The sequence below is a fragment of the Ascaphus truei genome, chromosome 1, assembly GCF_040206685.1.
Source record: "Ascaphus truei isolate aAscTru1 chromosome 1, aAscTru1.hap1, whole genome shotgun sequence".
Lineage (NCBI taxonomy): Eukaryota > Metazoa > Chordata > Amphibia > Anura > Ascaphidae > Ascaphus > Ascaphus truei.
Genome location: NC_134483.1, coordinates 195551614 through 195695792, shown reverse-complemented (window position 1 = coordinate 195695792; position 144179 = coordinate 195551614). Strand labels below are relative to the sequence as shown.

Sequence of the window (144179 nt, the reverse complement as noted above, 5' to 3'; positions counted from 1 at the left end):
CATGGTACAGCTCCAATCTGATTGGATGCTGTATCATGTGTCCGCCTTTTTTTTTTTCAAGAATGTGACGATATCTCCAAGGGAGGTGCGTCACATTTTTAAAACCACATGGCTATATCACATGGTATTACAGCAATGGGATTGAAGATAGTCCCATTGGTTAATGTACCATGTGATATGTTAATTTAGTTAAAAAGGATGTGACATCACTTTAAGGGATGATGTCACATCCTTTAAACTAATGTGACATATTACATTAATGTTTCCAGGTTAATATAGTACTCTGTTTGCTCTAGAAGATCTCTGAACCATGCATATAATAATAGTCTTGAATGCGAAAGGGCTGAATTCCCCTTTGAAGAGGAGATTTGCTTTTCCTCATCTTAAATAACACAAAGAGCGAATATTATTGTATTACAATAGGCCTGTGACAGGGTAAATAAACGTCACCAGCCATATGCTTGGCAGACATATGTGTAAGTCTGCAGTGCAGCAGTGAGGAGGTTAACTTTCACCAGAGTTAATCAGTCTGGGCCCAGCTGCCTCATCAAGGTCTTTTAAAACCCCCAGGCTAGCTGGTCAGGAGACAGGACTGAAATACTGAAGAGATTACTGCTATAAGGTCTGTTTTAAAAGTATACCTGTGATGAAATGTTTGTGTCCTGCATGCTGAAGAGAAGCTGCTTTGTTTGGTATGCTGAAGAGAAGCTACTTTGTTTTCTATGCTGAAGAGAAGCTATTTTGTTTTGTCTGCTGAAGAGAAACTATTTTGTTTTGTGTGCTGTATGTTTTTTAAAGCTCAATAAATAAGCCTTGTCAAGAGACCCCGCGTGTGTAGTTGCATGTACCTTGCAACATATGGTGTTAGAAGTGGCATTTTGAAAGGCCGTGCCTAAAAGGGCCACACACACACAGGAATGAGAAAAATGGAAGAATTTTTAAAAGAGTTTCTGTGCCAGAAGGCCCAACTACAAGCAGAGAGATGAAAGACTATTGCAGCAGCAGGCAGCACAGGATGAGCGGATGGCCAGGCTGCTGACCCAATTCCAGGGGTTGGCCAGTCCAGAACCTGCAAACAAACCCCCGGTTCTCCTGAGGAAAATGGCTCCGAACGAGGATCCAGAGGCTTTTCTACTGACATTTGAAAGGGTTGCCGAAGCTCAGGGCTGGGCTGCTGATCGTTGGGCAACTGCTTTGGCCCCGCTCCTCATAGGAGTCGCCCAGACCTCATATCAGGGCCTTCCAACAGATCAGGCAATGGACTACAGACAAGTAAAAGCCGCCATACTGGATCGCTTAGGTCTGACCCAGAGATCTACCGGCAGCAGTTCCGGAACCTGAAGTACCCCGCTAAGATGAGACCACGGGTCCTCGCTCAGCGGTTATTGGACTTGTGTACTCACTTGATACAAACCAAGGAGTGCACTAAGGAGGCAATTCTTGAGCAAGTGATTTTGGACCAGTTCCTACAGATAAAACCCCCTTCCGCACGCTCATGGGTAAAACACCATTCTGTTGAAACCCTAGCTTTGGAAGTCCGACTCGTTGAGAACTTCCTTGGGGCCGAGGATGAGGCGAGTGCCCTGGACCCGACGGATCCAACTTCACCAGCACTTGCGGATACCCAAAGAGGGAGATTGGAACAACGGGGAAACTACGGCCCCTCCATACGCAACCGCCAAGTGCCGCAAAAGGTGCAGTCCTTCCAACAAGGAAGAAGTCAAAACGCTGGGCACCGCCGGGACCCTCATCCCTTCCTGATGTCGGCTTGTCGCCAAATGAGAGGAACTTCCGGGGACATCGCCCACAGGACCCACCAGATGCCTGGTCTCCAGTATCCGGTCCAGCGCAGCGCTATCCACAGCCCCCTCCTGCGCGGGAACCCTCTCCATGTTCCGCCTGCGGAGAACAAGGCCACCGGCATGTGGACTGTCCACAGATGGATTGTTAATTCAGCAGGACCGTCGCCTCGGCCTTCACTGAAGAAAATTACAAGCCCTGGCTACTTCCAGCCCAGGTTGGGGGAAAAACCTTCCAGGCCCTTGTAGATTCGGGCTCTGGGAAAACTCTGGTCTTCCAGGAACTGTTACCTCCTAACGTGTGTTCTTTTGACTCTCCATGGAGTATAGAATGTATAGACGGCGATGTAAAACGGTATCCGATGGCCAAAATCTGGCTACAGATAAAAGGTCATGAGGCCTACCTCGAGTAGGAGTCGCTTCTTGGCTCCCTGCCCCCGTTGCGCTAGGCCGGGACTGGCCTTTCTTTTTGGACCTAATGGCTCCAGTCTCTCACGAGGATCCTTATTCTAAGGCTTAGGAGAACCCTGGCAAACTGTTCCCCTTCTCGGCAGAACTTTTTCCCAGTAGACACCGGGTTCCAAAGACTCGGAAGCAAAGATGCTCTGACAAACAGGACTGGTTGCAGAAACCTGGGTCTCAAGGTGACCATTCTAGTAGCCAGAAGTCACAAGTGATGGCTGGGGATGGCCAGAGGGAGGGGGATATGGGCCTGGGAGATTTACCAGACCTATACCTCCCTGATTTTCACCAGAAGCAAAGGGAAGACCAAGTCCTTGCTAGACAGTATGATAAGGTGGTAAAAATTGATGAGCAGATATTGAATGCACAGGGGGTGATAGTATTCCCCCATTTTGAATTATCAAATGATATCCTGTATAGGGTGAATAGGCAGACACAAACAGGGGAGGTCACCAGACAGATATTGGTTCCCAAGGCGTTTGTTAAATCTGTGTTCACTCTAGCCCATACTGTCCCTTGGGGTGGTCACCTTGGCAGGGATAAAACATTGGACCGTATTTCGTCCCGATTCTATTGGCCAGGGATGCATAGTGATATTGCTAAGTTATGTGCGGCATGTCCGGAGTGCCAGCTAACTAGTCCGAAGGGACAAAAACCAGCCCCTTTGGTTCCTCTACCCTTGGTGTCAGTTCCCTTTGAGAGGATTGGGGTAGACTTGGTAGGTCCTCTAGAACCTTCTGCGAAAGGACAGGTTTATTCTTGTAATAGTTGACTATGCAACAAGATATCCTGAGGCTTTCCCCCTGAGAACAGCAACGGTGAAGCAAGTAGCCAACAAGTTGTTGGAGCTGTCCTCACGGGTTGGACTTCCCCAGGTTATGTTGACAGACCAAGGTAAAAATTTTATGGCTAAACTGATGCAGGATGTCTTAAAATTACTAGAGGTTAAGTCTGTTCGGACATCGGTCTACAATCCACAGACTGACGGGTTGGTGGAAAGATTTAACCGAACTCTAAAAGGGATGCTGAGGAAATTTGTAGATTCAGAGAAGAGAGCCTGGGATGAACTTCTCCCTTTTCTGCTGTTTGCAGTGCGGGAAGTTCCACAGGCCTCCACGGGATTCTCTCCATTTGAACTGCTGTATGGCCGCCAACCTCTGGGTATCCAAGACCTCCTAAAGGAGTCCTGGGAGGAACAGCGGTCCCCTTCTAAGAATACCCTGCAATATGTATTGGACCTTAGGAAGCGCCTAGATGTGGTCGGGCATTTTGCTAGGGAGAATCTTAGATCAGCCCAGGACAGTCAAGAGAGACATTACAATCAAAATGCTCATATGAGAATGTTTCACCCAGGAGATCAGGTGATGTTGTTGTTACCCAGTTGTGAGAGCAAACTCCTAGCCAAATGGCAGGGCCCATTTGAAGTACTCCGCTGCACGGAGTGATGTGGATTACGAGATCGCTCAACCAGGGTCCAGGAAGGGTAAACAAATTTACCATGTGAACTTGCTGAAACCCTGGAAGATGCAGAAGGCTCTATTCATCCACACAGTGGAGGAGGAAACAGAATGGGACCTCAGCCCCCACAGGTGAACATCGTGGGTGACGATAAAATCCCAATGGGTAGACAGTTGTCCTCTGAACAAAAGGGGACTTGTTAAAAATAATTATACAATTCCATGATGTTTTTTCTGATTTGCCAGGGCAAACTAATTTAATTTCACATGTGATCGAGACAGCACCTGGGGTAAAAGTACGTTCCCATCCTTATTGGTTACCTGAAAGTCGTAGGGCCCTGGTAGAGAAGGAGGTACAAGAAATGTTACACTTAGGAGTGATTGAGGAATCATGCAGTGAGTGGTGTAGTCCACTAGTTATGGTCCCTAAACCCGATGGGAAGGTAAGATTTTGTGTGGACCTCCGAAACGTCAATGTGGTATCCAAGTTTGACACATATCCGATGCCAAGGGTAGACGATTTAATTGACGCCCTTGGTAACGCGGAATATATATCCACGCTGGACTTAACAAAGGATACTGGCAAATACATTTAGAGGAAAAGTCCAAGGGCAAAACAGCCTTTGCCACTCCCATGGGTTTATACCAGTTTGTGACAATGCCATTTGGACTGCATGGAGCCCCAGCCACATTTCAGAGACTCATGGATAAAGTGCTGAGACCCCATAGGGCTTATGCCACAGCCTACCTAGATGACATTGTCATTTATAGTAAACACTGGCGGGCCCATCTAAATAGGCGGAAAGCGGTCCTCAAATCTCTAAGAGAGGCAGGACTCACAGCCAACCCTAAGAAATGTGCCTTAGGTAAGGCGGAAACCAAATACTTAGGGTATGCAGTGGGAGGTGGAAAAGTAAGGTCACTAGCCGACAAGGTAGTTGCCCTGAAAGAAGTTCCGACCCCCCAAACAAAAATGCAGGTACGCTCTCTGCTGGGTTTAGCAGGGTACTATCGGCGGTTCATCCCCAACTACTCAGAAGTTGCAGCCCCTTTAACGGACCTCACAAAAAAGTGTGCCCCTTCACAAGTGGTATGGTCAAGGGAGTGTCAGAGAGCCTTTGAAGACATAAAAAGGTGTCTATCAGAGGGTCCCGTCCTTAGAAGCCCAGACTTCAACAGGCCTTTTGTAGTGCAAACCAATGCATCAGAGATAGGGCTAAGGGCAGTGTTGTCACAACAGTTTGAGGGAGTGGAACACCCAATCCTTTTCCTGAGTAGGAAATTGTTCCCGAGGGAAAAAAACTACTCAGTGATTGAGAAGGAGTGCCTCGCAGTAAAGTGGGCAATCGAGGTTTTGAGGCATTACCTGGCAGGAGTCCATTTTACTCTGGTGACAGACCATGCTCCACTGAAGTGGTTAAATAGTATGAAGGATTCCAATGCTAGATTGACTAGGTGGTATATGGCCCTCCAACCCTTCTCATTTGAGATTCAGCACAGGCCGGGAAAAGAGAATGCAAATGCTGACTTCTTTTCTAGAGAAGGGGTGGATGGTCGGGCTAACAGGGGAGCAATGTGACAGGGTAAATAAACGTCACCAGCCATATGCTTGGCAGACATATGTGTAAGTAAGCAGTGCAGCAATGAGGAGGTTAACTTTCACCAGAGTTAATTAGTCTGAGCCCAGCTGCCTCATCAAGGTCTTTTAAACCCCCCAGGCTGTACACACATGCAGGCTGGCTGGTCAGGAGACAGGACTAAAATACTGAAGAGATTACTGCTATAAGGTCTGTTTTATAAGTACACATGTGATAAAATGTCTGTGTCCTGCATGCTGAAGAGAAGCTGCTTTGTTTGCTATGCTGAATAGAAGCTATTTTGTTTTCTATGCTGAAGAGAAGCTATTTTGTTTTGTCTGCTGAAGAGAAGCTATTTTGTTTTGTGTGCTGTATGTTTTTTAAGGCTCAATAAATAAACCTTGTCAAGAGACCCCGCGTGTGTAGTTGCATGTACCCTGCATCAAGGCCCAATTTAAGAAATCAAATAAATGCCTATTCAGAGACAAACTCTTGTCTCAAATACTGTATTTTTCTCTCCTGCACATACAAAAGGACACACAAAAGGATCCTTGCTTTGCTATTCCTCCTCTTTCTTTACAATTGAGACAATCATATTTGCTAAAGATGGCAGATATATTTTACGTATGGGTAACTTTGGGCCAAATGTTATATTTTTTATATTAACACACAAATTGAAAACCAGGGATCCTTTTAAAAAATATCCTCATTAATGCCAATGGAAAAGAGCATCTTATAATTGTAGTTGTCAATTTTTCTCTGGATAAAGTGTTCTCTTAGTTCCTTGCAACACACTTCAACAATGTTATTTATACAAAAGAAGTACCAAGTGATAAACAATGCACTCACAAAAGTACATGCATATACCTGTAGTGCGTACCGGCTAAAATAGTCTTGTAGAGATTGTTCCTAGATACACTGGTCCTTACTCTACTGCAGTGATTGTCAGGCCAGACCCATTTGCCAAATCAGAGTGTGTTTTTTTGATGCGCCTCTACGTGTCTCGTGTAATATACTTCTTCAGGAGGCATGTATGGGGGGCTATTTTAGCCGATATGCGCTGTACTGTATGCATGGACCTTTTGTGAGTACATTTTTAACTGTTGATACTACTTTTATATAAATTAATCACTTGATCAATAGAGAGGTCTGTTTTCTGTGTTTTATCTCCTAAGAGACCTTGAGGTTGAATATTGTTACAGAAGATATTGAGGTTATAACTGATTAAAATATTGTCAAGTTCTCAACATATGTTATGTGGGGCTGAATAAAAGGTATTATATTCTTTTGTGGGGTTAAAATCTCACCAACAGACCAAAAGAAACTAATATTTAAGGATTACAATTTGAATTTCTATCTGCCATCTTAGAATTAAAAACTCAATGATGACACTTCCAAGTTTGGTTGGAGACGTAGCTTTACTGAATTTTAATCGCTATTATGTTGCATCTAGACTGAGATTTTGTACAATAGTCCCTTTCTGATAATGTGAAATCCTCAGTGGATGTACTGTAGAGTGGATGAAGACGAACATTGAGAACCTTGGAGTCTTCCTCCGGCTCCTGAAATATGTAAGGCCTTCTTCAAATTTTCAAACCCCAGTTTTATTACAGTCTCTTAAAATGTGGGATGTCTGTTTGAAATATTCTCTAGAGATGAACGAATCCGCACAAATCCGTTTTCAAAATGTTCTCACATTTTACCCCCAAAATCTTTTTTGCATTGTAAAATCCGTAAACGGATTTGTATGTATGTCTTTATTTGTATAGCGCCATAAAATGTACATAGCGCTTCACAGTAGTAATACATGTCATATAAATAACAAATATAAATAACAGATCATGGGAATAAGTGCTTCAGACATACTGTAAAAGTAACATTAAGGAAGGAGTCCCTGCTCCGAGGAGCTTACAATCTAATTGGTAGGTAGGGAGAACGTACAGAGACAGTAGGAGGGAATACTAGTAAGTGCGTCTGCAGGGGGCCAAGCTTTGTGTCATGTGTCCATGATTATCCAGTGCTACTCATATGCTTCTTTAAGCAGATGTGTCTTAAGGTGGGTCTTAAAGGTGGATAGCGAGGGGGCTAGTCGGGTATTGAGGGGAAGGGCATTCCAGAGGTGTGGGGCAGAAAGTGAGAAAGGTTTAAGGCGGGAGAGAGCTTTAGATACAAAGGGGGTAGTAAGAAGACTTCCTTGAGAAGAACGCAAGAGTCGTGATGTTGCATAGCGAGAAATTAGGGCTGAGATGTAATGAGGGGCAGAAGAATGTAAAGCTTTAAAAGTGAGCAGTAGAATTGAGTGTGAGATACGCGATTTAATCGGAAGCCAGGAGAGGGATTTCAGCAGGGGAGACGCTGAGACAGATTTAGGAAAGAGTAGAGTGATTCTGGCAGCAGTGTTTAGGATAGATTGTAGGGGAGACATGTGAGAGGTAGGAAGGCCGGACAGCAGGAGGTTGCAGTAATCGAGACGTGAGAGAATGAGGGCCTGAGTCAGAGTTTTAGCAGTTGAGTAACAGAGGAAAGGGCGTATCTTTGTGATATTGCGGAGGAAAAAGCGACAAGTTTTAGAAACGTTTTGAATATGAGAGGAGAATGAGAGAGAGGAATCAAGTGTGACCCCTAGGCAGCGTGCTTGGGCTACTGGGTGAATGATCGTATTTCCAATAGCAATGTGGAAGGATGTAGTAGGGCCAGGTTTGGGAGGTAGTATAAGGAGCTCTGTTTTTGCCATGTTAAGTTTCAGTCGGCGGATGGCCATCCAGGATGATATTCCAGAGAGGCATTCAGAAACTTTGGTCTGTATATTTGATATTAATATATTGTAGATTTGGTCGGTTTAATCTGCGTGGATTCATCAAAAACCCGCCATTTGATACAATCTGTTGACAAGTTTGCTGAATCCAATTTGCAGATTCAGCAACTCATTGGCGGATTCTTAAAAATCTGTCAATGCATTGCGGAATCTGCGCATTGGATTCTACAAATTCGTCAACGGGTTGCGGAATCCGCAGAGTGTATTGGCAATAATAATAAAATATCTGTAAACTGTGAATCACCATTTTTGAGATTGAGCCGCTGAAATACACGGACCAAAGGAACCGGCCGGATCGAAATCTCTCCCCTCCCTAAAATTTGCCCATCTCTAATATTCTCTTTTTACTTTTCTCCCTTTTACTTTCATTACAAATAACCTTGATTTTCCATGAAGTTTAAATTTACCATCCTTTGCTCCTTGTCTTAAAGGGTGCATTCTTAAAATGAATGACCTATTTGTGACTCTAATACAAGGCTCTACAGTGACTAAGGCAGAGCTTATACTACCTCCGCGGTCACGCGTGACCGAGCGCACTCCTGCAGCCCCAGCAATCTGTGTACTTGGCTGCAGAAGAATGGGGAGCCATGGCGGAAGCATCACACCCTCATTGGCTGAACCAGCCCACGTGACGCTGACATCACGCAGCAGCCGCCTGAGAAGACAAAATGTATTGTCTTCTCAAAACACTGCCGCGTCAACGCGCCTCTTCGCCTGCATGCACGCAGGCACTTGGCTAACTGCTATAGCCAATTACTGAAGTGTACTTGACACACAGCAACTCCGACACTATAATCTCGGCGTTACACAGAATAAACACATCCCAAATAATTGCTTGTATTAGTACCTACAACTGAAACATGCTGTCTAATCTGACACTCGCCCTTTTGCAAATTTTATTACTCGCGAATCTTGAACTGACGCCCTCTCTATCTTCTGATTTCAGTTATCTGAATGCACATTTCTTTTATACTTTATGCACTATGGATGAACGTATTTTTCAATCACTCATTGATTGCCCACTCATCCACATTTTTTACTGAAAATAATGTACAGATGCAGCGGTCGTTATTTGAACATTTCACGCGTTGTATACCTCGGAATACGCATGTCATGGTGCGGGATTTCTTCCAACCTTACCGCCTTAAGATGCGAGTGCAGAACATGGCATTTTAGTGTTCTGGTTTTTAAACACCTGAAATTGGCACAGTAGCACAGTACTGCACACATTACAATTCATTCATTTCTGCCAAGGATACGCGTAGAACTGCACCCAAAGAAACAGAATCCATGAAATTGAAACAACGCAACCGCGATAAACACGTGTGCCTGGTATGATTGGACACGTGAATGCCACATGGAATACAGCAGAGCACACGAAAACGGCACAGTGAAATGTTCGAATAGCGGCCGCTGCATCTATATATCACGTACACCTTGTCTTTCCAAAAAATTGAGCATTTGTCCCCAATTACCAATTATGTTGTTTCCAAATAATGTTTATTTAAAAAAAATTGTAATGCAATTTATTACCACAGCACCTTATCAGAATTAATAAGCCTTATAAAATACCCGACTTAAATATTTATGACCATGTCTACATTCTTTGTTATAAATAGGTCCAGTAGTGTTTCCTTTCTGCAAGTTTGATCAACCATTTGAGTTATAACATTTATTTTAAGGACACCAAGAATCTGGTATAGGATGCTCTTAGGTGCACTATTAATTTCATACTGTTATTTTCTAATTTTTAATATAGCTTGTATACATGATGACATGAGACTTGGGAGGGTTTGATTTCTTCTAGCGACTCTCCTTTGCGTAAAACCCCTCACTCTACTGCTCCCTGAGGTGGCCAAAGTAGAATACCGGTAGAGGAAGCCATTTATTGGCAAACCGTAACCCATTAAAAGGCACCAGAGAAAAATAAATCATGCCTTTATTTGCAGAGAAACAGAAGCAATTTTTTTCTTTAAGCCTGGTTACAGTTGTTTAAGGAAATCAATTATATTATTACATTCTTCACTAAATGTATTTCAGGTGAGCTATGTGGGACTGCACCTTTAGTATGTTTACCTATCTTGTTGCTGCTGCTTATATTTATTTTGCAGACTTAGCCATTGCTTTCACTCGATGTAACAATCTCCTTATTCTGACATACTCTGTCTACCATGAGTTATCCACTCACCAATTCCATGTACACTAAGGGACTTGCTCATATATTGGGAACATGCTAAAACTATAATAACACTTCCTGGGATAAATCCAGTAAAAATATAATCAATAAAGATTTCATTTGATAAGCAGATATTCTAAAGAAGACACACCGCTTTTTAATTAATTACTCTACAGAAAAAAAGCTGAAATAAGGAAGTATAAAAAAACCTGTCTTACCCTATTTTGTGCCAAGAGTGAATATATACAGAAACAACAGGTGCGGTAATGAGAGAAGTTAGGGCATGGTTGACTGGTACAATAGTAGTAAACACACACAAAGGATATAAATTAGCTCATGTTGAAAGTAGAATCTTCATGCACTATTGTTTGATTTTAATTTTAACTAAAAAAAAAAACACTGTTTCCTGTTGTACATGTACAGTACCTTTCTTATTTTAGTCCTCAAATGTTCCATCTGTGTTTCCACGTACTGTATCAGACATGATCCTTCTTTCACCAATAATCATAGCTTGTGTTTTGACAGCTGTGGTTCCAGTAATAACAAAAAGAAGTAAAAATTATACTACTACAGTGATAAAAATAAGAACCTGAAATGATTGCAGAGCACAGATACTGAATAAATCATAGGATATGTGAAAAACACGGAAACTATACTCTCAGAAGTAGCCACTCCTGTTCTATTATCCTATCAGTCAAGGAGCCAAGGCAGGTTTATGAGTCACTGTCTTAGTGCCAGAGAATGTTTCATCATAGTTTATAGACTAATAAACCCATTGAATTACGTCATAGAAACAATGCTCTTTAACTTTCTACTACGTTTTATTTCATGATTTAAAAATCATAATTCCAGTATTCCACTTGTATGGTTGTTGTTCTAAGGGTACATTTTGAATAGGGCCCTTATTTAAGTGGTGGTATGCGATAAGACAACTCTCAGCGCTGGAAGATACTGTACCTTACAGTAAGTGACGTCTGGTGCTAGAAGGTGTCTTATTGTATAGCACCTCTTAGTAAATATAAAGGGTTAGGCAAAAAGGGTTTACTGAGGCAAAATCCAACAAGGACAAAAAAAAAACACAGTTTAAAACACACAACAAGTAGTGTAAAAGACTTAAAATAGCCAGATCTGACATGTGGTTAACTTGGGTCCCCTAACTTTCTAGGTGCTGGGTAAGAAAGTTTACCCATGTCATCTGCCGCAAATCAAGCCTCACCCACAGCTGCAAAGTCCTTGAATCCCTGCTGGCTTGTATTTCTAGGCAGCCTCCGATGACAGAGTGTCAGGAATCCGCTCCTGGGTTTGGCTGCAGCCCATCCATCCGGAGCTTTAAAGGTTCCAGACAAACTATTCCCTGTTTATGCAATCACCTGCCACTTGCTGCCTCCTGTGTAGCTCTGGCCTGGTTGGCCTCCTGTGCTATTTAGTGACTGCCCCGCCCTCAGGAAGTTGCTGGACATAGACTTTGCAATCCATGTTGCAAGTAACTGTGCTTGTCACAGACTCTCTGTTTGGCCTGCTAGGCCTCCTAGTGCCTTGTATCCTGCTCCTAGTCCCCTGCTGCCCAAGGGCTTCTTGCATAGTAGCCTTGGTGCTGCTTCCTTGTTCCTGACAGACTTCGCCTTCGCCGCGCGGAAGCAGCTACGCTGGTTTCCCCAGTGTTTCCTGTGGTGTGTCTGCACCTCTGGTTCCTGCTTCCTCCAAGTGGAGTTTGCTCCTGTCCAGAAGTCCCTCTACCAAAGCTTCTGGTTCCTGTGACTCCTGGCCTTTTCCTGATGCGCTGCAGCACCTTTGCTGAAGCTTCTCAGCTGCAGTGGCTTCTTTCAAGGTTCTAGCGTCCTAGGCTGGAATACCTTCACCCCAGATTTCCTGTTGATGACCTCGACTTGTTGCTTCGACCACCGCTCCTGTGCCACCTGCCTTGACCCCTGCCTGGATAACTTTAACCCTGCTTTCTCCAATCTTAACCTGGCTATGTCTGACCATGGAATCCGCACTCCGGACCTGACTCCGTGGCCGAAGGTCGGTGCTTAGACATCCCCACCTCAGCCCCGCGGTTCGGTACCAGTTTGTGGCAAGCACGTACGTTACACAGAGACTATCCACGAGCAAGTGTGGAACTCTGCGACAGCCAAGCAATTGTAGCTTTCCCCCTTCCATGCAAATGCGTGGAAGAACGGTGCTCAGCCAATAAGTGTGAGGCAGGAGGTATAAACGTGCCAAACACAGGAAATGGGGCACAGCAACAAGTCTGCTCGTTAGTTGAGTATGACGTCAGAGTGAGCAGGAGGTACAAAACCAATCAGAGAAACACCTATGTGGAGTGCCACGTGGGTGTATGAGATGGCGCCGATTTGACGATGAAGAAAACAGCTCCAGTTTTGATCGGTGGGCTATGCCAGCTGGTGCGCTTTGCACACAACCCTCCCTGGACACTGGCCTTTGATGACCACACTTAACAGTCCTGGAAAACATTCCAGAAATAAGAGCCTACATACTGTCGCGCCCACTTTTATTCTCCAACATCTCCAGATTTTGTTTCGAATGCTACGCACTTCACCCGGGTTCATGCCGCATTCATGCCGCATTCTCAGCCGCGGTTCATGCGCGGTTGATGCGCGGTTGATGCGCAGTTGATGCGTTTATTGAGAATGGTTCAGATTTAATAGGTTGCAATTCTTCGCGTGTCCGCCAGATGGCAGATATTCATGAATTGTAATGCGCATGCGCTTCAGTAATGTGTCGACTTGCAGGTGTTTTGTTTAAAAAAGATACCACTGTGGTCTATTGTAAATTGGCCTTGGGACTGAAGGAAGAGGTTACAATAATGTATCCATTTATGCTTTTCATATTAAAGAAAGACAAACACCAGTTTCTGTTATTTTCCAGTCCCGAGGCCATGAGTGTTCAAGTGCAGCCCGTGTTCCAAAAACCCGACAGAACGTATGCATATTTAATATGGGCCGCAATTAATGAAACAGATGATAAGATGGCAACAGTTGTTCAAATTTATCAGTATTTTATCGAAAACTATGACTTTTACAAATTTTCGCCAGCTCCTCATGTGTGGAAGCGTGCAATAAGGAATAAGTTATGTAGCGATCCATGTTTTTTTCGTATTGGTCCCGAATTTATTGGAGGGTATTGGTGTGTATCACCGGATTTTTCCTGTATCTATGATCATGCAGACGGCCAAAGGCGAAAGGTCATGTTAAAACCAACTAAGAAACGACAGTCGCTGGCAAGCAATGCACCAGCACCGGCTTCCAATTACGGACAACCCTTGCTTTCTGTCCACGCACGGATACCTGCAGCCTGAGCCGGATTTCGCGTACAGTTGCGAGCAAGCTGGCATGTACCTAAGCGATTTCCAGCCTCATCAGACTACAGGTGTAGTAGTCCAGCTGTCATGTGTCAACGTGTATGATCCAGAATACGGGACTGGCAGTGGTCCGGTGCCAGCTGATTGGGAAGTTCTATGGTGAGTAATGTTGCCGTATTTTATTCTGTTTTTTTTATTTTGAAAATATCAATATCAGTGCGATTCAAAAGTCAAGCGATTCTCCTGCAAGCAATATCATTGGTGGAGCGGCTTCTACAGTAGATACTGCACAATTGGTGAAAAGCTAGGCGCATGCGCATTGGAAACTTCTTGAAACGCATATGCGTGTCATCACATCGACGGTAGGCACATGCGCATGTGAACAGGAGACGCCCCCCGAGAAAATTATTGGTGGGACTGACTGGGATATTCTTTGGGGGACTGACCATCACAGTAAAACTTTTATTTATTTTTTCCTCAGAAAATAAAACTTTGTCATCTCATGGATATGGGTGGATAATATCGCTTCGTGTAACAATGCCTGCACATTGCAGAATCGGATTTAAAAAAAACACGTACTGGAGTCTACAGTTTATTGGCCGTTGTTATTGATTAGGATAGAATACCAGAAACAGTATGCTGATGTTTTCAGACCGTACTGTATACAATGCTTTTTTTATATACAGTATACTGTATAATAAACCCGAGAAAATAAAAAGTATGCATTTATTCTACATGTATTACAGTACATATAGTATGTGTCTTCTATACCAGGACAGTATGTGTCTTGTATTTTTTTTAATACTCTTGTGATGTACAGTACTGAGCATGCCTACAGTATACAGTACAGTATGCCTGGACAGTAGTGTACATTCTAGAAACACTGTATTTTGTTACAGTATCAAACGAGCCAATGGAACAATTTAAAACAAATCAACATTTTCTTTTATTGGTGGAGTAAGGACAAAAACATTTATTTACAAATACTGTACAATCTAAAAACATTTTAATTGCACAGCAATTCAAAACATCAACAAGTTTACTGCTAGTTAAAACATTTATGTATAGAAAGTAAAAACATTTACAGTCACGTGTTGTTATTAAAAATTTTTATTTATTCATAAAATATACAAAACGCAACATCTCCTTTATTAAAGTGCAGCAAGTCAAAACATTTACAGTAGGATGGTGTGCAAAACAGTCAGTCAGGCCTGCACAACTACAGTCCTCGAGGGCCGCAAACAGCCCCAGTTTTCAGGGTAACCTTTGAAAACCGGGCCTGTTTGTTGCCCTCTGGGACTGGAGTTGTGCAGGTCTTGTGTACAGTAAACACAAACATTTATTTATTAATACAAGTTAAAACACACAACATCTCCTTTATTTAAGTACAGCAGGTCAAAACATGCACAGTACAGCACAACATTATGGTCTTACAGTACCTGTTTAAAAAAAAAATATTTATTCATAAAATATACAAAACGCAACATCTCCTTTATTAAAGTGCAGCAGCAAGTCAAAACATTTACAGTAGGATGGTGTACTGAACAGTCAGTCAGGCCTGCACAACTCCAGTCCTCGAGGGCCGCAAACAGCCCCGGTTTTCAGGGTAACCTTTGAAAACCGGGCCTGTTTGTTGCCCTCGGGGACTGGAATTGTGCAGGTCTTGTGTATAGTAAACACAAACATTTATCTATTAATACAAGTTAAAACACACAACATCTCCTTTTTTAAGTACATCAGGTCAAAACATGTACAGTACAGCACAACAGTATGGTCTTACCTGTTTGTTGCCATCGGGGACAGTAACAAAACATTTACAAAAAATAAACAACAGTTGAACACTCACGCAAATTCGTACCCCACCAGATTGTCCTGCCATGGCCGATGCCTTGTATGGCGCAAAATGCCATTAATGCTGTCTTAAACGCCTTTCATTAAAGGATCTGTAATTGAAAAAAAGCGCAGCAATTCTTCCAGAATAGTCTTTCTTAAATTGCCAGGAAGCGCCTTTTTTTCGCGATTTCCTTCATAGTTTACTTTGTAGGCTCACTCTCAGTACATCAAGTAGGACACGTGGTGCTTAAAAAGTAACAAGGCATACTTGTGGGGTACACCAGCACTCATCACCCTATACTTCTCCCTGAGTGCCGATGGCAGATCGCGCAGGGTGATGTCGGGCACCGTATCGATGCAAGCGAATGTAGGATGGGTTCGGAAGCGGGTGTTCTTCTGTGAGCGGGTGTGCTTGTGGTGGTGGGCGAGGGTAGGTTGTCTGGGAGGAAGCTTTCCTACTGTCTTGGTCGCCGTGTTGTCTCTTGGCGTGGTCTTGAAGGGGTTGTCATGTTATACTCCTCCTCAACGGCATACATGTACACAAAATCTTCTGGTGGAGAGGGTGCACTTGCTGATGGAAGGTGGTCGAAGGTCCCATTCATCACATCCATGCCACCCTCCAGCTCCGGTGTCGGGGATACATGGGCATGAACACCACACAAATGATGTATCCCCGCTATGTCAGTCTCTATCTTCTCCATCCGTCAATCCATCTTCTTCATCCGTTGATCCATTTTCTGCATCCGTTTATCCATATTTAGCATCCGTTGATCCATATTTAGCATGGTCTCCAGAAGAAGATCTATCTTTGCCAGCACAATATAGTTCCCGGTGATATCCACACTTATCCCATTCAGCATCCGGTCTAACGAGCTGCTTCTTGTGCATGGCGTGGTGGACATCTGGGTGGATGGGTGCTACGGATGATGAGATGGGGGTTCCATGGAGAGAAGCAGCAGCGTCACCGAAGAAGGGTGGAGGAGGTGACTTGTGGATTTCCGGGAGAGGAGAAGCGGCAGCGTCGTCGAAGAGGGATGGAGAAAGTGACCTCTGGATTTCCGGGCGAGAAGTGGCAGAGTCGTCTAAGCGCAAAGGAGAAAGTGACCCGTGGATTTCAGGGGCAACGGTGGCACCATCGTCGAAGAGCAGTGGCGAAGATGGCCTGTGGGTTTCCAGGAGGGCGGCGGCAGCATCGAGGACGAGTAGTGGAGAAGATGGGCTGTAGATTTCCGGGAGAGCGGCGGCAGAGTCGTCAAAGCATAAACGAGGAAGTGGTCTGCGGGATCGATGGGTTGGCTGCTATTTGTTTTGCGTTGTGTGTACATCAATGAATTTCTTTCTGACATAATAAGGCTTACGTGTTTTAAAACCCTTAGCCTTTGCGGTCAGCAGAAGGTTTTCTTTATTGGCCTTAGCCTGTCGCTTTGGCCTTGGCGTGGAAACGGCTGCTGCCTTTCGCTTTTTCTGCATGACAGGCACGGCACACAATGCCTTAATACAGTATGCACATAACTGCACTAATGTTTTGTTTTCTTGCATTTCAGGAAAAAAGGATGGACTGGGAGAGAGGGGGTGGGGGTCGTGTACAGTCTGTGAACTGTTTGTACAGTTAAGTGTACAGTATCTAAACAGCAGTAATGATGTACACAAAACCTCTCCTCTCTCAATGAACTACTGTACTGTACACAGAATGAGGAAGAAGATAAAGACGGAAAAAAATATATTACTATATATATACATATATATATATATAATATATTATTAATTGATATTATTATCAATGTGCATTATTCATGTTTATCCACCGGCCCTCAATTTCCATCTGACAGAAGAACTTAATAAAGACAGCATTATGTATTATTCATGATTATTTTTATATTTGTTTTTTTCGGTTCCTCATAAAATGGCAAGCGTTTTATATTTATTTACATTCATGATAATCATAATCATTGACAACAACCCCCCCCCCACACACACACACCTACAGTACAGTGGGGGAGGGGGGCACAGGGTACAGCTGCAGGAAGGATTAGTTGTACTGCAGTTCAAAGAAATGACATAATTTCAAAGGGCAGGTCATCATAATAATTTGATCCCTACACCCCCAAATACAGTACATAAAAAGCACACAAATCAACCATGTGCAGTCAAACGCACAGGGTCGCAGTCAAAAGCTACAGCACAGATTGAATATCGAAATATCAAAATGTTTTTTCCTGGCTTGTGGAGAAAATAAAAATAAAAAATGAGAAAAAATTTTTTTTTGGGTCACTCACTCAAGCAAGCAGTGGTGGGTGAAGTTACAGGCGCATGCGCAGTAATCATCTGCTGTCAAGCAGGAATGTGATTGAAACCAGAAAGACACACGTTCAAAGGAATGGTGTGGGAGAGATGTACTGCACTGTAGATAAGATAAGAATGTGAAATACCCTGCAGTGCAGTAAATTATCCTGTGTGTGTGCGGGGGCGAGCGAGGGGAGAGCGCTGTATATGCCGAAATGTGACACTGTTACAGTACTGTACACGCCTATGCGTTTCAACAATTTTAAAATGAGACATACAGCACTGCAAATGCATGTATACAGTAAATATGCAAATTTACAATTACTGCGCGCACACACGCAGACTGTGTACTGACGTACTGCACCGACACACTTTATTCGAGCAAATACCCGGTATGTACCTGGCAGATACCTGGAATGCGCCGCTCCTCACCTCTGACAAGCCCCGTTGCATTTGCCTTCCCAGCCTGGGTTCATGCCTGGCTGATGGGCGGCTGATCTGTTAAATGATAATGATTAGGATTTAATAGGCTGCAATGCTTCGCGTGTCTACCAGATGGCATAAATTCATGAATTGTAATGCAGTATATATATATATGTACTGTGCAGTATTGCAGCCAGCGGGAATAAAATGCTTCAATCCCTGCCGGAAAATAACTCAATGCACTCGGGCAGAAAACAGTCACAAACCTCAATACACCCGGGTATACCCGAATTCGTGGTACTAGCCGAGCTCGAATAAAGTGTGTCGCCAGTGTAGGTTGCACTGCTAAGGTATTGGACTTCCAAGACAACAGCTCGCGAACGCCCCCCTGAGTTTTTAGACGGTATTGCAGTATTGCAGACAGCGAGAATAAAATGCTAATATCACGAGCGCTAAAATAACGCAATTCACTCCGGACCAAAAAAAAAACCGCATCTGACTGAGATTATCAGAGCGCCGCAGATTCAGCCGCATTAGGATAAAGATGGCCGCCACTGTACATGACTACACATGGACATCCCCCTACAGCATAGGAAAACAGATATCTAGGGAGGGTGGGCATAATTTTGAGGATTAAAGTGTCTCTGACCTGGCCCCCTTTGTCTAGTAAAGTGGTACAACAGCCCCTACATGTGTTAAAGGAACCAGACAAAGCTGAGAACAGTACCACTACAGCACAACTACTTTCAGATACAATAAAATTACATTTTTACATGATTTTGGAAAATACATGCATAAGCAATCCCAGTGCCTTACAATAACCCGTTTTTTCACAACAACTCTACATTATTACCTGTCTACTGCCTTGGAATAACACTTCTTTTCATTGCACATTATGGGGCCTATGCAGAGAGCAGCGAATTTAAAAATTGGCGAGGGTAATAGAAAGTAGCATTTTTGGAGAGTTTTATTCTCCATATGCAGAAATGTGCGAATTCTGCAATTTATAGCATGAATGCGTGTGGCGAGTTTAAAATGGAGAGATGCGCGCTACAGAAATGTTTTTAAAAAAAAATTGCGCTTTTTTTTTTTCCTTTCTTATGGCCGGCGAGCTCCAGCTTCTTGACAACTTTTCTTGGCGGAGCAAATTGTAGAAAATCGCGCCATTTTATTGGCGCGAACAGCCGCTAGATGCCGTTCGCGCCTTTCTGAATTAGGATATTTTTAAAACTGGCGAGATGTAGGTTCTCGCCAGCCGCGCGGCGAGTTTTACAAATAGAAAAAAAAAATTGGCGCGTTTTTCGTACCTCTCCATTTTCAACTGGTTTTTGCTCGATTTTCTCCGAAAAATGGCGAGTTTTTAAATAGCGCTGCTCTCTGCATGAGGCCCTAAATGGAACGCAAATATAAATCACACTTAAATAAATCTTTTTTTCCCCTCTTTTTCAGCAGGAAGGAACAAAACTGCAGGTCTCTACATGATCTAACCTCATGGCATAGTACTGCAATTCCTTAGTTCATAGGTGGCACCTGGCTGTAGTGATGTCTCCTGAGTGTGTAATTATCTCAGTTCTTTGGCTCTGTGAAGTGGCACTGGTATATCGGGAAAGCCTGCTTTAAGCTGTGCTTCAGGGCTTCCTGTCTTTTTTTTAAATTTAAACCTGAAGTTGTCTTTGATTCAGATCCATTCTTTCAAGAGTGCACAATTTGTTGAAGTGCATTCATCCGTTTATATCGCTTCTCACTTGTTGTTAAAACATGATTGATGGATTTGAGAGTAGTGATTTGGATAATATATTTAGGCTATATACTGTACATAGCTCCGCCATACATATATAAATATATAGCTACACAAACAAAACAAGATATTGGTAAAGATTAGTCTTGCTGGTTCGCCAAATAAAGATTTTCTTCATGAAATCTTTCAATATATGTCAAATACTCCACGGCACAGTTCTTTTCTCTATTTAATCAGAGACAAACAGAAAACATCTTTCGCAACATAATTTCAGTTGGTTACATCATTCAAGCATATAGATTTTAGTTATAGAGTGGACATTTGTTAGCATGGTTGTTCTTAGCTCGGTGGTAAAGGATTCAGAATTCTATCAATCCAAATGCAATCTTTATACATTTTCATCAAGTAGTCTTAACATGGCAATCACCGGTTTTTCTCACTGTCAGGCAAAAATGTTTTTCGTTAATCATAATAGAAAACTGTTTCTTACTTTAGACTTTGATTTAGAAGACCCTCTTTGTTCTGTAACTAAATAACTAAAATTAATCATATATTTTTCATTTTTCTAGACCTCTCTATTGTATTGTCTAACTAACTAACTAACTAGCTAACTAACTAGCTAACTAACCAACCTTTGAATGCAAATTCTTGCAACTCAGTAGACAAATATTTCTACACCTGCCTGTCTTCAGGCTGATTTAACTTCTTATCTTCGCAGAGGAAGCTAATAATTTTTCAATATAAATTCTAACATAATACTAAATTACTTATTTTAACTATTTGCATGCTGAATATATACTGTGTGTGTGTGTATATGTATATATGTATATATATATATAGCCCTGGGTAGTTTTGGGGCTATAGTTCTTTCTCCTCCTGTGCAGTAATCCCTGTTAAGGGCAAGTTTGCCAGGAGTAATCATGGGTTTTTCCCCACACACCTATGCTGTGCAGTGAGGCAGTGAAGATAGTGTCATCAGGCTCTGTGTCCAATTACAGTGACACAGGGGTGGTGCCTATTGGAACTACTTATTGCATAGCATATCCTGAATTTAGGAGTTCCTCTCCACCCTTGAGAGAGGATAGTCTATCCCAGCAAGCTGCCAGGGCTCAGGCAGGCTTTGTGGCCCTCCCTCTGGGAGTGGTGAGGGAGACTATTCCTTTTACTCCACCAGGGAGTAAGAGAAGAGCTAGGACAGCTCCTAGGGCCCTGACTAGGAGTGGTGTCCAGGGACTTCCTTCAGGTGACAACCCAGTGATGAGCGGCTTAGTGACCGGGCTGCATGATGGGCAATCTGCCTATGGAGGAAATAAAGAATATCTTTGCTAAAGAAACCTTCTCGCCTGAGCCTGGAATAATTCAGGGAGAAGTTGCACAAAGAGGTTCTCCTTCAGAGATTCCTCCCTACCATGCTGGGGATCTTTTGGAAATGGAGGCGCTGAACCACGAGTGAGTATGACTCAGCAATACCTTGAAAGCCAGTCCTGATATCATCCCCCATACCACCGCGGGAGACTCAGGGCCCCATGTTGCCAGCAGGTTTGCACCACATACACTCAAGTAACCAGTACATCATTTCCCCTAGGGTATCCGACATGAGATTGGGGGAGGGGGAGGGGGGGAAACAGGGTACATATTTTATATATATATATATATATATATATATATATATATATATATATAAAAGTATACATTACCGCATAGCAGCAAAAAGGGAGACAGCACTCAGGTGAATGAAAATAAATGTATTAAATACAGCACATAACTCCAACGTTTCGATCCCACAGGGGGATCTTCCTCAGGGTGGTGGATATTTTTATCATATATATATATATATATATATATATATATATATATATATATATATATATATATATATATATATATATATATATATATATATATATATATATATATATATATATATATATACACATACTTATTAAGGTTATGGTGGGTAAAATAAAGTGACAAAAACCCTCCACAGTAAAGCATAAAGCAACTAAATATTCCTGTATATTCATTTGCATGTCTTAGACAGGTCTGCAACCCTGTCTTTCACCATTATCACCCAGCACACAGCACTTCCACTGCAGCAAGGGATTCTGGGAAATGACATGCAAATGAGCACACAGTGCCACCTTTTATCTCAAGCTCACATTACATATATATGTAGGTAGAGGCTCCTCATCAGGCAGACCTTGTTTCCCAGGATACAGAAGCAAGGAAGAGATAGCACACAAAATGTAGTCCAAAATCCAAAGTTTATTGAAAAGAACTGGCACAATCACCAACGTTTCGGTCCTTGAACAGGACCTTTCTCAAGGGAGTGCTCAAGACGCAGTGACAACCACACATCTATATATACCCAACACCTAACACAATTGAATGCCTGCAGTAATTGAAAAAAAGCCTGCGAACCTAACCAGCAGTTTGAAACTCAGCATTAATTGCAGCTGACGTCACAGTAGCATCCGTGGTAAGTGGAGAAACAGATGATCATTGAGTCAGCTGCTAAGCGCGTCTCACATAGCCATGGCAACCAGTCTAATGTTAATTATCACTATGCGCATGCGTAGCGCCTGTGTGTATGCTAGGGCTAAGGCCCCGCTCCCAGAGTCAGCGCACCCGCACTGCAGACAGGCGGTGCGCTGACATACACAGACCGCGATATGCGGTCTGTAGGGAGCGGGAGGTGGACGGGAGTGGGAGGCTTGACAGGGAGGGGGGGCGTGGCTTGAGCGGAGGGACCCGCTACTCTCCCCCCCCTCCCTCCACGGACTCGGGCTGGAGCTGGAGCTGCTGAGGGTAAGTTTAAACACACACACGCAGGCACTCATACATACACACACACACACACACAGGCAGGCAGGCACTCACGCACTCATACACACACACGCGCGCACACACAGGCAGGCACTCACGCACTCATACACAGACACACACACAGACAGAGGCAGGCACTCACGCACTCAGGCACACACATACACACACACAGACAGGCACGCACACACTCAGACACACACACAGACAGGCACTCACCTGCTATCACTCCACACTCCTCCCTGCTCCCCGAAGCCTCTCCTCCTCCCAAAGCCTTTCCTCCCCATTGGCTCACAGCCACACCACGTGACGCGTCAACGCTAGGAAACACCATTCTCTTGTGTCTCCTAGCGGCTGACGCGCCACAGTGTGTAGTCAGCTGTGCCGCCAGGGGGGACTGGGACCGGCTCGCGAGGATTCCCCTGCTGGTGGGGACCTCGCGACATGGCCGCCCGCGCCAACGAGCGCAGCGGGACCGAGGCCTAATAGCGCTGCTGTAGTGGCCACTGTTGGAAGCGGGGAAACAGCTGATCACCAAACTAGCTGCTAAGTGCGTCTCTCCTGGCCAGGGCAACCAGTCTAAAGTTTAATATCACAGTGCGCATGTGTTGCGCATGTGTGTTGGCTAATAGCTCAGCAGCAGATAGCGCTAGGGACACCAACAGGGAGTGAAGAAAGTGAAGTGTAAGGGAAGGAGAGCGGGTGGAGAAGGGGGGGAAGTGTGGGGGAGAAGGTGGTGTGTGCTAATGGAAGAACACACAAAAAAATCTACATAAAGACACATATTACCCTGCTGGAAAGCAGGACGTGAGATACATGATACAAAGAGCAGGCTGAAATATTAGCTAAAAGTCAGATGTACAGAACAAGAAATGTGGGGACACAAGTAATGTCCCCTCACATCCCACACTCCATCAGGGAAATACACTCAAGGGAAATACTAACAGATAATCCAGGGGGGGGGGGCAAAAAAAGCTGTTCAACCCAAGGGGGGGTGGGGGGGCAAAAAATGCTGTTAAATAAAACATCCAAGTTTAAAATCCTCAATGAGACCACGTGGAGACATTGTCCTTAATTTATAAATCATTTTGACCTCCACCATGCGGAGATGTTTTGGCTTGGAGTATCTGCATGCATTTAAGGGTTGCCAAGCTATGTTTATGGTTCCTGAAATGTCTTTCCACTGGCAGATATTGTAGATCCTCATCTGTATTCTGGTCTACTGTAGCAAAGCTTTTCTAATGGTGGACTTATGGATTTCCATTCTCTCCTTGAACATCCGACTGGTTTTGCCTATATAATAAAGGCCACAAGGGCACTTTATAAAATAGACGACGAAGCGTGTTTCGCAATTCATATAGGTATTAATGCGAATCTGATTCTCATTCTGGGGGTGGGAGAATGATTGTCCTGTCTGCATATAAGTGCAATTAATGCACCCATGGCATTTGTAGACCCCAGGTTTTCTATGAAGCATGATGTAATAGGTGTATATTTTGCAACTGGATCTGCTTGCGTCAAAGCATCCCTCAGATTCCGGCCTCACCAATAGCACAATTGTGGCGGCATTTGGCAGATACCACCTATCTTCGAGTCATTCGGCAGAATATTCCAATTTTTTTGAATGCTGGGCCTAATAATGCACAACAAGGTGGTATAAGTACTGCTGATGTTAATCCGTTTATCTGCAGTATTATGCACACTGGGCGTGAGAAGGGAGTCTCTAACCACTGCCCGTGCCTTGGCCAGGGCATCGTCTACTTCGGTTTTCCGATATCCCCTATCGAGGAAGTGTTGGGTCATTTCCCATAGCGATTCTTCCACTGCCATGAGGTCGCTAGTGATTCTTCTGACTCTCAACGTGCGTGAATACAGAAGACCGCATTTCAATGCGACAGGACGGTGGCTTGTTGCAAAGAGTAATGTATTCTTGTCAGTTGGTTTTTGAAAGATCTTAGTCGCAAGTTTACCATCTTTCTTGTAAACCACCATATCAAGGAATGTAATACTCGATATGCTGTGGTTAACCGTGATACGGATCGTAGAGGGAATCAGATTCAGATATGCAACGAACTGAAGGAGCTCATTATCCTGCCCTCCCCAAATGAGGAACACGTTGTCAATATAAAGTGTGTAATGAAGGATGTTTTCTGCAAAAGGGACAACCTTTAATATGTGTACCTGCTCGTAGCTGTCCATAAACAGGTTGGCATACGAGGGCGCCATGTTCGAGCCCATAGCTGTCCCCATCATCTGGAGGTAGAAGCCTTGTTCGAATTTGAAGAAGTTCTTATATAAAATAACTTCAATAAGAAGGAGTATAAACTCAGTAGGGGGACCATCGTGTCCTGAAAGATGAGAATAGTGTTCACGGATAGTCTCCATGACCTCCACATGTGAGATGTTGGTGTAGAGGCTCGAAACATACATCGAACAAGTAGCTTATCCGTAACGTCAAACGTAATTGTATCCAGTTTATTGATGAAGTCTGTGGTGTCCTTTACGCAGGATGCCATTTCGGCAACCATAGGTTGTAGCAGAGGGTTTTCCGGACTGAAATTAATGCGGATCAGCTCTGGAGACCCCCTGTTTCAATACTGTTTTATTAAAATAAAATAAAAACAGCCACAATACCTTAGCGGCTAGCCGCTAAGGTATTAAAGGGATTAAGCCAGAGTACCTGGTATGTTGGGGGTAGTGAGGGTGGGTGAAGGGGTTAGTTGCCTCAGGTTGGGTGGTTAGGCCTAACGGGAAGAATGTGGGAGTAGTTAACCACTTCACTACCATAGTGGTGGTAGTAGCTAATCCCTCCCGCTACCCGCCCGGGAGACACAACCACCTACCCTGGACACCTACCCCCTTCACCCACCCCCAAGAAACATTAAAATACAACAACCCTAGTATCCACCCATTCTACCCCCCCCCCCCAACACATACAGTACAATAATGGACAAAATTCCTATTATTCACTGCCAAAAGTGACCAGTTGATAATGTCATTGCCAGATGTTCTTCTCAAGTAAGACCACTTATGGATCAGGTGAAATTAACCTGACTTCTTGTTCTAGTGCAGCCTCAAAGGGGGCACCTTCATATTAACCAGGAGAGGAAGTAAAGGTCCCACCATCCTCCCCAATGCCAAGTTCCCTAATTTTCCCTGCAATATCCCTAGGTGGTCATTGTTGTGGTAGGGGAAGACTGGCCAGCATATTAAAGGTTACTCTGGCCGGTTGCCCCTACCCATCAATATGGCTGCCTATGTTATAGGCGTGGTTGGTTGTGGAAAGTGAGCGACCCCGTCAGGAATATAACATGTAAATAAAAAACATATAAAGCAATAATTGTGCAGTATTGTGATTATTTTTTGGCTTGTTTAAGAATCTTGGCTCTTGGGGAGAACCTACTTACAGCAACATAGAAGAAAATTCGCATTTGTCTGACTCTGTCAGATAGTAGGGAAATGATGAGGTTTCTTTAAGGTATACTTATATCCCCACTTGGTCTTGACACATGTGGATTGGCTCAGAGATGGTGAGATTCAAATTCCCATATGGTATATGTGGACAAAGAGCAGAGAAACAGACCGATGGTGTAGGTTGTATAACAGGATTTATAAATAGCAAGGTAAAGGACATGTACTCACACTCTGTATATATAATGCACATAAAGGTATCTTTAGCGCTGTATGCACCCGCTGTCGCGTCTCCCCGTCCTCCTCTATCCCCAGTCTTGCTGCCGGCAATGGCGTCTGACATCACTTCCCTCTAAGCGTCTGTTCGCATCCAAAGGAGGTAGGCTGTGACGCACTGGGAGAGGAACCGCGGGTGTATTCAAAACGGCTGGAGTCTGGAGTCTTCTCTTCAAAGCAGCTGCAGCTTGATGAGTTGGCTCTACGCGTTTCGCTGTGGCATACAGCTTCGTCAGGAGCGTCATGACGTGTTGTGTGGGCGTCACATATTTATATAGTTGGAGTCTAATTAACTATTCATTGTCAGTCTTGTTAAACTCATTACTATTTGATTTAACCCACAGGGTTGCCTTTACATAGGCACAATCATCTCTGTGGTTCAAAACATGAAATCACTGTTGTATTAATACATTTTAAATTACATATAAATAGGTGATACAATCTTTAATAATTTTAGGACCAAAGAAAAGAAGAAAAATACATATATACAATTAATACAATTAGAAACTATTTATTAATAAATAACTTCAAATCTTGCATATATTTCATTTAAAAATTGCTATGTAAAGCATGTTAAAAAACTCATAGAACAGGAGAGAGAAAAAAGAGAGACATGGAAAAACATGTGTTAGTATATCAAGTATTATCTCCAGAAAATCATATTTAAGAAGTTCCTAGAGTAATATATATTGCATACCAATGGAGGTCGATTTAAATAAAAGTATCAATCAAGTGGGAGCACTAGTTTGTAGTTAATTGGCAAAAAGCAGGATAAGGCTTAGCAAAATTTTCAATAAAAACATTTAAAAATAATTACAAATATATTTAGGTAAACAAAAATATAGTGAGATGTGGGATAAATTCTAGAAAATGTATTAGTTAAAAATGTATAATAAAAAATATAATATAAGAACATCTAAGTTAAAAAACTGTAAACATTTGCACAGATAAAAAGGGCATATTAAAAAAGACACTATGTTGTATATATCTATTAATCATGTAAAAAGGGTAAAATTTCAAAATCTGAATTCAAGCCATGAGGAATTAATGTATCAAGCTTATGAATCCAGAACATTTCCCTTTTACTTAAATCCACCTCTCTGGAACGGCCCCTCCAGTGTTGTTTAACCTGTTCTATAGCCGTAAATTTTAGACTATCTGGATTTGATTGATGATACCTAGCGTAATGCTTGGAAACGCTGTGAGTTAAAATACCCCTTCTGATATTGCTTAGATGTTCGATGATGCGGGTACGAATGGGTCTTGATGTCTTCCCTACATATTGTAACCCGCAGGGGCACTGGAGGATATATATTACAAAATCGGTTGAACAGTTAATATATTGCTTAATTTTAAAAGATTCTTTATTTCTATGGCATATAAAACTAGTTTTGTCTTTCAGTTTATGCTGACAGGCCTTGCATGTTGCACAACCATAAAATCCAGTCAGGTTTTTCAACCACCCTTGGTTTGTCTCTTTTGTGCTTCTTAAAGCGCTAGGTGCAATAATATTTTTTATGTTCTGTGCCTTCTTAAAGATTATTTTTGGGTTATCCGGTAAAATGTCCCTCAATATATTATCCGATTTTAGAACATGCCAGTGTTTCCGCAAGATCCTTTCTATATTTTTAGATTCTTTATTGAAAGTTGTCAGAAATGCTGTATCATAGGGATTCACTGAATTGTGAGATTCTGTCTTCTTTTGAGGCTGTAAGGTTTCCTTTCTATCTAAATTTTTAGCCTTTGTCAATGCCTTATCTAAGATATCTTTGCTATAATTTTTCTCCACAAATCTTGTTTCCAAAATTTTGCACTGGTCATTAAAAATGTTGTCTTCAGTGCAGTTCCTACGCAGCCTTCTATATTGACTATAGGGGACTCCGTCCATCCAATGATGGTGATGGCAACTAGATCTCAAAATAAAATTATTACAGTCAACATTTTTAAAATGTGTCTTAGTTTTTATAATACCTCCCTCTATGTATATATTTAAATCTAGATATTCAATAAAAGTCTCACTTATAGTATATGTAAATTTAAGATTAAAATTGTTTTTATTAAGATCCAAAATAAATTGCTCTAAACCTCCTTTGTCTCCCTGCCAAATTAGAATAATGTCATCAATGTAGCGCCAATGTAGCCTATGTTATAGGCTCATATGGCCCTCCTAAAGTAGATACATTGGCTGTCAAAATGTATTTCATGTTTTCCACATGTAGACAGTTTATTCCCCATGTTGATTCTGCTTATGTACTTTGCAAGGCTACATTATGTGGTGGGCTGGTAATCTACTCAGCCTGGCTCACACACAATTGAGGCTTGGACCATAATCTAATGTGGGGGAGATGAAGTGTTTGTGAACACTGGGGAAGTGGAGAAGGGTGTGGACTCAGATCTGGGGAACATGTACTTCATAAGTGGAGCCATTATTCATCCTAGACTCTGAGGCGTCTGTCTCTGATGGAAGTATCAGGCTAAAAGTGGGAACAAAGGCCTGGGTATTAGCCCTGCCTGCTCAATTCCTGTTAGTCAGTTTGAATTTCCCACTCTCCTTAAGCCAGCCTCTGCAGCTGTCCTTAAAAAAGTGTCACCTCACACAGACCTGATTGGTCCATCTAGGGCAAATCCAAGTTTACAGTCTCTGCCCCCTCTCTCATTTGGCTCACTCTCTCATATATGCTCAGCTGTGCCACTTGCACTTGGCTGAGCATAGTTCCAGTTAGCACTGTTCTCCCACTTCTTGGTTCATTGTCCTGCCTTGCCATGTCTCAGTTGCCTTGTTTCAGATTGATCTCCAGATTGTTCAGCTGTGCCACTTGCACTTGGCTGAGCATTGTTCCAGTTAGCACTGTTCTCCCACTTCTTGGTTCATTGTCCTGCCTTGCCATGTCTCAGTTGACTTGTTTCAGATTGATCTCCAGTGTACCGACCTGGTTTTACTTTGGACTCCACACTTTTGGCTTACCGACCCGGTTTACCTCTAACCTTCCGCATCTCTCCAATCCCGACCAAGGCTTATGGACCTCTACTCTCCTACTGGCTCCTACTCCTGACCACTGCTAAACGGACACTGACCATTCTACTGGCTCCTACCTCAGACCACGGCAAGTACCTGACCATTCTACTCTCTCCAATCCTGACCCGGCTGCCTGACCATCTGCACTCCAGACGTGCCCCCATGGCTGTGGGTGGCGTTATACCCATTCCCACCTCAGTACCGGGGTCCCGCCTTATTTGTGGTGAGCACAGCGTTACACAAAGATGGAGACTTTGCTCGCTATAGCAACCTCAAGTTAATTAATAAATAAGTTAAAAAGCAAGGGTCCCAGTACCGATCCTTGTGGTACTCCACCTAAAACTTTAGCCTAACCTGAAAAGTTTCCATTTGCGACAATTGTCTGTTGTCTCTCCTTCAACCAGTTTTCAATCCAGGAGCAAATATTTTTACCAAGTTTAATTTGCTTAATTTTGTACACTAACCTCTTGTGTGGCACTGTATCAAAAGCCTTTGCAAAATCTAGGGAGACCACATCAACAGCATTATCTTGGTCTAAAATCCTACTTACCTCCTCAAAGAAACTAATAAGATTAGTTTGGCACGACCTAGCCTTCATAAATCTATGCTGACTATTCCTACTAAATTCGTTATCCATTAGGTATGCCTGAATATTATCCCATACTAAACCTTCAAGTAACTTACCCACTATTGATTTTAGTCTTACAGGTCTTTAATTCCCCAGTTATAATCTTGATCCCTGTTGAAATATAGGCACCACATCTGCTTTACGCCAATCTTATGGTACTGAGCCTGTCGAAATGGAGTCCTTGAATATTAAATGTAATTGTTTGACTATTTCTGTACTTAGCTCCTTAAGAACTCCTCGGTGCATGCCTTTGGGGCTTGCTTTATTTACTTTAATTTTATAAAGCCAGCTATGCACTTCTTCCTCAGTTAACCAATTGTGGGCCTCATGCAGTAAGCAGCAAAAAAATGCATTAGCCAGTTTAGCAATTAGCCATGTTTTTGGCGTGTTAAACTGGCTGTATGCTGTAAGGGGCGAATTCCTGGCGAATGAATTAGCCACCACCATTTGATGAAATGGCTAGTAACCGGTGGCGAGACGGCTGCCTGGAGAGAAACTGCAGAGAAGCCGTCCCCTGCCGAGTTGTGTTTGCAGCAGAGAGAGATCCGCTGCTCTCTCGGCGCAAACATCAGCACATTAAAAATTATTTTTAAAACCATTTTTATTCATAGTGCACATGTGCAGGGGGTCTCCGGAGCTGAACCGCATTGGTGCATTTAAAAAAATAAACACATGAAAAAGCAAAAAAAAAAACACATTTACATTAAATACATTTCTTTAGTTCACTTACCATTACTTGACCCACTCACCGACTCCCGTTGATCAGCTTACTCACGAACCAATCCACGAACAGGAACCCATAAAATAAAAAAACAAAATAATAAACATTAAAATAATAAAACACGGCAATCCAGGGGTCTTCTAGTTGAAATCCATCTTCATCTGTATTCTTCTATCTTCTTCCGGGTTCTTCTTCCCGTCTGCTGCCACGCCCTGGTCTTCTTTCTTGTCCGGATGTCCTTCCTCCTCGGCGTCTGGCTTCAAAATGAGACGACATAGGCTTTTAAAGGCCTATGACGTCACTTTTCGTCATGGTTCCCACGGCCCTGATTGGGCCGTGAAAACCATGTGTTTTGGCCGATAAAAAAAAAAATGATGACGTCACTTAAAGGCAATGAAAGCACAGCCAATCAGAATGGCTTTGCTTCAATTGCCTTTAAGATGACGTCATTAAAAGAAACATGGCTGGCCTCACATGGTACGGCAGCCAATCACAGCGTGGGAACTCCATCCCAACTCTGATTGGCTCTAGTAGACCATGTGACAAAGGCTTGGGGAAGAACGGATATGACGTCATTGAAAGCCTGTCACATGGTACTAGAACCAATCAGAGTAGGGATATATATACATACATACACATGCATACATATACACACACACATATACATACATTGAGCGCAGGCAGCGGCGCAAAAAGATGAATTTCTTCACAACACCCACCTTTGAAAAACAATTTGGTTTAACTACGCTCACATGTGCTAATTAAGTTTGTTGTACCAACCAGGTGACTTTTTACATGTATATAAGTAAACTTACAACAGCCATTGCTGCTAGCAGCCTTTGCTCTTAAGCAGAAATGCTTTTAAGTAGAAATCTTTCAAGTAGTGGAAGTTTAAAAAAGGAAGTTCAAAAAGAAGTGGAAAAAGTGGACACACTCTACTGCTTCTGATTCCTCCATTTGAACTACGCTGGAAAGGAGGTTATCATCCCACTCTGCACATCTCAACACATTACTATTGCTGTGATGCCACCTTTACTTTTTATATTTACTGTAACCTCACTTATTTTCAAATTATGCACTTCCTTCCACCAGCCTCATGTCTCTAACTCTATTCATATTTCGCCATCTCTCCTTACTTCACCACTTCTCAGTTCACATGAACTCCTCTCTTACCTGCGCCCTCTGTCACCACACAGTTATGCCGCCTGCACTAAAACACACCCCTACAAATCATCCTCACACATTCTCTTTCTGTCCATGCTTCTCCTCCTTGCTTCTGGGGATATCTCTCCCAATCCTGGTCCCTGCCTTATTTCTACTTGCTCTCGTCCTCGCCTTCCACATGCAACTTCTACTCCATCTGGTGTCAACCCCTCTAACCTCATACCCATCCCCTGCCACCCTCCCTCCTCTCTCCCTTTCTCCTGTGCACTTTGGAATGCTCGCTCCCTCTCTAACAAGTTCCTCTCTGTGCATGACTTCTTTCTCTCTCACTCCCTGCTTCTCTTTGCTATAACTGAGACCTGGCTCACTCAGTCTGACTCTGCTCTGGAAGCTGCCCTCTCCTACGGTGGCCTTTCCTTCTCCCACACTCCACGCCCTGATGGCAGGGGTGGAGGCGTGGGGCTCCTGCTCTCCTCTCTCTGCCGTTACAGAACAGTTTCTATTCCCCCCTCTCTTGCTTTTCCCTCCTTCGAGGCTCACACAGTCCAGATCTTCTCTCCTCTCCCGGTCCATGTGGCGGTCATCTATCGCCCACCTTCCTCTACTCATCCCCCTTCTGCCTTTCTCTCTCACTTTGAATCCTGGCTCTCTTTCTTCCTCTCCTCAGACTCCCCTGTTCTTCTCCTTGGGGACTTCAATTGCCACATTGATGACCCCTCTCTCCCTTGGGCTTCCCGCTTTCTTTCTCTAACCTCTTCTTTTAGCCTTCAACAGTGGACTGCAGCCAGCACCCACAAGGATGGCCACTACTTAGACCTGGTTTTCACTAAAAACTTCTCTCTCTCCGACTTCTCCATTTCCCCTTTTCCTCTCTCTGACCATCACCTCATCTCATTTTCTCTCTCTCGCTTCTCTCCATCTCCATCTCCATCTCGCCCTCGTTTTTGCAGAAACCTGCACTCTATTAACCTACCAGCTCTTGATTCCACTTTACGCTCCTCCCTCTCCTCTCTCAGTTCCACTTCAGACCCTGACAACCTGGTCAGGAACTACAACTCTGCCTTATCTTCCTCTCTTGATCTTCATGCCCCACTTTCTCTCTGCCGTCCTCGCCCTTCTAACCCCAGACCCTGGCTAAACTCCCACACACGCATGCTGCGTTCCTCCACTCGTTCCTCTGAACGCCTCTGGAGGAAATCTCATACGCTCGCAGACTTCATTCACTACAAATTTATGCTATCCTGTTTCAACTCTGCCCTCTTTCAGGCTAAACAAACCTACTTTTCATCACTAATCAACACACACAAGTCTAACCCACGCCGTCTCTTTTCTGTCTTTGACTCTCTACTCAGACCACCCTCAGCTGCCTCCTCTTCTTCATCCATCTCACCTCAGGACTTTGCTGACTTTTTTAAGAAAAAGGTGGAGTCCATACGGCAGAACATCCCATCTGTTGCCTCCTCCCATCCCACAATGCTTCCCAACTCTCCTCCTGTCTTTCTTGACTCTTTTTCTGCTATCTCGGAGGAGGATGTATCACTGCTGATCTCCTCTTCGCCCTCTACCACTTGCCCACTTGACCCCATTCCCTCCCATCTCCTAAAACCTCTTGCTCCTTCTATAATCCCTGTGCTCACACAGATCTTTAACTCTTCCCTCTACTCTGGTACCTTTCCTTCATCCTTCAAGCATGCAACCGTTATACCATTACTCAAAAACAGCAAGCTTGACCCTACCTGTCCTTCTAACTATCGACCTGTCTCCCTCCTGCCTTTTGCCTCCAAACTCCTTGAACGTCTTGTATTCTCTCGATTGCTACACTTTCTCAACACCTATTCTGTACTAGACCCTCTACAATCTGGCTTCCGCACTGCTCACTCTACTGAAACAGCCCTCACTAAAATAACTGACGACCTCCACGCTGCCAAAGACAGAGGTCATTACACTCTGCTCATATTACTCGACCTCTCTGCAGCATTCGACACCGTGGACCACCCTCTTCTCCTTCACATTCTCCATACTCTTGGTATTCGGAACAAAGCTTTATCCTGGATCTCCTCTTACCTCTCCCATCGTACCTTCAGTGTCTCTTTTGCTAACACCTCCTCCTCCTCTATTGATCTCTCTGTGGGTGTACCCCAGGGCTCTGTCCTGGGACCCCTTCTCTTTTCTCTCTACACACTCTCTCTAGGTGACCTAATCACATCTTTTGGGTTTAAATATCACCTCTATGCTGACGACACACAAATTTACCTTTCAACCCCTGACCTTACACCTGCTATACAGACCAAAGTTTCTGAATGCCTCTCTGGAATATCATCCTGGATGGCCATCCGCCGACTGAAACTTAACATGGCAAAAACAGAGCTCCTTATACTACCTCCCAAACCTGGCCCTACTACATCCTTCCACATTGCTATTGGAAATACGATCATTCACCCAGTAGCCCAAGCACGCTGCCTAGGGGTCACACTTGATTCCTCTCTCTCATTCTCCTCTCATATTCAAAACGTTTCTAAAACTTGTCGCTTTTTCCTCCGCAATATCACAAAGATACGCCCTTTCCTCTGTTACTCAACTGCTAAAACTCTGACTCAGGCCCTCATTCTCTCACGTCTCGATTACTGCAACCTCCTGCTGTCCGGCCTTCCTACCTCTCACCTGTCTCCCCTACAATCTATCCTAAACACTGCTGCCAGAATCACTCTACTCTTTCCTAAATCTGTCTCAGCGTCTCCCCTGCTGAAATCACTCTCCTGGCTTCCGATTAAATCGCGTATCTCACACCCAATTCTACTGCTCACTTTTAAAGCTTTACATTCTTCTGCCCCTCATTACATCTCAGCCCTAATTTCTCGCTATGCACCATCACGACTCTTGCGTTCTTCTCAAGGATGTCGTCTTTCTACCCCCTTTGTATCTAAAGCTCTCTCCCGCCTTAAACCTTTCTCACTTTCTGCCCCACACCTCTGGAATGCTCTTCCCCTCAATACCCGACTAGCCCCCTCGCTATCCACCTTTAAGACCCACCTTAAGACACATCTGCTTAAAGAAGCATATGAGTAGCACTGGATAATCATGGACACATGACACAAAGCTTGGCCTCCTGCAGACGCACTTACTAGTATTCCCTCCTACTGTCTCTGTACGTTCTCCCTACCTACCAATTAGATTGTAAGCTCCTCGGAGCAGGGACTCCTTCCTTAATGTTACTTTTACAGTATGTCTGAAGCACTTATTCCCATGATGTGTTATTTATATTTGCTATTTATATGACATGTATTACTACTGTGAAGCGCTATGTACATTTTATGGCGCTATACAAATAAAGACATACATACATACATACATCTTCGCCGCTGTCTGTCGGCTCCCCTCTCCCTGCCATGCGCGCGCACGCGGCCCTTGTATAGAAAGGCTGACTGACGTCAGCCAACTATAATTCCGCGCACGCACGCCGTAGCACACGCACGGCAATATAGAACGTGCCTGACTTGCCATTTCCTCCCCTACTTGTTTATTTAGCCACTTTGGTTTAGACTTGTTTCTTTTATATGTATTACCCAGGGTAAACACTATTAAGTGTCCTTTTATTTCAATGTTTTCAAGACTGCCTAATTATCTTACACATATTTCCCTGCAAAACATCATCTCAAATTATACTTTGTAGATTATACCTCAGTATATTAAAATCTGCCTTTCTAAAATGTAAAGACTTTGTTGCACCCATATAATATGTATTTTTTTTATTTTTTTTAAATGACACTATGGTATGATCACTGTTTCCCAAATGTTCACGGACTAGAATATTTGTTATTACTTCTACATTGTTTGATATTACCAAATCCAGTAATGTGCCTTTCCTTGTTTGTTCCTCCATAATTTGGATCAGACAATTATCTTTTAGCACCTCACAAAACCTGTTTCCTTTAATTGTAATGCTAATACCATTGCCTCAATCAATCCCTGGATAGTTAAAATCACCGATTATGATAATTTGGGTCTTTTAGCAGTCTTTAGTTGTAATGCTAATCTCATTGCTCCAGTCTACGTCTGTATAACTAAAATCAAACAAGCAATCGTGACCTAGTTTTGATGCCTTCTCCATTTGCAAAAGTATTTTGGCTTCCTCAATCTACAGATATTTTGAGGTTTATAGCATATCTGTAAAGTACAAACATTTTTTTTTTACCTCCTCTGCTCATATCTATCCACAAGGTCTCTACATTTTCATAATTCCCTTAATAAACAGCTCCCCTTATAATAGGTTTTAGATCTGGTTTAACATGTAAACACACTCCACACTCCACTTCACTTTCCACACTCCACTTCTATTTGCTAAGTTTTTTTCCAAAAAAGGGAATAACTCTCTAAATTAACTGCTCAGTCATGAGTTTCATCCCACCATGAATCAGCAATCACGTGTTTAACGTGAAATGAAGCGTTGTGGCTATTCAAAGTTACCAATTTATGTCTCCAGACAGGTACTCCAGATCCACATAGAGAGGGGAAAATTCCATATACAAAAGAGGGGAAAGGCAAAATAGTATAATACTGTTTTTAATGTTAAAAACACAAAGTATTCCACTTACATAAGTGCCTTTGTTTGAGAGCATTCAGACCACACTGCGATTATCCCCTGAGGAAGACTTTACAGTGGAAACATGTGTTGGGTGATATCAGTGACCACCAAAGGAGCCCTTGTTGATGACATCTAGAGTGGAGGACAACTTTAATCAGCCCAGTACTTGCTGTGACGGCTGTGGAGCAGATGCAGTTGCTGTGAATATTTTGTCTGACCCTATGACCCAGTGTGGTCTGAATGCTCTCAAACAAAGGCACTTAAGTAAGTGGAATACTTTGTGTTTTTAACATTTAAAACAGTATTATACTATTTTGCTTTTCCCCTCTTTTGTATTTGGAATTTCCCCCTCTCTATGTGGATCTGGAGTACCTGTCTGGAGACATAAGTTGGTAACTTTGAATAACCACAACGCTTTCATTTCACGTTAAACACGTGAGTGCAAATTTTATAGAACTTTCAGCATTGAAGCTAATTTGCTGAAGTAGACAATATTGCACTATTTTGTGTTTTTACTTTCTTTTACATGTCCTGATGTGATTTGCGCACCTGTTTCTCCTTTGTTTGCTGATTGAATTTGGTTTGAATTCTACGTCAGGAGCTGCACTCATTAAGGATAGTATATCATCTGTGTTACCTTTGATCTGTTGTGATATTATTTGCGCTTGATTTTCCTTTTCACATGAATCAGCAATGCCTATGAAATCATACTGCTGCATTGTAGCTAATAATTGAAGTTCCTCCATTATATATGTCAGGCTTATTGCATTAGCAAGCATGCATTCATGTTTTATTTTCCAGTCTGTGCTATTGTTATCTTATCTGGTCCTGTCTTTCTACTCCAATTGAGTTTAGTCTTTAGACATTTACTCATATTATCTATATGTAATATAGGTGTCTCCCTGTTTACTAAACTCCCATTGACCCCTACTCTACCTCCACGACCCCTTGCTATTTCCACATTCTTATCTATTCTGTCTAGTTCATTATCTTTTTTCTTGTCTCTCCCCCCTAATTCATAGTTTAAAATCTCTCCTCACCTTTTTAACATCCTCCCCCCTAGCACAGAAGATCCCTCTTCCTTGAGTAGCAATCCATCCCTACCATAAAGATAGCACATCTCGGAAAAGTTCTCCCGGTGCTCAAAAAAGAGAAAACCCTCCTTCCTACACCACATTCTTAGCCTTAGCATTAACCTCCCTAAGCTCCAACTATCTCACTGGGCAAGCGCATGGCACTGGTAGTATTTCAGAAAATACCACCTTCGAGATTCTTGACTTTAGCTTGCGGCCTAGATCCCTGAAATTATTTTTTAGGACACTCCATCTCTAACTTTGTCATTGGTGCCAATATGTATTATAAAACTATAATAATGTATATTACACTATGTACCTACTTCGATTAATATATTAAAAAAGTAGAACATATTACACTGATTCACTTTGCCTATACTTCCTATACTTAAAGTAGGGTGTGTATGCTTTGTCTATGTGCATGCATGTCTATGGAACGCATACTGTATGTGTGTCTTTGACTGTGAATTTGAATGTAAAAGTAGGGCGGGAGGGTTGTCTTTACATAAAGGAAGGGCTGAAAGTCAGATGGAATCTTAGTCACTGGAATTTCTCTGGGAGCATCTTTGTTTGCTAACAGGAACAGATGTTAGCAGGGAGTGGGAAGGGAGAATACTGTGTGCACCCTGTGTGATGCAGTAGGTAGTGTATGCAAGTTTTTTCAGCACTCAATACACAAGAAACAGCTTATTGCAGTTACAATGTATTATAACCTGGACCTTAGAACCAGGGAGTGGGGGAGATAGATAGATAGATAGAGAGAGATAGATAGATAGATAGATAGATAGATAGATAGATAGATAGATAGATAGATAGATAGATAGATAGATAGATAGATAGATAGATAGATAGATAGATAGATAGAGTAGGCAGGTATAAAAGTATTATAATGTATAAGTCACTATGTGCCTACTTCGATTAATATAAATAAAACATGCAAGTCACTGAGGATAGTAGATAAAAGTTGAAAATGTTAATAGTTATTGGAATTATCAAGATCTTCCTTCGGCTGTTCTCTTATACCGTTTTATTCTGTAAAAATATTGTTAGATTGTTACTTATTAATAATCAAGAAGAAATAAATGATTAAAGTTCTATGGAACGCATATGTGGGTGATAGAATGTAGGCAATTGCATGTTACATGGAACTCATATGCAGGTCATTTGGGAATGACAGCTCTGTATTTAAACTTATATTTACCATGATTGTCCATGGTCAGTGGTTGAAATTTGTGTGGCAGCAACCCGTTGTACAAGTTCTAAGGGGTAGTTGCCCCAGGGAGGGTGATTAGGCCTCACAGTGAGGGTTAACCCCTTTATTACCTTAGTTAAGGGGGTGGTTAATCCCTCCCAGGAGGTTCAATAAATCTCCCTTTGGCAACTATAATCTTCACCCACCCCAACAACCACCAACAAACTGGGTAGTTGCAGTAAACCACTTTATTACCAGCAATGAAACTCTGTTTTTATTTTACATTTATAAACAAAGTATTGAAGCAATGGGTGTCTGGACCTTAACCACATTCTTTTCAGGTTAGTGGACCCCCTGCTTCCCAGGGTACAGGCCTCTGTAGGGAGTGCAGGGATCTATGGCAAGTTTAATTCTCCAGCATCACGTGACCGGGACATTTAAACTTGCCGGAGATACCGTCACCCCCTGCTTCAGGAAACAGGGGTCCCCAGACCTGACCCCCTGCTTCAGTATTATGTTTATAACATTAAAATTAAAACAGCGCAATAGCGTGTAAGAGCTGTGCAGGGAGATGCAGCTCTCTGTGTGCAGCTCTTACAGACTGCTGCAGGGAGATCACATGGGCAGAACGCTGAAAAAGACACTTCTAAAGACTCTGCTAAGTCGATCGGTATGACATTTTCCTACCAAATGGTATCTGACTTGCGATAACCCTTTCTGAATACTGTGATAACACAAACGTCACACCGGTTAGTAGGAACATGCCAAACAGATCGATATGGAAGTGATATTATTGGAGCTACCTGAATAGGCCCATATATGTGGAACACATTTCATGTTAATAAGGTGATTGATTACTGTTAATGCGGGAATTTTATTTTCGTCACATCAACTAGTGTAATATTTTCATGGGGACTTATTCCCAAACTTGAACACTAGAATTGTGTGAGAGCACCACCATAGACCTTGTTTTGTTCCAAAATGTACAAACAACAAAAATACAATTTCTGAGAAATGTCAGGGTTATTTGTTTATTAGTGGCATTACAATAATTCAAATAGACATGAGAAACAAAAAAGAAACAAAGCAAAAATACGTGATCATCAATCTACATCTCACACATATCCCCTAAGTCTGTCTCACTGCAGATATTACTGTGTATGTTGTGTAAGAGACCTTGACAGAGTTACAGTGAATGAGGCTATTCTTCAAGCCTTTGTCACTTTTTTCTTTGAGAACCAACTAATACACTTTTATAATAGAGATCTATTTATAGATATTGGCAGAGCATATTTCTAAACAAGCACTTTCAAGGAAATGTGTGCCAGTTCTCATCCTATGGCTGTCTAATGGGTAACATCACAGAGATTTCAATATGAAAAAGCCTCCTTCTGCTTTTTCCTAGGGTTTCTGTATGCTAAGCCAGTTTTACTCCCATGTTCATTGATATGCATAGCTATTATCAGGAGCAGTATAATCTAAGAGGCTTACAATAAACTCTACATTTTTAGCTTCAACACATTTTACATTCTTTTTATCACATTTTGGCACACATTCTGCTTGCTGTGCATTCATTAACTTAGAGTCAAATATAATTACACAATTGTTTCTGTTTTGGAGAGCACTGTGAAACATGCTGACAGTATTGATTATTTCTTGCTCTTTCTTTAGTGTGCTTTATAGAAATACTTTAATATTGTTCTTTTTTTTCTGAGATATTGGAATAATCCTGCTTCACAATAGTTTCAGCTTTTGGATTGTGAGATATCGTCAAATTAAACCCATAGGGGATGTTCCGCTTCTTCATTGGTGGTTTCCAAAATCTTTTAATCTGTTAATACTGCATTTACATTCTAGCAAGGGAGTAATTCAAATAACTTAACCAATGAAATATTGAGAAAACAAAACACATGAGAATAATATCACTTAAACAGTTTACTACAATGGATCTCACTACAAGAATGACCAAAACATGACCAGTCCCCTTACCAATACCACACAGAATCGCATTGTCATGATAATGTAATGAGATATTGGGTATTTTTAATCCCTCTGGGGCTTAAGGGGTTAAGGAGCTACAGTTTTAGGAAAATACAAATATGTGTAGTGTCTTTTCAGAAATATCTGGGCTTCAAAGGCTTGATTGAAGTTGGGTGTGAAAAGTACAGAGGGGGTTTGGTGTATGTTAACACCTAATTTGCAGGCTAGTGTATATTGCTGGTAGAGATGGCTAGGCCCATGTCTGTAGCATTGGGTGTGAAATATAGTACCTGTGACAAACGTTCTTTACACAGGAGGCCCAGCTTCAAAGCATTTATTGACAAAGGGGTTTTATGGGGGCCAGGGGCATGGCTACAGAAGGTATCAGAATGTGACCTTTTGAAATATAAGAATATCATGAGACATCCTCTGCTGAACATGCTAAAAGTTACATGTGTGTCCCCGTGGAACCGAGTCGCAAATAGTGATTACAGACACATGACGTCTAGCAGGTACTAAGAGACAGATAGTAATATCTCTCTTAATTTTAGTATTACACTGTAATATTTAGTCTTGTTGGGAGCATCATGCGCGCCAGAATGTATTAATATGTCTCGCGTGCCAGTAAGTATTATAGAACTAAAGTTATGAGTTCATTTGGATAGGAAAAGCAGTTTTTAAATATCCTGGGGTGGGATTAGTTTTACTCTGGGGTAAAACTGTCAACCTCACCACTGATTTACGACAGGGGCTGGATTTAGGTTAGGGTCAATGGGAAAGAATTGTATTTAAGGCTGAGCCATTTTTATGAAGTTAGATATCTACAGAGGAGTATTTTGGGACCAGATACAGGACATTTCAATGTTTCTTACCAGAGACCACTCTGGGGAAAATCTATGTCATGTGGTGAAGTATAGATTTTCTTTTATGTTTATCATTTTATTTTAAGAAGCTGTTCTGTCTTATATTGTAATAACGGTATGTCATTTTGTAATACCTTTTCTGTAATCTAAGCACTGTATTTTTATATATATATTAAAACATTTAATAAGTAATGCTTTGGGCTCTGAATGAACTAATGCGCGATCTGGAGAGAATAACTTACGAATTCGGGCACATTTTACAACAACTGATTTTGTGTTAAAGTGCATAGTGTTTCCTATAATACACAGGGACCTGAGGCCCTGGCGGATATTTTAGTCTAAGGTCTTTTATCAGATCTGCATAACCTCAGGTGGTGGCAGTGAATGGTTATGATGTGCAATTGAGTAGAGGTTATTACTAACTCGCTGGTTCCTTGAAGAGGAGAAAGGGGGTTGGCTAGAGTAGCCGTGTGTATTAACACTGGTTGCATATCTAAAGTCACGTGCTCACTTGTGTGCTGTTCGTGGCGGTGGTATATTGGGACGGCTTGAGGAGAGATACAACTCATTTGAGGGACCCCTGAGTGGGCGAAGAGTGGGGCATCTTGCGGGGGTTGTATTGATCCTTGATCCTTTAAGAAGGGATATTGTCCATTTGACGGACCTTTGCGGAGGTGAAGAGTGGATGCGCTTGCGAGCGTCGGTATTAACCCTTGTCCCGTATGCAGGTCGCGTGCTAGCAGAGGGTCGTACGTGACACTCATCAATGTTTGCTACTTTCATTCTCCCTAGCTACATTGGCATAGATTCTTTGAAGGACAAAGAAAGTAATACAGGCCAATTACCCTCATCTACAGAGTAATATTTAATACAGATAAATGTAAGGTTATGCATTTGGGAAGGAAGAATAAACAGGCAACTTACAAATTAAATGGGGATAAATTGAGGGAATCCTTGATGGAGCAGGATTTAGGAGTGCTTGTAGACAGCAGACTTAGCAATAGTGCCCAAAGTCATGCAGTAGCTGCAAAGGCAAACAAGATCTTATCTTGCATTAAATGGGCAATGGATCAAAGGGAAGTAAACATAATTAGGCCACTTTATAAAGCATTAGTAAGACCACACCTTGAATATGGAGTACAATTTTTTGGCACCACTCCTTAGAAAAGACATTCTGGAACTAGAGAGAGTGCAGAGAAGAGCCAACAAATTAATAAAAGGGATGGGCAATCTAATTTATGAGGAGAGGCTATCTAAATTAGATTTATTTATATTAGAAAAGAGGTGTCTAAGGCTGTGCTTATAGTGCCGGCGACGGCGATGCAAGGTAGCGTCAAAACAAATGCATTGCCGTGCCATCACGCCAATCGCACCACGCTTACTATAAGCGCACGTGGCGGCTTGGTCGCGATCGCTGGAAGTCATCTCAATTTGATTTTTCCAGCGACCATAGCCTGAAATCACCAGCACTATAATCGTAGCCTTAGAGGGGATATGAAATCTATATACAACTATATTCAGGGACAGTACAAGGAGCTTTCAAAAGAACTATTTATCCTAAGGACAGTACAAAGGACTCAGGGTCATCTCTTAAGGTTGGAGGAAAGGAGATTTCACTAGCAACAAAGGAAAGGGTTCTTTACAGTAAGGGCAGTTAAAATGTGGAATTAATTACCCATGGAGATTGTTATGGAAGATACAATAGATTTGTTCAAAAAAAGGTTGGACATGTTTTTAATAAAGAAAGGTATACAGGGATATACCAAATAAGGAAACACAGGAAGGATGTTGATCCAGGGAACAATCCGATTGCCAATTCTTGGTGTCAGGAAGGAATTTATTTTTCCCCTTACGAGATATCATTGGATAATATGTCACTTGGGTTTTTTGTTTGCCTTCCTCTGGATTAATAAGTAAGTATAGATATAGGATAAAAGTATCTGTTGCCTAATTTTGCATAGGTTGACCTGGATGGACGTATATGTCTTTTTTCAACCTCATCAACTACGTAACTATATGTACTGTAACTATACCCCCTATATGTCCATTACCTCCTTCAACACCCTCCAGGCCTATTACCCCTTATATATCCACCCAAGCCCATTACCCCTTCTAGGCCCATTAACCCCTTTACCCCAGACCCATTAGCCCTTATACCCCTTCCAGGACCATTACACCCTATACCCCATGCAGTACCATCACCACTTACCTCCCCAGGACCATAACTCCATTAAACCCATTCCAGGCCCATTACCTTTTTATATGCCCTCCAGGCCCATTCCTCCTTTATACCCTCTCCAGGCTCATTACCCCCCTTACACTCCATCCAGGCCCATTATTCCCTTATACCAGTCCCTCTTGCCCCTTATATCACCTCCAGGACCATTACTCTTTATGTCCCTTGCAGGACATCCTTATACCTCCCACCTCATTACCTCCTTATGGCTTCCTCAGGCTCATTGCCTCTTTATTACCTCCTTCAACCCATTAGCTCCTTATACCCCCTCCCTCCCCCAGGCCCACTGCCTTGTTATTCTCTGCCCCAGGCTCATTACCTCCTTATACTCCCTCCCACCCCATTCACACACCTCCATATACCTCCTCCCCATGGCCATGTCTGCATTTTCCCTTCCCTCGGCCCATACATTTTCTTTCTCTCCCCCCCCCAGCCTTCCCTTTTCCCACTCCCCCAGTTCACCAAGGGGGCCAGGGGGGTCCTACTTCATATATTTATCCTGGGCCCAACGATTTCTGTTAGCGATCCTTACAACAGCTACAGTAAACCTACTTTCCTTTCCTCATGACCCAAAGCACTTTTTTAAATTAGAAATTAAGGAATTTATTACAATGCTATTATCTCCTCTGTAAACAAGCGTGAAAAGAACTTTGCACTTTAAACGAACATGCTGTGTACAGAGTCTGTAATTATTTTAAGCTGATTCGCTTCTAGTTCTGAACAAATGGCAGGGTGATTCGCTTCTAGTTCTGAACAAATGGCAGGGACAAATGTAAGGGGGTAAATAATGTTTGCATGCCCCTTCTTTTGGAATTAGACATTTAAAAAAACATACTTGTTTCCAATATTAGAGCTTGTGAGAGTTTCACTTCCTTTTACTACTCTTTTTTTGGTGTCATTTCATTGTGTTTTTCAGTATTAAGAAAAGACCTCTTGTCCCCACCCTTTTCCTACACTCGATCTTAAGTAAGCTGGCAGGATCATAAGCAATACTGACTTACTGCTGAAAACAAATTCATAGTTTTAACAGAAATTAAAAAGTTACATTTTCCTTCTACATTTATTTTGCGTGAGAAACTCAATGATCTTTTCTTTTTTTAAATGTACTAACAGATTTAAATATACAAAAAAGCGCTCTACCTACAAAAAATAATCATGTGCTCTGTTGGACAAAATACTGTGACCAATAAAATACAGGTGCAAATCATGCACAATAAAATATCTCTTTATTAATTAATCCTTAAGGGAGATGGCTGCCTAGGTGACTGGACAAGTCTTTCTTAAAACTTGATTAATAAACAGACAATAAACCACACAATGTCTCTGGCGCAAAAAAGGTATTGAAAATCAGTCACAGTGGTAATCCGAAAACCAGTCCCAATCAAGATACTCTGGTGAAACTTCCAAAAGCTTCTTCAAATAGCTGACTGTTAATTAGTAGTCACAACACAACTTCCAAAGCGCAACACTCTTCATATGAAGGTAAATATTTAGTGCAAATCTACAATAGTAAACAACAGTACAACAGTAAATGCCTACTCACATGGTGGAAATGGAATTCAGATATTAAAACATATATGGATGTTTTTCTACCGTGGTATGTACTGTACAGTAGATAGATCGGGGGCTCCCACATTAATACAATAAAAGAGAAAATGAACATAGTACAGAACAGTTAATAAATAAAAACACAGATGAGCAGTGAGCCCACACAAACTCACATGCTCCACGCTAAAATAGAGCATTTAGACCACTCTGCAAATCTCAGTCTCGCGGAGAGTCACACTTCGGGGTTTCTGCAGCAGGTGACTTCACGAGAGCCAATCGATGACTCAGAATTTGGCTGCAGCTTCTTTGGTCCACAGAACAGCTGGGATAGCACTCTTCAATGCTCTAAGCTTCAAAGGATGCTCTAAGCTTCAAAGGATCACCCTACACGTTTCATTCAACTCGGGAACTTCCTCAGGGGTGCAATAGAAGTCCATGATGCACTGGTCTGATATATATATATATATATATATATATATATATATATATATATATATAGTCCCAAAAAGGGGGTCGACATCATAAAGGGGCAGTGCAAACATTAAATTGACAGAAATATAAACGCTGTGACGTCACCCACTGGGGAAACACGGAAGTGTGACTCTCTGTGAAACTGAGATTTGCTGTGTGCTATTGGCTTCCATCGACCAGCTATTTGCAAGCGGGACAAAACATTTTGTCGACCCAGAGTGGTCTAAACGCTCGTTTTTGTCGTGGAGCATGTGAGTTTGTGTGGGCTCACTGCTCATCTGTTTTTTTTTTATATATAAACTGTTCAGTACTATGTCCATTTTCTCTTTTATTGCATGAATTTGGGAACCCCTGATCTATCTACATACCACGCTGGAAAAATCCATATGTTTTAATATCTGAATTCCATTTCCACCATGTGATTAGCAATACAAAATTTTAGTGGAACGTTGGTATTATGCTATGTATTTATTGCATTGATTGCCCCACTGGCAGCACCCACACACAACCTCAATCTTCCCCACGGAGCCGCCCTCTTTCTCGCGCGGCCCGGAGATGAGGGTGGGGTGGGGGGGGGGGGGGAGGTCTGGCTACATCTATATATAAAATCAAGGCAAGATGGCCACACACACAAGGCAGAGTACCTGTCAGATGTGTGTGTGTGTGTGTGTGTGTGTGTGTGTGTGTAAAATCAACCCCACACTGATGAGACCCATTAAAGTCGAAACAGCTGTCTGTGGGTGGTTTTCTGGGTATGCACCTTAACCCTGGCTGTGCTCAAAGCTGTGACCATGCAGCAAGCTTAAGCCTATAGGGAACCATGTTAAAAATGGTTATTGAGGCAAAAAGTGACACTGTGTGCTCATTTGCATGTCATTTCCCAGAATCCCTTGCTGCAGTGGAAGTGCTGTATGCTGGGTGATAATGGGGAAAGGCGGGGTTGCAGACCTGCCTAAGACATGCAGATGAGCATACAGTTAGGGCGCAATTATGACATTATTCTCCCACCAGACATACAGTAATTGCAGACAGCTGTTCTCCAAACCAGCACATGGTGGATAGTTTGGGTGTGGGTATATATTGATGGTTTGGGACACATTGGTTATGAGCACTCCTTTGAGAAATTCCTAGTCAGAACAACATTCGTTTTTGACATAAATGTATTTATTGTATTACATTATACTACAAATAGTCCTTGTTAAGTGTGTGTGTGTGTGTGTAAATAAATGTTGGATCTAGAAATAAAAGCCAGATGTGAATGACTAGTTTCCTGAACCCCTTAACCAGTGTCTGGACGTCCCCGCTTCACAATATCTAAAGCAGCAATCCCGCCTGGGATCTTAACTGATCCGCAGTCCCTCAATGTCCAGGTACCCACATTCCCGCAATGTTATACATTGGAGGGGATGTATTCCCTACCTGTCTTCTGGGTTAGGGGGGATTCCGATGTCTTCCGTGTGAAGCTTGAGTCAGATCTGGAAGAAAGCAGTATAAGTTATGTCGGTGTAGTATAGGGCAGTTAAGATATATAGGGTAAATAATATATCCAGATCCAGAGAGAGTATGGGTGAGAGACAGAGAGAGTGTGGGTGAGAGACAGAGAGAGTGTGGGTGAGAGACAGAGAGACAGGGAGGGGAGAGAGACAGGGAGGAGAGAGAGACAGGGATGAGATGGGGAGGGGGGTGGCTGATGGGGGGGAACTGGGTGGGGAGATGGTGACTGACTGGGTGACTTTGACTGACTAGGTGGGGGTGACTGATTGGGGGGTACCTCTGGTGTCCTACACACACACAAACACCACCCCATATATACACACACACACTCACCCATATATACACACACACACACTCCCCCATATACACACACACACTCACACACACACACACACACACACACACACACACACACACACACACACACACACACACACACACACACACACACACACACACACACACACACACACACACACACACACACACACACACTCCCCCATATACACACACACACACACACACCCCATATATACACACACATACTCCCCCATATACACACACACACTCCCCCATATACACATATACACACACTCCCCCATATACACACACACACACACGCTCCCCCATATACACACACACACACACACACACTCCCCCATACACACACACACACACACACACACACACACACACACACACACACACACACACACACACACACACACACACACACACACACACACACACACACACACACACACTCCCTCATATACACACACACACACTCCCCCATATATACACACACACACATACACACACACACACACCCATATACACACACACACACACACCCATATACACACACACACACACACCCATATACACACACACACACACCCATATACACACACACACACACCCATACACACACACACACACACACACACACACACACACACACACACACACACACACACACACACACACACACACACACACACACACACACACACACACACACATATACACACACACACACACACACACCCATATACACACACACACTCACACACTCACACATACACACACACTCACACTCCCATATACACACACCCACACACTCCCATATACACACACCCACACTCCCATATACACACCCACACTCCCATATACACACACCCACACTCCCATACACACACCCACACTCCCATACACACATATACACACACACACACACACACACACACACACATACATATACACACACTCTCTCACTCTACACACACACGGGGGGTTCAGAAGAGACGAAAGGCCGCGACCAGCACCACCACCCCGCTCCCCCTCCCCCTCCTCCCGCGCCAATCTCCTGCCCTGCGCACGCAGCGGGAGTGCCGGGCACATGGGGTCTTGTCTTGGGTTAACCCCTTATGTACCATAGCAGTTATATGGCTATGGTATACCATGGGTAAATAGTTACAGTAAGAACATTAGTTAGGTGTTTTAACACTTTGGGTACATTAGCGGTCATGAAGGCATTCCCCCAATATTTGTGCTGACATTTTTTATAGAATTAGCCAACATTTGTTCAAATGTATCAGAGGAAATGCAGTCATTTTTAATGAAGCAGCCCCTGCTGCTTTTGTGTATGTAGAATCTGGCCCTATTTTTGGTGAAAAACTGGGGCATTTTCATCCTGCCCAATGTATCGAAGCATTGAATATGACTTGTAATGTTGGTAACTGGAATAATTGCTTTTCTCCTTTCAATACAAGTGACAATTTTTGCAAAGCAGAGCAAGTTTGCATTATTGAACAGGTATGGATTAGCTGGCATGTGTCCAACAATATAAAATACTTTAAATAGCCAGAGGCATGACCTTACACTCTATATATTTATATAATTTACTGACAGACAGGATTGATGACCTTTCAAAATAAATGTGAAATTCTTAGCCCACTGTAGTGCAAAGATGCATTATTCGTGATATTGAAAAATCTTGCTTCCAGAAGTATTTAAACTTGAAATAATAAATATATAAACAGAGGGAACTTTTCTTTTGAGTAATTATTATTATTATTATTATTTTTTATCATAAACCATATGTTAGATGAAATGTGTATGTAATATTTTGCTACAGACACTAAATTATGTGCCAAAAATTGGCTCTTACCAATGTACAGTATGTGCACTGTATACCCTCTGCTTTCTCCTCTAACTACTTTATCCTTTGAGAAAACACAGAACATTTATTCTGTCATGGCCATCTATAATCTTGATTTTTCATTCAAAGAAAACACTAGAATCTAACTGTTTTTTTGCTAATTACAGTGTTTATAAACATTTAAAAAAAATGTGCAGTAATTAAAAAAACACAACGAATAAAAAAATGACCATTACCTTAAATTTCTTAACCCAAAGCCAACTTTTTTGTATCCCATACATTTTCCTTATCATACAGGTGATAGCAATTACACACTGATTAAATCTGAAATGCAATTTTTTTTTTAAATATTGTTATTATTATTACTTATATTTGATTGAAAAGTATGTTTTTGGAAAAAGGGGTAGGAGGGTAGAAAATAAAGGGGTGGGGAGTGTGTTGTAGCAAGTCCATCACATTTAAAATCATGTACAGGCATACCCCGCATTAACGTACGCAATGGGACCTGGGCATTTACTGTATGTAAAGTGAAAATGTACTTAAAGTGAAGCACTACCTTTTTCCCACTTATCGATGCATGTACTGTACTGCAATCATCATATATTGATGCGGCTAAACTTAATCTAAAGCTTAACCGCAATTTTCCCTGCCTTTTTGTTTTTTCGCGCCGAAATTGGCCGCGCGCCAGCCGCATCTCACGGCCGCGCGCGGCCAGTTCTCCAATCAGGAACAATAGAAGCGCCTGCGGCGCTGAAAAAAAAAAAAAAAGCCCGCGTCTGAACGGGGTTTTAAATTACCCGCGGTGGCGGCCGTATTAGACTAAAGCGGGCCGCCTCTGTACGTGCATAACTGATGTAAATAATGCACGTGTAACAGGCTCTATAGTCCCCCCGCTTGCGCACAGCTTCGGTACAGGTAGGGAGCCGGTATTGCTGTTCAGGACGTGCTGACAGGCGCATGCGCGAGCTGCCGTTTGCCTATTGGGCGATATGTCCTTACTCGCGAGTGTACTTAAAGTGAGTGTCCTTAAAGTGGGGTATGCCTGTATATACTGTATATATTTAGTTGTACAATTATTTACAAGATGCAATCAATACTTTGATTAATGACCTTTTGTCTTTTGCATAACAGGGTTACCTGTGGATCCAAGGGTCCCATATTTTATAGAATTTTTTGAGGGGTTGTTTAAGAAAGTGGAAAGTTTTTCCATTAACATCATCCATTAATATAATTGTGGTTATTTTGTTTATGACTTGCATTTGTGGAGGAGCAGTTTGTTTTTTCTCTGAGTTTGCTATGGCACATCTTGCTGCTGTAAGTGTATGTGACATAATCGATGTTGATAGGGATGTCCTCCCTCTATTAGCAAAGCTAGGATCATTACCTTTGATCCAGAGGTATTTTCACCCCAAGGGTTTCTTCAATTAAGTCTCCATTTTCTTCTAGTTTCTGATATTCTTGGGGCATTTTCACCATATGTGGGCCAAGTCGCCTACTCCACCACATGTTATATGTTGGAGGGGATGTGTTCTCTACCTGTCTTCTGGGTTAGGGGGGATTCCGATGCCTCCCGTCTGAAGCTTGAGAGTCAGATCTGGAAGAAAGTTGTATAGGTTATTTCGGTGTAGGTATAGGGCAGTTAAAATATACAGAGTAAATAAGATATCAAGAAACAGAGAGTAGGGAGGGGAGACAGACAGAGAGAGGAGGGAGGGGAGACAGAAAGAGAGAGGAGGGAGGAGAGACAGACAGAGAGAGGAGGGAGGGGAGGGAGGGAGACAGACAGAGAGGGGAGGGAGACAGAGAGAGGAGGGAGGGAGACAGACAGACAGACAGAGGAGGGAGGGGAGGGAGGGAGACAGAGAGAGGAGGGAGGGGAGACAGAGAGAGGAGGGAGGGGAGACAGAAAGAGGAGGCAGGGGAGACAGAGAGAGGAGGCAGGGGAGACAGAGAGACAGAGAGAGGAGGCAGGGGAGACAGAGAGACAGAGAGAGGAGGCAGGGGAGACAGAGAGAGGAGGGAGAGGAGGCAGGGGAGACAGGGAGAGGAGGCAGGGGAGATAGAGGGGGCAGGGGAGACAGAAAGAGATGGGAGGGGAGACAGAGAGAGGAGGCAGGGGAGACAGAGAGACAGAGAGGAGGGATGGGAGATAGAGAGACAGAGAGGAGGGAGGGGAGACAGAGAGACAGAGAGAGGAGGCAGGGGAGACAGAGAGACAGAGAGAGGAGGCAGGGGAGACAGAGAGACAGAGAGAGGAGGGAGGGGAGACAGAGAGAGGAGGGAGGGGAGACAGAGAGACGGAGGGAGGGGAGACAGAGAGACAGAGAGAGGAGGGAGGGGAGACAGAGAGAAGAGGGAGGGGAGACAGAGAGACAGAGAAAGGAGGGAGGAGAGACAGAAAGACAGAGAGAGGAGGGAGGGGAGACAGAGAGACAGAGAGAGGAGGGAGGGGAGACAGAGAGAGGAGGGAGGGGAGACAGAGAGACAGAGAGAGGAGGGAGGGGAGACAGAGAGAGGAGGGAGGGGAGACAGAGAGAGAGACGGGAGACAGAGAGAGAGATGGGAGACAAAGAGAGAGATGGGGAGACAGAGAGAGTCTGGGGGGTGACTATCTGGGGGGGTGACTGACTGACTGACTGGGGGGGGCAGGTGACTGACTGACTGGGGGGATGACTGGCTGACTGGGGGGGTGACTGGGTGGAGAGGAGGTGACTGACTGTGTTACTGGGTGGGGAGGGGGTGACTGATTGGGGGGTACCTCTGGTGTCCTACGCACACACACACAGTCTGACACACACACACACACACACAAACACACTCACACACACACACAGTCTGACACACACACACACACACACACACACACACACACACACACACACACACACACACACACACACACACACACACACACACACACAGTCTGACACACACACACAAACACACTCACGCACACACACACACAGTCTGAAACACACACACACACACACACACACACACACACACACACACACACACACACACACACACACACACACACACACTGTCTGTCACACACATACACAAACACTGTCTGTCACACACGCACACACACGCACACACACACACACACACACACACACACACACACACACACACACACACACACACACACACACACACACACACACACACACACACACACACACACACACACACACACACACACACACACACACTGTCTGTCACACACACACAACGTTGAGCAGAAGAACAGCAGCAGCAGCTCCCCCTCCCCCCCCCCCTCCCTACACCTCCGGTAGCTCACATGAAAGTTTACAGAAGAAGCCCCCCCCCCACAGATGACCCCCCCCCTCTCAGCTCACATGCAGCGAGGACTGCACGCACGCTCCTAGGAGGGAGGAGGAAACCGGAGAGGGAAAAGCCAGGGGCAGCAGTGAGTGCGGCCGGCCAGCAGAACCCCTGGGACTCGAGGGGGGGTAGAAAGGAAGAGAGGAAAGGCCGCAACCAGCACCATGCTCCCCCCCCTGTGCAGGGCGGGAGAGGCCTGGGGGGGGAACACTCCCGCTAATATCTCCCACCTCGCGGGTAGACACGGGAACCTGGAGGGAAGCAAGGACTGGGGGGGAGGGGCAATACCCCTGCTACCATTACCCACCCCGCGGGCAGATACGGGGACAGGGAGGGGAAGCGGGGACTGGGAGATGCAATGCAGTACTGTACTAACCTCTTCAAGCAGCAGGAAGAGGATGCACCTGCGTGGCCTTAGCCTGGATGGAAAAAAAAAATCTTGGCAGCCCGCCAAGTACTGTCAGACAATCAGGCTGCTTGATTAAAAAAAAAATTTCCAGCGCGAGCAGGGAAAATTAAAAAAAAACACGTGCGCTGCTTGGGCGGCCATAAGGAGCTCGCCACGAGGTCAAATCCAGTCGCCCCGGGCGTGCGGGGGAATAGGTTTGTCGAACACTGTATATAGGATAAAGTATATGTTGTATAAATTTAGCATAGGTTGAACTTGATGGACGCATGACTTTTTCAACCTCATCTACTTTGTAACTATGTAACTTTGTAACTATATTACTATGTTTCAAACGCCTTAGAGTTTGTGCCTGGTAAAAATCCAGGTTCCTGAATAGTGTTGTTAATTTTGAAGGGGTGGAATGTAGCCTATATTTACTTTTGGCTATATTCCAGATTTAGAGGGGGGGATTTGATAGTTTAACTTAAAGCTGCAGTCCAAGATGCCGTTTAAAAAAATATATTTTTTTTTTCCCCCATTCTATATGTGCATCACTACAATCTGCACACTGACAAGTGGTTAGCTAAGATGCAGTTTGATCCGTTCTCTTGTAATCGACTGTAATAGATTTCTTGCTCAGGGTTATTTAATTCAGTTCTTGCACAGCATTTTGGGCAATGTAGTTCCTGGAATATGATTGACTTGGCAGTTACTAGATACAATTGGTTCACTACTAAAGAGACGGCGGGTCTCAAGAGCTGAGCCTATCAGAAGGGGAAGCGGGCTGTCACTGTGGAAATGCTTCCAACATTAGAAACATTAAAAAGGTCTTTAAAACATTTTTTTTTTAAATGCTACAACTATTTTCTCATAGTTCAGAACTGTTTTATTAGTATTAGGTGTTGATGTACCAAGGTGGCTGTGGACTAAATGATCTTTTAAGTTTTTAGCCCGACGACTGACAAGGGAAGCTTTAGATTGTAAAACCTGTCTCAGATCCTCATCTGCTAATAGCAGATGCCAATGATTTTGGAGAATCATATTGACCTGATCACATTTCTGATTGTACGTGCCTACAAAGCGAGTATCAGGAGTGGGTCATTTATTGTCCAGTAATTCCTGGTGAGGTGTAGATCTTGCTCATTTAAATGCTCTCTTAATACAGGATTTGCTATAGTCACTTTCTAGAAACTGTGCTGTCATCTCCACTGCTTCTTTTTGAAACTCTGCATCTGTGGAACAATTCCGTTTGATACGGAGGAATTAATCTGTCAGATCTAGCATTATCTGCTGCTCAAATAAGTCTATTGCAAAAAGGCCTGTCCTTTTCTCCCACCTTCCCTTTCTGATGCTTCGACTGGGTTAAAGATACTAATATTTTTGCCTGCAAACTACTCTTGCACAATTTTTTTATTAGAAGACTTAGACTAGAATTTAAAAATACCCCACTTAACCATATGGAAGCCCAAGACCTTCTCCATCTTCAGGATCTATTTCGCTTCCTGAAGAAAATAAGAGAATACCTGATCAGGCACCTTTCACTGACCTTAAGTCACGGTCCACATTTACTCCATCTGCATATTTATTGGCTAACATAGAGGTTTTTGTAAATATGGTGACAAAAGATTTAGAACAGCTATCACATTGGATGCCTATGTCCAATCTTACCGTACAAGAGAAAGCAGCTCTGAATAGTCTACAAGAAAACTAGAATATCATTATAAAACCATCTGATAAGGGTGGGAACAAAGTGATTCTGAGACGAAAAGACTATATTGAAGAAAATCTCAGAAAACTGAAGGATACAAAGAGTTACACTAAACGTGCATCCGATTCCACATACTGTACGAGTTTAGATGTGACCTGGTTGCCATCCTACGTGAGGGCTTAACAATGCAAGTAATTTTATGTCGTGAATATGACTTTATCCTATGGGGTTATCCCCAGATTGCCACCTTCTACAACGTATTAAAGGTGCATAAGGACGTAACACCTCCACCAGGTCACCCAATAGTGTCGGGTCAAGGAAACTTGACCGAAAATGCTAGTATTTACATCGATAAAATTCTCAGACCTTTTGTCTCGTCAGGTCTGAGAATTTTATCGATGTAAATACTTGCATTTTCAGATAAGTGTCCTTGAGGATTGGATGGAGGTAGGATTGGATGTGGAGGCATTATATATGTCTATTTCTCATCATGTTGGAATCAATGCAGTCTCTCATTCTCTATCCAGCAAAGGGAACCAATTTCAAATGCATAACAAATTTGTGATTAGTTTGCTGGATTATGTATTGACGAGGAATTATTTCCTATTTGAGAACGCCCTCTCCCACGAAACCCAAGTTACAGTGATGGGCATGACTTGTACCTTGGGTGGTGGTAGGAGACTGTCATCTTTGGGGACTCCATGACCGACTGTATTCCTTATGTCGAGGTATGGAGTCGCTACATAGACGACATCTTCGTTCTATGGAACGGTCCAAAGGTGATTCTTGTTGAGTTTATTACTAAGAGTTTCTATAATTGGAACAATTCTAAGGAGTATATCATGAAACATTTTGTTAACTGCCTAACAGCATGTGTTATCTATCTGGTTACCTGCGGTTGTGGGTTGAAATATGTTTGCAAGACCTGATGCCAATTGAGATGTCGGGTTTTGGAACATACTGTATAGGCTCTATTCGGAATTTCTTGGACACACCACTGGCCAAATGTAGTTATGGCTCACAATAGAAAACTAACATCTCACGTTTCAAGAAATTGATCCGGGTCATCATGTGTCAACGTAAAGGTGATTAGGACAGACTGTTATTACAACGGGAATGCCGATGGATATTTGACCTTCAGACCCAACATCTATCTGGGCTCAATGAGGGATTCCAGTATTCATTATTATCTGAGTACACTACATGATGCCCTTTATAAGTCAGCTCTCCATCTATACCATCTTTTTTTGCTATAAGGACTTGCATTATAAAAAAACATTAGGTGCTTTATTCATTTATATCCACTAATATTAGTGTGCTTCTAATCACTGGTTTTAAATCAGTAACTGTATTTATTCCATTAATTTTTCTGCTCTGGATTCTTTCATACTGAATGGAGTTTATCTATACTGTTGTTTATTTAATTTTATTTATAAATATGTTTTACCAGGAAGTAATATATTGAGAGTTACCTCTCGTTTTCAAGTATGTTCGGGGCACAGAGCTATAAAAAATACATGGTTACATTTAAAGAACAGGGTTATACAGTCAATTCACAGACATTTAATGGACTGATAGAGTTATAAAATTGGGTACAGGGGATAAAGGGCTTGTGAGTTTCAGATTGATATAGAGCAGCTTTAACATCACTTTAACATCACTAAACAACAGCAAATGGCTCACACCCTTTGGCTGTCCTTCGGCTGCGCCTAAGACTGTCCGCATTTGGGGCAACGCAGATGTACACTGGGGTGGTTGAGATTAAATGCAGCTGTGAACACAAAGTTCTTTGTGTCCTCTCGGCTCATTAACATTTCAGTGGGTGGAGTTGACGTTCCACAAAGTACAAGCAAATGTTAACCCTTAGCACGCTGGTCCAATGCAGAGGGGAGCAGCTCTTGGGAAGCCCCACCAGGCTGTCTGCCTTTGGGGCAAAGCCGATGTACACTAGGATGGTTGAGATTCAATGCAGCTGTTATGGTACATAATTATATCAGGAGCCCACCAGAGGGAGTCAGTACACACATGCCATTATACCAGCAGGCTGTACCAGCAGGCTGTACCAGACACTATACAATTAACCTCGATTGACTCTGCCTTCCCATGTAGGTATTTAAAGGTCAGCATCCAGGGTAGTAATACACCCTTGACAAAGCTGCTCATCACCACTTCAGCAAAACGTACGTCTCCCATTGGATCTCTCCTTCCCCATCCACATATATACCACACAGCATACCATTGTGTGTATTCTCAGCAGCGTCCTACCTACACATCATTGTGACCCCGCTGCAGCTTTCCCATGTTTGTTGCTGGTGTATGCTAATTGTATTTAGGGAGTGCAGTTATACATTCTGCCACCGGGGGGAGACGATACCTTATCTCTCTACACTGGTGTGTGATTTTATAGGGTTATATTTAGGATATATATTTGTTGTACATGTACAAGTGTCCTATTTATTTTAATTATGTCTTTGCACTGAGTAAATTGATTTTTAACCCCACCATATTTCTTTACTTTGTTAGGGACGTTCTTTCATCAAGTGGTTAATTCTAGGGTATACATTTAACAGTAATTTATACTGTATTACCTTTATTCGAGGAGTGCATGTTCACAGGGGGCTTTTCCTTGCCCACTCTCCCCTTAGGATGAGTATCTAGGGCATTGGTATTTTCATGTTCTCATATCCTTCCTCTAGTGCACCCTGAGTTACTATTACTTTTGGAGACTCAGTGGATCTCTTCACCTTTGTTGTTAAACTCTAATTTACTCTAATAAAAATGTGATACTTTAAAAAATACCTTTTAGTCATCTGCAGATTTTAGGGGAATAAGTGGTGGGTTTCATGGAAACAGGAAAAGGGATGGTTACATTGCATTTACTGTAGATTAAAGACGCACTAGCCCCACCTTTCATTACTGCAGAGTACTACAACTGATGCTAAAACTCTATTTATTTTCTCTTCACGGTACATTCGCGTGTCAGTTGCGGTCACCACATCGACCAGCATTGACAATTTAGGCCCGTAATATAGTGGGTGCGCTAGCTGCGCCGTGCGCGTGCCAGGCACTTATAATTGGCTGTGATTAGCCAGCCATTCTATACTAGGGCCGCACACGCGCACGGCAGTGAGCATGGAGCCAGCCGATAGGGGGGAAGACTGAAAACAATGTTTTCTCGCCGCTACCGCTCAGTCTGCAATGTATGTATGTATGTATGTGTGTGTGTGTGTGTCTGTGTGTTTGAAAGTGTATGTGAACATACTCCTTTTTTGCTTGCGAAAAACGTGTATTTTTCTTGCAAACCATCCCATCACTTTTATAGAATAGGTAAGTACAGTAAAGCAATACATTTCTATTTGAAGAAATACATACATGCTTATTCGGTGGGATCATTTACTCCATGATAAGATTATCATACTGTATAAGAGTGAATACAGTTGTTAAATATGGAAAGACACAAGTCCTACTCTGAGGGACTCAAAATCTGCTGTATGTCTGAGATTAATGCCATACAAAGTAATAGTGAGGAAATCCGTGTAAGCAGGAGATCCTGAGCAATAAAATACATTAGCTTTATGTGATATGAATATGCAGGGGCTGTAAAACACAGCACTGAAATGATCATGAGTCATGTTGATTGTTTTGTAATTATTTCATTTTAATACTTACATTCAGTATCATCAATGCCCCTGAAAACTTGGCTTAGTGTTCAGGTAAATATGACTTTGTCTAGTCACCATAGCCACCGTTAATTTAATTTCAGAAGTAATTTACATTATGTATTGACATTATCTTTAACATACTGTACATGAAAATATATATCACAAGAAAAGTATTGAGGTCTGTTAATTATTAGTAAGTTACCCTGGCGATCAGGGAAAGTAAAAACACTGAGAAGAGCTCTAGTACCAAAGAATAAGTTAACCCATTTAACCATGTAACATATAAGTATAATTAGGTGGTGCGCCCAAGAGCAAGAATAAGCACAAAAAACAGAGAAAATACAGCACCAAAAGACGGATGCTGTGGAAGCTCAAAGAAGGGGCACTCAAAAGGTTAATGACTTGACTTATAATGGTTTATTGTGCGGTCAAATAATCAGGAAGTTAACAAACACTAAAATCAATTAAATCACACATAATGCTTCTGCATAGGATTGGTGTGGATATTAAACAAATGTACTTAAACAAGTGTGGGGGAAACCGTTAGTATATATATCCATAAATAACAGAATTAATACACACCCATATAGCAAATGACAACCTGGATCAGAGTATAATGATCACAGCAATCCCTAAGCACAAAACGAGGGGTTAGGAAAAGCCTCTCCCAAGTGCAGGGATGACTGTCCAGCTGGGAATGAGTGGTTAATTACTGTGAGTAAAACATAGTGGACAAAAACACAAATGATTCACCCACCAAGGTAAAACAAAATCACACGACTAAAATATATTACATATTGATCATTGTATATCTGAGTCATAGGATGCATAAGTAGATACTCTGGTTATAATATTCACCCCAAACTGACCCAAATATAACTGATGGAATACCACAGGTGGATGCAGCTGCCAATAGTCCTGTATATACACAAACTCTTCATGAATCAAACATAGAATTAGTAATTACTGTATATGTCCAGCAAGGAGATGTACAGATGAGCCATCAGTATTAGAACTCGTGCCTGGGAAATTCTGGCGCTGTCTCACAGTAAATGCCTCAACATTTCTGTGAGATTCTTAATGGCCCATCGGATTAACACAGTGGGGGTCCCTGCAGTGCCATTCAGTTTGAATGGGACTGCAGGGACCCCCGCTGTGTTAATCCGATGGGCCATTGAGGCAATGTTGAGGCATTTACTGTGAGACTACCCCAGAATTTCCCAGTTAAGTGTTCTAATACTGGTAGCTGCATCTGTATTTTATCCACTAGAAGCTGTTTGCAAAATGTCACTAGCACACTGGCTATCTCCAGGCAGCTGCTGCTGCCAGAAACCCTGTGTGGGCGAAGAGAAAAGCACCTCACAGTGCAAACTGTGGTCTAAAGACTGCAGACACGCTGCAAACGGATGTTCTGTAAATGCACAGACCTATGATACTTGTATTACTAGTAGCATGATGGGCCGTCCGACACAATTGGCGTATTTCTTTATGGTACAGTAATCCAGCCACAGTAGTATCAGCAATACCAGTGCCTCACACTCGCTCGGCTTATTTGCAGACTGCCACAGCACACAGCTCCGCGGCAGAGAGAGGCCCACACAACAAGCCACCCATCAGCAAAGCATAAGCAGGAACCACCAACGCTGCGTTTCGCTAGGAGCTTCTTCAGGGGCGTGTCTATACTTCACACCGGGGAGGACTTTAATACCCTGGATTGATGACGCAAGCATCACTGTTCAGCTACTACAAATGAATCAAACAAACAAATTTAAGTAAAAGTAACCAATATAGAATTAAATAATCTATGCAATGCTGAATAACAATAAATAAATAATTAATTTATAAAAAAAAAATAGAAAAATAAATGGAAAAATAAAATAAATAGTGAAGAAATGCCAGCTTAAAAAGAATTTAATACATATAAGTACCAAGTTAGAGAAATGATGAAAAATTAAGATCTTCATTCAGGCCTCAATCAGGGAAAGTGCCTTGGTTTGGCCACATGTACAAAAAGGTCCTATTATTTAGATTAATAGAAATCTTTGCATTTGTGTTAACAGAAATAATCTATATGAAATATATCACTTGTGTATTAACAAGATCCAGAAAAAGACACAACTGGGGAAAAACAACAACGCCTCAAGCTATAAGAGGATAGTGTATCCCATTCTTATTTTAACATGAAGTACACATCAGATATTCATCTAATACATTAGTATAATAAATTGATAACTCACACAATCTATACACACACACACACATACACACACATATACACACACACACTATAACGCTTGCGCTCACCACGAACAAGGTGGGCCCCCGGTACTGAGGTGGGGAAGAACTATAGTACGCACCCACAGCAGTTGAGGCACACCTGGAGGGTGGATAGTCAGTACAGCCGGGTCTGGGTTGGAGAAGTCGGGTTGGTCTGTATACTTGCCGGAGTCCGAGGGCGAAGCCAATGGGATGGTCGATGTCTGTTGAGCCGTGGTCAGGGGTTGGAGAGATGCAGGTAGTCAGGAGTATGCTGAGGTCGAATTCCAGAGAGGGTCCAATAGTCAAGCCGGGTCGGTTCATGAGAAGTCAAACAAGGAACACACAGGAACAAGGCAAGGCACAGCAAATGCAGGGAACACAAGGCTACAATAGTTATGCTCAGCAAAGCAGGAATGAAGTGCAGGGTATTTGTAGCACACAGGAACCAGTAGCAAGGGAGGCAGAGCAGAGGCGCGGCCTCTGCAGAGGCAAGGATTGGCTGCAGGAGACAAGTGGGCCTGATGAGAACTTGCCACGCAGCTGGGGAGTGGTGCATGACGTAACGTGTGCGAGCGACGTGTGACGCAACCGGGGGGCTGAGCTAAGCTCCGTGGCACAGCATGAAGAGCTGCGGGTGCTCGCGTGCTCTGTAACCAGAGCGGGGAGGCGTGCAGTAGCAGCAGGTAAGGAGGGTGCACGCCGCGGAGGACGTGTTCCCTGATTCCTTTCACACACAAACATATAAACATATACAAACACAGACTACTGCAAACCTGTCGCTCCCGGCAGCACGGACCGTACACATAAAAAGTGTGCGTCACGTGCACGCACGTTCGCACAGGCGCGCACGCACGCCTACACCTACAGTACTATAGAACAAGCCTTAGTTGCACACAATTTGCAATTAATTAGTAATAATGCATGTGTTCACAATACTGACCTCATGCTCCTGCTTTTCTCGCTTTGGAAGGTACAGTATTATCTTTTGGATACTTTATAGGACAACACTACCACCGACACCAAATCATACAGTATTCATCATTCCTCATTTGTGAGAGTTTGTTTTTTTTTGCAGTAAATGTCCTCAGTAGGATTAGTATAAATACCATTGCCCACCCAAAGCCAGCCCTGATACCGTGGTGAGACAGGGGCACTCATCCCGCCACGCTACCAGTGCAACACAATGAATGGGGATGAGAATGACCAATCTATTAAGACTTCTTCCTCTATTAGAGAGGTAAAGATAACATTTGCAGAAAAAGGGGGGTAAACCTAGGCATGCTCTGCAAGCTTACAATGCTTTGGCCAAAGAATTTAACTAAGTGACCCTGACACGTATGAGAGAAAATTATTTAACTATATGATTTGTCATGTTGGATGTAGCATTTGGTTTCTCTGTCTTTTGCTTATACATTGTCACAAATCCAGTAGCACTCCTTTTTGACATACTGTAAATATATATGGCATGTTGGGTCAGGGTTTTGAGCTTACAGGGGTGTTGTGTGTGTTTACATCAGAGAATATGTGTTTATTACCTGTAGGTATGAATTACCTGTTCATTTTACAATAAAACCAAGGTGTGCAATTAGAAGCCAGATCTAAATAAATAAATAAATACCTTGGAAATTATTTATTTATTAAATAGAGTTCCAGCACTCGGCTGCTTGCCAGCGGCTTGCCAATGAAAGGAGAGGGAGACACAAAGAGAGACTTATGGTCATTTAACCAGATGGTTTGATTCATTGTGCTTATTGCATTTTCTCTGGTGTACTCAGAACTTTGCTTGCTTTTTTGAGCTTTCTATTTGCATTTGTTGTTCTTTGAGTGCTGCTCTGGTTGCTGGGGTGTCAGGGTTAAAGGAAGTACCTTATGGTCTTTTGAGACCTGAGGGAACGGGCCTGAGGAAGGGGTGTCCCCCCGAAACGTTACCCCCCTGATTACCCTCCCCCTTGTTTGTACTGTCCCCACTCTCTTTACCTTGTGTTGTCCCACTCTCTACCCCTATATTGTTCACCCCAATCACCATTGTTGGATTATCTGTGTTTATGCATTTGCGCCGCATTGCTCCAAATATTATCTTGTGCTTACATTAAATCACTTATCATTTTTGCATAACCCATAGTATCGTATTTTCTCTGAGTCAGTGAGTACTGGAACTCTATATTGTGACTATTAGTTGTGGGGTAATTTGGGTCCTCCTGGTTCCGTTAGCACCCTGCACTTTCAGTATTATATCTATAGTGAGTGCTGTCTACTCTATTTGTATAAATGTATTTATTAAATTCTGTTATTGTCCTTTGAGATGTAATTAATACCGTAATATCTACTGACTGTTGCAAATAAGCTTGTGGGCTTAACTTGGATCCAAATAGGATCCCCAGAAACGTTAGCCTATATATATAGCATTTGACCCTTGGAACATACTGTAAACAGTGTTCCCTTGGCTAGAAATGGTTAAAGAACTCATTTGATATGTTTACCATGGTAACCATCAGCTACATAAGAACACTGATCTGGTAACCTGTGAAAAACCTATGCTATGACGTGAAATGATCATTGGTCGCCTTACTGACTTCATCACGTCATTGTATATAACCCAGAGTAGTCAGTCACTCCACATGCGTCTTCGGTTGGTACTGAGGACAACAAAGTTTCCACTACTGTGTATCGACTCCAACAGCAAATACCAGGCCTTATTAGCACACTAGACTAGCTGCTTAAAGAACTCTCTTCGTCTTCCCATGATTTAAAAGTTGCACTTACCCCTGCCAGGATGAAGGCCATCCTCATTACCGTCCTCCCCATCCTTGTCCTCCGATTTGCAGGAACATTACTATTGAAAACAAACTAATGGCCACTAACCCCTTTATAACCTTAGCAGTTAGTAACCACTATAGTAATTAAGTGGTTAGCCACCCCCCCTTTCCTTGCTACCCACCCAGGAGGCCTAACCACCCTCCCTGGGGCAACTACCCCACCCTCCACCCTTTCTACACATTGATTCACACAGTGTTAAACCATGGCCATAATATGGTCCCCAAGGTTGAAATTAATACGGTTCTGCTCAGGAGACCTCCTGCTCCCGTACACTATTAGTAAAATTCACATTGAAGCAGCTTCATTACTTTAGTGGCTAGCGCTAAATAATGGTTTTATTTAATCGTTTTGTATTTTTGTTTATTGTCCATGCCCATGGTGCACCACTTTGCCAAGCAATTTGTTTATTTGCATTTAAAACATTTTTTTTTATGTAATGTGTTTTATTTAGAGGCTGTTTTTTTTAGCTTGACCATTTATTGCCATAGTGGCAAACCATGGCCTTATTATGGCCATGGTTTAACACTGTGCAAATCAATGGGAGTGGATGATGAGGGTCTTTGCAGTGGGAAGGGTGGTTAGGCCTCCCGGGTGGGAAGTGAGGGAGGGAGGTAAACCCCTTAATTACTATAGCGGTTACTTAACACTAAGGTGATGAATGGGTTAGTGGCCATTAGTTTGTTTCCTATTGTAATGTTCCTGCCAACGGAGGACAAGGACTTGGAGCAAGACGAGGACGTCCTTCATCCTTGCAGGGGTAAGTGCAACTTTTATTTACTTTATTCTGGCTTGTTATATTGTTAATGGGCAAGTGCACTCTTATCCATATCTGGATAATAGTTATTTTGCCCATTACTATATTGTATGTATTGGGGGTGGGGGGGTGGGGGACAGTGGGTAGGTGGGTTGTTTATTGGTCGTAGTAGGTACTTTAATGTTTATTAGTGGTAGAGGGATTGAGTGAATGGGATACTTGGCCCAGTGTGGGTGGTTGAGTCACTGGGTGGGTAGCGGGAGGGGTTAACCCCTTCATTACCATAGTAGTTACCACTGCTACAGTAATGAAGGGATTAACTCCTCCCACAGCCTAACCAACCAACCTGGACCAAGTACCCCCTTCACTCACCCCTTTGCCCTCAATAAACCAGCTTCTGTACCTTAACCCCTTCATTGCATTAGCAGCTAGCCACTAAGGTAATGAAGCTGCTTTAATATGAATTTTACTAATAGTGTACAGGAGCAGGTTGTCTCGGGGACACCCTGCTTCCCGAATTATAGGTCCCGGTATGGGGTGCCGGTATCCCAGCAATGTTTACATCTTCCACGTCACGTGATTGGGCAATTTAAATGCACAGGAGAAATCGGCACCCCATACCAGGGCCTGTAACTAGGGAAGTAGGGTGTCCCCGAGGCTGAAATTAATGCAGTTCAGCTCATGAGACCACCTGCTTCTGTACACTATTAGTAAAATTCACATTAAAGCAGCTTCATTACCTTAGCGGCGAGCTACTATAATTACTTTTTTTTTTGTAATAGTGAACTGGAGCAGGGGGTATCCTGACCTGAACCGCATTGATTTTAGCTTCGGGAAACCCCTGCTTCCCAAGATACAGGCCTTGTTATGGCGTGTCAGTATTTTCAAATTCAAACTATAGAACTACTAGTAAACAGTGTTATATTTACAGAAGAAATAATACTATCACTAAAAACCTCTATCTATTTATCCTAGTAATAAAACTGGTACATTAGATAGTAGTGTATTTTTATAGAGACTACTTGGTTGTTATTATTATCACCCCAAAAAGCAAAATGAATTCCCAATGTGTTTCGTCGCTGAAATGCGTTGGGAATTCACATTGCTTTTTGGGGTGATCATCTACAACATCGCAATCACTTCTAACACTGACATTATATCTGCCAAAAAGCCCGATCACATAGTTTATGCAGTACGACGGGGATTACAGCTAACCACAGCCAAATCACTTGAGAGCTGCATCTGTTGGTTGCTGGGAAAGGAGACTTAGAGCCACAAAGTTCCGGAAAGATGCTTGCTCAAGTCTGTTCCCTCATACTGCAGGTAGAGCTATTTGCAATCTCTTTACCATTCAAGATACTTTGCGGAGTGCTCTGTTAACAACTTCAGTGTTTATACTAGTTGTTGTGAGACACGCTTGTATCCCCTAAGAGGCAATTTTCTCTGGTTGTCAGAGAGAGAGCATTTCAGCACAGGGATATGTTCCAACATTGGATCCTTTATCACAGTCAGTATCATCTGGGGTTAACCACCCTATCTGTGTTTTTCTATGGAGTTTACAATATTGATTTTCATATCTTCATTTGCACTCTGATTGGTGCCGATAACACTCTAATATAGTGAACATTTGAGACACTGAGCATTTGGAATATTTAATTAATTTAGCATCCAGCAGGACTTTGCACACAGGATTGGTAATATTATCTCCTGTTTCATTGAATAATATTGTTAAGTATTTTTAATCCTTCCCCTTTATTTATCACCATATATTAAATAATTGTGGAGCATGTGCTTCTGTTTTTTGTTTTGGCCATCTTGTATTGTTTGGAACCTAGGTTCCTTCAGAAGCTGCTACGTCTCCAGGTTTCCCCACCAGTCATAACATATTGTTTATATTGACCATATGTGTGTTTTTTCTTTATTACTGCTTAGTCTTTACTATATAAAACTTTTTTCATTTGCCCTTATACAAAATTTTAGAGATTATTTATATTAATCATTAAAGAACATACACAGTTAATAGTTACATACTGTTTTTATATATATATATATATATATACATACAGTATATATATATATAAATATATATATATATATATATATATATATATATATATATACATACAGTATATATATATATATATATATATATATATATTATATATGGGAAGAAAAGGGGAAGGGTATTGATACCACATACACTCCGTGTAATGTTAAAGGTACCCACAGGTTGGCCAATAATAACCAATGTTGTTATGCCCACAGTGCTATGGGATGAAGATATTGTATAACACAAAAAGAGAAAAGTATCCCAAACGAGCACACGGGGTGTACCAAATTATAGCAATTTATTAATTTCACATACCTTGAAGGACAATATAAAAGATTAAAAAAGTGGCAGGGACACCCTAATATAGCAACTGATAGGTCATGACAACTGAATACAAAGAATAGTGAAATTCTTGTTGTTATTTGTGTGAACAAGCACTTTGTACTCAAGTAGACAAAAATGATGTAATACCCAGGTGAACCTGACAAACGTCTATAGATACAATAACTCTCTCAATGCAGCCTGTGACAATAATTAATTGCATAAATAATGACCGAGGAAGACGTTTAGTCGAAACGCGTAGGAGTGGAAAGCCAGTGGCAGGACACCCTCTCTCTTCTCCACATGGAGAGCACGTAGCTATACCATTTAAACAACTGATGATGCAATTGTACATTTATGCTTCTGCTTTGTTCATTGACTTTTTATACACAATATGCTATATCTCACGTGTATACCTACATTGCTGTAGAGAACTCTCTCTGAATTTACACACTCTATGAGCTTGCAAGGTTTTCATCTAATCTACTGCGACACATTATATATTGATGTTTTTGGACTGACTATTTTGTCTTTATATGAGACTCCATCTAGTTATTAACTATTTGAAGGTATCAAGTGTCGCAGCCTGCATTTAGGTATATATTCCCTCTGCATGCTACTTTCTGCTCTTCTGCTTATCTGACTCTCCATATCTACATGTCAGAGTCATTGTGTATACTAATACAACTGGAAGAGAATACTTTTGGAATCAATATACTGCAAGCTCATAATATTTTTATGCAACTATTTGTGACATACCATCCTCTGATTTCGATTGAGCCAATCACGGTTACATGTGACTGCATTCCCCTACCAGGTCATTATTTATGCAATGAATTATTGTCACAGGCTGCATTGAGAGAGTTATTGTATCAATAGACATTTTTCAGGTTCACCTGAGTATTACATCATTTTTGTCTACTTGAGTACAAAGTGCTTGGTCACACAAATAACAACTAGAATTTCACTATTCTTTGTATTCAGTTGTCATGACCTATCAGTTGCTATATTAGGGTGTCCCTGCCACTTTGTTAATCTTTTGTATTGTCCTTCAAAGTATGTGAAATAATAAACTGTTATAATTTGGTACAAACTGTGTGTTCGTTTGGGATACTTATATCTTTTTGTGTTTTATATATATATATATATACTGTATATATATATATATATATATATATATATATATATATATATATATATATATATATATATACAATACCATTCCAAAGTCACGCAAGATCCTTGTCTTGATGTAACCCCTTGTTCACTGAATACACCTGTGTTATCACATTACGTTTGAGTGCTCTCTCTTATTGCCTGACTTTGGAACGGTATCGTATACATACAGGCATACCCCGGTTTAAGGACACTCACTTTAAGTACACTCGCGAGTAAGTACATATCGTTCAATAGGCAAACGGCAGCTCACGCATGCGCCTGTCAGCACGTCCTGAACAGCAATACCAGCTCCCTACCTGTATCGAAGCTGTGCGCAAGCGGGGAGAATATAGAGCCTGTAACACGTGTTATTTACATCAGTTTTGCACATATATGACGATTGCAGTACAGTACATGCATCGATAAGTGGGAAAAAGGTAGTGCTTCACTTTAAGTACATTTTCACTTTACATACATGCTCCGGTCCCATTGCGTACGTTAATGCGGGGTATGCCCGTATACTATTTATATGGGACATGCACCTATATTCTACGTGTGCCTACAGGATTATTTTATATATATATATATATATATATATATATATATATATATATATATATATATATATTTAAATATAAATACATATAAAAAATAAACAAACAAGATTATTACAGTACCAAAAAGTGACTGTTGCATAAAAATAATAGTGCAAATTGTGTCTATATAAACAAAGATTGATTAAGTGAAAAATTTACTATAGTCCATATACATGCGTAAACTGTGATTTGTAAGTGGAGACTGTAGCAGCTTCTTGAAAAGATGGACCACATCCCCAACAGAATCTAAATAACAATAATAAGAAGTGCATGCTCCACAGTGCAAAAACAGTCAAAACTATTTTAATATGTTATCAGAAGTAGAGAAAATGCATCCACAAGGATAGAGTGATTGTAAGCATTGTGATACAAAATCTCATAGTCACCAATCAAATTCTCAACGTCCACAGCGCAGTGTAAAAATATTGCTGGTTAGCTTGTCCCTTGGTTAAAGGTATTCTCCTCAAAGCACAGTATAGAGACTCTCAGCATCTGAATCCAAGAGTGGACCGCCAAATGTAGACTCGTGTACCTCTATATGCTACGGCCAGCGTGTCTAGCTCCATCAACTGGGTGACATCACAAACATATCCAACGCTTTTTGGCACTGTAATGCAACTTCATTATGGGATAGTAGTATGTCCATTATGGTGCTCTTAAATAGTCCATAGTAACCAATAATGATCTTAGTAATCAGATGGAGTTTTAACACTTCATGAAAAATATGTTATATAGTAAGTCACATATTATGTGACTCTTAAACAGTGAATATAATATGCGTAAAAAAAATAACAGGTTTCTATATGAAATACAGTAAATGTGGATGGTGAAGTTTGAGTAAATTTCACCTTAAGCACACACAAATTGCAACTAATATTAATCCTTAATAGTTCATTGGCAATAGTGCCAATAATAATTAAGGGAAAATTCAAAAAGGAAGCAGAGCAATTAAGCAACGCTGGATGCAGTGACCAAAAAATGCAGTTTATTGAATAAAATCCATACAAATGTGGTACTGGTAAATCCTCTAACGCGTTTCACACTGCATAGGTGCTTTGTCAAAGAGTGACTTGCTGTGATGAAATGTGTCCTGATATACGTGGTCTTGGTTAAAAAAAATAGCCACAAAGTGAATGAAGGCAATCAGTAGATCCTGAACAGGTGAGATATGCAAATGATTTAAGACAACCACGAACCAAGGCCCACCGCATAACATAGGGACTGTAATAATGAAAAACCAAAAATACACAAATACATGTACTAACCAAATGTAAATGTAAAACATTGACCATTAATTGACAACATAAAAAATTGGACAAAAATTGAAAAAATATTGTGTATGAAGACAACCTAGGATATATACTGTAAACCAATGTAACAATCTTGGTATAAAAACAAAAATATGAGAGTTACAATTGCAATGTAAAGATCTGAGAAATGTCATAAGATAATAATGACTGCAAAATATACCATTAAATAGTTAAATTAGTTACATTTATACATTTATAAATAATCTTATATATAATCTAGGAAAAAGGAATTCACTGGATTGGAGATAGCATCAGTATCAACATCAGAATAATGATGATAATCTAACAACAATTTGACAGAGAATTGTTAAAACTACAGTATGTGATGACGTTCAGAAAGCTACATAAACAGAGCTATACCATGAATTGTAACAATGTATCAGAAATCTATGGTGAATAGAAAATCTGGTACACAAATTAAGTCTTGAAGGAAATGTTTCAATTCCCATTCAACATTGATACCTCTAGGATAGAGAGTATCTAATTAATGTGCATATCCAATACATCTCTCATTTATTGAGAACATTTAGTCTATCTTCACCTCTTAAGTGTGGTTCAATATGTTCAATCCCTATCAATTGAAAATTGTATATGTCCCTGTGGCAGGACGGCCTGTAGCCGAGGTCAGGGAACAGTCCACACATATAGTTTCAGGATAAATAAAAACGTTCAGTGGCTTTATTTCTCCACAGTAACATAACATGCGGGTACACTGTCCCTTTAACAAAATAAATCCTGCTCCACTTTGGGAGAAAAACTGACTAATAACACAGCAGACCTATCTAGCAGGCTGGCTGGCTGGCTAAACCAGAACCAAACCATAAGGGTACTTTAAGCAGTCAGTAAACAAATGAATAATCCTTACTTTAGTTGAAGTAGTCTTTGGTGAAATCCCTCTGGCTAAGGGCTCACGCAGCAGTGTGCTTCTCTCTCTCTCTCTCTGGCAGCTACTGCCAGTCACATGATCCTTATCTACCTTGCTGGCTCTCAGGTGTCATCTAAAGAGTTCTGATTTCCTAACTTCCACCTGAGTTAACCCTTATGAGTGCTGGATGAAGCACTCAGACATATGTCTCCCAGGCGTAACTGATAGGAGTTGACTTCACTCTGTCACATACCTCCCCTGTTTGTGTGTGGCTAGTGTCCCACACGGCTGAAGCCCGACCCTCCACTCCTTCCCTTGACAAAAAATCAGCATTTCCATGGTCCTTTCCAGGTCTATGCTGAAAATCAAAAGAGAAGGGTTGGAGGGCAATATACCACCTGGTCAACCTTGGATTTGTGTCCTTCATGGTGTTTAACCACTTCAAGTGCGCATGGTCAGTGACCAGGGTGAAGTGTACTCCGGCGACATAATGTCTCAAGGCCTCAATTGCCCATTTTACAGCGAGGCACTCCTTCTCAATAACGGAATACCTCACTTCCCTTGGGAACAGCTTCCGGCTGATGAACAGTATGGGGTGTTCAACACCATCAAATTGTGAGACAGCACTGCTCCCAGTCCTACTTCTGAGGCATCCGTCTGGATGATGAAGGGCTCTTTAAAATCTGGGCTCCGAAGAGCGGGGCCCTCTGACAGGCACTTTTTTAGCATGTCAAAGGCGTCTTGACCATTTAACTTGGGTCGGGGCACTCTTTTTTGTCAGATCTGTTAGGGGTGCAGATATTTCCGAAAAATTATTGGGGATAAACCGCCGGTAATACCCTGCTAACCCCAAAAGGGAGCGGACCTGTGTCTTTGTCTGTGGGGTGGGGACTTCCTTTATGGCGGCCACCTTGCTAGCTAGTGGCCTTACTATCCCTCCCCCAACGGCATAGCCCAAGTACTTTGTAGTGGATTTACCCAGGGCACATTTTTTTGGATTTGCAGTGAGCCCTGCTTCTCTTAAGGACGTTAGGACTGCCCTTAACCTTTTTATATGAGACTGCCAGTGTCTGCTATAGATGACAATGTCATCCAAGTACGCTGCGGCATATGCCCTATGGGGTCGTAGTACCTTGTCCATTAACCTTTGGAACGTGGCTGGAGCCCCATGTAACCCAAATAGCATAGTGACGAATTGGTATAAACCGAGAGGGGTGGCGAAGGCAGTTTTGCATTTGGATTCTTCCGCTAGAGGTATCTGCCAATATCCTTTCGTGAGATCTAGGGTGGAGATATACTCTGCTTTACCAAGCGAATCAAGCAATTCATCCACCCCAGGCATTGGATATACATCAAATCTGGATACAGCATTTACCTTTCGCAGATCCACGCAAAACCTCACCTTCCCATCTGGTTTAGGGACAAACACGATAGGGCTACACCATTCGCTGTGGGACTCCTCGATCACGCCCAATTCCAACATGTCTATTATCTCCCTCTCTACCAGGTCTTTTCGGCCCTCTGGCAATCTATAGGGACGGGACCGTACTTTTACGCCAGGTTCTGTCTCAATCCTATGGGACACTAAATCAGTCTGCCCTGGCAGCTCAGAAAAAACATCTGGGAACTGGTCACAAACATCAAGTAGGTCTGACCTTTGTTCCGTTGTTAACTGCTCTCCCATGGGAACCTGATGGTCAGTGTACGTACTACCCTTTGGAAGCTTTGGACCCAAATCCGTCTCTCCTTCCTGAGGGTGAATGAACAGCGATCTCATCGTTTTCCAGGGTTTCAGGAGGTTCACGTGGTAGATTTGTTTACCCTTCCTGGACCCTGGTTGAGAGATCTCATAGTTCACCTCCCCGGTGCGGCGGAGAACTTGGAAAGGACCCTGCCACTTCGCAAGGAGTTTATTCTCTGATGTCGGTAGTAGTAGCATCACTTGGTCCCCAGGTTGGAAGACCCTCAAGCGAGCATTTTGGTTGTACTGCCTCTCTTGACGTTCTTGAGCAGATTTGAGGTTTTCCTTCGCAAACCAACCTATCATGTCTAGGCGGTTTCTAAGGTCTATGACATACTGAAGGGTATTCCTGGAGGATTCCTTCAGTAGGTCGAGAATACCCTGAGGTTGGCGTCCATATAGGAGCTCAAACGGGGAGAAGCCTGTGGATGATTGGGGAACTTCTCGTACCGCAAACAACAGGAAAGGGAGAAGTTCATCCCAAGCTCGCTTTTAAGTGTCCACAAACTTCCTAAGCATAGTTTTTAAAGTACGGTTAAACCTCTCTACCAATCCATCAGTCTGAGAATGGTAGACCGAGGTCCGGACGGATTTTAACTCCAATAACTTCAGGACATCCTGCATTAACTTTGCCATGAAATTTGTTCCCTGGTCAGTTAACATTACTTGGGGAAGTCCTACCCTAGAAAACAGTTCTAACAGCCTGTGAGCAACCTATTTAGCAGTGGCTGATCTCAGAGGGAAGGCCTCAGGATACCTGGTGGCATAATCAACAACAACGAGTATAAATGTATGTCCCTTCGCAGAGGGTTCTAAAGGTCCGACCAGATCTACCCCAATTCTCTCGAATGGGACGGCTACCAAGGGCAGAGGAACCAAAGGAACCGGCTTCTGTCCTTTTTGGCTAGTTAACTGGCATTCAGGACATGTCTCACATAGTTTCATGATGTCACCATGTATGCCTGGCCAGTAAAACCGGGACGAGATGCGGTCCGTGGTCTTATCTCTGCCCAAATGACCACCCCATGGGAGAGTATGGGCTAGGGTAAACACTGTTTTAATCAACCCTTTAGGGACTAGCATCTGTTGAATGACCTCCCCTGTTTGTGTAACCTTATTCACACGATATAGTATGTCATTCAACAGTTCAAAATGTGGAAACACTTTTACACCTTGTTCATCTATTATCTTGTTGTTGACCTGTACCACCTTCTCATATTGTCTAGCCAGAGCTGGGTCCTCCCTCTGCCTCTGACGGAAGTCAGGAAGATCCAGGTCTGGCAACACTCCCGTATCTATCTGTTCCCCACCCTGGTCATCCCCGGCCATGACCTGCAGTCCTTTGGGCTGACTAATGTTACCAAAAGTCCCAGCCTTTCTTAACCAGTCCTTTTTTTCCGCACGTCTCTGTTTACGTGTCTTTGGGACATGGTGTCTACGGGGGAAAATCTCTGGGGAAAAAGGGAACAAGTCTCCGGGCTTCTCCGGTACCAGAGAAGTAGGCTCCGTAGGAGTAGGGGCCAACAATGTTTCGAGGTAGGGCCAGTCTCGGCCAAGTAGAACAGGAGCAGGTAGCCAGGGAGCAACTCCCACTAGTAGGCTAGCCTCTTGATCCTGGATACGCAGTGTAACGTTCGCCATCTTTGTATCCCCATGGATACACTCGATATTCCAAGGAGAGTCATAAGATAGTCTATTGCTTGGAATTAGGCCCTCTAGGATCAGGGTTTTTCCAGAGCCCGAGTCCAGCATGGCGTTTACGTTTTTCCCCTCCAGAGATGCTGGGACTAACCACGGATTGTGGTCCCCTCGGAGACAAGCTGTGGCAGTGGTTCTGCCATATGAACAGTCCATTTCCTCATCTCCTGAGTCCGCAAACTCGGTCGTCCGCGGAAGCTCTCGACGGGGCTCGGTGTTTGGACCTCTCCACTGTTGGATGGGGTCCTCCCTTCTGGTTGGTGGGGTTATCCTCTCCACCGGGTGGGTGACAGGAGTCCAGGTTCTCAGGGAAAACTGTGGGTGGCGGCCTCCCTTGAGTGATCCAGTGGCCTCGGACCCAGGATGGGCGTCTCTGCGGGAGTTTGTACCAGGAACCCTCCGAGATGGGAAAGTGTCTTCCGATTGGGTTGACTGGATCTCCCGAGCTGGCGGGTTGTAGACCCCTCAATTGTCTGCTCTCCTGCCTCTAGTATCACCGGAAGCAACTGGTGTTTGCACCGGCCGTTCCCAGCTATCCTGTTGGGTGTCGTCGCCTGGAAGTTTTCCACCAAGCGGACCGCTGAATCCAGGGAAAATGCAGCGTGTCTTTTCACCCAGGAGCGGGAGGAGGGGGGCAGTATCTGTATGAACTGCTCGAGCACAAACTGTTCAAGGATCTCTGCCTTGTCATGTTTTTCCGGTTGTATCCACCTGGCACATAAGTCTACTAAGCGGTGGGCTACGACCCGGTGTCTGTCTCGGTTTTGTATATTGACTGTCCGGAACCGCTGTCGGTAGGTCTCTGGCGTGAGGCCTAGGCGATCCAGAATAGCAGCCTTTAGTTTCTGATAGTCCATGGCCTCGTCCGCTGGAAGAGCCTGGTAGGCTGCCTGAGCTTCCCCTATGAGGAGTAGAGCCAGAGTCGTTACCCAGCGATCAACTGTCCAGCCGTGGGCCATGGCTACCCTTTCAAAAGTGATGAGAAATGCTTCATTTTAGGCAGCATCACGGTGGGTTATTTGGAATCCCTGGTCTGCCTGAGGTTGGGCCTTCGACCAGCAGTTGGAGTAGCTTTTCCTCTTGCCAGGCCTGTTGTTCATCTTGCTGGGCTTGTCGCTCAGCTTGCTGGGCTTGTCGCTCATCTTGCTGGGCTTGTCGCTCTGCTTGCTTCTCTGCTAGCTGGAGTTGTTGCTCAAGGAACTGAGAAAAAAATTTCTCCATTTTTTTTTGTGTGGCCCTTCAGATACAGGGGCCGTCCTACATCCCACTTCTGACACCACCTGTGGCAGGACGGCCTGTAGCCGAGGTCAGGGAACAGTCCACACGTATAGTTTCAGGATAAATAAAAACGTTCAGTGGCTTTATTTCTCCACAGTAACATAACATGCGGGTACACTGTCCCTTTAACAAAATAAATCCTGCTCCACTTTGGGAGAAAAACTGACTAATAACACAGCAGACCTATCTAGCAGGCTGGCTGGCTAAACCAGAACCAGACCATAAGGGTACATTAAGCAGTCAGTAAACAAATGAATTATCCTTACTTTAGTTGAAGTAGTCTTTGGTGAAATCCCTCTGGCTAAGGGCTCACACAGCAGTGTGCTTCTCTCTCTCTCCCTCTCTGGCAGCTACTGCCAGTCACATGATCCTTATCTACCTTGCTGGCTCTCAGGTGTCAGCTAAAGAGTTCTGATTTCCTAACTTCCACCTGAGTTAACCCTTATGAGTGCTGGATGAAGCACTCAGACATATGTCTCCCAGGCGTAACTGATAGGAGTTGACTTCACTCTGTCACAGTCCCCTATAGAACAGTTTGAGAAGTATCTGGACAGTGGGTGTGCCAGATTCTCTCTCTTTATAAGCCAGATGTGTTCTGTAATCCTGGCCTTCAGTGGTCTGATGGTATGATCCACATTCCTCTTTCCACAACCGCACACGAGCATGTACTGTAGATGACAAAGCTTGCACGACAGTTGGTGAAAGTGGTGATCTTGTGGCACAGTCTAGGCTGTGAACTACAGTATTGAGGGGCTTTTCAACCAAGACCACAGGGCACACTCTATCACAGCAAGTCACTCTTTCATATTTCATTCTGTATTACCAACATTTGTATAACTCAGTCAGGCATAGTGATTCTCCATTTCTCAGGTTTAAACTCTTTTTAATATGTCTAGCATATCACACTCTGAGTTTTCTCAGATGCAATGTCATCCCTTTAGGGGGCTTAAGAAGGGAAATATGGGGGGAATGTTACCCACCTATAGTCTCCCTTATTACTGACACAAACTCTATTTTGCACGTCACCACTGACCTCAGATACAATAGTGGTAATGTTTAAGCTCTTGATTTGCTGTCCACCTTTATGATCCCTCGTTATACCTTATAAATATCTGGGCCCATGGACCCAAATAAGTTATATTTTAGGGTTGTGGCTAAATATCAACTAATGTATTTTCTTGCCAAAAGGTGTGTACTGTAACTGGTGGCACAGCCTGGACTTGTCTTTGGGCATTTATCGAAGCCAGTGGGGCACGTTTTTTACCCTTTCGCTAGCTCTGCCAATTACTTAATGGGCTGGGACAATAAAGCACCTGGTGTCCGGTATTCATGCAATGCCACAATGTCTTTTCCAAGCCTGCCAGTCATAGATGAATTTTGGAAAGTCACACCCCAAAATTCATTGTAGCATTGCTCAATTTGTAGTCATTGTACTTTTTAGTTCCTGGGAGGTGGCAGGACTGTGTCAGTAGCAGGGTGGGCTTGATTCATTTCTTTATAGGGCCTTGTCCAATCAGGTCCTTCACAGTTTTGCCACTGCCTCAAAGAGTTTACTGATATACATTGCAGAGCAATGCATTGTTTACCATAAATGTCAATAGATTATATACAGTATGATTCCAGAATAAACAGAGGGCCCCCTAAACCGCCAAGTTTCCTTTCAGTTTGCCTGAAAGGTACCTTTCAGGTGGGGATCTACCAGTGTTCCAAGATTGGTTTAGTATATCCCATTTATTTCCCATGAACTTTCAGTAAAAATTATACAGTACTTGTAAAAAATAAAAAAAATATGCTGTGCTCATGATACTTGATTTTAAACATTTATTTTTATTTATATATAAAAAGTAATGTACAAGAAAATGCAAAAATCAAACAAACCAAACCGTACAATCAATTAATTATGACCAATTGTATTTAAAATGTAGTGGAAAGTTGTTTTCAATAGATATATGATATTGCAATATATAATATGAGTGTTTCTTTAAAGAAGTGGGCCATAGTGTTATACAGTGTATGTAATATTGTGTGTAAAATGTTAAAAGCAAATACTACGGTGTAAACTGAATGGAGTGAGGTATCAGATTCTGGTTGGAACCAATAGAGTGTCTAGTGTGAAGAAAATGAGGAGAAACAGAAAAATAAGGCAATATAACTATTCTGATTATTTAAAAAAAAAAAGAAGAAATATAAAATATGTGTGAAATTGTCAATGCTACATTTCTATAACTTTGAAAATGGTAACTGTGTGCTCCCAGTAATAATATCATTTTTGTATAGTGTTGGTGCAAAAAGAACTTTGCAAAATAAACAAGCCACTGTCTCAGTTTATAGCCTATGTATTGAGGCTGTGGTACAGGGAGACAAAGTAAACTTCTCAAGTGACCTGTTTATGTCACAATGAGTTGGCACAGGGATTCAAACTGGGTTCACTAATGAAAAAAAAAATAGTACAATTATTATTGATATGATAAGCCCTCTGAAAACATTGTCCAGGATCAGCATTATATTGCTCACCCATTACAGTAGCATGTTTAAAAACGCAAAGTTCTGGCTCAGACTGAGTAAAACTATATTTATTCCAATAACCAGAAAAATCCAGTCTTTTGGAAAAAAAACGAGTGTTCCATGAACAATCAGTAGGTGGCACTTAAAAAGCTTACACGAGTTTTCAGTCGCCATTAAAGCAGCAGCAGCAGCAGCAGGAGAGGCTGGAGTCAATCCATCCCTGAGCACTCAAAGAGACTGAAGACAGACTGCAGACAAGCTACTGAGGCAAAAGCAGCAACAAAGGGCCAGGCACTAATAGACAGAGGGAGAGAGGCTGAGGAGGAACCAGAGTTATAACAGCACACTGCAAATCCAGCAGCACACATTAACAATCGTGTGCAGAGAGCAGCAGATATCTGTCGGATAGTGGACAGCTCCCAGCTACCCACATCCAGATTTAAAAAAAAGGCAGCACTGCTTGTATTATGACTGCAGCCAACTGAAAACTCCGTTGCTGATTTATTCCCTTTCAGGTAATGCTTTTTTTTCATATTTCTGTTGTATTAAAGGGCGCTGCTATTATCTGCATGCAGTTTGACATCATGCATGGTATATTGTTACTGCAGTGCTGAAGGCATAAGACAAAGGTCAACAATATGAGCACAATCGGTTGATGGTTCTTTGACCATTATGAGCGAATGAGATGTACAGCACGCACCCCAGCGCTTAGGCAAGAACATTGAGATCCCGATATTTCTCAGTGTAAATTTACTGTACTAAGAGAGAACCATTCTTTATCAAACACACACTGAAGTTTTTAATTGGCTTTTTATGGAATTCTGCATAAGCTGTGATGAAGATGGATTTTTATAGCACACACTTGCTCTGGACCTTCTCTGCTAGTTAAATATATGCTCATCAGGGCAACAACATATAAAAAGCAAATCCATCTCTCTGCTGCAGAGGATATTTTCAGTTAATGTTCTGTAATCCTGTTTTAGAATCAATACTTTGCACAGGGGAAACAATTAAGTTTTTCCTGGTTTATTTTCTCGGCTTTCATAAATTAATGATCATATTCAGAGTATTTGAGAAGACAATCTTTTATTTTATTCAGATATCCTTGCTAAATATTTGTGATTGATTTATTTATGTAGAATGTTTCAAAAAAGGGATGGTGTTTAGATGGTGGAATACTGCATCCTTTAAATCAGCTTACCTCTCAATCTCAGAAAAAGCAGTGCATGGTAAAAAAAAAAAAAAAAAGGATTAAACTTGAGGGTTATCAGGTTTTTGCTGATGTTGTGGCTACAATTTATATAACATTACCAAGAAAGCACAATTTTAATATAATTACGATTTTGTGTTTTGCTATTTCAACAGGAAATAATCATGTAACATGATTCTCTGCTGATAATTATATCATATCATGTTTCAATGTAGCAGTTCTATAATATGACTCAAATTGTTCACAAATACTCTACTAGTTCTGTTTTCTTTATTTGTGTTCAGTAAAATGCATCTTTATTGTTACGTCAATTATTCTGTGTATTGTCAGTTGTGGCAACCCAAATCTACATTATGTTTCATGAAAAAAAAAATCTGAAGAGCATCTATATTTCATTGCTAATTAGCCTTTGATGATCTTATACATTGCTGAAAGTAAAGACACTTGTACTGTTCAGTTTCAGGAAATGTAATCTTTTCGTTGTCAACATTTGATCCAAATGAAGAATTATAACTTGAATGAACATTATTTGTAATTCTTCAAGTGAAGGCGTCCTGTGTTGTATATACAGTAGACGAAGCTCTTAAATTGCATCAGAATTCTTTATAGTTTGTTGACATATTACAAGTATATATTGGGGGCTGTGTATCCAAGTCTCCCAGCTGCAAACCTTGAACAAAAATAGAGCAAAAAACAAACAAAATGGCACCATAATTATCAAGGTAAAACATCCAATTGTAACCTATTGTTCAATTAATCTGGTGCTATTTTTTTGCCCAAGTTTTGCAGCCAGGAGACTTCTACATGACTCCAATTGAGATGTCCCTTCTATGCCACTAAATAACTCTTAAAAAAACAAATATTTGTTCTTTGTGATGTTCAAAGGAAATAAATGTGTAATAAATACATCTTGTAATGCTAAGGAAGGGATGAGGTTTATTTGCATCCGAGTTCCCAGTCTGCTTGAACTTTGAATGATTTGTGTTGAAGAATAGGTGGTGTGTTAATTGCTAGTTGCTTTCCACTCTTCAGGTTTTTTGGGGACTGGTAAAATAGATTCACATTGGTAAGGGTCCAGCACCAAAATTTTGGTAACACAGGTTTACTTTAACACAATTCCCTTCAGGCACACAACTCAAACCTCAAACCATTCAATACACACATACAAACCACTGATTCACTGATATACTGTATACAGATATAGATCCTCCGAAGGTCACACATTTTTTAATGCTCTGTTAATGTCAATTTAACGTATCCATATCTGTAGCGTATATCCCAAATGTGCTTAAGCCTACAATGGCATTTTCCTTAAAAATAATGGATCCTTCAATTTTAATGGACCTTAGGCTTACTCATCTGCAAATCATAGGGTAATGAGCAGTTTACCTAATAATGGAGATCCTCAAACCTCTGTTAATTTTAGGACATGATAATATGTCTATGATATTTAGCACCTCCCAAAATCTGCTCTTACTCACATCCAGACCCTGATTAACATTGAGTTATTTCCTGGAATAGCCTAAAAGAAATGTAATGAGTACAGTAAATGACGTTTTACTTTACTTCATTACAAAAAGTTACGTGTTATGTAATGATGGACATCCTTCGTTTATTTTAATTGTACATTAATATAAATGCAATATGAATTAATCTTGTTGAGGTATGTATGGATATACATTATTGTACACCCCTACTTTATACAGTGATTATAATATTAGAAACCATATCATTAAATAACGTTAATTAGTGAAACTATGATACATATCTAATATTATACAAGATGGTAAGGCACATGAAAATCTTTGGAATAATGCTACCTTAATAACGTGCCTTAAATTTTGACCAATACGCATGTGCAGTGTATTGGAAAAAGCAGGTTATGTAACGATAGTGGTTTTGCTAATGGACTTTATTTATGGATATGATTAGCTTTGAAGATCCCCATTAAATGAAGGAAAATAACGTCCACTACCTAATTAAATAAAATAACGTTATTTGCCCTCATTTAGTGTACTGAGGACCTACTGCATAAGGGCTCAGCTTCAAGAAATATTGGTACAGCTATCATGATAATATTGGGAATATTGCAGGGGTAGAATTAGTGTACTGAACAACTCGTATGGTCTAAATCAGCAAATTAGTGTAGCAATATTTCTGTGAACTATATAGAACAGACTGCACAAGGCTGCTGTTCCTTAAATCCCCGCGCAGATTACAGTATACTGTATGAATTTAACTTTTAAACAATGAGCTACTCTAGCGAAATTTACTATATTCTAAACATATTTTACAATAAAATATTTTTTTTTAAATTATAACATGGGCTTGCAAGATATATAAATAAATCAATCATATGTAGAAGCACATGCACACCGCTGGTAGGTGCTTGAGGGGGGTACTTATCTGCCGGTGCGCTGCATCCAGGGAGATCCAGACATCCCAGAGGTACTCGAGCAAAGGAATGGAAGCAGGCACACAGTCTTTCTAAAGGTGCAGTTTATTGTGCCACCAAAGGTCCAACGTTTCGGCAAATAGATTGCCTTTATCAAGGAGAGGGCTACAGAACATGCTAAACATACCACAATTTATACACAAATGGGTACTCACCCCCCCACGATCACTGCTGCCTTGCTCCTGGAGCCCTGGGATCCTCCCCTGGTGGCGCATGATGTCATCACGCCACGTCGCGCTGGTGCTCTGACGTCACGATGGGGGCGTCGACATCCAGGAGCAAGGCAGCAGTGATCGTGGGGGGGGGTGAGTACCCATTTGTGTATAAATTGTGGTATGTTTAGCATGTTCTGTAGCCCTCTCCTTGATAAAGGCAATCTATTTTCCGAAACGTTGGACCTTTGGTGGCACAATAAACTGCACCTTTAGAAAGACCGTGTGCCTGCTTCCATTCCTTTGCTTCTATAAATAAATCAAACCAGTACCTGACATGTAGAAATAATTTGTTTGAAATGAAAGAAGATTAATTATTGTGATGGTTTTTCATTTCAGTCTTTAACTAATATTTTTAGTTGTTTAATTTCAGAAAATACTGTATACTATGCAGATTACTATATTCCTTAAACTGAACAGCAAATTTTCTCCTTACCCCAAACATGTTGTTGGATAAAAACATTGATATTGCACATGACAATTAAGTTACATTGATGACACAATTATTTAATTTTGAGCATCTAAAGCAACAAATTATATTTTCTTTATTACTTTCTTTTTTCAAAACTATGTTAGTATAGCTTCCATGTGTCAAGAGATGGCAAACGCTTCTAATCCAGACCAAAGCCTAATGACCACAAGACAACTATAAATATCTCTGGGAAGCAGCAGGATTAAGGGAAATACACTGTAAGAAAGACATGGATCACCATAAATTGCACCAGTTTGATATTGGTTCTTTTTAAAAGAAAGTAGTGTTTTAATAGACATTTTATGCGATCTATCCTGGACATACTTGAAAATAAGAGATAACTCTCAATGTAGTTTTTCCTGGGAATTTTATTTTTTAGAAATAAAACTAGATTAAAAAAAATCTATATAGTTTATGGTGTGGATTTACTAAAAAGTACTAGTACTATTATAGTTAATAGTATAGTTAATAGTACTTTATTTAGGGTGGATAAAATGGATGTAATTTTCCCATATGGAAAAACTGTATGATTTATGATAACCATGTAGACATTTGCCAAAGAATGAGAATGCGCTGGTAAATGTTTCCCATTCTTTTCTCCAATTATTTTTTAATGGTACTGTCCCCTTATTAAAAAAATAATAATAGTATGGATTAGAAAGGTGAGTGGACAAAATACTGATTAGAAGTTGCATTCCCATGTATGACTACATTGCATTCATGTCACTGACGTAATTACTACATTATGCTCTGTAGTTTATGAATTTTTAGAAAGAATAAATTAGACGCGTATACATATTATTGAAAGTTTATCTTGACAGTGTTTGCAAACATTATAACATTAAACTTATGATTTGTACTGTTCTTTTTTTTTTTCTCTAACAACTTCCTTTATCATTGTCCCCTTTCCCAATTAGAAACATGAGCCATAGTTCATACATCTGGTTACATCATCACTTTGATGACGTAGACTACATTGACAATTCCATTGTCCCCCTTCCAGGGAAATATGCTCGGATTTCCCACAAGTACAGTCGTGATTGGTTGTGGAAAGTGAGCGACCCAGTCAGGAAAACAACATGTGAATAAAAAACATATAAAAACAATAATTGTGCAGTATTGTGATTCAATAATGAATTAATATGCGTGAATCTTAGCTCTGGGGGAGAACCTACTTACAGCAAACATATAGGGTAAATTCGCTTTTCTCTGACTCTGTCAGATAGTGATATTGTACTGAGGTTTCTTTGGGTAGGACTTTTATCCCCTCTTGATCTTCCCTTATGAGGGTTACTTCAGGAATGGTGTAGCTCGATTTCCCATGGAAAATATATAAAAGAAGAGCAGAAGAAACGGCCAATAGTATAGCTTGCAAAAAGCAGCGTTTTATAAACAGTGAAATTGTAGGACATGTACTCACATTCTGTACACAAATGTCAGGCACATAAAGGTATCTTTTGCGCTCAGTGCGCCCGCTGTGCTGTCTCCCCGTCCTCCTCTATTCCTAGTGCTGCCGTCGCCAAATGGCGTCTGACGTCACTTCCGGGTGGTATCTGGTCGCATCCGATGGCAATGGACTGCGAGGCGCCGAGAGGGGGATCACTGGAGAGCACAAACGTCTGGAGTCTTTGGTCTTCGCTTCCAGTCAGCTGCAGCTTGACTGAGTAAGCTCTGGATCAGGCTCTATGCGTTTCGCTGCGTCATACAGCTTCGTCAGTCACTTGACAAAGGCCTAAGTGAGGCCGAAACGTTGTGTATTACGAATAAATTATTTTGCTAAAAACCAGTGGAGTCCTGGATCATCTTTCCTATTGCTGTATACTTGGATTGCTGCACATAGGCCATCCTTGAACCAGGAGCTCCGGCATTGTGCGCAAGTATCGCATTTTTTGCATTTATTTGCACTGTTTTGGTGTGCTACATACCCACATACCTTTGCTATATAAATAAAGACATTCATACTGTACATATATATATATACATACATACAGTATGTACATACATACATACATCATACTTGCATCTACTGTAAATGACAATTAATTTAAGTATATGGGTGCCATAAAAGCCATAAAGCTTGTTATCTCAGTGCAACTACTCTCTCAAAGTAACTGGGAAGAAACTGGGCAGTGAAAAGTGTGATTCTACCTCAAATTAATTTATTTTAATGGTAGACATTGTCAGTGGTTGCTACACTACTTTTATAGTCCTGTACATAACCTTTAGAGATGCAGAATGTGAAACATCTCATTATAATACTGTATGTGCAGCATGTAATTCCTCCCGACCTCCTGTACTTTAGCAGCGGCGATATTAACCTTAAACCATTGTGAAGACTGTGTGATCGGCAAAATAAACTTTAGTTCAGGGGTATGCAAACTTCCTTGACTGCGCCCCCCTGCCTGCTCTGCCCCTGGGTTGTGCCCCCCACTACCTTGAATGTGGCTTGTCACGTGACCCGATGCGTCATTTGATGCCACGTTGACATGTCGATGGGCGTCAAATGACGTCACATGACCCCGCGGCGTCATTTCACGCCCGTTGCTATGGAGACACGTGGACCAAAGCCTGGTCTCACTGACTGCCCCGCACCTCTGGAATGCCCTTCCCCTCAATACCCGACTAGCACCCTCTCTCTCCACCTTGAAGACCCACTTGCTTAAAGAAGCATAAGAATAGCACTGTTGATATTCTGAACACATGATACATAAAGCTTGGCCCCTTGCAGATGCACTGTTTGTACGTTCTCCCTACCTACCAATTAGATTGTAAGCTCCTCGGAGCAGGGACTCCTCTTCCTTAATGTTACTTTTATGTCTGAAGCACTTATTCCCATGACCTGTTATTTATATTATTTGTTATTTATGATTGTCGCGTATTACTACTGTGAAGCGCTGTGTACATCAATGGCGCTATATAAATAAGGACATACAATACAATGCAAGTGAGTTTCCAGAGGCCTCAAGCTGAATAACCGCTGCACTCCCCTAAAACCTGTTTGCGCACCCCTGCTTTAGTTGACTATACTAATGTTAAACTGATGGGCAAATCCACATTTTCAAAAGACTTTAAGAACACAGGGAGATGTTTTAATAGATGTAAATTATGTTCCAATTTATTGTACCAATCAGTATTATCAGCTGGATCATTGCTCACTACCGTCCACTTAATCATCTTGACAATGATTTGCTTAAGATAAGAGAGAAGCTTAAATTTACTGGCGCTAGAATAATGATAAATAATAATAATAAAAAAACACTGACAATGTGCTAAGGGAAATGATTGCTGGATAAGCCATTCCTGAAAGTGCATACAGTATGCTGCAACGTTTAACAGCATTGAATATCACTATAAACGTGACCACCCTCCACTCAATTACAATTGAATAGTGGAATAAAAAAGAAAAAAGCTACTGAACTGTAGTTTGTTTACTAGAGAGCAGCAGTGACAGAACAACTAAAAGAGTTGTTAGCCCTGTCAAGAACCATGTTAACTTATTATATGTACCTGTACACCGGGATAAAACAAAACTTGTGCTGCAGTACAGTATGTTGATTTTTAAGGAGGATACATAAAAATTCCCTTGTGTAGCTAAAAAGGTCGAATATATATATATATATAGTACATACATAAAGGTACAGTGAGAAAATAGCAGTCCGCCATCTACAGTACCAATAGCAGGCCATATATGGTCCTTTGCAGACTACGTTCACTTGCTACCTTTCCGTTACGTCTGGCCAATGTGTCAGGGCCTGAGGTTCATGAAAGGCCTCGGACATGGTCAAAAAGACCGTACTGAGGCACGCTGAGCCGCGCTGAGGGGAAACATTATCCGTATCAGCGCGGCTTTAGACGGCGCTTCCGCACGCTTCCGCAGGCGTGCGGAGGCGTGTGGAATTTCAGCCGGCAGCCCAATTTAATTTTTCCCGCTGAGGGAAGCGCAGGACCAGTCACGTGACTGCCAGAAGCCAATGGCAGTCCGTAACGTCGGCGCCGTGACGTGGCACGCTAGCCCCGCCTCCCGCTCCGCCTCTAAGCCCGCCTCCCACGCGGCACACAAGCGCGCTCTCTAGCGCTCATGCAGGGACAAGAAAAATCTCCTGCTTGAGCAGGAGAGCATGAGCGTCAGCGCTGCCCAGCGCTCTTCCCTGCACCATGTCCCAGGCCTTAGAATCGGCAGCACCTCTATTCATTCTATAGCCTTGGAGGCCTTTACAGAAAGTGCCTTTGCAATTCTTATGAGAGGTAGCTGTGTTGAGCGGAATCTTAATGTATATGTGAAAAACTTAAACAATTCCCTTGTTCTTATCTTTTCTACAAGTCAGCAGATTTTGCAATTTCCTTGCAAAACGGATTCTGACACATCTGACAAATGGATTCTAACAGACAAAATGGATTCTGAATTACTTGAATTCCATCTACACACAGCTGTCGGGATTTCCAAGACAAGTAGAAAAAGTCTGCTGTTCAGCTCCCGTATAGTGCAGTGCTTACATGTTATCAACGGAAAAAATTATTTCCCACTTTGGCTGATAAAAAATACGCTGATGGCTGTATTGGAAATAATAGAGAGTCTGAGTTTTATGTATTGTGTTTTAAAGAAATGCAATTTTTTGTTCTAAAAGAGCAACTTTCTGGTAGGCACAGTTGACGTTAGCAGACCATAATTGCAAAGGATATCAGTGTGATTTTTTCTGAACTATTTTGCAACTAAACCAAACTGCAAACATTTTATACTGTAAAAAAAGGTACCATAGGTTTGCTTCAGTGATTTCCCTTATTTGTTTTTGGCATTAACATTGTAAGTGACTTTTTAGAAGGGATCACATCACATACTTTTCCATTAGTCTGTAGCATACCGTCGTTGACATGGTTAAATGGTTAAATTGCTTACAATTACAGCTGACGTTTGCTGTCTTAGATCCTGAGAAAACAATGCAGAATAATAGTTCAGCACATATTGATACTGTATATGGGAGAAGTATTTCTTGAGACTCTAGCTCATGTGTCCTAATCAGTAGCTACAATTACAAAGCTACGAAAAAGATAGGAATTTAATTAAGGAATTATTAATCGACAAAATATATTTTTTTGTAATTGATAATCTATTTAAAAACAAGAGACAACAGAATTACAAATAATGGTAGCTTTTAAAATCTGCATTGATTTTCTCCTTGTCTGAAAAGTTTAAATTATTCTTACATCCATTGCGGCTGTATCACCATGCCTGATACAATATTCACCAGCAATTTCTTGATAGTTTGGGACATGTACACTGGCGTTGTTTTTGTGGGTGAACCAATACATAGTTGGAACACTGCTGTGGAATAGTATTTCCCTCATTTAATCAGTTGAATTTCACCAGTTAATATTGATATCTTGGGGAAAATCCAGCTCTAGTTAGGAATCTCTCTCTCTCTCTCTCTCTCTCTCTCTCTCTCTCTCTCTCTCTCTCTCTCTCTCTCTCTCTCTCTCTCTCTCGCTCTCATTTTTAGTTTAAAAGGAAAAGTGATAGGGGATTGTGACGGCAGCGGGGTGCCAAGCGAGTAATAAAGGGGTCAACCCCATTAGGCACCCCCTTCAACCGTCTGGGAAGTGAGGGGTTAACCAGAAATGTACTTGTAATACACATGGTCCCCTGCTTCACAACCAAAATGTATGTCCCTTTGGTTATCATGTTCCCACAAGTAGAGTGCTTACATGTATTTTTATTCTCCTGCCTCAGGGCAAAATGTGTTCTCTTTGCTGGTGGAATGTATTGTTCCAATTATCGGTGTTTGTACCCATACAGTGTATGCACCAATCACATACACTGGGATCAGGTCGGAGGGAAAGGGTTAATTGTATTTACAGGTTTATGGCCTATTGTTCTCCTTCCCGCCTTTTCAGTCTCCATTTGCAGCCTGTCCATAGGCTGCCATTGAAGCTCCATGCAACCCTAAGGAGATGTCACAGAGTTGGGCCGATACCTGAGAAGACCTGCAGGTGGCGCCCGAGAGGAGGAGCGGAGCTTCTCCATTTTAAGTGAATGGCGTAATGTCTTTCAATGGGGATTCCACGAAGCCCGCTCTCCAAGAATGAGTTGGATGCCTGCCAGACCGCAGCATCCCGAAAATGGCTACTGTTTCATTGAAAAGAGCTTGATCTCTCAATTGGCGTGGGAACTAGGCTACGGCTAAGTTCACCACCAATTAACGTGTGTAACTTTCATTCTAGGGCAGCCAGCAATAAAATTATTTTTGCCCCTAGTTCATAGGAACCCCCTTACTCGACCCCAACCAGGTCCGACAGTCAATGGCGACGAGAAAGGGCCATGAGGGTCCCACCATTGACCGCAATGGCGGAGAAAAGCCGCGTGGCTTTAAAACACTAAGGGCCTCATGCAGTAAGCGACGATTATGTGAAATCGGCAAGCTTATCGATTAGTCATGTTATTGGCGTTTTTCCCTCTCCGTATGCAGTAAGTGCCGAATACATTCAAAATCAAGCCGAAAACAAATCCGCCCACTCTCACGATGATGAGCCGATCACACACAGGTGTATCGGCGTGCGTGGCGGGGTGCTGTTAGGTTGCACAATCACAAATCTTGCTGAATCAGGCGAAACAAGCATGTTTTTGATTGCGCGCCATATTTAAAGGCAACGTGTACTGCTAATCATTCTCTGTGTTGTTGGGAGTGAGAGAGAGAGAGAGACGCACAGAGCTGGACGATTGAAGATTTGCATATTGACTGAGAGACTTGTTGTGTATTGGGTGAGCTTTGTCCTTTGTTGTTTTGTTTACATCTTTGTCTTGTTTTATATGTGGAAGTGGGTCGTGTGATTGCCTGTACATTTCTTGTCTGTTTTTTGTGAGTGCTGGAAGTATGCCCGCAAAGCGTGGGAAGAGTGATGCTGGTGGGAGTGGGAGTGCTACTCGTGCGAGTACGCGTCGGAGTGAACGTTCTGTTCAGGGGAGTGATGTTGCTGGTGCACCGAGTGGTGTTGCTGGGAGTGGGAGTGCTGGTGCTGCGAGTGGTGTTGCTGGGAGTGGGAGTGCTGTTGTTGGGAGTGGGAGTGCTGTTGTTGGGAGTGGGAGTGCTGTTGCTGTGCGTGGGAGTGCTGGTGCTGGGAGTGCTGGTGCTAGGAGTGTGAGTGCTGGTGCTAGGAGTGTGAGTGCTGGTGCTAGGAGTGGGAGTGCTGGTGCTAGGAGTGGGAGTGCTGGTGCTGGGAGTGCTGCTGGTGGCGCAGTTGCTGATGGGGTGGATGGTGGTGGCGTGCTTGCTGGTGGCCAGCTTTTGGAGGCTCTTCCATTGGAAGAAGGAGAGTCCAGTCAGCACCAGCCAAGCTCTGACCCTAAACCTGCTCGGAAGAAACGTGTGGAGAAGCCACGTAATCCTCGCTTCAATGACCAGGAAAATAGGGCTCTTGTCACTGGCATTCTGGAGCACTATGACAGTCTCTATGGACATTTAGTAGGTAAGTGTACTTTTACATTTATTATTCAAATACATGTGATCCTAGGTCATCTGAGTTTTGTTCATATGCAAATATGGGTACACAATATCTTTCTATGTTCATTAGTGTGGAAACACAGCTTTTTATCATGCCTTACAAGGACAAATAAACACAGGCGGTCAATTTGCCAGAACTGCATACAATATGAATGCAAGCTTGCTTACATGTATAGGTTTAGTAGTGAATGCTCATGTGCTTCACATATTACACATAAAACAGCATGTTTGCTATCTCTTGGAACAGCTAGCAGTGTAGGAAACTGGTGCTTATATTATTATTAATTTACCTCATATCTTTTATATGTTTTTCAAGGGCGGACAAGTGCAGCAAGCAAAAAAGAAATGTGGGACACAATAGTCATTGGTGTCAATGCCTGTGGGAATAGTGTCAGGGACAAGTATCATTGTCGGAAAAGATTTGATGATATTAGGTCCAAATTGAAAAAGAAAATACAAGACCAACGCGTGCATGCTACTGGCACTGGAGGTGGGCCCACACCACAACGTCTCATATTGACTCCATTGGAGGAGCTGCTTCGGCCAAAATTACTTACCGTCGTCGTGGAAGGCTTGGCTGGTGACCGTGACATTGGAATTTATCCGTCACAATTTCCAGCAGGTGATAAATATTACTGTACTAGGCGTGTCGTTGCTTACAGTTATTTTGCATATTTACACTGCTTTTTATACTGTCTTCACAATATAAGCATACCTGCATCTATATATGTATATGTCTGATTCTGTATATATATATATCTCAAAATAGACATATATGTAGTAGTCCTACTAAAAGCAGTAACTAATATAGCACGTGCCATTGCGTGCTCATTTACATGTGAATTCCCAAAATGCATAGCTGCAGTGGAAGCAATTGATGGTGGGCGAAGATGGGGAACAACAGGGTAGTACACATGTGTAACACATGTTCATGAGAAATTATTAGTAGCTACAGGTACAGAACAGAAATATGTATCATATTATTGTGTATTTTATTGATTTTACTCCGACAAACATGACATTACTGCCTATTTTAAGCATGCATCAAAGAAATTGCATGTAACGGCCTACAAACATCACTGGCACTAACACATCTATAGTTGCTTATGAAAAGGTCCATTTTTGCTTTATGTCATATACAGACAGCATAATGAGGCACACGTATCATATGTTATGTCATTGTTTTCATAACTTAAACACTGCAGATGACTACTTAGCTCATCTACCATTGTGTTAAAGCAGCTGCAATTAATATCTCATCACAGCATACACTTCAACAGAGGGGGTGGGGTTCAGCACACACACTAATTACAGCCTCATTTCACGGTCAACTTAGTTCACACCATTTTCACCTGTTTCAAGTAATTGAAAGGTGTGGCTGATTAGGCTTTTTGGGGAAGGGAATACCTTTCTTACAACCTGAATAGCACAACTGAAGTTAATCACACTCATTTGAAAGCTTAACTCTAGCTACTAAATGCCCCAACAACTCATTACTTATCAAAGCGTACGTCACACATTAGTTCACTCATATCTATAGTTGAACTACTATCAACGACACATTATCACACACTGCATGTGTTGTCTTGTTGAGTCACAGCCACATTCAGGTGTGCCACATCTTCGATTAATGTACCACACATATCCTCTACCAAAAACAACACTTTTTGCAATATGACCACCTTCATGATAACCATTGTGAATGGTCATCTCATGATAGTTATGTACATTATGATACTGATATCACTACACAACATATGATTTTTATGTACTAATTTAATCTATTTATCCTCACGCATTACTGCAGAAACATAGTATGTTGTATGTTAGGGAACTCAAAACTTCTAAGTACACAGGCATGTACAGTGTTATTACAACTATTTATGTTCACTTTCACACACATTTTCGGTTAAGGAACTGATGTTGTTAGTTAATCATAAATACAGAACATACAATAAGTGTTTGTTCAATATTTACACATGTAAATGTAAAACTTATGTTATTGTTATATATAGTTGCCCCTGGAGGACATGTGTCACCTGAGATGGAACAAGTGTCTTCACCTGGGTCAGCCAGCTCAACACAACTACAAGGTGAGTGTATCATTTGCTGGCCATATAATATGTGCTCTTCTATATGTTATGTTGTCATGTTCATTATTTGTTTTGCACATCTTCTTTAAATAGGATTACTTAGTGTCAGTGAAAATTAAGTGTAAGGCAACATGTATTGTGTTAGTGATGTGAACTATCATGTAGGACTTCTGAGTTTAGAGCAACTTTTCATTCATTCATATTTCATACTGAGTCCAAACATTATTCGTAAGTCAAGGTAGTTTTTAATGTGAGGTTATAAAACGTATGCTAACATGTTAGGTGTTACTTAGGACACAGTACAATTACATAGTAACACAGCATACATTAACATGCCATTTAATAATGTGTACATTTCTTTTTAGAACATCATGGTGATGAGGATGATGAGTATGATGAGGATGACGCCGCAGAAGAGACTGAAATACAATCATGTGACCATGAAGAGGTGCCAATAGAAACTGTTGTACCGCCAAATCGTCCATCAACTTCCACATACGATGCAATTGTAGCTTCAGAGGCAAAAATAGTGGACGCAGAAAATCGTCGCCATTCAGACATGATGACAGTGCTGGAAAGGATGATTGGACTGCAGGAAGAAACAGTATCACAATTGGCACATCTCCACAGAGTCTTCATTGAAGTGCCTAAACAGTTGCAAAAAATCAACACCTCATTCGAAGCATTAGTTGTTCAGCAAACACAAGCTAATTACTGGAGAATGACTAATGTACCACAATTCAACACCTCACAGCCAGGATCTGTTCATGCAGGTCAGTTTTCACCACATTCATCTGATATTCATTCACCAGGCCCAAATGTTACCGGTCAAGTAGCAGACATTGCTGTGCAGGTTCCTGACGACATCCTACCGCTGCCATCTGTACAAATTCAGCAGCTGACACCTACAAAGGAGGCCACAAAAAGAAAACACAAGCAGTTACTACTGACCAGTTTTTGGTCAAAAACAAAAAAAGACTCACATGAAACAGACCGACCATCACTTGTGCAGTGTCTACCAACTTGCTCACATGTGTCAGTGGGCACAAGCTCTGTCGGTGAGTCACTTGCCACAAGCCCTGTCCGTGAACAGTCAGTACCCACAAGCCCTGTAGGTGAGTCACTGCCCAAAAGCCCTGTAGGTGAATCGCTGCCCAAAAGCCCTGTAGGTGAATCACTGCCCACAAGCCCTGTAGGTGAGTCACTGGCCACAAGCCCTGTAGGTGAGTCCCTGGCCACAAGCCCTGTAGGTGAGTCACTGGCCACAAGCCCTGCCCGTGAAGTGCCAGAGGCCACTCAAAGTGGCTCTGTTGTGCCTAAAGTTGGTGGCAAAAGAAAAAGGAAAATTCAAGAGACAACAAGCAGGCCTGTTACTCGCTCGCAAAAGGAACAAAAAAAATAAATGTTATAATTCAGAAAATATGTCTTTGGCCTTGTTTTGTTGACTTCAGATTATCTAATTACTATTGTATGTATGCTGAAGACTGTGTTGTTTCCAAACTTTCAACTATGTTCTTGTACACATGAAGTTTTGGAAATGTTAACACTCATAATTAATTGTGTTATAAATATTTATGTTTTAATCGTCTGTTCAGTAATGGTCCACCAGGAGCCAGTTGCTAAGTTTAGAGAAGCTGCCATTGACTTTGCAGCAAAACATTGCATTTGGGTGTGTTAATTGATGTAAGAATTGCATATGCATATTAGTCACATGCAATTATAAAAACACCTAAGTAACTGCAAACATCTTTCTTGTACGTGTACAGCAGGATTATGTGTAAATTCTTACTTACCTTTGCCTTGCTTGGCCATTGTAATTTTGTCCTTTAATCATTTGTGTGTTCTTGTTTCAATAACATCTCAGAATGTATAATAATATATATACACACACACACACACACACACACACACTCTGAGTGTGTGTGTGTGTGTGTGTGTGTATATATATATATATATATATATATATATATATATATATATATATATATATATATATATATATATAGTACTATATAAACTGGTATACATGTATTTTACAAACTAATACACTTCATGCTTCCTTGTGAAAACACTATTTTAATAATACAGGCCTAATGTTTGAGAAATATCCTAAGTATGAGACTCTAACAGTATTGTGCTTAAACAAATGTTTATTACTTAATTCAATCATGTTTCTCACCATTTAAATAGGTTTCATACAAGGTATACTTAATGCCATCAATGTTGTGTGTACTCCTGCAATATTAAAAAAAATAACATATAATATATAAATATATATATATTTTTATAAGAGAGATATATTTATATATATATATATATATATATATATATATATATATATATATATATATATATATATATATACACACGTATTTAAACTCATGCAGACAGGGAGTTAACCAGACTTTCACATACACACAGAAATGTAAGCGGGGAAAAAACATTTCTTTTTGCAGGTGTCTGTTTTTACTGATATGCCTGGCTAAGAAATATTTTCACACAGTGGTCTTTGTTAGTTTTCAAAAAAACACTATGTGAACGCATTGAAAGTCTAGGGATGTTTTTCACAAACGAGATAAAAGAAGGAGAAATGTTTCTCCCACAGTCCCATATCACGAACCACAACTGTTAACCCAATTAGACAAACAAATCCAATTGGCGTTTGAAATAAGGAGTCAAAGTAGTTAGTTTTGTTGACCTTGACAAGGAAAAACAGGAGTTTGTTAGCCATTCAGCACATTCATTTTGATGAGCAAATAACACAGACCTGCACACAGCTTTTGTGCTACTCAGACATGGCTGATGAATTCGTTAACAATATTAATCCCCTTTTAGGGTATAAGTACATGATCTGTGAAGCCATCTTGAACAGTCGCGGACAGAAAGCAAGCACACGCCAAATCGATGATTTCATTCGAGCAAAATATCCTTATTACCAAGACCGTAAGCATGAACGGAATTTTAATTCCTCAATAAGATTCACTTTATCAAGTAATGACTTTTTTGAACGTGACCAGGATAAGCTACAACACACCTATGGTTTCTGGAAGATTGCCCCGGAAAAACAATTTCTCCTGAAAGACGGCACTTATATTGTCGTGAAAGGCATATTTATTCCTAATGGCAATAGCAATGTATCCGCTACTACTGATCCGTTTGAATCGATACGTGCTGCAATATCTGCAGCCTCCATTCCTGAAACCCACATTGTACAAGAACAAAAGTACTATGATTATGTACCAAGCCTTTCAGCTGAAAATGCATTGGAATGGGAACCCGAAGAAATGAACCTACCTCCCGACCAATTATTTGAAGAAAGCAGTGGCGATTCCTATGAGCGCATCCTGGAGGAGATATGTGTCATACTGGATTCAGCGGTTGGGTTAAGCGTGGATGAAAATGCCTTGCATTTCTGGAGCGACCAGTTGCAGCCAGGCGAAGAGTTAATTCTAGAAGAATGGTAAATATAACAATCGTTATGCGTTGACTCTGCGTTTAAATTTTTTTTTTTTTTGTAACCACCATTTTCACTTTCAATGCGTGGATACAGCGTAACATTGCAGACTGCATACATGTAGCGATCACAAACAAATTGTTTCCTAATACAATATAGTAGAACCTGAAAGAGTAGTACACATTGCTGACGGAATAAATATACGTACTTTCCTATCCCTTTAAACATATTAGCAACATTTTTCCATTACTCTAACACATACCTGTTTTGTTATCATGCAACATCTACAACATTGAAAACCGGGTCCACCACGTATGACGTGGGACCCTTGTCATGGGCCAAGGCGTCCTTAAAAAGGATTACTGATGTAAGCCCCGCCCCCAAGCGACGTGCGCGCCTCAAAGCCTATTGGCTGTCATGTTTTGTTATAGTAACGGTAACTGCAGTGTGTGATGCGTGCGGCTCAGTGTTTGTAGGCGTACCCTGGGCGTTAGCCGAATGTTAATTGAGTGGGAGGAGTGTTAGCGTGCGTTTCACGCTGGCTTAACATGACGTCACACGTATTGCATTTGCGCATTGTGTTATCGGCCGTGCTTTCTGTTCAAACACGTCTGTTTAAAAAGAATACAGATGTACTCGTTTAGAACGAATGTAGTTTCGTCTTCATTGTATTTGAAATAAAGATGTTATGTTTACTGGTATTTTCAAGATGTATTGAACGCACAACGTACGCTTTGTTTTGCGCATGCGCTAACAGTTAGTGGAGCCAAGCGTGAAGTGCGTGCGCACACAAAGATGTGCGCGCACATCTTTCAGTATACAGGCAACGTTCACTTCTTATACATAGTTATGCCTGCTACAAATTTAAAGAAACATTACATACTGATGAACAGTTTTACTTCTAACATATAAGTGACTGACGTGTGTATCTACACAATCATATAGAGCTGCGTAACGCGTTGTCACGGATGCATATCTAGTAAGGTGCCATCTTTGACCATCATGTGTTTGCTGTATTTCAGAGATGTCGGGGAAGATACAATCGGATCAATGTATGATTTCAGAAGAGTCTACCTTTATATGAGATGATTGTGAGGAGGAGCCACCGACTACTATACTACATATGGAACTAATTTTATATTGCTTGCAGCGCTTATTAACAAACAATTAAAAATGTGATACCCTTATGCCTATATTGCATAAGCACTTAATTAACATAATGATGTTGCAAAAGAGTGCCTCATGAATTTTTATTGAGTGTTCTTTAATGACTACTAACATTTTATGACATGGTGTGTTTTATATATAACAACCATTCCCACTCTGCTAACACATTTGTGTATTCTAATATGTAATGGAACGTATGACTGTCGAAACTATGTAACAATAATAATAATAATATGAGCATGTTCATGTATAGGGCTGCTAGTTGTACGCAGCGATTTACAGACACATGTTTCAGCCTGAGGTCCCTGGCCCGTGGAACGTACAAATGTTTTTTTGCCGCATGAGGCACAGGGAGATAAAGTGACTTGGCCAAGGTCACAAGGAGCCCACACCGGGAATTGAACCAGACTCCCCTGCTTCAAACTATCAATGCCAGTGTGTGTATTTACTCAGTGAGCCACTCCTTCTCCCAATGTAAAGGACACTTACAACCAAGTAGCCATTTATTTTTAAAATCTCTTGTTACATGGGTATGTAGATAAAATGGTTTGGGACTGTAGCAAATAATGTTACTGGCCAGATGTTATGGTCCCCTCCAATGCATGATGTTCTGAATATGACATCACCATCATGTTATGAAGTACGTTTCTGTGTATATTTCATTAACCTAACTAACTATAGTTTACTGTGTTTATTAATCGTTTAGAAATACATAGTATAGTCAATATGATGATATAAGCTACCATAATAAAGCTGGTGTTATCATTTGTCGGTGTTATACATGGATCCTACACCAATTGATACACACACAAACAGTTGTCTTAAAAAGTGTGTCTATGCTAGTGATGAATGTGCTCCCGTAAGTAAACAAATAAGTACAGTTATCCCCTTTTCTCCAAACACCTCTATATTACATTAATGGAAATTATAAGGAAACATACATAAAATGTGATGAAATGTGAGTAATCATTTTGTAATACAATGCACATGAAACCTCAAGAGTAGCTAAATGCATATACATGATACAGAAAGTACATATATGTAACATTTGTGTTTAAACCAATATGTTGGGTTTTTAGTTCCAATAATTATAGGAAGATTGAGGTAGCCACATCTTATGAGAGATGTCAGCAAATATACATGATCAGTCATACTGCAAATATACCTATAATGCAAAGGAACAATATATAAATTGCAAACATTGACATGCCATCTTCAGTACCGTAAAGAACACATCAAAGTGTGTATTTGGTGTTAAATGTGCAACACCATGTATATTTAATGACATTCAAAATGTAAATCAGCCTGGTGTACACATCATCTGGATGTACATGTTACACTGCACCAATAACATTGTATGTAAGCATACTAGAAGCATGAATGATTATGGGCATAATATGTGTTTTGTCTTAGCATAAGGAATAACACAATGCTAAAATATTATTGCTTTGTTACCCAAGTTGTATTCACATACACACAACTAAAGTACAATTGAAGAGGGATTATATAACCTGTGCAACAATAACATACCGGTGCCACATCCCTTTGTGCACACAGCAGAGAAAATAAAGGTGTGCAACCCATATTCATCTGTGTCCTAACAGAAGGTTATATAAAGAAACATTATTGTTAATATAACATAATTAAACTATAAAAGTAGTACTAGGAACATATCTGTTTGTACTTACAAGAAAAAAATGAATTGATGAGATTCTGGCGTGTCTGGCCACCACTGGCTGTTTGTTCATTTTCAGCAGCTACATGGGTGGGATGCTCGTCTACCAAAGCCTCAGCTAGGTCTGACTGTACATTGTGCCTGAGTGCAACATTGTGCAAAATGCAACAGGCAAGGATAATATCAGACACTTTTTGAGGCTTGTATAGAAGAGCCCCACCAGTTCTGTCCAGACACCTAAACCTGGTCTTGAGTAGGCCAAATGTCCTCTCTATAACAGATCTTGTAGATATATGGGCTGCATTGTACCTCTCCTCTGCTTCAGTTTGAGGGTTTAGCACCGGAGTCAAGAGCCACGGCCTAATTCCGTATCCTGAGTCACCTATAATGAATGGAGCACACATAAGCTGACATTAGTGATGAAATTGTACAATGCCAACATTCCTAAATCAAAATGTGTTTTGTGTTAGAACATGTAAATGTGTACTCACCCAGCAGCCAACCAGGTTCAAAATGTCCCTCTTCGAACGCATGGAAGACTGAAGAGCTCCTCAGGATAGAGGAATCGTGACTGGAACCAGGGAACTTGGGTACCACATGCATTATCCTCATCGTGGCATCACATACCACCTGTACATTGAGTGAATGGTAGTGCTTCCGATTGCGGTACACATGCTCACTCTGACTAGGTGCAATCAAAGCAACATGTGTGCAATCGATTGCACCCAGCACAGATGGTATCCCTGCTATATTATAAAAGCCAGTCCTGACTTCCAGCCACTCTGTTGCCTCTGTAGGAAAATGAATATAATTCCTAGCGCGTCTATTGAGTGCATAGAGAAACTGGGTCAAGGCCCGCGAGAATGTAGATTGCGAGACCCCGCCCACTATGCCCACAGTTGTCTGGTATGACGCGGAAGCAAGATAATGTAATGAGCACAGCATTTTAACAAGCCCAGGGACTGCACGACCTCTGGCTGTGAAAAAATCTAAATCCCCCCTTATCTCCTCATAAAGAGATAAGATTGCTGCTGAACTCAAACGATAGCGACTTACAATCTCCTCCTCACTCATCCCATCTAACAGGGTTCTCTCCCTGTACAGACGCGGACGAGGCACAAGTTGTCTCCTCTGTCTTCTCCTCTGATCTCCTGTCCCTCTACCTGTCCCTCGGCCTGTCCCTCTCCCTGTCCCTGTCGTATCCGCGTCACTGTCACTGTCCCTCGGTGTGTCCCTACCTTGCCCTATATCATTCTCTTGATCAGCAAGCATGTCATAGAAAAGAATGTTCCTGCGTCTCCTAAACATTCGCAACATTTTGAAATGAGTAGCTGTGAATGAGCAGGTAATGTGCGTCCTTTAAATAGGTATGTGATGATGTCAGGTGACATAGTAAAATGCAAGGTGTTACATTAACATAATAAAGTACTTCTGTGGCAAGCTGTGTGCACTTGTTGTTCTAAGTATTTGTTGTGTGTATTCTGCAGGGAATGATGATATTTGGCAATGATGTGACGTGAAGCTTTGTACAAAGATTGCTTGCAAATAAATAGTTGCATGTGCAATGCATGTAACACTTGTGAACGCAAGAGTCAGTCATGTAATGAGACAAAAAGGCTGAGATTGACGTGGGAAAAGTTTTGTGTAACATGTGTAATTAGCCATGTTATTGTGACATGTTGCCAACAATGAATAGTCGTGTGCATATGCATGCATTTGTGTAAGGAGGATAGTTGCTATAGAATGAGTTTACAAGGTGTCCCAATGATGAATTACTGTACATGTGTGTATAAGTTAGGTTGAAGTGCTTGTAATGCAACGGTTACAATGTAAACATGCAATGTGATTGAGCGTCCAATAAGTGACGTCATGAAAATAGGGAGGACCCAAACGTAGATGTAAACATGAGAATTTAGATGTACATGAAGGTTTAAAGATGCGTGACACATTACAAGCATTGTGTAATGTAAAGGAACATGAATATACGGTGTATGTGTGACATGTGTGACATCATGTAAATAATTGTCGCTGAGTTGAGTAAAATGTGTGATATGATGTGAGGTTCTCCTTTAAGAGTGTAGTATAGTATTTTCCCTTGCCACATCATCACATGATGAGTAATGTGACCCGCAAATGCTGAAAACATGTAAAAGTCGAATGTTATGCAAATAAGACACATCAGCTGTGACACAATGCAGGGAATGCCCCCACACTGTAATGCAAATCCCCCTTGTATTGTGAGCAATGAAACGTAAACAGTACTATACTGTTATACGTCCCCGCTCCATTGACTTCCATTGATGTACAGAAGATTTTTTTTTTCTAAGTGCCGTTCCGGCAGCCTTAGCGATCGTTCTCCCGTCCAAAATGCCAACTTTAGTTGGCGGGAGAAATCGGCCATAACATCTCAATTTCGTAGTGCCGATCAGCCCCGATAAGCTGTTTTTTTTTGTTGAATCCAGCCGATTTAAAAAAGTGGCGATCAGTGTCGAAAACAGGCTTATCGGCAGGCGACTGGCCATAACCAAATTATCGGCTCCGAAACCTGGCGATATGAACCACTTATCGGCGCTTACTGAATCTCAAACCCAATTTTGGCTATAAAATGGCCATATTTCCCTTATCAACGCTTACTGCATGAGGCCCTAAGTCAGAAAGTGTGAAAAGTGTAAACCCATATATCCGGTTCTGTAAGGACTAGAGGGCTGAGATTTGGCCACCATGTAGACACTGCTCCGGCATGATTGCATTGCAATTTCCAGTCCTCTCTGATCAACAGAACGAAGTATGGGTAACTGTGTAAAATGTGATTCTGCCATTGACTTCAATGGCAGAGAAATGCAATTTCTAACACATCTGTTTAAAATGTATTATTGTTATCTCCGGTTCGATGGGTCTGGCAATTTCTAGCCCGCTCAGCCCAGCCGAACGGATTATTTTAATATATATATGATTGTGAAAATATACTGTATTTGGTGCCCAGTACAAAGCCCGCGAAAGATACTAGCCCCTGCAATATGTTAATGATCAGGGGACGACCATATGTCTACACCAAGTCCCCTGATCAAAGGCTCCCCCACCCTGATTAAGTATGCAAGGGCGGAGAAGAGCAGGACATGGGTACTTCACACCTCTGGACAGAGTTTCCCGGCCCAGACCCCCAGAAGGTAGACTTTAAGTCGCCATCTGATAAGTGTGGAGTGCTGAAAATGGGTCTCTGACCAGGGGGATGTGCGCATGTGCCAGCTACCTGGGGGAAGGTACCAAAGTGCTTCCCACGTTAGCTGGCAAAGAGTAATTGGGTGCAGATAATTGTCAACCAATATCTGAGACCCAATGTTAGGGATAGAGCCCAGATCCTTTATAACTGAGTGTAAGCTCTATGCCCAATGTTGTTCGTGACTACTTCTAACTGATACCTGATGCCTTGATGAATTGCTAATCCAGATCCAGATTACTTCATTGCCCATTCCCTAAGTAAGTGTATATATTCTGTGTGTTATTTGTAAAATCCTGTGTGTTCACCTTCCCTGAAGGAATAAACTTTCTTTATCATATCATAGTCGCATTCAATTCAATTTTGGTGTATATTATAACCCTCCACAAGCTATCGTGACAGGGGTATCAGATCTCAGGTTAATTTTGCCACTTACAATAAATACATAATTATAAATAAAGTACTAAGACAACTCTTTGTAGAATTTTAGAGTTCTACACACAGAAAATGACTCTCAGGTGACAGGAATAACTCAAATTTTACCCCAGGAAAATATACAAAGCTCTGTTTTACTTTGTCCACATTGTCAATGCATACTAGAGATGGGCAAGTTTTTGGCCGACATTCGATATAAGATTGATGGGGAACACATCAGCTGGAATATATGCTAATACGAGTCATTACACTATTCTTTCATATCCTATTAGCATGTATCTCAAGGCTGCTCTTTTGTTTCACACAAGTGACTCCATGTTTTGTTTGCGGGGATTTATATAGCACTTTGGACTCGTGAGATAGGACTCTCTCCCCCTCTCTAGTAAAATCCATATTTTAGGATCTGCAACTTTTGAGCGAATGTCTACACATTCGTGGGCAGATGTTTGATATTTGTGGGAAGGGAAAACTATGGTGGTATCAGGAGCATTCATCCAAATCATTTACTGTTCAAACCGCCTGCGAATCAAATTTTGTTTAAAAATCTGTAAAGGATTTTGACACATTCGCCCATCTCTTTTGCATACTACAGTACTGTATATTGTTTCCTTTTGTTGGAGAGATAGTAGATGGATTCCAGGTATACTTATGTTAATTCGCTTCCTGTATTGTCACCATCGCAGTATTTTTTCAGTCATTCAGTGGAAGCTTTAAGAGGTAGTGATGAATCTGATTTGCAGAGAAGACAAAAGAGCAGCTGGTATCTCTAACACAATTAGACATTGGCTACTTGTACTAAACAGATTAGATACAGCAGGGTCATGGAGGGTTAAAATCTTGACAGGCAGAGTCCTCCTGGAGTACATTATATATATAGACTACATTGAAGACAAAAAAAAGCACTTACTGTGAGTGCATCCATAATCCTTTTATGTTTATGGTGTTTCGAATAATGCTTAAACTTCAGACTTCTGTCAGCAGACATGTAAATGAGAATATTTCATGTGTTATTTTTATCTAGTGCTATTTCAAGGATATCCTCACATTTTCAACCTGCTACATTGCAATGAAACCCTGCTTTGTGAAGTATAGATCCAGTAACCTCTTTGAAGATCTCTATTTAACACCTTCACTGCTAGAAGGGCCAGCAATGCTTAGCTTAGCATAGCAATGTGTTACTGGCCCCCGTGGCACTGAATAGTCTAATTTTGGTTTAACTTGGTTACATTTTAGTTTTCCGAAATTCCTTTAGCAAACATCATGTCGCAGAAGTCTTTAAAGGAGCAGTTAGTTACATGGAGTAATGTTAGAACTTAGTGGCCTAATATGTAATTACATAATCTGAATACATCACTACGCACCATGGAAAGATTTGTTTTGGAAAAATTGACACAGAAAATACCCCAGGGAGCTTTTCTTTCATAAGTCTAGTGCATTTGTTTTTAGTTCTACTCTTCCCCAGTTTAGCAAGTAGGAGGATATGATAAATATACTACTTTCCTCTTAGTAGCCAGAGAGAATGCAATCTTTTTGTCCCCTGATAATTCTTCATATCAAGCTTGCAGGTAGAATGGGTAACACCAAGACTTTGTTTATTTAGAAAGCAAACATATTCAATAAACTGTATTCATCCATAAAGTCACGTACTGTGTGGGACATAATTTACCCACAGTTATGGTCATTTACAGGCCAGCTGCTTAGTTACAGTACAAATAAGCTTTTGGCTATAAAATGTTGAACATATGCTGCACTCGATTTGTGATGACATCATATTTGCAGCTCTATTTTGAAGGCAAGAACATCTATGTAAGGCGTAACTATCAAAAGCCAACAGGGACTTCAATCAGTGATGTAACTAGACATGCACGGGCCCCCGGGTAACATTTTTTTTATTGCCCCATTATGAGTTAACATATTCTGTAGAATCAGGAGTTTCCATCGGGGCCCCCGCGCGTGTTGGTGGCCCTTTGAGCCCCTCCTTTACACCTCCCCACTCTCCTCGTGTATTTCTCTCCCCCTCTCACACCTCCTCCCACACTACCCTTTTTCCTCTCACACTCTCACCCTCCGCTATCACTCAGTAACCGCCCCTCCACACAATACAGCTCCCTCAATCCCCTCTTCACATTAATTTCCCCCTCCCCCACTGGCCACACACACATACAATTCCCCCCCTACAATACAGTACCCCTCCACAATACACAAGTTACAATAACCACCTAAACACACACTACGATAACCCCCACCCCCTCCCCCCACACACAATACAATAACCCCCACACTCACAATACAATAACCACACATACACACACACTACAATAAGCCCCTCACATTAAAAATAACCCCCCACACACGCACACTGCAATAGCCCCCTGAGGATGAGAGGGGGTCGTCTTACTGGGAGGATGAGGAGCGGGGAGAGGGGGAGCTGCTGAGGAGTGGAGGGGGGTTCTGACTGTGCGTCTGAGGAGTGGAGGTCTGACTGAGCTGCTGTTGAGGCATCTGATAATGTAAATATGCATAAACGCAGGGGAGTATCTTGGTCTTTTTGCACCTGGGGCAAGTTTCACTGACTGCACGCCCCCCCCCCCCCCAGCACACTGACAGACACTTAGGCACACACAGCACACTGATAGACACTGAAGCTCACACACACACACTGATAGACACTGAGGCACAAACAGCACACTGACAGATACTGAGGCATACATAGCACACTGACAGACACTGAAGCACACACATAACACTGACAGACACTGAATCACAAATAGCACACTGACAGAGCAAAGTGTAACTGACAAATTTACACACAAACACACACAACATACTGACACACTGACAGACTGAAACACATACAGCAAATTGATACACACACAGCAAACTGACACACAAATACACAAAGGACTGCCCAGGCTATTGCTACGCCCCTGACTTCAATGAAGATAAGACTTTCTTGGAGTGCAATCAAACAACAAAGTGAAATCATCTGATGTAATTACCAGCCTTAAGAGTGACATTTTAGATTAAAGTAATTTGATTTTATAGGACTGATGGAGTGACTCAGTGAGTAAAGGCACTGACTATAACAATGGCACTGACTGTAACAATGACACTGAGTTTGAAGCAGGGGAGAATGGTTCAAATCCTGGTGTCAGCTCCTTGTAACAAGTTACTTTATCTCACTAAAAAATAGATTGTAAGCTCTATGGGACAGGGACCCGTGCCCGCCAAAATATTTATTGTCTAGTAATAAGTGAAATACATCTGGGAAATACACAAATTTGGATATGTTCTGCATATTTCCCAGGGTTTTAGGAGGTGTATAAGTCAGTGGGTAATTTACTAAAATTGGACTCACGCTCCCCCTCTCTCTGTGACACTATTCGCTAATATCAAAATGTGACATTTGGCTTATGCTAATGAGATGTATATCGGCTATTGTTTTTACATATAATTAGCCCTGTCAATACACGTTAACCTCAGGCAAATTAAAGTTGACTTGCAAATATGAGAAATAGAAAAAATGTGGGATATGAAAAAGCTTCCCACAAACAGGGGCTCGGGTCTGTAATTAATAGGGGATGGGCCCAAACAACCAAAATATACCAATCAGTTACATAATTAGTACTGGGCAGTGCTCTTTTCAAGAATAAGAATAACAAAAGAAAGAAACAAAATATATGGGCACTAAAAATCTCCCCTTACAAATGAAATACAGCAATAATATTTCTTCAAAAAAGGTATTTATTGATTTATTTTAAAAAAAAATCAATTAATATCTCTACATCACACTATACATAAAATAAAATATATAAACCACAATTAAAAACAAGAGGATACAAACATTGATCTAATTCAGATCTGGAAAAAGCATGGAGATCAATGTACATGAATTCACGAGACAACTGGCTAAGTCCTGTTGTATAATTAATATGCAGTTATTCAATCCATCAATATCCAGCACAAGTCCCAGCAATTGACAAGAAAGTGCATTAAATTCACTAAAGAGATGGTGACTCAAACGTTCTATGTTATGAAAACCATGTATTTCCTTGAATCCTTGACAGGACAGGGGTAAATAACCTCCAGAAATTAAGCAATATGATATTCTAGTGATTCTGTTTCAAAAGAATTATTGCACTAACGCTTCTCCGCTGTAGATATGGAGTATGTATTTATGCAAGGCAAGATTTATTGTTGACAAGTTTTGCAGTGTTAAAGCTTCCCAGATTGTATGGCTATGTATGCCTCTTTTTCTGTGACTCCACCGGGCAAATTTCCCTCTCCGCGGTGTGAGAATAATCACTATCGTTGTTTAAACTGGTTATGTGGGCTCGTCAAGCTGTCTGTTCTTGGCCCTATAATGCTTGAAAGCAAATTGCCCATATCAGTTAAATCGAGACCATAGTCTAAAATACTTGCGTATTTAGAGTTTTACTGTGGTGATTTCCAAAGGTCCCACACGACTGTGCTTTCATGCTGCAGATTCCAGTCTTATGACTCGATCAGCTTCTCCTCCAAAACAAAATGGCAAACATGTGTTTCCTCCCCTCCCACTGAGGGCTGCTTCCAGGCTGAAATGCCTGTCCTAGCAGTCCCCTTTTATAATACCAAACCGGAAGAGCAAACTGACATCATACAATTCACAGATATCTACAGTATATCTTAACTCATAATATACAAAACGCAGGGTTGCCAGGTGGCTTCTCCAGAAATACTGGACTCAATGGTGAAAGGTGCATCAGATCACTGTGTCCAAGGAGGAAAATTCCCGGACACATACATGTCCAGTATTACAGTACCTCTCATTTTTTTACTGGACAGCGTATCCAAATACAGGGCAGTCCAGTTCAATACCGGACACCTGGCAACCCTAACAAAACTCCAAAATTGCAAATACAAATAAAGCAAAAATATCTTCAACTTTTTAGAAAATAACTATCACCGTTTAAAGAAACATTGCTAACTTGAGTTCTTCATTTACACCATTCTCCCCTAAGGCTTCTACAGTAGTTTGACTTGCAAATATTTGAACGCCTAGATGAAATGGAGTAGTTGTGAATAATGAAACCTGGGGCCATATTTTCTAAGCAGTTCTATGCCATAAGAATTTTTTGTTTGTGCCAGAAGACATTATGCGACCCCCTTGGTTGAATTCCAGGTTAAAAAAATTGATGTGCAAGACAAATTACCAATTAAATAAAGTCACCAACAGACTCAGTAAGAAAAAGAAAGGGAAGCTGAGGAATTTTATATGGAATAACACTGTATACGAAAATGCATCATACATCCTTCTTGTATGCGTCTAAGGCATGGGTGGGGAATGTCCGGCCCGCGGGCCGTGTAAGGCCCGTGAAGTCATTTGGTCCGGCCCCCGGGAAGCCAGCCTGCAAGAAGGGTTTTAAAAAAAAAAAAAAACTCCCCCTTTCCTGATTGGCTGCCCGTGCTGTCACTCTGCCAATTTTTTTTTGGCCCGCCTCTTCCCTCAGCACTGCTCCCCTCCCTTCTCTCCTCCATTAATGCTGGCTCCTTAGGCTCCACCCCTCTGTCCCTCCCTTTAGGCTCCGCGGGCCTGCCAGTCTCTCAGCTGCACTGGCTACCTATGCTGCTCCAGCAGCCCATCCACGGGCCCCAGGTAACCCACATGCCCCCTTATACTCCCTCTCAGGCACCTTACCCACCCCAAGGGAGAGAGGCCTTATTTTTGTGTGTTTGCAGAGGTGGGCTTATTGTAGTAGTATAGTGTGTGTGTGTCACTGTGTGTGTCATTGTGTGTGTCATTGTGTGTGTGTGTGTGTGTGTCTGTCTCTGTCATTGTGTGTGTGTGTGTCTGTCTCTGTCATTGTGTGTGTGTGTGTGTGTGTGTGTGTGTGTGTGTGTGTGTGTGTGTGTCAATGTCACTGTGTGTGTGTGTGTGTGTGTGTGTGTGTGTGTGTGTGTGTGTGTGTGTGTGTGTGTGTGTGTGTCAATGTCACTGTGTGTGTGTGTGTGTGTCAATGTCACTGTGTGTGTGTCAATGACACTGTGTGTGTGTCAATGTTACTGTGTGTGTCTGCCACTGTCACTGTGTGTGTCTGGCACTGTCACTGTGTGTGACTGTCACTGTGTCACTGTGTGTGTGTGTGTCACTGTCTCTGTGTGTGTGTCACGGTCTGTGTGTGTGTGTGTGTCTCTGTCTCTGTGTGTGTGTGTCACGGTCTGTGTGTGTGTGTGTCACTGTCTGTGTGTGTGTGTGTGTGTGTCACTGTCTCTGTGTGTGTGTGTGTCACTGTCTCTGTGTGTGTGTGTCACTGTCTCTGTGTGTGTGTCTCTGTGTGTGTGTGTGTCACTGTCTGTGTGTGTGTGTGTGTGTCACTGTCTCTGTGTGTGTGTGTGTGTGTGTGTGTGTGTGTGTGTGTGTGTGTGTATGTGTGTGTGTGTGTGTGTGTGTCACTGTCTCTGTGTGTGTGTGTGTGTCACTGTCTCTGTGTGTGTGTGTGTGTGTGTGTGTCACTGTCTGTGTGTGTGTGTGTGTGTGTGTGTCACTGTCTCTGTGTGTGTGTGTGTATGTGTGTGTGTCACTGTCTCTGTGGGTGTGTGTGTGTGTCACTCTCTCTCTGTGTGTGTCTCACTGTCTCTGTGTGTCTCACTGTCTCTCTGTGTGTGTGTGTATCTCACTGTCACTGTCTGTGTGTGTCTGTGTCTGTGTGTGTGTGTGTGTCACTGTCTGTGTCACGGTCACTGTGTTTGTGTGTCACTGTCTGTGTGTGGCAGCAGCCGCCTGAGGTGATTAAAGACCTGAGGTGCGGGTAAGCAGCGCTCCTTTGGGGAGAGGGTATAAGAGGAGTGGGGGATGGGGGGGAAGGGGGTATAAGAGGCTTGGGGGATAGAAGAACGAGTCTGCAGTGGGAGAGACACCTCACTACCGCCTCTCCTCCTCCTCCCCACACCGGGCAGCAGTTGTGGAGGGTACCTGCTCTGATCCCCCCCTGCTCCACCCCCCCCGTGCACTTACACGGCCCTCCTCCCCACACCGAGCAGCAGTTGCGGAGGGCACCTGCTCTGATCCCCCCGATCAGATTTCCCTCCCCCTGTGTGTGTCTGAGAGAGAGTGTGTGTGTGTCAGAGAGAGTGTGTGTGTGTCTGAGAGAGTGTCTGAGAGAGTGTGTGAGAGTGTGTCTGAGAGAGTGTGTGAGAGTGTGTCTGAGAGAGTGTGTGTCTGAGAGAGTGTGTGAGAGTGTGTGTCAGAGAGAGAGAGTGTGTCAGAGAGAGAGAGTGTGTCAGAGAGAGAGAGTGTGTCAGAGAGAGAGTGTGTCAGAGAGAGAGAGAGAGTGGGTCTGAGAGAGAGAGTGGGTCTGAGAGAGAGAGTGGGTCTGAGAGTCTGAGAGAGAGTGGGTCTGAGAGTCTGAGAGAGAGAGTGGGTCTGAGAGTCTGAGAGAGAGAGTGGGTCTGAGAGTCTGAGAGAGAGAGTGGGTCTGAGAGTCTGAGAGAGAGAGTGGGTCTGAGAGTCTGAGAGAGAGTGGGTCTGAGAGTCTGAGAGAAAAAGTGGGTCTGAAAGGCTGAGAGAGAGAGAGAGAGTGGGTCTGAGAGGCTGAGAGAGAGAGTGGGTCTGAGAGGCTGAGAGAGAGAGAGTGGGTCTGAGAGTCTGAGAGAGAGAGTGGGTCTGAGAGTCTGAGAGAGTGAGTCTGAGAGAGAGTGAGTCTGAGAGAGTGAGTCTGAGAGAGTGAGTGAGTCTGAGAGAGTGAGTGAGAGTCTGAGAGAGTGAGTGAGAGTCTGAGAGAGTGAGTGAGAGTCTGAGAGAGAGTCTGAGAGAGAGTGAGTCTGAGAGAGAGAGTGAGTCTGAGAGAGAGTGAGTCTGAGAGAGAGAGAGTGAGTCTGAGAGAGAGAGTGAGTCTGAGAGAGAGAGAGAGTGAGTCTGAGAGAGAGAGAGAGTCTGAGAGAGAGAGAGAGAGTCTGAGAGAGAGAGAGAAAGAGTCTGAGAGAGAGAAAGAGTCTGAGAGAGAGAGAGAAAGAGTCTGAGAGAGAGAGAAAGACTGAGAGAGAGAGAGAGAAAGAGTCTTAGAGAGAGAGTCTGGGAGAGAGAGAGAAAGAGTCTGAGAGAGAAAGAGAGAGAGAGAGAGAGAGAGAGAGAGAGAGAGAGAGAGAGAGAGAGAGAGAGGGAGAGAGAGAGAGAGAGAGAGAAAGAGTCTGAGAGAGAAAGAGTCTGAGAGAGAGAGTGAGTCAGAGAGAGAGAGAGAGTGGGTCTGAGAGTCTGAGAGAGAGAGAGTGAGTCTGAGAGAGAGAGTGGGTCTGAGAGTCTGAGAGAGAGTGGGTCTGAGAGTCTGAGAGAAAAAGTGGGTCTGAAAGGCTGAGAGAGAGAGAGTGGGTCTGAGAGGCTGAGAGAGTGGGTCTGAGAGGCTGAGAGAGAGAGAGAGTGGGTCTGAGAGTCTGAGAGAGAGAGTGGGTCTGAGAGTCTGAGAGAGTGAGTCTGAGACAGAGTGAGTCTGAGAGAGAGTGAGTCTGAGAGAGTGAGTGAGTCTGAGAGAGTGAGTGAGAGTCTGAGACAGTGAGTGAGAGTCTGAGAGAGTGAGTGAGAGTCTGAGAGAGTGAGTGAGAGTCTGAGAGAGAGTCTGAGAGAGAGTGAGTCTGAGAGAGAGAGTGAGTCTGAGAGAGAGAGTGAGTCTGAGAGAGAGTGAGTCTGAGAGAGAGAGAGTGAGTCTGAGAGAGAGAGTGCGTCTGAGAGAGAGAGAGAGAGTGAGTCTGAGAGAGAGAGAGAGAGAGAGAGAGAGAGTCTAAGAGAGAGAGAGAGTCTGAGAGAGAGAGAGAAAGAGTCTGAGAGAGAGAGAGAAAGAGTCTGAGAGAGAGAGAGAAAGAGTCTGAGAGAGAGAGAGAAAGACTGAGAGAGAGAGAGAAAAAGTCTGAGAGAGAGAGTCTGAGAGAGAGAGAGAGAAAGAGTCTGAGAGAGAAAGAGTCTGAGAGAGAGAGAGAGAGAGAGAGAGAGAGAGAAAGAGTCTGAGAGAGAGAGTGAGTCAGAGAGAGAGAGAGAGTGGGTCTGAGAGTCTGAGAGAGAGAGTGGGTCAGAGAGAGAGAGTGAATCTGAGAGTCTGAGAGAGAGAGTGAGTCTGAGAGAGAGAGTGGGTCTGAGAGTCTGAGAGAGAGTGGGTCTGAGAGTCTGAGAGAAAAAGTGGGTCTGAAAGGCTGAGAGAGAGAGAGAGTGGGTCTGAGAGGCTGAGAGAGAGAGTGGGTCTGAGAGGCTGAGAGAGAGAGAGTGGGTCTGAGAGTCTGAGAGAGAGAGTGGGTCTGAGAGTCTGAGAGAGTGAGTCTGAGAGAGAGTGAGTCTGAGAGAGAGTGAGTCTGAGAGAGTGAGTGAGTCTGAGAGAGTGAGTGAGAGTCTGAGAGAGTGAGTGAGAGTCTGAGAGAGTGAGTGAGAGTCTGAGAGAGTGAGTGAGAGTCTGAGAGAGAGTCTGAGAGAGAGTGAGTCTGAGAGAGAGTGAGTCTGAGAGAGAGAGTGAGTCTGAGTGAGAGTGAGTCTGAGAGAGAGAGAGTGAGTCTGAGAGAGAGAGTGAGTCTGAGAGAGAGAGAGAGTGAGTCTGAGAGAGAGAGAGTCTGAGAGAGAGAGAGAAAGAGTCTGAGAGAGAGAGAGAAAGAGTCTGAGAGAGAGAGAGAAAGACTGAGAGAGAGAGAGAAAGAGTCTGAGAGAGAGAGTCTGAGAGAGAGAGAGAAAGAGTCTGAGAGAGAAAGAGAAAGAGTCTGAGAGAGAGAGAGAGAGAGAGAAAGAGTCTGAGAGAGAAAGAGTCTGAGAGAGAGAGTGAGTCAGAGAGAGAGAGAGTGGGTCTGAGAGTCTGAGAGAGAGAGTGGGTCAGAGAGAGAGAGTGAATCTGAGAGTCTGAGAGAGAGAGAGTGAGTCTGAGAGAGAGTGTGGGTCTGAGAGTCTGAGAGAGAGTGGGTCTGAGAGAGAGAGTGGGTCTGAGAGAGAGAGTGGGTCTGAGAGAGAGAGTGGGTCTGAGAGAGAGAGTGAGTCTGAGAGAGAAAGTGAGTCTGAGAGAGAGTGAGTCTGAGAGAGAGAGTGGGAGTGAGAGAGAGGGAGAGTGAGAGAGAGTGAGTCAGAGAGTCTGAGAGAGAGAGTGGGTCTGAGTCTGTAGAGAGAGAGAGTGAGTCTGAGAGTCTGTAGAGAGAGAGAGAGTGAGTCTGAACGTCTTTAGAGAGAGAGAGAGTGAGTCTGAGAGAGAGAGTGGGTCTGAGAGTCTGAGAGAGAGAGTGGGTCTGAGAGTCTGAGAGAGAGTGGGTCTGAGAGTCTGATTTCCCTACCCCCTGCCCGATTTCTGTGCGCGTGTGTGTGTGCGCGCGCATGCATTTGCGTGTGCACAGACACCAACCCGCAGTCAGTCATAGTCACCCACCACCCAAGAGTCAGTCAGTCACCCACAGAGAAGCAGTTCCAGCCATCACATTAGTGGTGAGTTCATTAAATGTTTGACCAAATATAGCAGGCTAATTTTTAAGTTGATAATTTTGGATGGCCCTCGAATGATTTTATAAATATGAAAATGGCCCTTGGCAGAAAAAAGGTTCCCCACCCCTGGTCTAAGGGTTCTAACGGGTGTATTCACTAATCTGCAATAATAGCATTTCTATGCAAAAAAAAAAAAAAACGTAACTCATTTATCTTCCGGGTGGTCATGGAAGGACAAGGGGAGGGAGATGGCGGACACAACATGGACATTGTTGGGTGGTCAGTTATAGGGTGTGCAGTCATGATAGCCCCAGTGGCAACCAGTCTCTCTACGCCTGGAATTGCTGCACTTCTTGCTTCTTGGGGGAGGGGACCACCCTTGTAGAAAGGATTCAGCTGCTTGTGGCTGCACAAAAGGCACCAGCCCCACGTTCCCAACTTGATAACGGGGATCAGTCCGCCCCCCTAGTGGACCACCACAGCTTCAGCAAATTCATTGATGGCACTGACAAAATCGATGGGTACCTGAAGATCTTTGAGACTCAGTGTCATTGGTACCGGATGCAAGAACGGGACTGGGTTTTGCGGTTGACACTGTTATTGTCAGGGGCTGTCTTGGAGACCCTCCAGGCTATCCCAGCTGCGGATGGCAATGACTATCGCCATGTGAAAGCCTTTTTATTGACTCAGTATGCCCTCACCCCAGAAACTTACAAAGGCATGTTCAGGACAGAGGAAAAGTGCCACCGGGAATCTTACATGTGGTGGAGGGATGTGGTGCTACAAAGTATCACACTTTACTGGACTTGTTTTTCAAAGAACAGTTTATGCAGCAATGTCCATCGGACTTAAGGGAATGGGTCTTTGATCGCAAACCAAAGACTTATATGGATGCTGCTAATATGGCTGATGAATTTGTCCCCAGCTGGGCACTCCACAATGGAAGGCTAATTTGTCCCCAGCCAAAAGCACTCCACAATGGAAGGCTAAGACTTCTGCTGATGGAAGTGCACCCAAACTTGCAGAGTTTAAGAATGAGCGGAGGTGCTATCAGTGTAATAAGACTGGTCACATAAAGCCAGACTGTCCGGACTGTCCAAAGTCCATGAGTCCCCATCAGGGGCAACGCTCTCCAGCTGCAAAGCCAGTTGCCAGCATGCGGGTTGCACACACAGAGGAGCAGAGTGCAGCCATCCAGCAAGGGACGGCAATGGAAGAATGTACATCTGCAGCCTGTGACACAGCCAGGGAGATGGGGGGACATCAGATTGCACCGGTCAGGTTGCAATCCAACAATCCAACTATGTCCGGCAAAAGCATTTGCACCAGGTGACCATCGGAGATCGCCAAACAGTCGGCTTGCTTGACTCCTCTGCCACTGTTACCCTGGTCCGACCTGATATGGTCCGACCAGAGGATCTGCTCCCGGGCACCGGGTGGCAGGTGACCATGCCAGGTGGAGGACATCAGATAGGTAGGGTAAAAGCATGTACTGTGATAAACACAGAGGTTACCAATCGTCAGGTAGAGGTGATGGTAGCGAGGAGACAACACAGCTCATCAGAGGCGGAAGCTTCTCTCAATCCTGGCACCGAAAATCTGTCTTTACGTTGGCGCCTCCTCAGTCGGGATGCTAAGAGCTCGGTGTAAATGCACACTGTATTCTCATCGGAGCTCTTAGCTCCGGATGCGCGACGCTCCGTGAAGGAGATTGTGCGACTACCAGTGACGTCATCGACTGGTGCCGTGTATGATAAATCTCTGCCGGAGTTCTGCACTGTGTTGTAATATACAGATCACTGTCATTTATGGACATTTCGAACTAGCCATCATGAGTTGGTGATTATACCACCGCAAGGACTTTCAATCCATTATCCTTGGACTTATACTCGAACAGTACGATTGCATCCCGACTGAGGAGGCGCCAACATAAAGACGGATTTTCGGTGCCAGGATTGAGAGAAGCCTCTGGTGAGCTGTGTCGACTCCTCGCTACCATCACCTCTACCTGCCGATTGGTAACCTCTGTATTTATCACAGTACATGCTTTTACCCTACCTATCTGATGTACGCAGATTACTTAATTTTTAAGGATAAAATGTATCTATATATACTTCCCCATGTGCGTTTTGCGCTGTTCTTTTGTTTTTCGTTTCCCTAGTACTTAGAGTGTGAGCCACTCTATTTGTTTCAGTTGTAGACGCTTGCTCCATCATTCAATACGGATTTGTATCTCAAATTTGAACTCGCTGTTTGTTTAATATTTGGTATTTGGGTATACACACTTGGTTGACATTTGTCACTTGTATGTGTTTCATCACTATCTATTTACATTAGCTGCGCACTTACAATCACCTATCTTATACAGAGAGCAGGGTTCTACTTTTACAGATAGGGTTTGGACAGGTAGATGACAGTTAGTGGTACCGAAGGAGTATAGGCAGCAACTGTTACAGGTAGCCCACTCAATACCATTTTTTTCTTTGACAAATCTGGTATGTCTGCATCAGAAAACGTTTGATATATAATCCTGCTAATGTCTTTGAAGGTAGAATTTTGTTTCACTATTTGAGTAATTACGTCTTGAACAAGACTAACATAGTAGCATTGAAGGTTTAGAGAAATGATGCATTCGAAAGAGACTTTGTAGAGCAATTAGGGAATTAAACAGCAGAATAAGGTGAAAAATATTTTCACAGTTGATAGGAAATTAAAATTAGGGAAGATAGAGAACTTTTGTGCTCAGAGCCACAGACAAGGGGGGAGAGCCGGGCCCGGTGTCTGTGGAGAGCTCGGCCAATGCTGGTTTGGGCAGCTGCTGGCTCTGGCTGCCGCCGTTGCTTCCGCCGCCAGGCCCCAGCTCTCAGCTCTCCCCAGCTGCTGCTTCCTCTTTCCACACCGTCTTCTCTCTCTCTCTCGCCGGTGCGTGCCGAAGCTGGGTTACACATCCGTGTGTACCAAGCTTCCTGCGTGAGAGATAGTTTGGCGTGGGAAGGCAGCATCTGGGGGGAACCTGGGCCTGGAAGTGGCAACAAGAGGCTGGGCCCAGCTGCTGGGCCCCAGCTCTACCCAGCCGCTTCCTGCCTCTTCCCATGCTCTCTCCCCTGCCATTGCTTGCCAGAAACTGTGTACACCCAGAGGTCAGTCCCAGTTTTCAGAGAGGCAGGCAGAGCTGGGGCCTGGCGTAGACAACCAGAGGTAAGTGGAAATGGTATTTGTGGGTGGTAGAGGTAATTGTTTCTGGGGTTGTAGTGGTAATTGTATCTGAGGGGGGATTGTGTTAATTGTATTGGGGGATATTGGTGTCTTTATCTGGGGGTAGTTGTGTTTGTATCTAGGGAGGTTGTATATGGGGGGGTTGCATCTGGAGGTGATAATACTTGCATGTTGTGGGGCTGCATCTAGGGTGGGGGTTTCATATGGGGGTGGATGTAGTGTTTTTTTTTATCTGGGGGTGTATTGTGGTGACTGTATTTGGGGGGTAGTGGTATCTGTATTAGATGGGGGTATTGCGTGTGTATTTGTGGGGGGGGCAGTGTGGGAGAGGGAATTTTATTAGTATTGGGGGGCATTGTGAGTGTGGCAAGAGACAGAGGTGAAATGAGTGTGAGGAGGAGAGGATTGAGGGAGCAGGATTGAGTGAGAGCGGGTAATTGAGTGATAGAGAAGAGGGGGAGAGAGGAGAGAGGGGGTGTGAGAGGGAGGGGGATAATGAGTGAGGAAGATAGGGGAAAAGAATGAGAGAGAGGGGGACAGATGCAGGTGTGAAAGGGGAGGGCTGGCAAGAGGGGGGGGACGCCCAGGCAAAGCTCTAGGCCTGGGACCAAGGAAATCTGTTAGCGGCTCTGCTTGTGCTCTACGTATACTTTTGATTTCCCGAGTTGTCTTTTTTATATTGACATGCTGTCACGGGTGACCAGGCATTTACACCTTTTTACCAGGATCATACATTGAGCAAAACAGGTAAAGTGAAATAAATTGGAAATTTATTTGCAGGAAAAGGTATACACACAATGGAACACAAACAACATAAGAGGAGACACACTTACTTGGGACCTGGGGTAAAAAGGTAGATTTTCCTAGCAATTTGGCACGTTAAACCAGTCTTTAGTTGACCGGGACTTAGCACAAATGCCATGGAACCCAAATTGGCATAAAGTTCCGTTACCTTCTCTCCGGAGGACTTGAAATCACTTGACCGAGACTTAGCTCCAAACGTCCTGGAACTAAAATCGTCTGGAAATCCCAGCCGTGACCACCACGTTAGTTTTTGAAAACTTGGTCCCGAAAAGCTGGACTTAGAAAATATTTTGACTTGAATTTTCTGAAGCCGGTCTCTTGCTATTTCTCCAAGAACACATTTTGGTCGTTTTGAATTTCCCGCTTGACTTCTGGCGCTTAGAATATCACTGGGTGATTGGCTGAGAGGATTCTTATAGTATATATTTTGGAGTCCATTCATAAAATCCTACAACCAATCACAGCATGGGAACTTTCTTATCAGCCAATCAGAGCAATGCCAGTCTTCTGAAGCCCGGGCAAGCGGGGATTCTGAATCAGCCAAGGGCTTGCGCAAGTTTGCCACTTTAGCCACTTGCTATTTAGAAGTCACCCGCTGGGTTAGGCTCCTCCATGTTTGATGGGGCAAATGGTAGTCCGGAGGACTCTAATTCAAGCATGATTCTCGGGTACATTTTTGGGGTATCCAGCAACTCTGGACCCCGACTTCCTAGACACATTCTGACAACACTTTCACCACAAACCCCCTCCCACCTTGAACTCATACCCTAGCAATCCCTGCTTGCTGGAATCCCTGGAAAGGCAAAAACACACAACATCATTTATTGTCGCACAATACATTTTATGCATTACACATAGCTCAATAGTTGACTCCTCTTGAACCCTTATTATGGATCAGGGGTAACCAAAAGGGCTTAAACCTTTATTTGAGAGCCTAGTTACCCCCCCCCCCCTACCGTCACACATCACACATGTTGATGTGGATTAATATATTATACCAATATCAAAATGATCAGTAATAGTGAGCATGGATTTATGAAGGATAGGTCATGCCTAAAAATTTTATTTGTTTCTTTGAGGAGATAAGTAGGAATTTAGACCAGGGTAAGGCAGTTGATGTGGTCCATGGGCACAATCAGAATCTCTTATCTGCTCTCCCATAGCATCGGCATGTGACACAGCATCATCATAACGTCACTGCATCCAATGATGGCTTGTTGTCATGGGAACGCATCACCATGTGGCGTCCCATCACCAGGACGATGCAGCTTCACATGATGCCGATGAGGAGGGCTTCTCTGTTACAGAGGCCCCGTTGTTTCTCCCAGCAATCAGTTCATTGATGTGGGGAAGTGCGCAGGGCCTCTTTAAGCGCAATACCAATTTTTGGGCGTGCAAATGCACCCTTGTACTGACCCTGGTTGCGCTACTAATGTGGTCTACTTAGATTTTGCAAAGGCTTTTAGTACGGTGTCGCACTAGAGGTTTAGTGTACAAAATAAAGTAATTGGACTCTGTAAAAATATTAGCAAGCATATTGAAAACTGGTTGAAGGATAAACAAAAAGAGAGTTGTCACAAATCAAACCTTTTCAGGTTGGGCTAAAGTCGTGAGTGGAGTACCTCAAGGATCGGTACTGGGACCCCTGCTTTTTAACCTGTTTATTAATGACCTTGAGGTTGAGATAGAGAGCAAAGTCTCGATCTTTGCTGATGACACTAAATTGTGTAAGGTAGTAAAATCATAGCATAATGTAATTTATCTCCAAAAGGACTTTGATAGACTGGAAACTTGGGCAGGTAAAAGGCAGATGAGGTTTAATACAGATAAATGTAAGGTTATGCATTTCGGAAACAAAAATAAACAAGTGATTTACAAATGAAATGGGGCAAAATTAGGTAAATCCTTAATGGAGAAGAATTTAGGAGTGCTTGAATACAGCAGGCGTAGCAATATATGTCATTTAGGCAAATAACATAATGTATGTATGTATATCTTTATTTATATATCGCCATCCAGGTACATAGCGCTTTACAATACATGTGACATCATGTGGCGGGGAAGGGTTAACCAGGCTTATAATAAAGGTCAAGCCCACTTGCTTACCCATGACCCGTGCTTTGGAGTCCTAGAGTGTCAGCTCTTGGGCCCAGGCATTGTGTATGCATTACTGTGACTGTGTGAAAAATACTCCAACCTACACAGGGCATAAGGGGTTAATGTTTATCCCCACACTCCAGTCAGGTATAAGACGGAGCCGTTTTGTTTTATTAAAAGGTAAATGGGCATGAAGGGGTTAAAATATAACTGCAGGTATAGCAGGGATTCCCCAGTATAGCAGAGTTACCCAGGTACCCTGAATCCAGTTAGGGGTTCAGGGGGGAAATCATATCATGTGTTAAATGTATGAATTATGATAACAATGTTTTGACTAAGGGGGAAAAGAGATGGGGTTTTAACCATCCCCCAAAATGTATAAGTTAGGTTTTTGAAGTAATGTCATAGGAAGTCAGTTAGATAAACAATCCATTTGCATATGAAGCAGGGGGAGCTTCAAAGGGGCAGCAGACACCTTTAGGATTCACAAGTACAGTGAGTCATAACTTAAGTCCAGGACTTCTAAGGCATCACGTGGAGATGACTCCGGCATGTCTGGGGAGACATTTGTTCTACAGGTGTTAAACCTTTTGTTCACAGGTAGGAGTGAGGTAGACTGAGTGGCATTCATTAAGGAAGCAGGATGCTATGTGGATATGGCCAGGGGTGTGGCTACAGAAGAGATCAACCTGAGTGACCTTATTAAATATGAGAATATCATGAGATGTCCTCTGCAGAATATGATACAAATTACATAGGTGTATCGGTGGGACCAAGTCAATTCTCAATTCAATTATGCTAAAAAAGTGTCTAAAGTATTGTGATCCGCACATCAAATAATAATAATATCATCAATATAGCATTTGTAGAGCACCAGAATTTGCTCATCCCCATGGATTAGACGTGCTGTTTAGCCCTGACTCTCCCCCGCATTGCCCTCAATGCATCACGGGCTATTATATGCTTTACATCACGGACGTGCCCATGCGCATACCTTGGCATCATGTTGTGGGCTCCTTGACAATGGAGGACGCTACTCGGCGCGCATGCGCAATGCATCTTGGACACAGGCGCTTGTTTACCTTGACTACTGGGGGAGGTAGCCTTGTTCATTTGCTGACGTCAGGCCTCATTGTCTACGGAGGACTGTCCAATCCGCTGCGAGTCAGTGTTACATGTGACTCTTATCTGGATGGTTATTGGTATGTTTTTATTCCTCTGCAGCTGGGTATTTTCACGGATTCTTCAGTGATTTTTAGTGGTTGTTTGGGTGTTGGTATGCACTTTGGTGGGGTATAAGTATTTGTCACGTCATTTGACCACTGCACAACCCTGAGGAAGGTCCCCTCCGTGGACCGAAATGTTGGTTGCAGTGCCCTGTATGGCTAATACATTGTTTGGACTTTAACCATCTGCGTGCTGTCTCTCCTTTACTGGACTTCAATATGGTAACTACATATATATAGTATATACAGCTCAACATATATATATATACAGCTCAACCCCCTTATAACGCTTTGCTTGGGATCCAAAGAATCACATCGCGTTACAAGCGGATCGCGTTAGAAATAATGTACAATTGTATGCATTGTACAATAAAGTATTTAAGATACCAATAATCGTGTTGTAAAGTATTCATAAATATGAAAATTGGGAGCCACACTTGCATCGCGTTATAAGCGGATTCGCGTTGTAACGGATTGCGTTATAACAGGGTTGAGCTGTATGTATAATATATATATATATATATATATATATATATATATATATATATATAAATACACATGGTGTTTTCCACGGCTACCAGATGTGTGGTTGATGCTGCCTACCTGTCCCGCTGATGTAGTTGAGGAAACAGGACAGGCTTTAGGGGTGATAGCTGGTTCCCCTGCTTTCTTCTGGTGTCAGCGCCTCCTTCTACCGCAGGCTCCAGGAGTGCTGGAAGCAGTCCCTGCGGAAGAACTCCTTCATACTCCCCCAGACATACTGCAAGCCCAGGCAAGTATATTTGATAACAGGATCATATTTATTCTTCTCCATTACAGAGTACAGCATACAGGTAGCACTGCATACTTAACACTGGTCCGGTCCCTGGACTCAAACCCTCTGCCATGGGCACCGAGGGCAGTCCCAGCTTGTGGAGCAGGGGGTATGGTACTCACTCCCACTCCCCTAGGGGAGGGGATAGAAGGTGACAGTGTCCTGTACATCTCTCCTGTGAGACCAGTCTCTCTCAGGGGAGAGACAACTGAACTAATTTGGGTGTGCAGCCCTTAAGTACCCTGGGGGAGGGTCCAAGTTCTGAGCCCATTATTGGGCAGAACACAGGCCTCAGCCTGCCTCCCCCTTGTCACTCAAGGAGGCTGCTTGCTGGTGGGGAAAACACTGGATTGGGCCTAACACTGCCTGCACTGTACCAGGATTTACATGTCAGGCAGGGTAGATTAGTAGCCAAGCCTGGCATGGCTACATACACATATTATAGCTCTTCACTCACTCTATAAGTAGCTGCTCCACATTGACAAGCCTCAAACATCTTATCAATATCACTCTTAGGACCGACATGTGTGTGTGTGTGTGGGGGGAGGGGGCTTCTCCATAAACTTGCCTTATCTTCATATTTTGTGGTTTGTGAGGAAACTACTGGAGGATAAACCTATATATAAATATCAGATCATTTGCTCCTAACAGTGAGGAGACCATGACTCGTAACAGCAACAGAAAAATATGAGGTTGTTTTTACACCCCTCCTGTTTCCTTGCAGGGAGAACACCTGATGGTACATTCCGTTGCCATGACTATAGGAGAGTTATAAGCAGATCTGTGTGTTCTATTTCAGGGGAGCGCAAACTTTTAGTGCTGTGCCCCCCCGTCTCCCTCCCCCCGGCTCTCGCGCCCCCCCTGCCTACCTTCATCCACGTCAGATGACGCTGCAGGGTCATGTGAAGTCACATGACCTGCGGCGTCATTTGATGCGTGTGTCGTCCCTTCACATGGCGCCATGGCGACGCAACACAGCAGGCTGAACCCGGAATGTAAACAGTTGCAGGGGCCTTACGCATTTAATTTAAATGCCTGGGGGAACAGCGCAGGGCCTCTGCAACTGCCCAGCAAAATCTCCCGCCCCCCCTCGGGGTCGCGCCCCCCACTTTGCGCACCGCTGTTCTATTTTATCTCAGTAACTGCCCCTCATATCTATTTCCAGTAATTACTTAATATCTAATGTTCCTCAGTTATTGCCCTTAATATCTTTTTTGCCTCAGTAACTTTCTCCACATATATATTTTACCTCACTAACTGCCCCTCATATCAATTTTACCTCAGTAACTCCCCTCGTACAGTACAGTAATTGCACTTAATATCTATTTTACCTCAGTAACTGCCCCTCATATCTATTTCCAGTAATTGCCCTTAATATCTTTTTTGCCTCAGTAACTTTCCCCACATATATATTTTTCCTCACTAACTAACGCTCATATAAATTTTACCTGTGGCTCATGTAACCAGCATGTTTTGTGCTAAACCCAGTAACGTAAATGTGTAAATTCCAAGCATAAAAATGTGTTTTAAAGTCAAGGTCTCTGGACATGCATTGTTGAGAAACACTTTGTTCAGTCCACATGTCTGGCTGTTGATGCGACTGGAGGAGGAGGGGTGTGTACTTCGTCCTGGGGACTACTTGCCATCCATCATTTTATATATATATATATATATTTTTTTTTTTCTTGTTGACTCTGGAGTTCATCCCTAATGCTCCCTGGTGCATGAGGTCCCATGTTGCTTGGAAATTAGACTTTACATATTCCAGTACAAAATACTTGTCTAAGAAAACAAATTAGCCGCCCTCATGTCTTCCTTGCAGACATGTTGGATTTTCCACCCAAATTTATACCTATAGATGTAGTAAGACTTACTGTTCTCTGTACCATGATCGCACGCAGCAGTGGTGTGGTCCGGCAGTCACACCAATTGCATCCTCGAAAACAGCAAGCGCCTCAACAGAATTAATTGTGTTAGGCTATCAGGAGAGAAGAAAAAACTATACTAACCTTGTGGAGGAGCTGCACAGCTGTCTCCATCTCTGTCTGCAATCCCCGGCAGCTTTGAAGGTAAGAAGCAATCTCCGTTTCTATCCAACCCTCTGGATGTTGTAGATTCCCGAATATGGATCTCTACATCATGAGGGGGAATTCTAAAGGGACATATTTGGTCATCTACATCATCAAGGGGGTTAGACAGTGTTAAAAGTCCTGTCCAGCCCTCTTGATGATGTAGATAACTGAATATGGTCGTATAGTTGTCCTCCTCATGATGTAGAGACCCATATTCATGTAACTACGTGTATCTACATGTATCTACGTGATCCAGGGGGTTGGACAGACTGGAGACTGCTTTTCACCTTTAGAGCTGCTGGGGATGACACACAGAGACTGGGACAGAGATGGAGACAGCTGCACTGCTCCTCCACAATATTAGTATTCATTTCCCGTTATTTATGTATTGTGCATCTGTAATATCACCCGACCCTATAGTACTTAGGGGCCCGTGTCTGTGGGTGCCGGCACATAGTTGGAGCTCTTGTAGATAGTGTTACAATGTAGCAGGTCTGCATCCTCGCATGGACTTTGATACCCTTTACTTCTCAGTATTGAGGATCCCCTCTGTAGTTACTCATGCCTCCCTTTATCAGGTAGATTGCTGCTCTGCACTGACTCCGCTAATGTACCAATATAGGATCTTTTCCCACAGCATCTGCGTTATCCCGATCAAAAGCTGATTCCCAGATCACCATAAATCACCCTGGAGTTTCCTCAGAGTCGCAGAAGCTCTGCCCCCTGGTGCTGCATCAGGGACTCTTAAAGACTTCCCCTCGTTATCCCTCCTCTCCAGAGTCAATTACCTGGGGCCATGTCCATCAACAAATCAGTTCCTGAGCACACCACGGGAAGAGGAGCAGTGTTTATTTCAGCTGTATACACTTCCAAGGGGGTTACATAAGTGTGAGAAAATCAATCTAAAAATCCCACCCGCCTGTATTATAAAAACATGCAGAATAGAGTCAGATACTTGAGAGGTTGAGCCAATAAACAGTGAGAGTGTCACTAGCTTGGGACTCTTGGACAGGAAATACAGTAGCATCAGTGTAGTCTCTTTTTATTGGGCTATGCTTGTACATACCCCATCAAACAGATGTAGCCCGGTTCCTTTTCCCCATGTCCTGTTTTTTTTCTGAGAGAAAAGGATAATGGTAAGCACCAGATGCAGGGAAAGACGTCAGTTTGTTTGTAATGGCTGTCAAGTGCTTTACATCTCCCGTAACTCCATGAAATGTATTTTGTCCTGCGGCTACGAGGGGAAGTATGTCGGGTTACTTCTGTATGGTCATTTTACAAAGATTTTGGGCAGGATTGTACCTTTAATGTGTTAAGCTCTGTGGGAGGATTTTTTTTTTAACAAATATTTACTTTGTACTGTATGTCTTGTGCTCTTATTCTCTTATCTCTGCATTGTATTTTTATTCTCTGTATTTTAATACATGTATTTTGAAATGAATGGCAGAAAAAAATAGCAAAATAAAAAAGCACTATAGATCCTAATATATGTAACAATTAATAATCAAGTGATATAGATGCATGAGAATAAATTAATGTGGGGAAAGGATATCCCTAATTTGCCTGGTGCAGCTCATGTGAGGAGTTTTCCAACTCCTATCACAGAAATAGAATAAGTGACAGAGCACAAACAGGCAAAGGGAATAACATGTGCAGCACAATACCAGTGAAATGAATGTGTTAAACACAGATAACACTCAAAACAGTGAATGACGACCTAGTCACATTAGGAGGTTAGAATTCAAACGATAAATGAATCCTTAACAGTAGGTTGGTAATGGATATGCAATGATGATCAGGATGAATACATGAAAAGACAAAATGTAAGAGTGAAGGGTGTGATATTGTATTGGATTAAAATACACAAGGCTGTACAGGTTACACTCACAATTAGCCCACAGTCAAAGGGCAGATACACATAGAACACAAAGGGTCTCACAGAAAGCTGACCGCTCCAGTCCTGCTCTCAGTGCTGTGGATACACGTCCTGAGTTTCGGCATGTGATGTCACTTCTAGTCATGACGTCAGCGCAGCAGTCGGGTTTCAGTCTCTTCCGTGTCTCCACAGGCACCAAACCACCAAACAGAGAATCACTTGGGGAGTCTCTGCAGTCTCTTAATGTAGCCTAAGGCCTTGCCCCCGCTGCCTGCTACAGCGTCCGCTGTGGCGGACGCTGCGCTCACGAGAGCCCTCCCCGCAATGGCGCCGGGCCCGCTGCGAGGGGGGGCCGCAGCGCTCGCGCGAGAGCTACTCCTGCTCTCAATAGAATTGAGAGCAGGAACTCGCGTCGAGCGGCTAGGCACGCCCCCGGCGGTTCAGCCAATGAGGGCGAACCTGCCGGGTGACGTCATGGCCGCGCCCCCGTCACTCCCGCCACGCCCCCCCGGTCTCTGCTCCTGCAGTGAGCTGCAGACCGGGGAATCGCCAGAACGCGCAGCCAAAAGCACGGGCGCGCATTAGAGCGCCGTGACCGGGGCCTTAGCCTAAGGCCAGGTCCACAGTAGGCGCGTGCACACTCACGAACGAGTGCATGATGTCACGTGCGCCTTTACTTGTGGAGATCCATGTCCTGAAGGGTTGTGCGAGGGGGGACGTGGTGAGGGCATGCCAAAGGCATTCCGGGGGGCATGCCCATGACGTTACGTGAGCGGTTTGCCCTCATTGGTTAAACCGCGCACGTGACCCTGCCTCACGCGGCAAATTCAAACAAGTTTTCTCGCCACACCTCAGCGCTCACGTGCACGTGCGATCTATGGACATGTGCAAAGGCCTCCAATTGTTTGTATTTGGCGCAAGCGAAGTCGCTTGTGCCGTCGGATCAACTATGGACGCAGCCGAACACTTTTCATTCCTCAGAGCTTCATCAGAAGCTGTAGTAGTTCATGTGTAGGTTCCTTGATCCTTATAGTCCCACAGAGATGACATCATCATGATAATTGTCAATCTCATTATATTAAACCCTGAGGGCTACAAAAATCAATACAGGCAATCCACTGATTTAAGGGAACTTCAGCACAAGCATAGCACACCCTTCTCTCTTGTATTTTGTCTTTTCATGTATTCATCCTGATTATCATTGCATATTCATTACCAAGCTACTGTTAAGGATTCATTTGAATCCTTACCACCTAATGGGAGTAGGTCCTCATTCACTGTTTTGAGCACAATCATTTCACTGGTATTGTGCTGCACATACAGTATTATTCAATGTGCATGTTTACGCTCTGTCACTTGTTCTATATATGTATTTTAAAACAACTAATAAATGGCGATCTATATAAAAATAATTTATATGTATATTTCTTTCCTAGGTGTTTCCCAGGATAGACATCTGATACACAGAAGAAAATGCCTGAACAAAGTAATGATTACAGAGTAGTGGTGTTTGGAGCTGGAGGAGTTGGTAAAAGTTCCTTGGTGTTGAGGTTTGTAAAAGGCACATTTAGAGAAAGTTACATACCCACCATTGAAGATACCTACAGGCAAGTGATCAGCTGTGACAAGAGTATATGTACTTTGCAGATAACCGACACTACAGGAAGTCATCAGTTTCCAGCCATGCAGCGTCTGTCTATATCAAAAGGACATGCCTTTATTTTGGTTTATTCTGTCACCAGCAGGCAATCCTTGGAAGAATTGAAACCAATCTATGAACAAATCTGTCAGATTAAAGGGGATGTAGAAAGTATCCCCATAATGCTGGTTGGCAATAAAAGCGACGAAAACCAAAACAGAGAACTGGAGAGCACTGAAGGAGAAGCTATAGCAAAAAAATGGAAATGTGCCTTTATGGAAACCTCTGCCAAGATGAACCACAATGTCAAAGAGCTGTTTCAGGAGCTGCTGAACCTTGAGAAACGCAGGACTGTGAGTCTACAGATAGATGGCAAAAAGAGCAAGCAGCAGAAAAGAAAAGAGAAGCTTAAAGGCAAATGTGTGGTTATGTGAAGATGCATAAGTAAAAAGGAATGATGTAGTACCACAACTCTTACAGCACTTCAAAGGAAACTAAAAGCAGCATGTACACCACTTTGCAATGCAGTCAATTTAAACATTCGGAAATAAATGGCAAACAAATAAATAATATTTAGCAGCTTCACCTCAATGGAGTTTTGGACTTTGGGTGTGCTCTAACAGTTAAAGGAGCAACCCTATCTTAATTACGTGCTGCCTGGTTTATTTAAGTGATATACAAATTAGATTTTTATCACATAAATTCCAAGTTCCATCAGGTCACATGGATAATTTAGATTTGAATGTTTTCATGTACCATTTCATAGACGTAATGAAAATGAAATGCATGTCCAATCATGCACTTTACGAAAAAGAATTCAAATAGAAAAAAAAATACACTCATTTGTGAGGTGTGAGCACAGAATGTGTGTGCTACAATTTCTCTTGCAACTGCCATGGCATCAGACTTGAATATTTAAAGAGAAATATGATCACTATAACTGTTCTGTACCTCCCTAGCATGATGCTGATTAGCACACAGATGTACTGTAGGTTGACATGTCTTGGTAATTGCTCTGACAGCTTTTTAAATCTTTCTTACCAGGCTGCCACAGTTAATATATTATAATTCTATTTGCTGTTACTTATTAACAGATTTTTATGACATCACCTTAGGAAAAAAAAATCATTCTTCATATCTATTAATAGCAGAATGCCTACGTATTTGGGAACAAGTTCTGGCATTCTGAAATGCCATTACGAGACTGAGTTTGAAATTTGATACCAGTGCAATATGTGATTTATAATTTATACAAATAAGTAATTCTGCAACTACTAATTGACACACCAGTTAGATGTATAAATGTATACAAAGACGTTGTACATCCCTTCGACGGTGAAGTGTTAATGTTGTACTATCCTCCAGGTTTTTTTTTTCTATAAGGGTACATAATAAATATGTTCACCCTGACTACAATGGCAAACAAACTTGTATTAAAATACATTTAAAAGCACATTCATTTTGTATATAACATGTCAATTCGACACTTTGCACCTTAATGAAATTGTTGAACAATATATCACGTTTTTATGGCTATGTGTCTTTCAAAAATGTAATACTAACTAGAAGCTAGACTAGTAAGGTTATAATCAGCTTACTTGAAATGCATGGTATAAATACTGTAGCTTTTATGATCTACAGTATCAAAAAATATTAACTTTAAGAAATAAGAGGTTCTTGGCGAAAAATAATCTTAAAAAAAAAAAAACGTGACCAGAATATTAAATCTAATGTTGATGGTTGTAGAATGTAAGATATGTTATGTACAATGTCCTCAATGCTTTTTTTCACATACACAGCACTAACACCACATATTTTTGCTCGGTACAGCTTTGCCTGTTTACTTCAGTAAGAGTATAATGTTCTAATTTTCTATTGCCATATCATTTAACCGTATTCTACATCAGCTTAAGATATGAAAGGAAATATCAAAATGACAACAAAAAGTTACCAATGTATGCTAATTATATTGTCAGAAGTTAAAAAAGTGTTTTTTTTTTTTTTTAGAAAATACTTGATCTGAAATGTAATATTTATGTGAATAGCAATCAGTTATTTAATAAACTATTCTGTGACCAGTTAGTATAATGCATGTTCTGTAGCTGGTGTACAACTACAACTATAATTCAATATTATAAAGAGGATGACTGCTATTCATAAAAATATTTCAATTAAGATAAATGCATCGGTCCTAGAGCCAATAGTGGCATGCTGTGTATGGCATGTGGCTAGTTAAAATGGTAATTCTGCACAATAAATATATTTTAGTAGGTTGCTTCACGTGCGGAACAGGCATTCTCTAGTTAAAACTCAACACTCCATAATCATGCCCTTCCTTGTGTAACCCCAATAGTGGGATCAGTGTTTCAAACCTTTCATTCTCAGTTTGGGAGAATATGATGTGATTACTACAGTAAGTAAGTAGGGTTTGATTTCTCTTGCAGAATGCTGTTCCACATACTGTACTTATTAAAATAATCAGGGATTCACATCATCTGATACTTACTTCACTGTAAACAGGCAAAAAATCCAGTTACATTAAAGTGCAGTTGTAGACAAATTGAATAACAAAACTACTGCTATTTTGTCTGTGTTCATATCTAAAAGTGACTTATTGGAGCTGGCCAATCAAATTGTCAAAAACGAAATAGTTATGTCAATACTGTAACACCATTGTAGTCAAGTTGTATTTTGAGGCATAGTAGAATTAGTAACATGAGGTCGATGCAGATCATTCCTAATGCGGCAAACATCCTGTCTCAGCCACTAGTACTGAATGTTTAGTAAATATGTCTCCACACCATTTTTAGAAATGCAAACACACATATGCATTTATCAGAAACACTGTAAGGAATGTGGTCTTTGATTGGCTATAAATTAAAGCACAATATGGGACAATCTAATTGTTACTCTAATACATTTTGTAGCCTATGTTTTATTAAAAAACGCTTTGCTGCATCCGGAGATCCGGGGACCGCGAGCTTTCCCATTCAGCGAGTTAAATTTTTTGGCCGTTTGCTGTGGCAGCAAGACCATGGCTTAACAGAGTCCTGAGAAAATATAATCAGGCTACATCTGTGCGTTCACGTAATGCATTCACCTTTGAGTATACAAAGCTATATGTGATAGAAGGTTGTCTACTAAATAAATGACAGCTGGTTTGTAATCCTTCTTTGAGACAAATTGGTAATCATATTAATTTAGAGCATGACTCCTGAAGAAGCATACTGTAACTTCCAACAGGAGGTGTGGGTGTTTCTAATTCTTGGATCCTGTTGGACACTGCTGTTATAAAAAAACACAGCTGCTAGCATTTCTGACTCCATCCAAATTATGAGCAGAGAAAGTTGTCCTCTATGCTATTAATTTATTCATTGTATACTGGTCAAGACTCTCTATTTACAGTATGGAGGAGACTCCCTCGCAATTAACTGAGAAATGTATACATTATTACTTTTTACCTGACAAATAAAATGCATCTAAACCCAATGCAAGTCAATAAAGGGTAAAGATACCTCCCATATTTTTTCTACCATGTGTCCGTGAGAAGAGATTGGACAGTATAATTAGTGTAGTATTTACTCTCCTTGAAAGGGGTCTTAACATTCACTGTAGCTTTATATATAAGAGATCTGATTTTTTATTTTGCACATTGATAAGACAAATGAGTGGCAGTATTTACACGATTTATGTATCATTGGCACAAAATATAACATATTTAATATTTATACAAACAAAAGCAAAATGTTGCAGTTAATACCATTAATATTTATTACAAAAGCCCTATAAAATCTGCATTTAATGTGGTATACAAAATTAAATATGTATATAACTTTGAACATTTTTCTACTAAATAATTAATGAATAACAGATATTAAAACAATTGCAAAAAATAATATTGCTCAAACCCTCTTTTCATCATGCTAGATTTCCACATAATCCATATCCCGGTGTGTATTTAAGTCATGATCGATATAATTGTCTTGATCAACACAAGAAAAAGCAGGTCCTCAAAGACAGAACTCGCAGAAATTCCATAACGGGGCACTCAGGGTTAGTGAAAAATGTTACAAAATGTATTAAATATATAGCAATGGTCAGACAGACAAGACAATAATAAAATAACTTAAAAAACATAAAACCAAACCGTCTCCTAAGCAATTAAAGTAAAGTCAGTAGTGAAGATAACAAGCTGAAAACTGTAAGATATCAAAGGAAATGTAATAATGCTCAGACTCCACATAATAAAAAAAAACACATAAGGTAATTCTAAAGATGTTCTAGCGTCACAGTAATCCCTTTAAATCTAGGAGGGGTTAATGAATTACCTTTCTTAAACAATCGGATATCTGCCCAGCCGGCAAAAATTGGAGGAATAAATAACCTCTAGTAACAATATGTATGAACCTACATGAAGAGAAGTATATAGGTCTGTATATAGTAAACACTGGTGGAATCAAAAATCAATGCTGTCTATGATAGATACTGTAGTTATATTAGCCATCCCAAGCATTGGAAATGTAGTAACTCGTAGAATATCTAGGAAATACCCAAATGGGCTACGACAGGCAATAATAGTAATATTGGTATAATGATTCATATGAGCCAACTCTAAAGTCCCATATTCATACAGACCAGTCACGTAGCTTTGGCTGAGTATCGTTGTGTCCCATTCAGTATGAGCCTGTAGGTTGACATGGTAACAGTGGTTGACATTTGTTGGTAAAAGGCACAGTAAAATGCTGACATAGACTTCAGTAGGTAAATGCTGACATGTGCCACAGGTACCTTTCTATGACCATCTATCCCAATCACAGCAGTCAGCTGTGTTCCGTGTCAGCTGTGTTTCCATGTTAGCGTTAGCAGTTGCCATGTTTCCTGCACTAGCAGTCAGCTGCGTTCAACTGCGTTCACGTTTAGCCATGGTGCCGTGGAGCCGACCCTGTTACAAGTGATTCTACCAGCGGAACTTCTGTGCTTCCATGCTACACTGCGAGTCTGATCTGTACCAGGGGACTCCGTTTCGGATTCATTGGAGCCATGTTACACTTACGCTATCCTCCGGTAGACAGTGGGGTATTTTCAGGTAGTCGGCGGTACCTGCGGCACATCTCAAGCCCCTCCTAGATTTAAAAGGTATTACTGTGATGCTAGAACATCTTTAGAATTACCTTATGTGTTTTTCTTTATTACGTGGTGTCTGAGTATTCACATTTCCTTTGATATCTTACAGTTTTTAGCTTGTTGCCTTCACTACTGACTTTACCTTAATTGATTATGAGACGGTTTAGTTTTATGTTTTTTAAGTTATTTTATTATTGTCTTGACTGTCTGGCCATTGCTATATATTTAATAAATTTTGTAACATTTTTCACTAAACCTGAGTGCCCTGTTATGGAATTTCTGTGAGTTCTGTCTTTGAGGACTTGCTTTTTCTTGTGTTGTTCATGTTGAATTATTCCAGGGAGCACCAACTTTATATACTATTTAAGGTTGGGTTGTATTTATTTTGGTTGCAGTGCTTTTCTCAGCCCTCGCTTTTTCCCTATATAATTGTCTTGCATGAATCCAAGCAAGGCCAGTGAGCAATACTATATATGAAAGCATAATTCCTATCCTATATTTTATACCCTTGTATTGTTATTGTAGTTTTATGAGTACTTTTTGCATAGAGTATGCTACGCAAAACAATTGTTTTGCTATCATTGGTACAAAATGCATATTTTGGTAGTAAAAACAATAACTTGTAGAAAAGATAAAATAATATACAGCTTTAATATATTTTCTGTTTTTTTCTGAAATGTATGCAAATGTACACAAGCTTTTAAAAAATGTACATAAATCACGAATGACAAATTTTAACACAATAGCATGGTATTTATTACAATGTACAGTGTAGCTATCAGATTGTATTTATTGTTGAAATGTCATATATTTTATTCAGAATACAGATACAAAAATCATCTGTGCCTACATGTTTCTATGTTTTCAGTGTTGTTATGAATAAAAATAATCATTCAGAAAATAAAGTTTTAAAGTACATTGAAATATGTTTGGAGAACATTATTTGAGCATTCTGTGCGATGAAACAGATTTGAGGTAACAAACCCCAAAAGACATACTATGGCTATGTGACATATTTCACATATATATTAAACTTTTAAGAATCTTATTCAACAAGTTCTGCCACAAGGAGTTAATGGTGATGCATCAGATGCTAAGCTGTAGTGACACAGAAGTACCGGTTCAGAGGAGGTATAAAGGAGGAAGTAGAGTGTTCTGGAAGTTACGTTTCAGCATGGCAGAAGGAGAGGAGCCTCTAGAGTAGAGGTAGGGGATTCGTTCCCTAAAATATAGTGAAGGTCAGGCCCCCTTTTTTTTTCAACTTTGATTTTATTGGTTTTTAACATGCATACATTATGCCACAAACCATTGTTCTGAGTGTCAAATTTTAACCACTTCACTTTTCCAACAACACTAAACACCTACACTACCGACACGCTTTATTACTCTGCGGCCAGGTCCGCAAGCCGGGAGATTTCCCGGCTTGCTAGTGGCCGCCCCTCGGCGTGCCGAGCGTCATAGACGCGCGGTCACGCGTCTTCGGGAGCGTGCGCCCCCTGCACGCGCGTCCAGGGGCTCCCCGAGGGAGCCCTGGTGTCCCGCGATCGCGGGACAGCGGCAGGGGGTTCCGGGGGACCCGGTGGACCCGGCAGCGGTAGGGAGAGCGCCCCGATCGGAGGGCGCTCTTCCGCTGCTTCGGCGCGCGCCCGTCACTCTCGGGCGCGCGCCAGGCTACTGCTGCGGCCAAGAACGGGCAAATGCTCGAATAAACTTGGCCGCAGCAGTACAAGACATCGACTGGGGGCTACGTACGAACACACAACAAAATGAACAAGACATACCGGACCATGGACAGTAGGGGAGGGGGTTGGAGGTAGGGAGGAAGGCAGGGAAGGTGAATGGGAGGACAGCAGTAGATGTGGCTTTCTCGTTTGTGGGTACCTCCGAGGTTCCTGATGTCTGTTCCATTTCACGTAGTACTTTTCACCTTATTCCCTTATTCCTATCTATAACCCTATCTGGGGTGACTGTCTCGTGTGACCTACCTGTCTGTTTCTATGTGGTAACGGATCCTGTGTTATCAAAGGAGAACGCACTCGAAACTATCATTGTAATATTGCGGCGACATCTACCCCCGGGATATCTGTCTGCGCCAGCCATGGCGTCCAGACTTTTAGAAAATTTATGCCAGTGTCCTTGACCATACTCGTCAATTGTTCCATCTGACAGACGTGCCAAATCCGATTTCTGATTTTGGGGATTACTGGTAATTCATCCTGTTTCCACAATGCTGTGATTTCGCATCTTGTGGCTAATGTGAAATGCGCGATTAATTTATGCGACGCATTTGACAGACCCTGGATCCGTCTGCCCAATAGGAACACCCACGGGTCCAGGGGGCTCTCCAAATTGAGTATCCTTTGTAACCATTCTCTAATTTGTTCCCAAATAGGGACCACTTTTGCGCAGGACCACAGCATATGTCGCAAATCTGCTCTCTCCCCACATTGCTTTGGGCAAAGCGGGGAGTATCCTTTAATAAATTTAGCTACTTTAACTGGGGTGTAATACCATTGCATTAGGACTTTATATGCGTTCTCCTTTAATGTGGTACAGATCGAACTTTTGGCTGCTGCCTGCAGGATCCTATCCCATTCCTCGTCTTCTAATGTCTCACCTAAGTCTGTCTCCCAATGTCTCATGTAGCTCAGTTTTATGTCATTAGGAGTCTAAGGACAGATCACTTCCCTGTACATTCTAGATGTAAGTCCCCTTGTGTCCGTTCCTCTGGAACACAGCTGTTCAAAATTTGTTTGTGCTGGTCTGATTGGCGATTTGATATAGAAATCTCGGATCTGGAGGTATCTAAATAAATCCTTGTTTGGTATATCCTTTGTGGACTTAATTTGTTCAAATGTTTTTATAAATTTTCTCCCCTCCAGATCTTTCAGTCGTGTAATGTCCGATTGTATCCAAATTAACAAATTATTTCTATTCAGCCCTGGAGCAAAATCTGGATTACCGATTATTGGAGTCATTAGGGAATGTTTGAAGTGAGTTTACACTTATTTTTAGTGGACTCCCACACCTTCAAGGAATTGACCATGGTCTGGAGCGGCCATTCTATTCTGTTTACACTCTTTTTTGTAGCCAAATTAGGTTGTGCAGCTCTACTGGTGCACAGCAATGTGTCTCCATCTCGACCCATCTCCGTCATTTCTGGTCTGTGTGCCACTGGATAATTTGACCTAATTGGGCCGCTTTATAATAAGCTAACAAGCAAGGTACCGCTAATCCCCCTTTCGTTGTAGGCCTCTTCAAGATACCTTTTGCAATTCTACGGCTTTTCTTGTTCCAGATAAATTTCATAATTTGTGACTGTAGGGAGAGGATGTCCGCATTCACTAAAGGTATAGGTAGATTCTGAAACAGATATAACATCCTTGGGAGAATATTAATTTTCATGTTATGTATTCTACCAACCCAGGAGATGCCACCTTTCATCCATGTCCTGAGATCCTCCCCCAATGTCTTAATTAATCTAGGGTAATTTGCTTTATACAATGTCAAATATGTCTTTATTGCACTTTTGTGATATGCACACTATAGATTGAATTTAACATTATATATTGTTATGTATTGGAAATAGTTATGAATAACCCCTGCCTTTACTTGTTTTTAATAGTCGTTATTATCAACTTGTTATTGCAATTATATGTTAGCGATATACAGCCACCTAAGCAAATGAATCAGCGATTATCTATTGTATATACATGTATATCATCTTTGGCCTAGTGCCTTTAGATCAATTAATAGCAACTCAATGTATGTAAAAACGGCTCGCATAACTTCACATGTTTTTGTTTTTAACTTTAGTTTCTATTGCGCATGACAGTGATGCTTGTATATATCGCGCGTGCGCACTTCAGTCATGAGTGTCTTGTTCCCACAATGCCATCCGTGGTTTACGGACATCTCATTGGCTGAGTGACGTCACATCCGGTTGATATCCGGTATTTCAGTGTTTGGCGCTCAGGTATTGTCACTCTTTGAAAAAGCCCGATTGCGGGTGAAACGCGTTAGAGGTGCAGGGGTTCTCTTCCCTCCTCTCAATTTTTATCCATGTCTTAATAAAGGATTTTTTTGTAGCACAGTCCAGCCTCATCGATTTTTCCCCCACATCGTAGTGCCCGCTGACTCATCTTCCCTCTCGGCACAAGTTGATTTCGTTCTGTTCCCATTCAGCTGGAGCACACAGACCCGGACATACACATGGACATATGTGAGTAACATCATGCTTTAAAGTGAGCTGCCCCATTACCATTGGTTTATTTTGTTCTTGGTGTACATCAGAGGTTTGGGGGGGTCCCAGGATATCCCCCACACAACTCTCTTTACCCTTGCTTAACCGTGGTTCATCTAGGGGTTAATGCCCAAGCTCCAAGCATGCATCAAGGATATCATGTGTTCCGGTTTTGCAGTGAATTATAACAATATATTTTCTGTGTATCAATGGGTATATGCTCTGTAGCACTAGTTACTCTTGGGGTCCTAACCTCAACATCTTCTATTTACAATGTTTTGTAGTGTTTTGTAGTCCCTTGTGATGTACACTCCTAAATATTTGATAGCGGAGGCTTGCCATTTAAAATTAAAGTTTATATCTATCAATTTCTCCACCTCTTTGGGCAGATTGATATTGTGGGCTTCTGATTTGGTCTGATTGATTTTAAATCCCGAAATTTGGTTGAATTTTCCCAGGATTCCGAAAGTATTGGGCAGAGATGTGAAAGGTTTGGACAATGTTAAAATCACGTCGTCCGCGTACATCGCCACTTTATGTGACTGATCACCCGTTGGTATTCCTGCTATATCTGGACTGCGCCTGATGTGCGCCACCAGGAGCCCTATGCAGAGGGCGAACAGCAACGGGGACAGGGGGCAACCCTGTCTTGTTCCGCTACGAATATTAAATTGTTCTGAGGGGAACACCCTTGCCGTTGCACCCTTGCCGTCGGGTCCTCGTACAGTGCTAAAATGGCTTTTAGCAGGCAACCTTCAAAACCAAATACATTCAGTGTCTCTTCTAAGTAGGGCCAGTCTATTCTATCGAAGGCTTTCTCAGCGTCCAGACTTAACACTAGGGATTGGATGTTTTTCTTTTTGGCCAAATCAATCAAATCTATTATCCTCCTAGTGTTGTCTGCCGCCTGTCTGCCTCAGATAAACCCTACTTGATCCGTGTGAATTAATCTGGGAAGGATGTTACCCACCCTGTTTGCTATACGTTTGGAGTAAATTTTAACATCTGAGTTTATCAGTGAAATGGGCCAGTAGCTATTACAGTCTGCCGGGTCCTTACCAGATTTGTGGATCAATGAAATCGAGGCATGTACAGTAGCATTTGTGTTGGGAAGGAGGCCCCTGCCAGTATCTCATTGAATAATTTCAGTAGCTGGGGTGCCAATAATTTAGGGTATTTTTTATAATATAAATTAGAGAAGCCATCTGGCCCTGGCGCTTTAGCTGGTTTCAGGGACTTTATTACCTCTGCTAATTCTTCGTATGTAAAATCTCCCTGTAACGCTTCCTTCTCATCTCTGCTCAAGCTGGGTAACTTTGCCTCTGTCAGAAATGTTTTAAGCATCTCTTTTGTTTTGTGGTTGTGGGCGACCTTATTCCCATCATATAATGTTTCGTAATAAGTTTTAAATTCTTCTACAATTTTCCTAGGGTTGGACGTAAGGTCACCCTTCTGTGTTCTGATTGTGAATGTGATAATTTGGAATCTTGTTTTTAAGCTTGTTGGCAAGTAAGGTATCTGGCTTGTTAGCTTTTTCGTAAAATTTTCGCCTAGACCAGGCCATTTCCTTCTCAGCGTGGGAGGATAGAAGGAGATTGAGTTTTGTTTTGGTGTCTAATAACTGTTTCAAAATATGTTCCTGTTTACTTATTTTGTGGAGGGCCGCGAGATCTGCTAGCTGATTTTCCAATTCTTTAATCTTACTCTCGCGCTCCTGTTTGCGTTTGGCAGCCAAATTCATTAATATTCCCCTGAGGGTGGCTTTATGGGCCTCCCACAGCGTGGTCTGTGACCCCACACTCCCCCCATTCTCTCTGAAGTAGTCCTTAATTCTATCACCCACTTCCCGTTCCAAATCAGGTATTTTCAATAGGAGCTCATTGAGCTTCCAGTTCGCTCTAGATCTGTCTAGGGGTATTAATGTGCATCGCAGCTCTATAGATGCATGGTCAGACCATGAAATATCATGTATCTCTGTCCGAGAGACCCTCGGGACCATTCTATTTGACACAAGAAACTAATCTATCCTGCTGTATCTGTTGTGAGGGTGTGAATAGAAAGTGTATTCCTTCACCCCGTGGTGTTGTTCCCTCCAGATATCCAGAAGTTGACAATCTCTCAACCCCTGTGATATTGTTAGTAGGTCCTGTCTGTGAGTTGTGTTAGTCTTTGTGCTTCTGTCCAAGTCAGTGTTGAGTGTCCGATTTAGATCCCCTGCTAGAATGATATTCCCTTTTGCTACTTGACTTAATTTGTTAAAAAAAAGTGGTTAATGAAGTCGGCCTCCTGTTCGCAAAGGGCATATAATGCTACTAACATGACGGGGTGACCCATTATAGTTCCTGTCACTATGACGTACCGCCCCTCCATGTCTGTGTGTGTTCCATCTACTAATAGATGCCTCGTTTTTTGATCTGGGCGGATGCCAAAAAGCTCTGTCTGAAGTCTCTATCTAGGAATTTGGGATTGTTCGTCCTTGAGAAATGCGTCTCTTGAAGGAACAGAATTTCTGCGCCTTTACGTTTATAATCTTTTAATGCTGACTTTCTTTTTGATTGGCTATTGAACCCTTTAACGTTATGTGAAATCAACACTAGTTCTCTACTCATCTGTAATCTTGTGACTGTTACTCTGCTGAACTCTGCTGTCCCTTCTGTCGTTGTCTCCTTCGCTGGAGCCATACCCCGTCTCTGTTTTATTCTTTTTTGTTGCTGTCCCGTGGGAAACTGGGAAAAGGGGAACGCACTAGGGAAAACAGGGGGGCACATAAACACCATATAACAAACAACGAAACTTAACAGTCCTTGGCGCCATACTTCTACCCCTATGACCCCGAGTCCAATGCCTTTGGGCTCTCTCCAATCCTGATGTTTTTCTCGTGCTCTCTTGTCATCGTTAGTCTTCCACCTGAGAGCTTTAGCCCAAAGGTCTTTGCTGGTAATATGGAGAGCCCTCCTCTCCACACCCAGCCATCAGCCCATACGAACTTCAGAGGAGGTCCCTTCCCCTTAACTCCTGCCCCACTCTCCTGAGACTCTCAAAGTCCAAACCATCTATTAACTATCATTAACTATTAACTGTTATATTAACCCAAGCTCTATCCACTATATTATAAGGCTCCCAGCTACTTTATCTCTTTCGTAGCCCTTCACTTCACTACTGGTACTCGTGGTCAGGCCCCCTTTTATTGTGTTGTTGTCTTGGATAGTGTCCCATCAGTTACGATCCCATAGTATAGCCAGAGAAGAAGAGCATGTCCCAGTAAAGGGAATGCAGACATGCCTCGGTGGGAAAAGCAGAAAAGCCACCAGGCTTTCTGGTGATCAGCCCTACAAGTGTATCCCTATCCACAGTATTCAAACTCCCCTGAGGAAGTGGCAGTCTCAGAACAGGGTAGGAAAGTAACAGTAATGTTACACAGAACAGGCCAGGATCTCAGCAGGGGCCGCCAAGATCGTATAAAGGGGGCCAAGTCCACAGTATGAAGCCGCTACTATATCAAGGAAATATGCCTCCTACGAATGTTTAGTGGGCACTCCGGAAAGACAAGTATCAAGAGTGATAAAGCTGCCTTATATTTTAACCTGGTCTGTAACTGTTACATATGCCTACAACATGTATTATCTTTAGCTGTGCATACAATTTCTTGGATATAATAGATGTAGCCAGGTCCCCTCTGGTCCTCCGTCCCCCCCCCCTTACCTCCGCTGCCATGGGGGTGTTGTGGGAGGCAACGGGCTCTCCGACGGCTCCCTCCGCAGGACGCCGCCATGTTCTAGGTTCTTGCGCATGCGCGGAAGCTTGTGCATGCGCAGAAGGCCATTACAGGGATTGAAAAAGGACAGAATAGGCGTTCCGTAGTTCAGATAGTCCCCACAGTTGCACATGTGCAGTATAGATTGCGCACGCGGCAGCAATGTTAAAGAGGTCCTGCGGGGACTACAATACCCAGCAGCCACTGGGGCTGCTAAGCATGTGAGGCCACAGAAGCCAATTGGGCTTGGAGCTTCCTCTGGGGGGAAAGATACATTTTGGCGCACTCAGGACAGGAAATGCAGTTGGAGCTGGGTCAGGGTTAGGGGAGGTTGTGTGTGCAGAGGTCTGGGACCCACTGCACTAGGCCAGGTAATCCCCTAGGCCTCAACTCAAGAGCATAGTGTGTGGCTGCTACAGGGACAGACCCTTAGGTAGGGACCCTGCCCATTTAGTTGTTTGCTAGATCAGGGACGCAATGCTGCGTGCGCCCTGATGGTTGTGGTCTCGGACCAGACGCAATAAGAAAATAAGAGACTGTCTTCATGGTGGGACCGTCCGTCGGGACACCACCCCACACGGAGGCGGATTCATAACGGGATCAGCGGATCCATTCTATTTTTCATAACATACTTGAAAACGAGAGGTAACTCTCAATTTATTACCCCCTTGTAAAACATTTTATAAATAAAATAAATAAATAGTGGTAGGGATGAAATGAAGTATAACTTTGTCAATCTACATGTAACAGTGACTGCAATGTTCCTAAGCATGGGAACGTAAATATGGATCCATAGGATTCAATGACAGTGTTGATGCAGAATATCACATTATATCCCACCGTAATATAGCAAGCCAATCCATTTTAAAACCCCACATACAGTACACAGCAGCACAAAAGCCTTCGACAAGCTTTCATTAAACACATCCCTTTCCCTCCAATCTTTTATTACATGTAAGGACATTACATTTTCAATCGTTGCCCACCTTCAAGGATGACCTAGGGGATAAAACAAGATTTTTTATTTTTAGCTACGTCCTTATCCAGCCTAGTCACTGAAAGATGTGTATTACAATAGTTATAGTGCAAATCCCCTCATCTAGAGATCTCTTCTACAGTACAGTACATGCTGCAGACATTGTTTTGTAGTAAGTTCACAAAGAGTGCCCTTTTCCCACTGTTATTCTGTAAGATAACACAGTATGCTACCAGTAGAACATATTTCTTGTTTTATTCAACATACACACACACACAGCTCATACAAGATCAGCCACATTCATACCCAGTTCAAATAACAGAAAAGTATTTTTACAAGGACAATGCAGAAGTATAAAAAAATGTATACAAAAAAACTCAATATTTGCAATGAAATCTTGTTCTATGACTTGAATGCATTAGGCATTACATATATATTTAATTACATAATGTAGACAAACAGGTTATTTATTTAAGTCCTCTGATTGCAAATCTGGGATAAAACTAGTGTTAAAAAATTGCACTAGATTTGTCAAAGAAAAAAAAAACTCTAATTGCTTTCAGTAGGGTTCCTTTTTCTGTAAAGTATGGTGCTTTTTTGCACTAGTTTTCACCCAATTATTGCAGCTGAGATATGTTTGTATTTAGACCCCACCATTTCTATCACTTTACCGTCCTAGCCAATTGACCCTAATAGTCAGTCAGAATTTCTGGCATGAATTAGAATGCATAATTCTAAAGGCCATGGGGTCTAGTTACTAAAGTCTCCTGGCTGCAAATGTAGGGCAAAACCAGTGCAAACAAAACAAAAACAGAGTCATATTAATTACAGTAAAGGAATCCCATTGAAAGCAATTAGAAATTTGAATTTTATAAATTTGGTGGACTTCTTTTGCACAGACTTTGCCACGTTTTGCAGTCTTGAGACTTTAATAAATAACCTCCAAAGTTATGACAGCCCAATGCATGTCAATGGAAAATGAGGATATCTCATTTTCCCTCCCAACTCTCATTGATAAAAACTTTTACATTTTGATCAGTAAATAATACTGTTAAAGGATCCATTACCTTACAGTGGATACAGTACAGTACCTCGACATAGAGTATGTTGCAGTGTCCCCTCTTACCTCATGTGCCGGGGAGGGGGGTGGCTGCCATGTATGGGAGCGGCGGAGCTCCGCAGCGTACCTGGCAAGTGAGGCCACCATCTTGTAGTTCGCGCATGAGCACTTGCAGCCGTGCGCATGTGCAGAGAGGCGAGAAGTTGCGGCGGACATTTTAGGTTCGCGCATGCACAGTGGACTTTTGCGCATGTGCAGTCTCCAGAGTTGCGGCGACCATCTTAGGAGAGGCTTCGCAAGGGAATACATGTCCCAGGAGACTGAGGGACATGCAGGTAGAATGTTGGCACAGTTGGGCAGTTACAGGCAGTTACTGGAGTTGCTGGCATTTACTGGCATTTGAAAGAAGGGGAGAACTGTTGAGGTAGTGTCCAGGGAGCAGTGCTCCCCTAGACTAGGACTAGGTTTGTCTCTTAGGTCCCAGCTAGGTCCTAAGTCCACTTCTATATTGTGAAAAACAGAAAGTGAATCCCTGCGCTTCTAATGGGTTAACAATATATGTGAAATAAATATATATACATGATGTGCAAATCTATGAGATAAAGGAGACTTTTAGTTACATCCTTTGATCAAATAATGCCCAAGCCTGCCACCAAATGCCAAGGTAAGTCTCATAGGCAGGTCCCTACACTGACTGCAACTAGTGTTATGTGAAAATGCCCCAACATTGGAGCGAACACCGGGGTTCACTGAAATCAATCCCAGCAATTCCAAAATGGCCACCGAGATCGCAGGGTATCAGAGGAGACCGGCAGAAAGCAGATCGGGAGCTGAGTCTCGTCTCCCCCTGCCTGTGCCCGATATATCCCCAGAGGCAGTACTTTGCAGACACGAGGAGGGACGGAGACACCAACACCACTTTGTGCTCCCTTCCCCCCCCTACACCACGGGGAGAGAGGTACTATGGAATAGCACTGCAGTGAGAGGCCGCAGGTAGCATTGGGGTAAGGAACGGGAGAACCAGCAGTCGAAGCAGGTGTAACTTTCAATTTAAAGGTATTTCATCTTGAACTAAGAAAATGTTTCGCCTGGAGCGCATTTTTTTTTTTTTAAATGTGATAAACGAAAAATATTTATAGCACGGTTCCCCCTCTGGGTATTTCTCCGGCTTCCCCCTTACCTCTGCTGCAGCTAGGGAGAGTGTGGCTGTGCAGTGAGGTTACACCAGACAAGCACATTGCTGGAGCTCAGTTTACCCTGAGCGAGTGCTCAGGGTGTCGCCATATTGATTATGCACGTGCATGAAACATGGTGATGATTGGAAGGTTGAGTCGCGAAAAAGCCCCAAAAAAGCACCGACAGCTCACCAGAATGAGGAACTAAAAACGTTTATTAAAGACTACATAAAAAAGAAAATAGGGACAAACAAAAAACTACTACATAACACCCCTACGCGTTTCAGGCACCTGGTTGTATCCTGTCCTCAGGTTGTCTGGGACCAGACACCTGCTACTACAAAGACTATTAAAGGTGGTACAATCCACGTGGGACCCACCCAACATTGTGACGGAGGCTTTGCGGTTATCTACTCTGGATCCATGGATCCATCTGAAAACATCAGCATGCCCATGTGTGGGACCACCCGGCAGGTACCCTCCTCAACAAAGTGCACCAATTCACCTCTTCAATTTAGTGGAGCAGCGCTGTCTCACACACTTGGTTGGTGGTTGGGTGCCATGGGGCATCTCAGTATATTGGGGCTAAACCCTGCAGGGGTGTGGATGCGGTGTTGGGAAGACACGGTGAGGGGTTGGGGTCTTGCGAGACCTGGTGTTGCGGTAGTGGTATTATTGTTTATGATTGTTTCTATGCATGCAGTAAATTGCTATTGTTTTACTATATCAGTGTGTATTTTTCATATATGGTCCTTCACGGGGCTATCCCACATAGTTAGGATCCCGCGCAGGTGGAGACGCTGTCATCCATCAGATCAGGTACACCCCAGGCTCCAAGCAGCGGAGGTTCTGGTCTCATGAGAGACACAGGTAACGCACCACACACACCGTAGCTGCCATATCTCCCAGGGGGTGGGGGAAAGTGCACTACATATTTAAGGGGTTCCATTATGTTATACAAAATATAAAAGGGTTCCGTGACTAAACTTAATTGGGAAACGCTGCCCCAGAGGGATAAAAGTCCAGAAGGAAAATTATTCAGAAATGCATTTGATTTTCATCCGTATTACCCTAAGACAAAAATACATTTCTACTCGGAGACTTCAATGTAATGGCAGTTATAGTATGGGTCAATCACATATTTTAATCACTCACTCAAAAATAATTACAAATATGTCTAAAGAGGGAATTGTTGATGTATTGAAGGAGAAGTATTTAAATTTTTAATGTTTCTAGGTGAATTACGAGAACTAATAGAGATAAAAGGATTTCCTAAAAGCAGAGCAGTGAAAACTACAAAAGAATCAAATGAATAAACCAGAGAAGTATTATGTGTATTAATTTTTAAGTATAGCAATTTGTGATTATTGGATCTGACTCAACAAAATTAAAATAACAGCTGCCTACTTCTCATTCCAAAGATTTCCAATACTTCATCAAAACTACAGCAATCCTTTTTTTTTACTTTTTACTCTTGATTTTAGTTTTGTTTCCTGCATTACAATGAAATGTTGCCCTCTTTAAATACAGATGCAAACCAAATGTACTTTATGTAATTTGCCAAAACACAAATTAATATTTATAGAAGAATTTGAGATCTATTTATCAGAGAATGTGAATTGCCCAACCAAGGTGTATGTGAGAGAGGCAGAGAGAAATATGGATAATAGGGTCCTTCGTGATTAGGATTAGCTTGTCTCTTGATCTTGTATAGACCAGTGCATTTGGGACATAATTTGACCGAAGGCATCTTGAGGAACACATTTTTTGCGAAGGTCTTGTGTTTGTCAAAGTGCGATTTCAGCCAATTGGGCACCTTGC

The 144179-nt window shown here is 42.3% G+C and overlaps 2 protein-coding genes across 3 annotated transcripts in view; one reads left to right on the top strand and one right to left on the bottom strand.

The window, feature by feature from the left end:
- SYK (spleen associated tyrosine kinase) overlaps positions 1 to 10914 on the bottom strand; it is a 217347-nt gene extending 206433 nt beyond the window's left edge. For both annotated transcript variants that reach the window (XM_075600006.1, XM_075599996.1), the window contains exon 1: positions 10713 to 10914. The gene's annotated coding sequence lies outside the window, so the exon portion shown is untranslated. The remainder of the gene's footprint in view (positions 1 to 10712) is intronic.
- A 67238-nt stretch (positions 10915 to 78152) lies between these two features.
- Positions 78153 to 132039, top strand: DIRAS2 (DIRAS family GTPase 2). The gene is made up of 2 exons (XM_075599974.1): positions 78153 to 78503; positions 125824 to 132039. Exon 2 carries the CDS (start codon positions 125861 to 125863, stop codon positions 126458 to 126460), a length of 600 nt encoding a protein of 199 aa, XP_075456089.1. The 5' UTR covers positions 78153 to 78503; positions 125824 to 125860; the 3' UTR covers positions 126461 to 132039.
- The last annotated feature ends 12140 nt before the right edge of the window (positions 132040 to 144179 follow it).

Bases quoted from the DNA above. Each gene is read 5' to 3' on its own strand.
- DIRAS2 (XM_075599974.1), top strand. From the start codon at position 125,861: ATGCCTGAACAAAGTAATGATTACAGAGTAGTGGTGTTTGGAGCTGGA.